The sequence below is a fragment of the Staurois parvus genome, unplaced genomic scaffold (assembly GCF_062004578.1).
Source record: "Staurois parvus isolate SC_StPar_1 unplaced genomic scaffold, SC_StPar_1.0 ptg002885l, whole genome shotgun sequence".
NCBI classification, from domain to species: domain Eukaryota; kingdom Metazoa; phylum Chordata; class Amphibia; order Anura; family Ranidae; genus Staurois; species Staurois parvus.
This window is the reverse complement of record NW_028320681.1, coordinates 23532-167710: the sequence shown is the minus strand read 5'-3', so window position 1 is coordinate 167710 and position 144179 is coordinate 23532. Positions and strand designations below refer to the sequence as shown.

At 54.7% G+C, this 144179-nt stretch overlaps 1 protein-coding gene, 1 long non-coding RNA gene and 1 pseudogene across 3 annotated transcripts; all 3 read right to left on the bottom strand.

The window, feature by feature from the left end:
- Positions 1–42583: 42583 nt before the first annotated feature.
- LOC149428971 (zinc finger and BTB domain-containing protein 7B-like) lies at positions 42584–103765 on the bottom strand (annotated as a pseudogene). Its single transcript, XR_016310653.1, has 4 exons — positions 103537–103765; positions 65297–65366; positions 46991–48051; positions 42584–43268 (listed from the first exon to the last, which is right to left on the bottom strand). The product of XR_016310653.1 is annotated as a zinc finger and BTB domain-containing protein 7B-like (transcript).
- Positions 103766–121491: 17726 nt separating this feature from the next.
- On the bottom strand, positions 121492–124393 carry LOC149428970 (uncharacterized). The gene is made up of 2 exons (XR_016310652.1): positions 123199–124393; positions 121492–123128 (listed from the first exon to the last, which is right to left on the bottom strand). It is a non-coding gene; the product is annotated as an uncharacterized LOC149428970 (long non-coding RNA).
- A 1023-nt stretch (positions 124394–125416) lies between these two features.
- LOC149428969 (SMAD family member 6-like) lies at positions 125417–139849 on the bottom strand. Its single transcript, XM_089666885.1, has 5 exons — positions 139786–139849; positions 133882–133948; positions 132737–133206; positions 130215–130331; positions 125417–128934 (listed from the first exon to the last, which is right to left on the bottom strand). Exons 3-5 carry the CDS (start codon positions 133155–133157, stop codon positions 128399–128401), a joined length of 1074 nt encoding a protein of 357 aa, XP_089523011.1. The 5' UTR covers positions 133158–133206; positions 133882–133948; positions 139786–139849; the 3' UTR covers positions 125417–128398.
- Between the last annotated feature and the right edge of the window lie 4330 nt (positions 139850–144179).

Sequence of the window (144179 nt, the reverse complement as noted above, 5' to 3'; positions counted from 1 at the left end):
GCTGAGGGACCGATAGGCGATCGTCTACGAATCCTGCCAGGGAGGGATGAATGGCGCTCACACCTGGCGGGTTCAGGAAACAAGCCGCGAAGTTCCCAGCCGCTGAGGGACCGATAGGCGATCGTCTACAAATCCTGCCAGGGAGGGATGAATGGCGCTCACACCTGGCGGGTTCAGGAAACAAGCCGCGAAGTTCCCAGCCCCTGAGGGACCGATAGGCGATCGTCTACGAATCCTGCCAGGGAGGGATGAATGGCGCTCACACCTGGCGGGTTCAGGAAACAAGCCGCGAAGTTCCCAGCCGCTGAGGAACCGATAGGCGATCGTCTACAAATCCTGCCAGGGAGGGATGAATGGCGCTCACACCTGGCGGGTTCAGGAAACAAGCCGCGAAGTTCCCAGCCCCTGAGGGACCGATAGACGATCGTCTACGAATCCTGCCTGGAGGGATGAATGGCGCTCACACCTGGCGGGTTCAGGAAACAAGCCGCGAAGTTCCCAGCCGCTGAGGGACCGATAGGCGATCGTCTACGAATCCTGCCTGGAGGGATGAATGGCGCTCACACCTGGCGGGTTCAGGAAACAAGCCGCGAAGTTCCCAGCCGCTGAGGGACCGATAGGCGATCGTCTACGAATCCTGCCAGGGAGGGATGAATGGCGCTCACACCTGGCGGGTTCAGGAAACAAGCCGCGAAGTTCCCAGCCGCTGAGGGACCGATAGGCGATCGTCTACGAATCCTGCCAGGGAGGGATGAATGGCGCTCACACCTGGCGGGTTCAGGAAACAAGCCGCGAAGTTCCCAGCCCCTGAGGGACCGATAGACGATCGTCTACGAATCCTGCCTGGAGGGATGAATGGCGCTCACACCTGGCGGGGTTCAGGAAACAAGCCGCGAAGTTTCCCAGCCGCTGAGGGACCGATAGGCGATCGTCTACGAATCCTGCCTGGAGGGATGAATGGCGCTCACACCTGGCGGGTTCAGGAAACAAGCCGCGAAGTTCCCAGCCGCTGAGGGACCGATAGGCGATCGTCTACGAATCCTGCCAGGGAGGGATGAATGGCGCTCACACCTGGCGGGTTCAGGAAACAAGCCGCGAAGTTCCCAGCCCCTGAGGGACCGATAGGCGATCGTCTACGAATCCTGCCAGGAGGGATGAATGGCGCTCACACCTGGCGGGTTCAGGAAACAAGCCGCGAAGTTCCCAGCCGCTGAGGGACCGATAGGCGATCGTCTACGAATCCTGCCAGGAGGGATGAATGGCGCTCACACCTGGCGGGTTCAGGAAACAATATCTATTATAAGAGGACTTCCGACTCATGACGGTATATTTAGAGCTCCGTCCTGGCGACCGTACAAAGATCGCACGCTGTCAACCCGCGTCCCCTGGACCCTCGCCTCTCGCCGGCGTATAAAAAAAGACTGGAATGAGAAGCCTCCGCCTGGTGACTTTTAAAGTGAACCTGTCAGCGGTAATAGGAAGGCCTGGGGGATGGGTAGGGGGCTCAGAAGCAGATATGGTGGCCTTGTGGAGGTTTCTGGAGGCGACTAGGAGACTGTAGTCTCTCCAGGAGGCTGGCGGCTTTGCAGGGGCACTGTAGGAGACTGGAGGGGCATTGTGGAGGCTAGGAGGTGCAGTAGGGGGTTGGGAGGCACTGTAGGAGACCGGAGGGCATTGCGGAGGCTAGGAGGTGCAGTAGGGGGTTGGGAGGCACTGTAGGAGATGGGAGGGCATTGCAGAGGCTAGGAGGTGCCGTAGGCAGTTGGGAGGCACCGTAGGAGACCGGAGGGCATTGCGGAGGCTAGGAGGTGCAGTAGGGGGTTGGGAGGCACTGTAGGAGATGGGAGGGCATTGCAGAGGCTAGGAGGTGCCGTAGGGGGTTGGGAGGCACCGTAGGAGACCGGAGGGCATTGTGGAGGCTAGGAGGTGCCGTAGAAGGTTGGGAGGCACTGTAGGAGACCGGAGGGCATTGCGGAGGCTAGGAGGTGCCGTAGGTGGTTGGGAGGCATTGTAGGAGACCGGAGGGCATTGCGGAGGCTAGGAGGTGCAGTAGGGGGTTGGGAGGCACTGTAGGAGACCGGAGGGCATTGCGGAGGCTAGGAGGTGCAGTAGGGGGTTGGGAGGCACTGTAAGAGACAATTGGGAGTTGAGGCCATTATGGGGGGAATTAGAGGCTCTGTAGCAGACTGGAGAGCCATGTGGGAGGTTTGGGGGCTCTCTGGGGTGGGAGCTGAGGACTCTGAGGGGGCCCAGGGGCACTGTGGAGGGTTGAGGGCCCTTGTGGGCAATGATTGAAGGTTGAGGGCGCTATGGGATCTGAGAGCCACTGTAGTAGGTTAGGGGATCTTCCTCTGTCAGTGCGGGCCTACTTCTTTTGGTGTGAGTGCAGCACTCTTTCTTTTGATGCGGTCCTCCTCCTGTGGGTGTGGTCCGCCTTCTCTTGGTGCGGTGCTCCTCCTGTGGGTGCGGTGCTCCTCCTGTGGGTGCGGTCCGCCTTCTCTTGATCTGGTGTTCATACTGTGAGTGTGGTGCTCCTTCGCTTGGTGTGGTCTGCTTTGTCTTGGTGCGGTGCTTCTCCTGTTGGTCTGGTGCTTCTCCCATTGGTCTGGTACTACTTCTGGTACTCCTCCTCTTGGTGGGGTCCTCCTCCTTTTCCTCTTGCTGCGCTCCTCCTCCTCCTCTTGCTGCGCTCCTCCTCCTCCTCTTGCTGCACTGCTCCTCCCCTTGGGGCGCTCCTCCTCCCTTTGCGCGCTCCTCCTCCTCTTGCGGCGCTCCTCCTCCACGTCTTGGACCGATATCCGGGAGGACACTCATCTCTCCTCGGAGGAGGCAACCAGCAGGAAATGGATATTTATTTCCTCACAGTGGAGTGTAAACTCTCGGACATTCGGATACAATGTGTTCCCCGTCCTTCCTGTACAGATATATATATAGACAGGCAGTGATACAATGTATACCTCTACAGGACGCATGGTGGGGGTGCAGGCTGTACTCTCTCCTGGGCTCCATCAGGTATGAGGGGGGCCCTTCCATTACTGGCTGGCAGCTCTCCGAGTACAAGAAGGCCGCCTGTCATGTTGGTCCTCATATCAGTCCAGTGCAGGCTGGCAGGAGAGAAGATGGAGTGAGAGGAGGATTCCCGGGATGGAGAGGGAGGATGAGGACCACCCTGCTGTGTACAGGCTTCTGGGAGTCGGCTACCTTCCGTACTGTGCCAGGCCTCACCAACGACAACATGGAGGAGGTGGCGGTGCTCCCAGGCCTCACCAACGACAACATGGAGGAGGTGGCAGTGCTCCCAGGCCTCACCAACGACAACATGGAGGAGGTGGCAGTGCTCCCAGGCCTCACCAACGACAACATGGAGGAGGTGGCGGTGCTCCCAGGCCTCACCAACGACAACATGGAGGAGGTGGCGGTGCTCCCAGGCCTCACCAACGACAACATGGAGGAGGTGGCGGTGCTCCCAGGCCTCACCAACGACAACATGGAGGAGGTGGCAGTGCTCCCAGGCCTCACCAACGATAACATGGAGGAGGTGGCAGTGCTCCCAGGCCTCACCAACGACAACATGGAGGAGGTGGCAGTGCTCCCAGGCCTCACCAACGACAACATGGAGGAGGTGGCAGTGCTCCCAGGCCTCACCAATGACAACATGGAGGAGGTGGCAGTGCTCCCAGGCCTCACCAACGACAACATGGAGGAGGTGGCAGTGCTCCCAGGCCTCACCAACGACAACATGGAGGAGGTGGCGGTGCTCCCAGGCCTCACCAACGACAACATGGAGGAGGTGGCAGTGCTCCCAGGCCTCACCAACGACAACATGGAGGAGGTGGCAGTGCTCCCAGGCCTCACCAACGACAACATGGAGGAGGTGGCAGTGCTCCCAGGCCTCACCAACGACAACATGGAGGAGGTGGCGGTGCTGCCAGGCCTCACCAACGACAACATGAAGGAGGTGGGGGTGCTGCCAGGCCTCACCAACGACAACATGGAGGAGGTGGCGGCGCTGTCAGGGCCACCAATGAGGGGAAAGGGGAGGGGGGTAGAGATAGTACTCTTATATGGGGCCTGGGAGGGGGGTTGGGGGATCTATAAGGGGCCACATGATTTCTAAGGGTAGACCTAAAGATCTACTAAGGTGTCTTGATGATGGTCTGATGTCCTCTGTATATCAGTAATGTATGGGAGAACTCCGAACACTGACCCTAACCCTGACCCTGACCCTAATCCTGCTCCTAACCCTCACCCTAACCATGACCCTAACTACCTATCCTCAACCATAATCATGACCTTAACCCTGACCCTAACTATAACTCTGACCCTATAACTCTGACCCTAACCCTGACCCTAACCCTGACCCTAACTATGACTCTGACCCTAACCCTAAAGCCCTAACCCTTACTCTAATCCTGACCCTAACATCTGAGCCTGACCCTAACCATGACTTTAATCCTGGCCCTAATATCTGAACCTGACCCTACCCTAACTATGACCCTGACCCCAATCATGATCCTAAATGCCTAACCCTAATCCTGACCCCAACATCCATGCCTGACCCCTTTCCATGACTCTACTCCTAAGTCTAATATCTAAATCTGATCCAACCCCGACTGGGACCCTGACTATAACCCCCTAACCCTGATCATACCCTATTACTGACCCGAATGTCTGAACCTGATCCTACCCTATCCGTGACCCTAACCATGACCCTACTCTGATCCTAACCTTACTCATGATTTCTAACTAACCCCAACCCCCTTATCCCGACCCCAGTGTCTGATCCTGACCCTACCCTAACCGTGACCCTGACCCCAATCATGATCCTGTCTAACCATGACCGTCACTCTGCTCTGATCCTAACCCCCTATACCTGACCCGAGTGCCTGAACCTGACCGTACCCTAATCATGACCCTGACCCCAACCATGATCCTAACTGCCTAACCCCAACCCCCTAATCCTGACCCCAGTGTCTGAACTTGACCCTAACTTCCTAACCATGACCCTAATTCTACTCCTGACCCCAATCCTACCCTAACCATGACCCTATCCCTGAACCCCCTAATACCTGAACCTGACCCTACATCATGACTCTAATCACAGACCCCCCAGTGAGCTCCCCCTATCTGTCTAACGCAGCCGATGGCTGGGAAATGTCTGTGCCTTGCCCCGGGCTCCCCGCTGCTCTCGGGATGGGATGGGGGGGTGGGATAGGGAGGGATGGGGGGGTGGGATAAGGAGGGATGGGGGGGTGGGATGGGATGGGGGGGGACATATAGCGAGGAAAGGGACTCAGCATGGGAAACATAAAGCTCCCCTCCCCCTCCGGACACTCCAACAGGATCTGTAATCAGAGAGAACTCCTCACACCCTCCTCATCACTGAACGGAAGAGGGGAGAGGAAACGGGATCCTGACACCACCAGAGCGCGGGAGTTCTACTAAATGTTACTGATTACTACCCACCGAAAACCGGGGCCCCCCCCAACCCTTCACAGACCATGTCCAGCCGGGCCCCCCCTGACCCACCACAGACCATGTCCAGCCGGGGCCCCCCCTTTATCAATGATGGACACAGAGGAGCCCGGAGTTCACCAATCACCCCCAAAGTGTTATCGCAGTTATAGGTGGAGACGGCGGGCTGCGCCATCTGCTGGCTGTCTTAGGGACTTCAGGGGGTCAGATCTCCCCCAGCCTGGGATTAAATGTCCAGCATCTTACTGCCTGCTGAACCCTCAGTGTTGGGTGGAGCGGCCCCAGGGAACACCAGGGAAATGTGGAGCCCCCATAATGCACGGCGTCATGGCTGTGAGGTCAGAGGGTGTCGCACACAAAGTCTGTCATGGTGTACGGCTGCCAGGAAGGCGGATTTCTGGCTGCACACGGCGGGGTTCTCCTTTATACACACAGAGGCCAATGAATGGTGTCACTAAAAGGGGGGGGGGGGTGACCACAAATTGGGGAAGTGAAAGGTTGGCGTCCCCCTCCTCCTCATTGTTCCCGGGTGGGCGGTGGAGGAAGGAACCCTCCCTGGTGAGGTCAGGGCCACACTGGCAGGAAATGTCTCACTCCTTCCAGGGAAGGCCGAGGTGATGATGTCATCGCAGGACAGGACAGGAGGGAGGGGGTTAATGACGGGACAGGAGGGAGTTAATGACAGGACAGGAGGGGGTTAATGATAGGACAGGACAGGGGGGGGTTAATGACAGGAGGGGGTTAATGACAGGAGGGGACAGGAGGGGGTTAATGACAGGAGGGGACAGGAGGGGGTTAATGACAGGAGAGGAGGGGGGTAATGACGGGAGGGGGTTAATGACGGGAGAGGAGAGGAGGGGGTTAATGACGGGAGAGGAGAGGAGGGGGTTAATGACGGGAGGGGGTTAATGACGGGAGAGGAGGGGGTTAATGACAGGAGGGGGTTAATGACGGGAGAGGAGAGGAGGGGGTTAATGACGGGAGAGGAGGGGGTTAATGACAGGAGAGGAGGGGGGGGGTTAATGACAGGAGAGGACGGGGGGGGGGTTAATGACAGGAGAGGACGGGGGGGGGGGGGGTTAATGATGGGACAGGACAGGAGGGGGTTAATGACGGGAGAGGACGGGGGGGGTTAATGACGGGACAGGACAGGAGGGGGTTAATGACAGGAGAGGACGGGGGGGGGGGGTTAATGACAGGAGAGGACAGGGGGGGTTAATGACGGGACAGGACAGGAGGGGGTTAATGACAGGAGAGGACAGGAGGGGGTTAATGACAGGAGAGGACAGGGGGGGGGGTTAATGACAGGAGAGGACAGGAGGGGGTTAATGACAGGAGAGGACGGGGGGGGGGGGGGTTAATGACGGGACAGGAGGGGGTTAATGACGGGACAGGAGGGGGTTAATGACAGGAGAGGACGGGGGGGGGTTAATGACGGGAGAGGACGGGGGGGGGGGGGGTTAATGACAGGAGAGGACAGGAGGGGGTTAATGACGGGACAGGACAGGAGGGGGTTAATGACGGGACAGGACAGGAGGGGGTTAATGACGGGACAGGACAGGAGGGGGTTAATGACGGGACAGGACAGGAGGGGGTTAATGACAGGAGAGGACAGGAGGGGGTTAATGACGGGAGAGGACAGGGGGGGTTAATGACGGGAGAGGACAGGGGGGGGTTAATGACGGGAGAGGACAGGAGGGGGTTAATGACAGGAGAGGACAGGGGGGGGGGTTAATGACGGGAGAGGACAGGAGGGGGTTAATGACGGGAGAGGACAGGGGGGGGTTAATGACAGGAGAGGACAGGAGGGGGTTAATGACAGGAGAGGACAGGGGGGGGTTAATGACAGGAGAGGACGGGGGGGGGGGGGGTTAATGACGGGAGAGGACAGGGGGGGGGTTGAGGACAGGAGGGGGTTAATGACGGGACAGGACAGGGGGGGGTTGAGGACAGGAGGGGGTTAATGACGGGAGAGGACAGGAGGGGGTTAATGACGGGACAGGACAGGAGGGGGTTAATGACGGGAGAGGACAGGAGGGGGTTAATGACAGGAGAGGACAGGAGGGGGTTAATGACAGGAGAGGACAGGAGGGGGTTAATGACAGGAGAGGACAGGAGGGGGTTAATGACAGGAGAGGACAGGAGGGGGTTAATGACAGGAGAGGAGGGGGTTAATGACAGGAGAGGACAGGAGGGGGTTAATGATGGGAGAGGACAGGAGGGGGTTAATGACAGGAGAGGACAGGAGGGGGTTAATCCCAACACCTGCTTGCCACACCTGTCCTGCAGATTGCTTTACAGCTGTAATCCCGACCCCGCCCACCGCGCCCATCACAGGACACACCCAGCAGGGCGCTCTTCTACTAAAGGGGCCCTCCTTCTAAAATCTTTCCTCTTAAAGGGGCCCTCCCCCTGAACCCCCCCCTTAAAGGGCCAGTCTCTGGGGCGTGGACTTGGTATGGGGGAGGGGCAGACAGGTTCCAGTAACAAATATGTAAAAGGGAATTCCGCCCACAATGGAGGGACGGCCTCTCACTTCCTGTTGTGTCCCTGGGACAGGAAGTGGCAGGAAATCTTCACACTGGGGGGGCTCTCCCCTCCACCCAGAACAAACATTCAGCTCTAGGTGGAGTCTATGCCGGCCTCCGGGACGGAGATTTTCCAGCACTGCGGATGATCTCTCCCAGCTGCAGCATGATGGGAGTCGGACTCCTTGCCGGGTGGGGAGGCTGACTAGAAGATGAAGAGGGTACTTACCCCAACCACTTCCTGCGGGGTCACCCTGCGCCCCTCACCCCTACTCAGCTCAGGAAACACCTCCCAAGATGGCGTCTGTTCAGAGAGGGGGAGCGCCAAACCTGCACGGGGGACACAAGACAGACAATCAGACAGATGGAGGGATGATGGAGGGAGGGAGGGATGATGGATGGATGAGGGAGGATGAAGGGAGGGATGATGGAGGGATGGATGATGGAGGGATGGATGATGGAGGCATGATGGATGGATAATGGAGGGATAATGGAGGGATGATGGATGGAGGGATGATGGAGGGAGGGATGATGGATGGATGATGGATGGATGAGGGAGGATGAAGGGAGGGATGATGGAGGGATGGATGATGGAGGGATGGATGATGGAGGGATAATGGAGGGATGATGGATGGAGGGATGGATGATGGAGGCATGATTGATGGATGATGGATGGATGATGGATGGAGGGACGATAGATGGAGGGAGGATGGAGGGATGATGGATGGAGGCATGATGGATGGATGATGGAGGGATGATGGATGGAGGGATGATGGATGGATGGAGGGATGGAGGATGGAGGGATGATGGATGGATGGAGGATGGAGGGAGGATGGAGGGATGGAGGGAGGATGGAGGGAGGGAGGATGGGTGCATGAGGGAGGGATGATGGAGGGAGGATGGATGGAGGTATGATGGATGGAGGGATGATGGATGGATGGAGGTATGATGGAGGGATGATGGAGGGGGGATGGATGGAGGTATGATGGATGGATGGAGGATGGATGGAGGTATGATGGAGGGATGATGGAGGGGGGATGGAGGGGGGATGGATGGATGGGATGGATAGCAGTGTGGAGAGCTGTGATTGGTGGCTGTGGGGTCTCTCCGGCGGGTCCCGGGGGGGGGGGGGGGGGGGGACTTCCTGACACAACATTCCTCACCATACACACAATGGGGAGGGGCGGGGTGTCACATCTGGAGGATTGGGGGCCACACCCAGGTCCAGCTGTGCAGTGACCCCTCCCTCTATGACCCCTGGAAATGTCTGGGAACACGGCCACCCCTCCCCCCCCCCCCCAGATCTACAGCGGAACTCCGCCAACATTCCCCGAGATGGAGAATCTTCCCGGAACATCCAATGACACCAATAAAGGGGAACTCCGGAGACAGGATCTGTCAGCTGGAGAGAAGACAAGGGAGGAACCAAGCCCCAGCCTGTCACCCCTCGCCCTACCGCCCCCCAGCCTGTCACCCCTCGCCCTACCGCCCCCCAGCCTGTCACCCCTCGCCCTACCGCCCCCCAGCCTGTCACCCCTCGCCCTACCGCCCCCCAGCCTGTCACCCCTCGCCCTACCGCCCCCCAGCCTGTCACCCCTCGCCCTACCGCCCCCCAGCTTGTCACCGCTCGCCCTACCGCCCCCCAGCTTGTCACCCCTCGCCCTACCGCCCCCCCAGCCTGTCACCCCTCGCCCTACCGCCCCCCAGCCTGTCACCCCTCGCCCTACCGCCCCCCAGCTTGTCACCCCTCGCCCTACCGCCCCCCCAGCCTGTCACCCCTCGCCCTACCGCCCCCCAGCCTGTCACCCCTCGCCCTACCGCCCCCCAGCCTGTCACCCTCGCCCTACCGCCCCCCAGCCTGTCACCCCTCGCCCTACCGCCCCCCAGCCTGTCACCCCTCGCCCTACCGCCCCCCAGCCTGTCACCCCTCGCCCTACCGCCCCCAGCCTGTCACCCCTCGCCCTACCGCCCCCCAGCCTGTCACCCCTCGCCCTACCGCCCCCCAGCCTGTCGCCCTACCGCCCCCCAGCCTGTCACCCCTCGCCCTACTGCCCCCCAGCTTGTCACCCCTTGCCCTACCGCCCCCCAGCCTGTCACCCCTCGCCCTACCAGCCCGTCACCCCTCGCCCTACCAGCCCCCAGCCTGTCACCCCTCGCCCTACCGCCCCCCAGCCTGTCGCCCTACCGCCCCCCAGCCTGTCACCCCTCGCCCTACTGCCCCCCAGCTTGTCACCCCTCGCCCTACCGCCCCCCAGCCTGTCACCCCTCACCCTACCAGCCCGTCACCCCTCGCCCTACCAGCCCCCCAGCCTGTCACCCCTCGCCCTACCGCCCCCCAGCCTGTCGCCCTACCGCCCCCCAGCCTGTCACCCCTCGCCCTACTGCCCCCCAGCTTGTCACCCCTCGCCCTACCGCCCCCCAGCCTGTCACCCCTCGCCCTACCGCCCCCCAGCTTGTCACCCCTCGCCCTACCAGCCCCCAGCCTGTCACCCCTCGCCCTACTGCCCCCAGCCTGTCACCCCTCGCCCTACTCCCCCCCCAGCCTGTCACCCCTCGCCCTACCGCCCCCAAGCCTGTCACCCCTCGCCCTACCGCCCCCAAGCCTGTCACCCCTCGCCCTACTGCCCCCCCCAGCCTATCACCCCTCACCCTACTGCCCCCCCAGCCTGTCACCCCTCGCCCTACTGCCCCCCCCCCAGCCTGTCACCCCTCGCCCTACTGCCCCCCCCAGCCTGTCACCCCTCGCCCTACTGCCCCCCCAGCCTGTCACCCCTCGCCCTACTCCCCCCCCAGCCTGTCACCCCTCGCCCTACTCCCCCCCCAGCCTGTCACCCCTCGCCCTACTCCCCCCCAGCCTGTCACCCCTCACCCTACCCCCGCAGCCTGTCACTCCTCGCCCTAACGCCACCCAGCCTGTCACCCCTCGCCCTACCGCCCCCCAGCCTGTCAGCCCTCGCCCTATTACCCCCCAGCCTGTCACCCCTCGCCCTACCGCCCGAGCCTGTCACCCCCCAGCCTGTCACCCCTCGCCCTATTACCCCCCAGCCTGTCACCCCTCGCCCTACCACCCCCCAGCCTGTCACCCCTCGCCCTACAACCCCCCAGTCTGTCACCCCTCGCCCTACGCCCCCCAGCCTGTCACCCCTCGCCCTACCGCCCCCAGCCTGTCACCCCTCGCCCTACCCCCGCAGCCTGTCACCCCTCGCCCTAACGCCACCCAGCCTGTCACCCCTCGCCCTACCGACCCCAGCCTGTCACCCCTCGCCCTACCGACCCCCAGCCCGTCACCCCCCACCCTGTCACCCCTCGCCCTACCACCCCCCAGCCTGTCACCCCTCGCCCAACGCCCCCCAGCCTGTCACCCCTCGCCCTACGCCCCCCAGCCTGTCACCTCTCGCCCTACAACCCCCCAGTCTGTCACCCCTCGCCCTACGCCCCCCAGCCTGTCACCCCTCGCCCTACCGCCCCCCAGCCTGTCACCCCTCGCCCTACCGCCCCCCAGCCTGTCACTCCTCGCCCTACCGCCCCCCAGCCTGTCGCCCTACCGCCCCCCAGCCTGTCACCCCTCGCCCTACTGCCCCCCAGCTTGTCACCCCTTGCCCTACCGCCCCCCAGCTTGTCACCCCTCGCCCTACCGCCCCCCCAGCCTGTCACCCCTCGCCCTACCGCCCCCCAGCTTGTCACCCCTCGCCCTACCAGCCCCCAGCCTGTCACGCCTCGCCCTACTGCCCCCAGCCTGTCACCCCTCGCCCTACTCCCCCCCCAGCCTGTCACCCCTCGCCCTACCAGCCCCAACCTGTCACCCCTCGCCCTACCGCCCCCCAGTATGTCACCCCTCGCCCTACCGCCCCCAAGCCTGTCACCCCTCGCCCTACCGCCCCCAGCCTGTCAGCCCTCGCCCTACTGCCCCCCCCAGCCTGTCACCCCTCGCCCTACTGCCCCCCCCCAGCCTGTCACCCCTCGCCCTACTGCCCCCCCAGCCTGTCACCCCTCGCCCTACTCCCCCCCCAGCCTGTCACCCCTCACCCTACCCCCGCAGCCTGTCACTCCTCGCCCTAACGCCACCCAGCCTGTCACCCCTCGCCCTACCGCCCCCCAGCCTGTCAGCCCTCGCCCTACCGCCCCCCAGCCTGTCACCCCTCGCCCTACCACCCCCCAGCCTGTCACCCCTCGCCCTACGCCCCCCAGCCTGTCACCCCTCGCCCTACCGCCCCCAGCCTGTCACTCCTCGCCCTACCCCCGCAGCCTGTCACCCCTCGCCCTAACGCCACCCAGCCTGTCACTCCTCGCCCTACCGACCCCCAGCCTGTCACCCCCCACCCTGTCGCCCAACGCCCCCCAGCCTGTCACCTCTAGCCCTACGCCCCCCAGCCTGTCACCCCTCGCCCTACCGCCCCCAGCATGTCACCCCTCGCCCTACCACCCCCCAGCCTGTCACCCCTCGCCCTACGCCCCGCAGCCTGTCACCCCTCGCCCTAACGCCCCCCAGCCTGTCACCCCCCAGCCTGTCACCCCTCGCCCTACCCCCCAGCCTGTCACCCCTCGCCCTACCGCCCCCAGCCTGTAACCCCTCGCCCTACCACCCCCCAGCCTGTCACCCCTCGCCCTACGCCCCCCAGCCTGTCACCCCTCGCCCTACCGCCCCCAGCCTGTCACCCCTCGCCCTACCCCCGCAGCCTGTCACCCCTCGCCCTAACGCCCCCCAGCCTGTCACCCCTCGCCCTAACGCCCCCCAGCCTGTCACCCCTCGCCCTACCCCCCAGCCTGTCACCCCTCGCCCTGCCGCCCCCAGCATGTCATCCCTCGCCCTACCGCCCCCAGCCTGTCACCCCTCGCCCTACCACCCCCCAGCCTGTCACCCCTCGCCCTACGCACACCAGCCTGTCACCCCTCGCCCTACCGCCCCCAGCCTGTCACCCCTCGCCCTACCCCCGCAGCCTGTCACCCCTCGCCCTAACGCCCCCCAGCCTGTCACCCCTCGCCCTAACGCCACCCAGCCTGTCATCCCTCGCCCTAACGCCCCCCAGCCTGTCACCCCTCGCCCTACGCCCCCCAGCCTGTCACCCCTCGCCCTACCGCCCCCAGCCTGTCACCCCTCGCCCTACCACCCCCCAGCCTGTCACCCCTCGCCCTACCGCCCCCAGCCTGTCACCCCTCGCCCTACCCCCCCCAGCCTGTCACCCCTCGCCCTACCACCACCGAGCCTGTCACCCCCCAGCCTGTCACCCCTCGCCCTACCCCCCCAGCCTGTCACCCCTCGCCCTACCGCCCCCAGCCTGTCACCCCTCGCCCTACCCCCGCAGCCTGTCACCCCTCGCCCTAACGCCCCCCAGCCTGTCACCCCTCGCCCTAACGTCACCCAGCCTGTCACCCCTCGCCCTACCGCCCCCAGCCTGTCACCCCTCGCCCTACCCCCGCAGCCTGTCACCCCTCGCCCTAACGCCCCCCAGCCTGTCACCCCTCGCCCTAACGTCACCCAGCCTGTCACCCCTCGCCCTACGCCCCCCAGCCTGTCACCCCTCGCCCTACGCCCCGCAGCCTGTCACCCCTCGCCCTACCGCCCCCAGCCTGTCACCCCTCGCCCTACCACCCCCCAGCCTGTCACCCCTCGCCCTACCCCCCAGCCTGTCACCCCTCGCCCTACCACCCCCCAGCCTGTCACCCCTCGCCCTACCCCCCAGCCTGTCACCCCTCGCCCTACCCCCCCCAGCCTGTCACCCCTCGCCCTACCACCAGCGAGCCTGTCACCCCCCAGCCTGTCACCCCTCGCCCTACCCCCCCCAGCCTGTCACCCCTCGCCCTACCCCCCCCAGCCTGTCACCCCTCGCCCTGTACTGACCTGTGTGGTGTCTCCTCAGTGTGGAGCTCAGGGTGAGGAGGGTGTAGATGTAGATAGAAGTCTTCTCTCCCCCCATCCTCCCCGCTCTGCACCACCGACACCGGCCACACTGACGCTGACTGCCCGGGGGAGGGGCCACACCGACACTGACCGCCCGGGGGAGGAGCCACACTGACACTGACCGCCCGGGGGAGGAGCCACACTGACACTGACCGCCCGGAGGAGGAGCCACAGCTCTGACTGACGGCCTGTGGGCGGAACTAAACTAGTACTGACTGCCAGGGGGAGGATCCACAGCTCTGACTGACGGCCTGTGGGCGGAACCACACTGGACCTGACTGCCCGGGGGAGGAGCCACAGGTCTGACTGACAGCCTGGGGGAGGAGCCACACTAGGACTGACTTTACAGGGGAGGAGTCCCAGCGTTATTTTATTGCCTAGGGGGAGGTGCCATATCGCTCTTGTTTGCCCAGGGGTGGAGTCACACCGCAGACTGACATTCCACATGAGGAACTGAAGTTCACATGGGTGGGCGGAGCATCTCAGAGCGAGTCAGGAAGCGGGCGGGGGAGGAGTCTCAGGCGGGGTGGGCGGGTCTATTGTGCTTTAAGTTGCAGTGCGGTAGGCGGGAAGGCAGACATTACCTCAGAGACGGAGGAGGGGGAGGGGAGCTACGGGGGGGGGTCACCGGGAATACCGGGGGAGGGGAGCTACGGGGGGGGTCACCGGGAATACCGGGGGAGGGGAGCTACTGGGGGGTCACCGGGAATACCGGGGGAGGGGAGCTACGGGGGGGTCACCGGGAATACCGGGGGAGGGGAGGGGAGCTACGGGGGGCCACCAGGGGAGGGGAGCTACGGGGGGGTCACCGGGAATATCGGGGGAGGGGAGCTACTGGGGGCCCGCCGGGAATACCGGGGGAGGGGAGCTACTGGGGGCCCGCCGGGAATACCGGGGGAGGGGAGCTACGGGGGGGTCACCGGGAATATCGGGGGAGGGGAGCTACGGGGGGGGGTCACCGGGGGAGGGGAGCTACGGGGGGGTCACCGGGAATACCGGGGGATGGGAGCTACGGGGGGGTCACCGGGAATACCGGGGGAGGGGAGCTACGGGGGGGTCACCGGGGGATGGGAGCTACGGGGTGCCACCGGGAATATCGGGGGAGGGGAGCTACGGGGGGGGTCACCGGGGGAGGGGAGCTACGGGGGGGTCACCGGGAATACCGGGGGATGGGAGCTACGGGGGGGTCACCGGGAATACCGGGGGAGGGGAGCTACGGGGGGGTCACCGGGAATACCGGGGGATGGGAGCTACGGGGGGGGTCACCGGGAATTTCGGGGGAGGGGAGCTACGTGGGCTCACCAGGGGACTTCCCCTGGGGTCAGTATTGGGCCCCTGGGGGGAGGAGTCAGATCCTGTTTGGGGTGGAGTTCCCCCTAGGGGGAGGAGTCATAGTTCCTGTTTGGGGTGGAGTTCCCCCTGGGGTCAGTATTGGGCCCCTGGGGGGAGGAGTCATATTTCCTGTTTTGGGTGGAGTTCCTCTTGGGGTCCCTGGGGGGAGGGGTTATACTTTTTGTTTGGGGTGGAGTTCCTCCTGGAGGGAGGGGTTATAATGCCTGTTTTGGGTGGAGTTTCCCCTGGGGGGAGGAGTCATTTCCTGTTTGGGGTGGAGTTCCCTCAGGGGTCAGTATTAGGGTCCCTGGGGGGAGGAGTTATAGTTCCTGTTTGGGGCGGAGTTCTGGATGAGGGGGGTGATAAGGACAGACTCAGGGAAGAGGTCAGGTTAGGGGTGGAGTCTTTGTGGCTCAGCAGCAGCCAATCAGGTTGGAGGTGTGACTGTCCTGTGTGGGGTGACGCTGTGAATGGGCCCCTGTGTGTGGAGGGGGAGGGGGTGTACACACCTCCATTCATACCCCCTGGAGGGCGGAGCCTCCCCTCCACCCATAAACACCCCGCCCTCCTCACCACCATCTCCATCCTGAGAGCAACCAACCCCGCCCCCTTCTGGTGCTGAATCCGTCCAATCACAGATCGGGACCCGGAGATTCACCTCCAGCCAATGATTGGTGAATGTCAGAGTTATTGCCTTACAAATGTAACCTGATATAGATAGACCCCCCGATATACACAGAGACCCCCGATACATGCAGAGACACCCCCCACTATACAGACCCCCCGATACATACAGAGACCCCCCCGATACATACAGAGACCCCCCCGATACAGAGACCCCCCGATATACACAGAGACCCCCGATACATGCAGAGACACCCCCCACTATACAGACCCCCCGATACATATAGAGACCCCCCCCGATACAGAGACCCCCGATACATACAGAGACCCCCTCTATACAGGACCCCCATATACGGAGACACCCCCCCTATACAGAGACCCCCCCCACTATACAGACCCCCCGATACATACAGAGACCCCCCGATACATACAGAGACCCCCTCTATACAGACCCCCATATACGGAGACACCCCCCCTATACAGAGACCCCCCCACTATACAGACCCCCCGATACATACAGAGACCCCCTCTATACAGACCCCCTATACAGAGACCCCCCCGATATACAGAGACCCCCCACTATACAGACCCCCCGATACATACAGAGACACCCCACTATACAGAGACACCGCGCTATATAGATACACCCCACTATACAGAGACACCCCAATACATACAGAGACACCCCGCTATATACAGAGACACCCCGATATATAGATACACCCCGCTATATACAGATTCACCCCGATATATAGATACACCCCACTATACAGAGACACCCCGATATATAGACACACCCCACTATACAGAGACACCCCGCTATATAGATACACCCCACTATACAGAGACACCCCGCTATATACAGAGACACCCCGATATATAGATACACCCCACTATACAGAGACACCCCAATATATAGACACACCCCACTATACAGAGACACCCCAATATATAGACACACCCCACTATACAGAGACACCCCGATATATACAGAGACACCCCGCTATAGATACTCCCCCGATATAGGCACCTCATTATAGAAACACCCCAAAATATACAGAGACACCCCGATATATAGATACACCCCCACTATACATAGACAAACCGATACATACAGAGACACCCCGATATATAGACACACCCCACTATACAGAGACACCCCAATACATACAGAGACACCCTGCTATATAGAGACACCCCGCTATAGATACTCCCCCTGATATAGACACCCCGTTATAGAAACACCCCGAAATATACAGAGACACCCTGATATATAGAGACCCCCGATATAGATACACCCCGCTATACAGATAGACCCCAGTATAGATACACCCTGATATACAGAGACACCCTAATATATAGATACACCCCACTATACAGAGACACCCCGATATATAGATACACCCCACTATACAGAGACACCCCAATATATAGATACACCCCACTATACAGAGACACCCCGATATATATACAGAGACACCCCGCTATAGATACTCCCCCGATATAGGCACCTCATTATAGAAACACCCCGAAATATACAGAGACACCCCAATATATAGATACACCCCCACTATACATAGACAAACCAATACATACAGAGACACCCCGATATATACAGAGACACCCCGATATATAGACACACCCCACTATACAGAGACACCCCGATATATAGATACACCCCGCTGTATACAGAGACACCCCGATATATAGACACACCCCACTATACAGAGACACCCCAATACATACAGAGACACCCTGCTATATAGAGACACCCCCCTATACAGAGACACCCCGCTATAGATACTCCCCCTGATATAGACACACCGTTATAGAAACACCCCGAAATATACAGAGACACCCTGATATATAGAGACCCCCGATATACAGATAGACCCCAGTATAGATACACCCTGATATACAGAGACACCCCAATATAGGTACACCTTGGTATATAGAGACACCCTGATATACAAATGTACCCCAATATGTAGATACACCCCAATATATAGACACACCCTGATATATCCCCCCACACCCCCATCCTGGGTACTCGGCTGTCGCAGGGAGGACACTCCCCGGTACTTCCTGTCCCGGAGACACCACAGGAAATGAAGGGAAATCTGTTGTCCCCATCGGGAGATTTCTCATCACTTCCTGGCTCGGTGACACCAGGACACATACAGGGAATCTCCTAGCTGGGGAAACCAGAGAGACCAGAAGCATGGTGGGGCCCCAGAAGGCATAACAGGTGGGGAGAAGGGGAGCAGAATGGGGGCCACAGGAGGGAGGAGCATGGAGAAAGGGCAGAACAAGGCCCCAGTGTTGGGGGGCCACAAGAAAGAGGAGCATAAAGACAGGACAGGAGGATGGGGGGAGCAATAGTGGGACCCCAGGAGGGGGGAGGATGTGGGGAGCAATAGTGGGGCCCTGGGGTTGGGGGCCCTGGGAGGGAGCAGTACAGAGATAAGACAGAACAGGGGGCTGGGGGGAGCATTAGTGGGGCCCCGGGGTTGGGGGCCCCAGTAGGGAAGATTACAGAGATAAGACAACAGATAGCTTGGAAGGTAGCGTTGGGGCCCCGTAGTTAAGGGCCACAGGAGGGAGCAACAGATCCAAGGCAGAAGAATTAGCAGGAGGGCAAAAGGTGGCAGAACGGGGCCCCGGGATTAGGGCCACAGAAGGTAGCCAATCAGACCCCAGGCAGAAGCTGACGGTATGTGCAGTGCCCTCCCAGCACTGAATTAGGTGGGCGGAGTTGGGAACATTCATGTGGGTGTTCCTAGGAGGTGTTCAGGAATGAAGGGCGGAGCCTCCCCAGTCTTGATTAGTAGGTACCTCACCTGGCCTTGGTGTGATTGCCCCTCCCCCTCCATAGTACCGCCCCATCATACACTGGAAGATTCTCACTCCAATCAGAAGTCATCTTTCAGTGTCGGGCGGATGCTGCAGGGTTACACCCACCTCTGAGGTAACTGAACTGAGATTTCCTTTGGAGTGTTCCCAGCTCCGCCCACCTACAAGGACCGAGATGAGGATCCCATTCTGCCTGCTGGAGATGGAGGGAAGAGGGATTCCCCCTGAAACTGAAATATCACTTCTGGGTGGAGGCCTTCATCTACGAACACGCTATGTGCCTGGCTGTCACGTCATCCCTCCTCCTGATCCAGTGTCCATGGTGGTGAGAATTGGGGGTCCCCAGGGACTAATATCCATGGTGAAGGGAGGGAGGTGGGAATTGGGGGTCCCCAGGGACTAATATCCATGGTGTAGGGAGGGAGGTGGGAATTGGGGGTCCCCAGGGTGTAATATCCATGGTGTAGGGAGGGAGGTGGGAATTGGGGGGTCCCCAGGGTGTAATATCCATGGTGTAGGGAGGGAGGTGGGAATTGGGGGTCCCCAGGGTGTAATATCCATGGTGTAGGGAGGGAGGTGGGAATTGGGGGTCCCCAGGGTGTAATATCCATGGTGTAGGGAGGGAGGTGGGAATTTGGGGTCCCCAGGGACTAATATCCATGGTGTAGGGAGGGTGGTGGGAATTGGGGGTCCCCAGGGACTAATATCCATGGTGTAGGGAGGGTGGTGGGAATTGGGGGTCCCCAGGGACTAATATCCATGGTGTAGGGAGGGTGGTGGGAATTGGGGGTCCCCAGGGACTAATATCCATGGTGTAAAAGAGGGAGGTGGGATTTGGGGGTCCCCAGGGTATAATATCCATGGTGTAGGGAGAGAGGTGGGAATTGGGGGTCCCCAGGGTGTAATATCCATGGTGTAGGGAGGGAGGTGGGAATTGGGGGTCCCCAAGGTCTAATATCCATGGTGTAGGGAGGGAGGTGGGAATCGGGGGGTCCCCAGGGTGTAATATCCATGGTGTAGGGAGGGAAGTTGAAATTGGGGGTCCCCAGGGTCTAATATCCATGGTGTAGGCAGGGAGGTGGGAATTGGGGGGTCCCCAGGGTCTAATATCCATGGTGTAGGGAGGGAGGTTGGAATTGGGGGTCCCCAGGGTGTAATATCCATGGTGTAGGGAGGGAGGTGGGAATTGGGGGGTCCCCAGGGTGTAATATCCATGGTGTAGGGAGGGAAGTGGAAATTGGGGGTCCCCAGGGTCTAATATCCATGGTGTAGGGAGGGAGGTGGGAATTGGGGGTCCCCAGGGTGTAATATCCATGGTGTAGGGAGGGAGGTGGGAATTGGGTCCCCAGGGTGTAATATCCATGGTGTAGGGAGGGAGGTGGGAATTGGGGGGGTCCCCAGGGTGTAATATCCATGGTGTAGGGAGGGAGGTGGGAATTGGGGGTCCCCAGGGTCTAATATCCATGGTGTAGGGAGGGAGATGGGATTTGGGGGTCCCCAGGGTATAATTTCCATGGTGTAGGGAGGGAGGTGGGAATTGGGGGGTCCCCAGGGTGTAATATCCATGGTGTAGGGAGGGAGGTGGGAATTGGGTGGTCCCCAGGGTGTAATATCCATGGTGTAGGGAGGGAAGTGGAAATTGGGGGTCCCCAGGGTCTAATATCCATGGTGTAGGGAGGGAGGTGGGAATTGGGGGTCCCCAGGGTGTAATATCCATGGTGTAGGGAGGGAGGTGGGAATTGGGTCCCCAGGGTGTAATATCCATGGTGTAGGGAGGGAGGTGGGAATTGGGGGGGTCCCCAGGGTGTAATATCCATGGTGTAGGGAGGGAGGTGGGAATTGGGGGTCCCCAGGGTCTAATATCCATGGTGTAGGGAGGGAGATGGGATTTGGGGGTCCCCAGGGTATAATTTCCATGGTGTAGGGAGGGAGGTGGGAATTGGGGGGTCCCCAGGGTGTAATATCCATGGTGTAGGGAGGGAAGTGGAAATTGGGGGTCCCCAGGGTCTAATATCCATGGTGTAGGGAGGGAGGTGGGAATTGGGGGTCCCCAGGGTCTAATATCTATGGTGTAGGGAGGGAGGTTGGAATTGGGGGTCCCCAGTGTCTAATATCCATGGTGTAGAGGAGAGAGGTAGGATTTGGGGGTCCCCAGGGTCTAATATCCATGGTGTGGGGAGGGACGTGGGAATTGGGGGTCCCCAGTGTCTAATATCCATGGTGTAGAGGAGGGAAGTTGGAATTGGGGGTCCCCAGGGTCTAATATGCATGGTATAAGGAGGGAGGTTGGAATTGAGGGTCCCCAGGGTCTAATATCCATGGTGTAGGGAGGGAGGTGGGAATTGGGGGTCCCCAGGGTTTAATATCCATGGTGTAGAGGAGGGGGTGGGAATTGGGGGTCCCCAGGGTCTAATATCCATATTGTAGAGGAGGGAGGTTGGAATTGGGGGTCCCCAGGGTCTAATATCCATGGTGTATGAAGGGAGGTGTGAATTAGGGGTTCCCAGGGTGTAATATCCATGGTGTAGAGGAGGGGGTGGGAATTGGGGGTCCCCAGGGTCTAATATCCATGGTGTAGGGAGGGAGGTAGGAATTGGGGGCCCCCAGGGTCTAATATCCATGGTGTAGGGTGGGATTTGGGGGTCCCTGGGGTCTAATATTCCTGGTATAGGGAGGGAGGTGGGAATTGAGGGGTCCCCATGGTGTAGAGGAGGAATTGGGGGTCCCCATGGTGTAGGGAGGGAGGTGGGAATTGGGGGTCCCCATGGTGTAGGGAGGGTGGTGGGGATTGAAGGTCCCCATGGTGTAGGGAGGGAAGTGGGAATTAGGGGTCCCCATGGTGTAGGGAGGGAGGTGGGACTTGAGGGATCCCCATGGTGTAGAGGAGGGAGGTTGGAATTGGGGGTCCTCATGGTGTAGGGAGGACGGTGGGAATTGTGGGTCCCCATGGTGCAGGGAGGGCAATGGGAATTGGAGGTGCCCATGGTGTAGAGGAGGGAGGTGGGAATTGGGGTTCCCCATGGTGTAGGGTGGGCGGTGGGAATTGGGGGTGCCCATGGTCTAATTTCCATGGTGTAGAGAAGGGAGGTTGAAACTGGGGGGTCCCCAGGGTCTAATATCCATGTTGTAGGGAGGGAGGTGTGAATTAGGGGTTCCCAGGGTCTTTATATCTATAGTGTAGAGGAGGGGGGTGGGAATTGGGGGTCCCCAGGGTCTAATATCTTTGGTGTAGGGAGGTAGGTGGGAATTGGGGGTCCCCATGGTGTAGGGAGGATGTTGGGAATTGGGGGTCCCCATGGTGTAGGGAGGGTGGTGGGAATTGGGGGTCCCAATGGTGTAGGGAGGGAGGTGGGAATTGGGGGTCCCCATGGTGTAGAGGAGGGTGGTGGGAATTGGGGGTCCCCATGGTCTAATTTCCATGGTGTAGAGAAGGGAGGTTGAAACTGGGGGGTCCCCAGGGTCTAATATCCATGTTGTAGGGAGGGAGGTGTGAATTAGGGGTTCCCAGGGTCTTTATATCTATAGTGTAGAGGAGGGGGGTGGGAATTGGGGGTCCCCAGGGTCTAATATCTTTGGTGTAGGGAGGTAGGTGGGAATTGGGGGTCCCCATGGTGTAGGGAGGATGTTGGGAATTGGGGGTCCCCATGGTGTAGGGAGGGTGGTGGGAATTGGGGGTCCCAATGGTGTAGGGAGGGAGGTGGGAATTGGGGGTCCCCATGGTGTAGGGTGGACGTTGGGAATTGGGGGTCCCCATGGTGTAGGGAGGGAGGTGGGAATTGGTCTAAAATCCCAGGGTCTAATATCCATGGTGTAGGGAGGGAGGTGTGAATTAGGGGTTCCCAGGGTCTAATATCCATGGTGTAGAGGAGGGGGGTGGGAATGGGGGGGTTCCCAGGGTCTAATATCCATGGTGTAGGGAAGGAGGTAGGAATTGGGGGCCCCCAGGGTCTAATATACATGGTGTAGGGTGGGAATTGAGGGTCCCTGGGATATAATATCCCTGGTATAGGGAGGGAGGTGGGAATTGGGGGTCCCCAGGGTCTAATATCTTTGGTGTAGGGAGGGCGGTGGGAATTGGGGGGTCCCCAGGGTCTAATATCCATGGTGTACAGAAGGGAGGTGGGAATTGGGGGTCCCCATGTTGTAAGGAGGGAGGTGTGAATTGGGGTTCCCATGGTGTTGGGAGGGAGGTGGGAATTGGGGGTCCCCATGGTGTAGGGAGGGCGGTGGAAATTGGGGGTCCCCAGGGTGTAATATCCATGGTGTAGGGAGGGAGGTTGGAATTGGGGGTCCCCTGGTCTAATTTCCATGATGTAGAGTGGGAGGTGTGAATTGGGGGTCCCCAGGGTCCCCATGGTGTAGGGAGGGAGGTGGGAACTGGGGGTCCCCAGGGTCTAATATCCATGATGTAGAGAGGGAGGTGGGAATTGGGGGTCCCCAGGGACTAATATCCATGGTGTAAAAGAGGGAGGTAGGATTTGGGGGTCCCCAGGGTATAATATCCATGGTGTAGGGAGAGAGGTGGGAATTGGGGGTCCCCAGGGTGTAATATCCATGGTGTAGGGAGGGAGGTGGGAATTGGGGGTCCCCAGGGTGTAATATCCATGGTGTAGGGAGGGAGGTGGGAATTGGGGGTCCCCAAGGTCTAATATCCATGGTGTAGGGAGGGAGGTGGGAATTGGGGGGTCCCCAGGGTGTAATATCCATGGTGTAGGGAGGGAAGTGGAAATTGGGGGTCCCCAGGGTCTAATATCCATGGTGTAGGCAGGGAGGTGGGAATTGGGGGGTCCCCAGGGTCTAATATCCATGGTGTAGGGAGGGAGGTGGGAATTGGGGGTCCCCTGGGTGTAATATCCATGGTGTAGGGAGGGAGGTGGGAATTGGGGGGTCCCCAGGGTGTAATATCCATGGTGTAGGGAGGGAAGTGGAAATTGGGGGTCCCCAGGGTCTAATATCCATGGTGTAGGCAGGGAGGTGGGAATTGGGGGGTCCCCAGGGTCTAATATCCATGGTGTAGGGAGGGAGGTGGGAATTGGGGGTCCCCAGGGTGTAATATCCATGGTGTAGGGAGGGAAGTGGAAATTGGGGGTCCCCAGGGTCTAATATCCATGGTGTAGGGAGGGAAGTGGAAATTGGGGGTCCCCAGGGTCTAATATCCATGGTGTAGGGAGGGAGGTGGGAATTGGGGGTCCCCAGGGTGTAATATCCATGGTGTAGGGAGGGAGGTGGGAATTGGGTCCCCAGGGTGTAATATCCATGGTGTAGGGAGGGAAGTGGAAATTGGGGGTCCCCAGGGTCTAATATCCATGGTGTAGGGAGGGAGGTGGGAATTGGGGGGTCCCCAGGGTGTAATATCCATGGTGTAGGGAGGGAAGTGGAAATTGGGGGTCCCCAGGGTCTAATATCCATGGTGTAGGGAGGGAGGTGGGAATTGGGGGTCCCCAGGGTCTAATATCCATGGTGTAGGGAGGGAGGTGGGAATTGGGGGTCCCCAGGGTCTAATATCTATGGTGTAGGGAGGGAGGTTGGAATTGGGGGTCCCCAGTGTCTAATATCCATGGTGTAGAGGAGGGAGGTGGGATTTGGGGGTCCCCAGGGTCTAATATCCATGGTGTGGGGAGGGAAGTTGGAATTGGGGGTCCCCAGGGTCTAATATGCATGGTATAAGGAGGGAGGTTGGAATTGAGGGTCCCCAGAGTCTAATATCCATGGTGTAGAGGAGGGGGTGGGAATTGGGGGTCCCCAGGGTCTAATATCCATGGTGTATGAAGGGAGGTGTGAATTAGGGGTTCCCAGGGTGTAATATCCATGGTGTAGAGGAGGGGGGTGGGAATTGGGGGTCCCCAGGGTCTAATATCCATGGTGTAGGGAGGGAGGTAGGAATTGGGGGCCCCCAGGGTCTAATATCCATGGTGTAGGGTGGGATTTGGGGGTCCCTGGGGTCTAATATTCCTGGTATAGGGAGGAAGGTGGGAATTGAGGGGTCCCCATGGTGTAGAGGAGGAATTGGGGGTCCCCATGGTGTAGGGAGGGAGGTGGGACTTGAGGGATCCCCATGGTGTAGAGAGGAAGGTGGGAATTGGGGGTCCCCATGGTGTAGGGAGGGTGGTGGGGATTTGGAGTCCCCATGGTGTAGGGAGGGTGGTGGGAATTGAAGGTCCCCATGGTGTAGGGAGGGAAGTGGGAATTAGGGGTCCCCATGGTGTAGGGAGGGAGGTGGGACTTGAGGGATCCCCATGGTGTAGAGGAGGGAGGTTGGAATTGGGGGTCCTCATGGTGTAGGGAGGACGGTGGGAATTGGGGGTCCCCATGGTGCAGGGAGGGCAATGGGAATTGGAGGTGCCCATGGTGTAGAGGAGGGAGGTGGGAATTGGGGTTCCCCATGGTGTAGGGTGGGCGGTGGGAATTGGGGGTGCCCATGGTGTAGAGGAGGGAGGTGGGAATTGGGGGTGCCCATGGTGTAGAGGAGGGTGGTGGGAATTGGGGGTCCCCATGGTCTAATTTCCATGGTGTAGAGAAGGGAGGTTGAAACTGGGGGGTCCCCAGGGTCTAATATCTATGTTGTAGGGAGGGAGGTGTGAATTAGGGGTTCCCAGGGTCTTTATATCTATAGTGTAGAGGAGGGGGGTGGGAATTGGGGGTCCCCAGGGTCTAATATCTTTGGTGTAGGGAGGGAGGTGGGAATTGGGGGTCCCCATGGTGTAGGGAGGATGTTGGGAATTGGGGGTCCCCATGGTGTAGGGAGGGTGGTGGGAATTGGGGGTCCCAATGGTGTAGGGAGGGAGGTGGGAATTGGGGGTCCCCATGGTGTAGGGAGGACGTTGGGAATTGGGGGTCCCCATGGTGTAGGGAGGGTGGTGGGAATTGGTCTAATATCCCAGGGTCTAATATCCCTGGTATAGGGAGGGAGGTTGGATTGGGGGGTCCCCATGGTGTAGGGTGGACGTTGGGAATTGGGGGTCCCCATGGTGTAGGGAGGGTGGTGGGAATTAGGGGTTCCCAGGGTCTAATATCCATGGTGTAGAGGAGGGGGGTGGGAATTGGGGGGTTCCCAGGGTCTAATATCCATGGTGTAGGGAGGGAGGTAGGAATTGGGGGCCCCCAGGGTCTAATATCCATGGTGTAGGGTGGGAATTGAGGGTCCCTGGGGTATAATATCCCTGGTATAGGGAGGGAGGTGGGAATTGGGGGTCCCCAGGGTCTAATATCTTTGGTGTAGGGAGGGCGGTGGGAATTGGGGGGTCCCCAGGGTCTAATATCCATGGTGTACAGAAGGGAGGTGGGAATTGGGGGTCCCCATGTTGTAAGGAGGGAGGTGTGAATTGGGGTTCCCATGGTGTTGGGAGGGAGGTGGGAATTGGGGGTCCCCATGGTGTAGGGAGGGCGGTGGAAATTGGGGGTCCCCAGGGTGTAATATCCATGGTGTAGGGAGGGAGGTTGGAATTGGGGGTCCCCTGATCTAATTTCCATGATGTAGAGTGGGAGGTGTGAATTGGGGGTCCCCAGGGTCCCCATGGTGTAGGGAGGGAGGTGGGAACTGGGGGTCCCCAGGGTCTAATATCCATGATGTAGAGAGGGAGGTGGGAATTGGGGGTCCCCATGGTGTAGCGAGGGTGGTGGGGATTGGGTGTCCCCATGCTGTAGGGAGGGTGGTGGGAATTGGGGGTCCCCATGGTGTAGGGAGGGTGGTGGGAATTGGGGGTCCCCATGGTGTAGGGAGGGAGGTGGGAATTGAGGGGTCCCCATGGTGTAGAGGAGGAATTGGGGGTCCCCATTGTGTAGGGAGGGAGGTGGGACTTGAGGGATCCCCATGGTGTAGAGAGGAAGGTGGGAATTGGGGGTCCCCATGGTGTAGGGAGGGTGGTGGGGATTGGGAGTCCCCATGGTGTAGGGAGGGAAGTGGGAATTAGGGGTCCCCATGGTGTAGGGAGGGAGGTGGGACTTGAGGGATCCCCATGGTGTAGGGAGGGAGGTGGGACTTGAGAGATCCCCATGGTGTAGAGGAGGGAGGTTGGAATTGGGGGTCCTCATGGTGCAGGGAGGGCAGTGGGAATTGGAGGTGCCCATGGTGTAGAGGTGGGAATTGGGGGTCCCCATGGTGTAGGGTGGGTGGTGGGAATTGGGGGTGCCCATGGTGTAGAGGAGGGAGGTGGGAATTGGGGGTCCCCATGGTGTAGAGGAGGGAGGTGAAAATTGGGGGTCCCCATGGTGTATGGAGGGTGGTGGGAATTGGGGGTCTCCATGGTCTAATTTCCATGGTGTAGAGAAGGGAGGTTGAAATTGGGGGTCCACAGGGTCTAATATCATGTTGTAGGGAGGGAGGTGTGAATTAGGGGTTCCCAGGGTCTTATATCTATGGTGTAGAGGAGGGGGGTGGGAATTGGGGGTCCTCAGGGTCTAATATCCATGGTGTAGGGAGGGAGGTAGGAATTGGGGGGCCCCCAGGGTCTAATATCCATGGTGTAGGATGGGAGGTGGGAATTAGGGGTCCCCAGGGTCTAATATCCATATTGTAGAGGAGGGAGGTTGGAATTGGGGGTCCCGGTGTCTAATATCCCTGGTATAGGGAGGGAGGTGGGAATTGGGGGTCCCCAGGATCTAATATCCCTGGTATAGGGAGAGAGGTGAGAATTGGGGGTCCCCAGGGTCTAATGTCTTTGGTGAAGGGAGGGAGGTGGGAATTGGGGTCCCCATGGTGTAGGGAGGATGTTGGGATTTGGGGGTCCCCTTGGTGTAGGGAGGGTGGTGGGAATTGGGGGTCCCAATGGTGTAGGGAGGGAGGTGGGAATTGGGGGTCCCCATGGTGTAGGGGGGACGTTGGGATTTGGGGGTCCCCATGGTGTAGGGAGGACGTTGGGAATTGGGGGTCCCCATGGTGTAGGGAGGACGTTGGAAATTGGGGGTCCCCATGGCGTATGGAGGGTGGTGGGAATTGGGGGTCCCCATGGTCTAATTTCCATGGTGTAGAGAAGGGAGGTTGAAATTGGGGGGTCCACAGGGTCTAATATCCATGTTGTAGGGAGAGAGGTGTGAAATAGGGGTTCCCAGGGTCTTATACCTATGGTGTAGGGAGGGAGGGAGGAATTGGGGGCCCCCAGGGTCTAATATCCATGGTGTAGGGTGGGAGGTGGGAATTAGGGGTCCCCAGGGTCTAATATCCATATTGTAGAGGAGGGAGGTTGGAATTGGGGGTCCCCGGGGTCTAATATCCCTGGTATAGGGAGGGCGGTGGGAATTGGGGGTCCCCAGGGTCTAATATCTTTGGTGTAGGGAGGGAGGGGGGAATTGGAGGTCCCCAGGGTCTAATATCTTTGGTGTAGGGAGGGAGGTGGGAATTGGGGGTCCCCAGGGTCTAATATCTTTGGGGTAGGGAGGGAGGTGGGAATTGGGGGTCCCCATGGTGTAGGGAGGATGTTGGGAATTGGGGGTCCCCATGGTGTAGGGAGGGTGGTGGGAATTGGGGGTCCCAATGGTGTAGGGAGGGAGGTGGGAATTGGGGGTCCCCATGGTATAGGGAGGACGTTGGGAATTGGGGGTCCCCATGGTGTAGGGAGGGTGGTGGGAATTGGTCTAATATCCCTGGTATAGGAAGGGAGGTTGGAATTGGGGGTCCCCAGGGTCTAATATCCATGGTGTAGGGAGGGAGGTGTGAATTGGGGGTCCCCAGGGTCCCCATGGTGTAGGGAGGGAGGTGGGAACTGGGGGTCCCCAGGGTCTAATATCCATGGTGTAGAGAGGGAGGTGGGAATTGGGGGTCCCCATGGTGTAGCGAGGGTGGTGGGGATTGGGTGTCCCCATGGTGTAGGGAGGGAGGTAGGAATTGGGGATCCCCATGGTGAAGGGAGGGAGGTGGGAATTGAGAGGTCCCCATGGTGTAGAGGAGGAATTGGGGGTCCCCATGGTGTAGGGAGGGAGGTGGGACTTGAGGGATCCCCATGGTGTAGAGAGGAAGGTGGGGATTGGGAGTCCCCATGGTGTAGGGAGGGTGGTGGGAATTGAAGGTCCCCATGGTGTAGGGAGGGAAGTGGGAATTAGGGGTCCCCATGGTGTAGGGTGGGCGGTGGGAATTGGGGGTGCCCATGGTGTAGAGGAGGGAGGTGGGAATTGGGGGTCCCCATAGTGTAGGGTGGGCGGTGGGAATTGGGGGTGCCCATGGTGTAGAGGAGGGAGGTGGGAATTGGGGGTCCCCATGGTTTAGAGGAGGGAGGTGAGAATTGTGGGTCCCCATGGTGTAGAGGAGGGAGATGAAAATTGGGGGTCCCCATGGTGTATGGAGGGTGGTGGGAATTGGGGGTCCCCATGGTCTAATTTCCATGGTGTAGAGAAGGGAGATTGAAATTGGGGGGTCCACAGGGTCTAATATCTATGGTGTAGAGGAGGGGGGTGGGAATTGGGGGCCCCCAGGGTCTAATATCCATGGTGTAGGGAGGGAGGTGGGAATTGGGGGTCCCCATAGTGTAGGGAGGGAGGTGGGAATTGGGGTGTCCCCATGGTGTAGAGAGGGAGGTGGGAATTGGGGGTCCCCATGGTGTAGGGAGGGAGGTGGGAATTGGGGGGTCCCTATGGTGTAGGGAGGGAGGTGGGAAGTGGGAAGTGGGGGTCCCCATGGTGTAGGGAGGGAGGTGGGAACTGCATGAGTGAACATTGACCATAGTCATGGAGGGGGTGGAGCCTCGCGGCGTCATGTCGCGCCCAAAGTGCGTTTCCCCATTTTCGGTGGCGATGATGACATCGAATATCTTCCATGTTAAGACGGCAACACGGAACTTCCCGGAGTCGTCCTTCAACTTTCACCCACCAGGTGGCAGCATACGCTTTGCCATGACAGGAGACTCTTCCCAGCTGGGTCAGCAGAGGGCGCCATCCACCAATCCCTCTGATGGATTCCGTGCTGAGACTCCCATTCCAGGGTTAAAGGTCAGCTGTGAGCAGAGTGGGGAGTGACTACGCTGGAGGGATGGGGGAGCACACGGTCAGGTTGTCATTTGTCTCAGTGCTGCTGATCTCCTGCGGCCTCCTGACAGCCACTTCCTGTCTCCTCGCTTTCCAGTGATGGCGTTCTTCAGGGCGGGTTCCTGAAGCTGACGGTGACAACGCAGGACCCCAAATCGGAGACAGGAACAGAGCGTTGTCACCTTACTACATGAACCTAAACCTGGACCTGCATGGCAGGATCTCCCGGGATTACATCTCGGATTGCTCAAAGGAAACTCATTTTCACCTATAGGGCCCGTCTCTGGGTGCACGGTGTAAATACTTCCCCCCACTCCTCACCCAGAGGGCCCGTCTCTGGGTGCACGGTGTAAATACTTCCCCCACTCCTCAACCAGAGGGCCCGTCTCTGGGTGCACGGTGTAAATACTTCCCCCACTCCTCAACCAGAGGGCCCATCTCTGGGTGCACGGTGTAAATACTTTCCCCCACTCCTCACCCAGAGGGCCCGTCTCTGGGTGGACGGTGTAAATACTTCCCCCCACTCCTCACCCAGAGGGCCTGTCTCTGGGGGCACGGTGTAAATGGTTCCCTCGCTTTCATGCTCCTCACCTGTGGGCCTGTCTCTGGGTGCCTGGTGTAAATGGTTCCCTCACGCTCCACACCTCTGGGCCTGTCTCTAGGCGCATGGTGTAAATGGTTCCCTCTCACGCTCCTCACTTGTGGGCCTGTCTCTGGGTTTCTGGTGTAAATGGTTCCCTCCTCTCACGCTCCTCACCTGTGGGCCTGTCTCTGGGCGCATGGTGTAAATGGTTCCCTCGCTCTCACGCTCCTCACCTGTGGGCCTGTCTCTGGGTGCCTGGTGTAAATGGTTCCCTCGCTCCTCACTTGTGGGCCTGTCTCTGGGTGCATGGTGTAAATGGTTCCCTCGCTCTCACGCTCCACACCTGTGGGCCTGTCTCTGGTTGCCTGGTGTAAATGGTCCCTTGCTCCCCACTTGAGGGCCCGTCTCTGGGTGCCTGGTGTAAATGGTTCCCTCGCTCTCACGCTCCTCACCTGTGGGCCTGTCTCTGGGTACCTGCTATAAATGGTTCCCTCGCTCTCACGCTCCACACCTGTGGGCCTATCTCTGGGTGCACGGTGTAAATGGTTGCCTCGCTCTCACGCTCCACCCGTGGGCCTGTCTCTGGGTGCACGCTGTAAATGGTTCCCTCACTATCACGCTCCTCACTTGTGAGCCTGTCTCTGGGTGCATGGTGTAAATGGTTCCCTCTGACGCTCCTCACCTGTGGGCCTGTCTCTGGGTGTATAGTGTAAATGGTTCCCTCGCTCTCACGCTCCTCACTTGTGGGCCTGTCTCTGGGTGCACGGTGTAAATGGTTCCCTCACTATCACGCTCCCCACTTGAGGGCCTGTCTCTGGGTGCATGGTGTAAATGGTTCCCTCGCTCTCACGCTCCCCACTTGAGGGCCTGTCTCTGGGTGCACGGTGTAAATGGTTCCCTCGCTCTCACGCTCCACACCTGTGGGCCTGTCTGTGGTTCCCTTTCACGCTCCTCACTTGTGGGCCTGTCTCTGGGTGCACGGTGTAAATGGTTCCCTCGCTCTCACGCTCCTCACCTGTGGGCCTGTCTCTGGGTGCCTGGTGTAAATGGTTCCCTCTCACGCTCCTCACTTGTGGGCCTGTCTGGGTGCATGGTGTAAATGGTTCCCTCGCTCTCACGCTCCTCACCTGTGGGCCTGTCTCTGGGTGCATGGTATAAATGGTTCCCTCACTTGTGGGCCTGTCTCTGGGTGCATGGTGTAAATGGTTCCCTCACTCTCACGCTCCTCACTTGTGGGCCTGTCTCTGGGTGCATGGTGTAAATGGTTCCCTCTGACGCTCCACACCTGTGGGCCTGTCTCTGGTTGCCTGGTGTAAATGGTCCCTCGCTCCTCACCTGTGGGCCTGTCTCTGGGTGTATAGTGTAAATGGTTCCCTCGCTCTCACGCTCCTCACTTCTGGGCCTGTCTCTGGGTGCACGCTGTAAATGGTTCCCTCACTATCACGCTCCTCACTTCTGGGCCTGTCTCTGGGTGCACGGTGTAAATGGTTCCCTCGCTCTCACGCTCCTTACCTGTGGGCCTGTCTCTGGGTGTACGGTGTAAATGGTTCCCTCGCTCTCACGCTCCTTACCTGTGGGCCTGTCTCTGGGTGCCTGGTGTAAATGGTTCCCCCACTCTGACGCTCCTCACTTGTGGGCCTGTCTCTGGGTGCCTGGTGTAAATGGTTCCCTCGCTCTCACGCTCCTCACCTGTGGGCCTGTCTCTGGGTGCATGGTGTAAATGGTTCCCTCACTCCTCACTTGTGGGCCTGTCTCTGGGTGCATGGTGTAAATGGTTCCCTCGCTCTCACGCTCACTTGTGGGCCTGTCTCTGGGTGCATGGTGTAAATGGTTCCCTCTGACGCTCCACACCTGTGGGCCTGTCTCTGGTTGCCTGGTGTAAATGGTCCCTCGCTCCTCACCTGTGGGCCTGTCTCTGGGTGTATAGTGTAAATGGTTCCCTCGCTCTCACGCTCCTCACTTCTGGGCCTGTCTCTGGGTGCACGGTGTAAATGGTTCCCTCGCTCTCACGCTCCTTACCTGTGGGCCTGTCTCTGGGTGCCTGGTGTAAATGGTTCCCCCACTCTGACGCTCCTCACTTGTGGGCCTTTCTCTGGGTGCCTGGTGTAAATGGTTCCCTCGCTCTCACGCTCACCTGTGAGCCTGTCTCTGGGCGCATGGTATAAATGGTTCCCTCTCACACTCCTCACCTGTGGGCCTGTCTCTGGGTGCCTGGTGTAAATGGTTCCCTCGCTCTCACGCTCACCTGTGGGCCTGTCTCTGGGCGCATGGTATAAATGGTTCCCTCGCTCTCACGCTCCTTACCTGTGGGCCTGTCTCTGGGTGCACGGTGTAAATGGTTCCCTCGCTCTCACGCTCCTTACCTGTGGGCCTGTCTCTGGGCGCATGGTATAAATGGTTCCCTCGCTCTCACGCTCCTTACCTGTGGGCCTGTCTCTGGGTGCCTGGTGTAAATGGTTCCCCCATTCTGACGCTCCTCACTTGTGGGCCTTTCTCTGGGTGCCTGGTGTAAATGGTTCCCTCGCTCTCACGCTCACCTGTGAGCCTGTCTCTGGGCGCATGGTATAAATGGTTCCCTCTCACGCTCCTCACTTGTGGGCCTGTCTCTGGGCGCATGATGTAAATGGTTCCCTCGCTCTCACGCTCCTTACCTGTGGGCCTGTCTCTGTGTTTCTGGTTTAAATGGTTCCCTCGCTCTCACGCTCCTTACCTGTGGGCCTGTCTCTGGGTGCCTGGTGTAAATGGTTCCCTCTCACACTCCTCACCTGTGGGCCTGTCTCTGGGTGCCTGGTGTAAATGGTTCCCCCACTCTGACGCTCCTCACTTGTGGGCCTGTCTCTGGGCACATGGTGTAAATGGTTCCCTCGCTCCTCACTTGTGGGCCTGTCTCTGGGTGCCTGGTATAAATGGTTCCCTCGCTCTCACGCTCCTTACCTGTGGGCCTGTCTCTGGGTGCCTGGTATAAATGGTTCCCTCGCTCTCACGCTCCTTACCTGTGGGCCTGTCTCTGGGCGCATGGTGTAAATGGTTCCCTCGCTCTCACGCTCCTCACCTGTGGGCCTGTCTCTGGGCACATGGTGTAAATGGTTCTCTCGCTCTCACGCTCCTCACCTGTGGGCCTGTCTCTGGGCGCATGGTGTAAATGGTTCCCTCACTTGGGTGCCGCCTCCATGGGCCTCTAAGCACCAATCAGATTTAGGAATAAGAGACGAAGAGAAGATTTTCCTAAAGTGTTTATTATATTTTCATTATTTTCTCCATTAGCCTTCATTAAAAAAAGCAAAAACAGAAAAATAAGCAAAAAAAACAATTAAATAATGGTAATATTCCCTCGTTGTCACACCAGTGTAGAACTTCAAGTAAAAGTGTTTTCAATAAAGGGAAGGCACACCTCTCACCACCCCCCCTCCCCCCACCCGCAGCGACACCCCCCCACCCCTCCCCCCAGCCTCGGGCCGCACCGGTCATTTTGTTTAGTGCAAGGACAGAAACACGAGGGACGAGGGGGCCAAAACCGACACCCGGGTCCGCTGTGTCCCCCCCCTGGCCGGCCGGTCCGAAACCGGGAGAAGGGAGGGGTTTCCGGATTGTACCAATTTCAAACCGCAACCGCCTGCAGCTGTCAATCATCCTCACACCCCCGCACGCAACGCAGCGGCCCCTCCGGTCCCGGGCCGGCTGGAAAAAGGTTTTTGTGTATCGGGGGGGGGGGGGTGTAGGGAGGACGCTGTACAGAAACATTCCGCCTGTGTATATACACAAGGTGGGGGCCATGTGCATGGAGGGGCCCGGTACATTAGAGTGCAAATAGCTTCCGTAAGAGGGGGGCCTATTTATAGGGGCCGGAAACCTAACCGCCAATTGTTTGATTTATTGTTCCAACAGTACTCCGTATGGCTCCTCCCCAACGCGTTTCGTCCCCTGACCCTAGAGCTCTGCAACGAAGCCCCAGCAGGGGGTGATGTGCGTCAGGAGAATGTATAGGCAGTGTCTGGAACAATAAAGTTTTTTTTATGCACAGCTCTCGGTCCCCGCTAACAATTGGTAACCGGCGGCCGGACCAGCTCCTGATCATCTGGCCACCGTGGCAACCATTCGCAGCGGTCACGAGATCGCCGGTCCTTCCCGCCTCCCAGGCGTTCAGAACCTTTAAAAAAAAGGGATTTATGGGGGGGGGGGGCAGGAAGAAAACGCCATTCTTGACCCTTATAAATAGGCCCCTTTATATCCGATACACAGACGCAAAACTCAACCAGTCGCTATGGCGGGGGCTCGGGCGGGTCCTACTCCGTCAGCGTAGAGCCCGCCGAGCTTCCACCAACCAGCGGTCACTTGTGTCCAGAGGACCGGCGGGTGGGGGGGGGAGAGGGGGAGGCGGTCCGACTTTCATCATTTTACACATCATCCCGCTTATGGCTTTGGAATTTGCAGTTTTATAAATTCAGACCCTAAAACCAGCAGACAAACGTTCTATATACAGAGATCGCCAACAATCACACGTATGTACACAATGCAGCTTGGGGGACCCCCAAAACGTGGGGTTCAGCCTCTACATAATGTAGCTCAGGAGGACCACAAACGTTGGGGTCCGGCTTCTGCACAGTGCGGCTTGGAGGACCCCAAATGCAGGGTTTGGACTCTATGCAATGCAGCTTGGAGGGTCCACAACATGTGGGGGGTCCAGTGTCTGCACAATGCAACTTGGAAGGCCCCAAACGTGGGGGTCCGGCCTCTTCAGGTCCTTCAACCTGCATTGTGTAGAGGCTGGACCATCAAGTCTGGGGTCCTTCAAGCTGCTGCATTGTGTAGAGGCCGGACCCCCATGTTTGAGGCCCTCCCAGCAACAATGTGTTGAGGTTGGGCCCTGCCATTGGGGGCTCTTCACTTTGCATTGTGTAGAGGCCAGAACCCCACATGTTTGGGGCCCTCCAAGTTGCATTCTGTAGAGACTGGATCCCCACGTTTTCAGGTCCTTCAAGCTGCGTTGTGTAAACGTGGGGATCCAGTCTCTACACAATGCAACTTGGAGGGCCCCAAACATGTGGGGTTCTGGCCTCCACACAATGCAAAGTGAAGAACCCCCAATGGCAGAGCCCAACCTCAACACAATGTTGCTTGAAGGGCCTCAAACATAGGGGTCCGGCCTCTACACAATGCAGCAGCTTGAAGGACCCCAGACTTGATGGTCCAGCCTCTATACAATGCAGGGTGAAGAACCCCCAAATGGAGGGCCCAACCTCAACACAATGTAGCTTGAAGGGCCTCAAACATAGGGGTCCGGCCTCTACAAAATGCAGCGGCTTGAAGGACCCCAGACTTGATGGTCCAGCCTCTATACAATGCAGAGTGAAGAACCCCCAAATGGAGGGCCCAACCTCAACACAATGCAGCTTGAAGGACCCCAGAAGTGATGGTCCAGCCTCTACACAATGCAGAGTGAAGAACCCCCAAATGAAGGGCCCAACCACAACACAATGCAGCTTGAAGGACCCCAGAAGTGATGGTCCAACCTCTACACAATGCAGAGTGAAGAACCCCCAAATGAAGGGCCCAACCTCTACACAATGCAGAGTGAAGAACCCCCAAATGAAGGGCCCAACCTCTACACAATGCAGAGTGAAGAACCCCCAAATGAAGGGCCCAACCTCTACACAATGCAGAGTGAAGAACCCCCAAATGAAGGGCCCAACCTCTACACAATGCAGAGTGAAGAACCCCCAAATGAAGGGCCCAACCTCTACACAATGCAGAGTGAAGAACCCCCAAATGAAGGGCCCAACCTCTACACAATGCAGAGTGAAGAACCCCCAAATGAAGGGCTCAACACAATGCAGCTTGCATGGTGTAGAGGTGGGACCATCATGTCAGGGGTCCTTCAGAGTGAAGATCCACCATATGCAGGGTCCAACCTCCGCACAATGCAGCTTGAAGGACCCCAGAAGTGATGGTCCAGCCTCTACACAATGCAGAGTGAAGAACCCCCAAATGGAGGGTCCAACCTCTGCACAATGTAGCTTGAAGGACCCCAGACATGATGGTCCAAACTCTTCACAATGCAGCTTGAAGAAACCCAAACTTTGGGGTCCAGCCTCTACACAATGCAGCTCGGAGGGCCCCAAACGCAGGGGTTTGCCCCCCCCCCCTTCCACAGCATCCAGCGCCATTCGATACCCCACGATCAAACGAGTGGCGGGGTGGTTAACAATAAAGAAACACAGAAGTAGAAAAGCCTGGTGTGTGAATATATCCTATAGAATTATATAGTGTAATATTATCAGCTGTATGCTATATACTGCACCGCCCTCCGTCACACCGTATACTCCGCCTAGAACGGCTGGGCCAGCACTTCCCACGCTCAACGATCTTGGATGAGCGGCAAAACATCAGATCATTTAGGGGGTCATTGTACGCTTTTATAGGCACGAAGCAATCAATTTAAAAAAAAAGACATCGAACAAAATTCCCCCCTTTATTAAAAATGGTTACGAAACGCGTAACTTGTTGGAACGGCTGTATTCCCATCACCCGCCCCCTTTTATAAATAGGCCACGTGAGGAGGAGATACCAATGAGGACGCGTGGGCTCCTGGAGACCTGACCAGTCTGCAACCCGGGGGGATCGGTCTGGCTTTTTGCTTTTTCTAGGGCGAAGACCATAGTGTGGGTGAAATGCGTCGAAGAGTCAAATCTCTCGGGAAGGACATGACTTTCTTTTTTCAAAAATTTCAGCCATGAAATGCGTTTACCGTCGCCATCGTGAACACGCTGTAGAGTAACGGGTGGTGCCCGGAGGCCATTGTCCAATCACGTAATCTCATGGCCGCCCTCCGGGTGAATCGTTCATTTTATAAATAAAGTTTCCCGTTCTACCGAGAGAAATGACTCCCAAAATGGCGGCTTGCTGGAGAAGACCGCGTCCTTCTAGTGTTTATGGACACACGGGGACTGAAGTCCGCCCGTTTGTGTGGAAGCAGGTATTGGCTGAGCACCAACGCACCAGCGATCCCCATAGATAACAAGAGCCGGCCCTGCTCTGATGACATCAGCACTAACAAAGCTTTATTGTTCCAGACAAGATCACAAAGAGGCCACCCAGACCCTCGCTGGGTGTATTTCAGCCCAGAATGGGCTTCGTCTTGGCAAAGCTTCATAGTCCTGGAGAAGATCACAAAAGGTCCACCAAGAACCACCTCAGCTAACTCATTTCATCCACAGAGGACTTTGATTTTTTTTTTTTCTTGAATAACATTTTTCCAAATCTGATGATCCTCCCAGATCATCTACTGACGCGTTTTGTCTGGATAGGGATTAGTCATAACAAAAAAAACTTTACTGTTCTGGACAACCTCATAAAAGGTCCACCAAAAACCTCCTCATCTAACACATTTTTAGCTTAGTTATGGCAAAGCTTTGTTATTGATGAAAAGATCACAGAAGATCCGCCCAGACCCTCCTCACTGACGCGTTTCGTCCAGATAAAGCTTTGCTATGACTAAGCCCTACCATTCTGGACAAGATCCCAAAAGGTCCACCCAGACCCTCCTCACTGATGCGTTTCGTCCAGATGGGGCGTAGTCATAGCGAAGCTTTACCATTCTGGAGAAGATCCCAAAAGGTCCACCAAGACCCTCCTCACTGATGCGTTTCGTCCAGATGGGGCGTAGTCATAGCGAAGCTTTACCATTCTGGAGAAGATCCCAAAAGGTCCACCAAGACCCTCCTCACTGATGCGTTTCGTCCAGATGGGGCGTAGTCATAGCGAAGCTTTACCATTCTGGAGAAGATCCCAAAAGGTCCACCAAGACCCTCCTCACTGATGCGTTTCGTCCAGATAAAGCTTTGCTATGACTAAGCCCTACCATTCTGGACAAGATCCCAAAAGGTCCAGTCAGACCCTCCTCACTGATGCGTTTCGTCCAGATAAAGCTTTGCTATGACTAAGCCCTACCATTCTGGACAAGATCCCAAGAAATCCACCCAGACCCTCCTCACTGATGCGTTTCGTCCAGATAGGGCGTAGTCATAGCAAAGCTTTTTCCATTCGGGACAAGATCCCAAAAGGTCCACCCAGACCCTCCTCACTGATGCGTTTCGTCCAGATAGGGATTACCATTCTGGACAAGATCCCATGAAATCCGCCCAGACCCTCCTCACTGACGCGTTTCGTCCAGATAGGGATTACCATTCTGGACAAGATCCCATGAAATCCGCCCAGACCCTCACTGATGCGTTTCGTCCAGATGGGGCTTAGTCATAGCAAAGCTTTACCATTCAGGACAAGATCCCAAAAGGTCCACCCAGACCCTCCTCACTGACGCGTTTCGTCCAGATAGGGCTTACCATTCTGGACAAGATCCCAAGAGATCCGCCAAGACCCTCCTCACTCCATTTCATGTAGAAAGAGCTCACCCTTAGACTAAAATGCGTCAGCATGAAGAGGGTTTGGGCCGACTTTATGTGATCGTGATCTGGAACAATAAAGCTTTTCTATTGATGATGTCATCAGAGTGCAGCCGGCTCTTCATTCCCTCTAGCGTTGGGTTGGTAACTGACAGCCTTCAGTTATTTCAACTTGGCGCTCAACTTTTTTTTGGGGGGGGAGGGGCCTAGTTTGAGCAAAATCAGCGGCTGCCGTTAAGAACAGACCCCGTTCTATCAATATCTGAACTCTTTCTCCTCATCCAATAAGGAGCGTTCCATGGAGGCGGGCCCTCATAGTGCCATCGTTACACGGGGGGAAGGGGCCTAGTTTGAGCGAAATCAGCAGCCGCCGTTATGAACAGACCCCGTTCTATCAATATCTGAACTCTTTCTCCTCAAAGAAGGAGTGATCCTCGGGGGCCGGCCCTCGTAGTGCCATCGTTACATGGGGGGGGGGGGCCTAGTTTAAGTGAAATCAGCAGCCTCCGTTGTTGTGAGCAGACCCCGTTCTATCAATATCTGAACTCTTTCTCCTCATCCAATAAGGAGCGTTCCTTGGAGGCGGGCCCTCATAGTGCCATCGTTACACGGGGGGAAGGGGCCTAGTTTGAGCAAAATCAGCAGCCGCCGTTATGAACAGACCCCGTTCTATCAATATCAGAACTCTCCTCATAAAAGGAGTGATCCTCGGGGGCCGGCCCTCGTAGTGCCATCGTTACATGGGGGGAGGGGCCTAGTTTGAGTGAAATCAGCAGCCTGTTATGAGCAGACCCCGTTCTATCAATATCTGAACTCTTTCTCCTCATCCAAGAAGGAGCGTTCCTCGGGGGCGGGCCCTCGTAGTGCCATCGTTACACGGTGTGAGAGAGTGCAAACCTTTTCAGAAGCAGAAAAATCGACCCTTCGGAGCCGCGGTGACCCCGGAGAGCGTGACACAAGGAATATCGGACGGAGGGGGTCCTTAGGAACCTTCCGGAGTGCTACGACTTTGTCATTTTAACCCCCTCCTGTCCTTGTTATCTTTAAACTGTACAGAGGCGGGATGGGGGAGGGGAGGGGGAGGGGTGTACAAAACGCATTTCGCTGGAAGGGACTCTTCCAGAGGGTTCTTGGTCCAAAACAATGACAATTAAATAATTATTTTCTATGAGTCGGGAGACACATTACTGACACAGGAATGGATAGAAAGATCTGACCCGCCTGGGGCAACTGGACGTTTATTACCCTCCCCCCCACCCCATGGCACCATCAAGGGCCCATTTAGGCGACTGCGTTGTGGGAATGCAAGTTGCGTACGTTAAGATTCGTTTTGAACGACAGCCCAACGCAACGGAGCGCGCTACAAATGACTTCCAACATGACGCCCCACAAATGGGGCCCCTGAAGGGCGAGCCCACCCAGTAATGGAATTTTACTTACAGGGGGGGCAACCCAATGATTTCTCAAGGACTTCCAGTGGTGAGATGTCCCGGCCCTCATACTCAAGAGTCTCACTTCTTGTGACGCATTCTCCAGCAAAGTCACTACGTAACAGCCGCAGGAAAATTCATCACTGGGGGCCCACGAGAGCCAATTCACTAGTAAGCAGCCCAGACTAAAACAATAAGGGGGTGGGGTTCCCCCCTTTAAGACCTACGAAAGTGCTTTTATCAGTTGCCTCCGAGGTTCCACCCAAAGCGTCTGTAGAGGAAGGGAGGGGCTTCCTTTAAACACCTCCGTCTCTCTCAGCTCCTTGGGGGTGGTCTCTCGGCTCTGTGGGGGCGGTCTCTCAGTGGATATAGGGGTGACCCAGTCACCTCGTCCATCTCAGCTGGACATCAGACAGACTGGGCGTTGTGCAGTAATGTGTCCCCGGTACCCCAAATCCTCCGCAAAAAAAACAAAAAAAACATTCAATAATAATAATTTAAAGTACAAACAGAAAAAATCGGCTCCGTCACGCTACACGGGAGCCCGCGCTGCTCACGTTTATTACCCAGAATGCCACCCCCCCAAAAAAAAAGGGCGCGCCCACAACTACGCACACAGGGTCCTGCCCTTACCAACCTCCATTCTATTCACCATCTAAAACTGGCGATCCAAACTAACCAATCACAGGAAAGAAGACAATAATTTATAGCGGGGGAGGGGAAGGGGGAGGGGCTCCAGTCTAAGGAGGTCAATGGCTTAATAATCAGAAAATGGTAATAAAACCTAAAAATTCCCCAAATACAACCAATCGTCACCCGGTACCCAACACCCTCCCACATGGCGCCATCTGTGCCCGCGCCCCGCCTACTGCGCCGTACGGACCCCGCACAGTTCATGCGGGAACAAGAGCAAGCCCCCCAAAATGGATGTTGTGTGACATCTGGGGCGCCCCCTAGGTGGCAGAAGCCTTTATTACGCCCAGTAAGGTGGTGGGGCGCCCCCGGGTGGCAGAAGCCTTTACTACGCCCAATAAGGTGGTGGGGCGCCCCCGGGTGGCAGATGCCTTTACTACGCCCAATAAGGTGGTGGGGCGCCCTCGAGTGGCAGAAGCCTTTACTACGCCCAATAAGGTGGTGGGGCGCCCTCAGGCGGCAGAAGCCTTTACCACACCCAATAAGGTGGTGGGGCGCCCTCGAGTGGCAGAAGCCTTTACTACACCCAATAAGGTGGTGGGGCGCCCTCGAGTGGCAGAAGCCTTTACTACGCCCAATAAGGTGGTGGGGCGCCCTCAGGCGGCAGAAGCCTTTACCACACCCAATAAGGTGGTGGTGTGCCCCGGGTGGCAGAAGCCTTTACTACACCTAACAAGCTGGTGTGGCGGCCCTCAGGTGGCAGAAGCCTTTACCACACCCAATGAGGTGGTGGGGCGCCTCAGACGGCAGAAGCTTTACTACGCCCAATAAGGTGGTGGGGCGCCCTCAGGCGGCAGAAGCCTTTACCACACCCAATAAGGTGTGGGGCGCCCTCAGGTGGCAGAAGCCTTTACTACACCTAACAAGCTGGTGTGGCGCCCTCAGGTGGCAGAAGCCTTTACTACGCCCAATAAGGTGGTGGGGCGCCCTCAGGTGGCAGAAGCCTTTACTACACCCCAATGAGGTGGCGGGGCACCAGGAAGGAGGGCTATTAAAAGCCACAGACTGGAGATGAATCCATGTAGAGGAGGGTAGAGCACCCCCCCCCAGACTGGAGATGAATCCATGTAGAGGAGGGTAGAGCGCCCCCCCCCCAGACTGGAGATGCATCCATGTAGAGGAGGGTAGAGCGCCCCCCCCCCCCAGACTGGAGATGCATCCATGTAGAGGAGGGTAGAGCGCCCCCCCCCCCCCAGACTGGAGATGCATCCATGTAGATGAGGTTAGAGCCCACCTCCCCCACATTTCCCCTGTGAACCCTCGTATTGCAGCGAAGCGATATGGGGTACAATGGAGTCACGTCGGTAGGATTTGCGCGGCGCGGGTTGCGTACAAGACACTCGTACAGTCAGAGAAGGCACAGCACCATAAAGCAAGGACCGAGTGGGGTGGGGCGCCATTCCTCATCCAATCCCCTCCCCCGCTCCCCCATAAAGCAAGGAAGAAGTGGGTGGGGGCAGCAATCCCTCCCATCTAGCCCCGCCCCCTGCGATCCACCATTGCAGCGTCACCCACATTATTGCTCTCCGCCCCCCCCCCCCTCCGCGACCCCCCCTATATACTCCTCCTGTATATATATATCTGGGCATCTCTCTATATACAGACAGTATATATTATATATCTCATTCAATAAAAAATAGCGATTATCATATCTTATTCTAGCTCTAGAGAAGCCAATCTGGAAAGATTCACCACATTGAATGATCCCTGAGGTTTCGGAACTGGACCCCCCCCCCCCTTTTTTTTTTTTTCTCTCCTCACCCCTCCCCTCCCTCCCCCCCCCTTTATCAAGTCTCTGGGTTTCCCCGCCCCCGTCCCTTTTAGAGTCCAGCCATTGTCGGTCGGACTTGCAGCAGTCAGTCCATCCACATTTTCGGGGATTGCGATTGGGGGGGGGGGATGGGGTTGTTGGGGGGGCGCAGAACGGCTGAGGAGAGAAGGTACATCAAATATTTTTGGGGACACGAGGATGTCTGTGGTGGGGTTAGCACAAGTGCTGCGGATTAAACTAAAAATTTTCTCGGGGACCCCTCCCCCTCTCTCTCCCCCCCGCTGCGGAAGGGGGTTTGGGGGGGGGGGCGTTTACCGCCACCAAAGTGCTACGAAGGGTCCAGTACCAAGGGCCCCTCAGGGCTGCCCCCTCCTGAGTGCGGTTGAGGAAGGCTCCAGTAGCGCAGCATGGACAGGCGGAGGTCATCCATCTTGCCGTTGGTGAGGTCGAGGGCGGGGGTGGGGATGATGCGCGGGAGCCGGGGGGTCTTCTTTGCGTCGGCGGCGGGTGCGCACCTCCAGGCAGTTCTGCCCCTTCATGTGGCGCTGGAGGTGGTCCTCTTGGCGAAGGCCTTGTGGCACAGCGTGCACTCGTAGGGCCGGTCCCCGGTGTGAAGGTGCATGTGGTTCTTCAGGTCGTAGCTGTGCAGGAAGCGGGCGCTGCAATGCTCGCAGCAGTAGGGGCGCTCGCCCGTGTGTTTCCGCATGTGGATCTTCAGCTTGTCATTCCTGGGGGGGGGGGGGGGAGAAAACATGGCAGCCGTGAGGGGGGGAGCAAAACAAGAACATCACAACTCATGAATGGTACCAAATGATGGCAATTCCAGAACCAGCCTGACCCCGGATTATACTGCCACCTACAGGAGACGTGGAACAGCTACAAGGAAACTTAAAACCCGCCCCCTTGAAGTTATAGCCCCTCCCACCTGCCCGGCTTGCTTTGATGTGCCCACCCCTCAGGCCAAAGGTTCCTTGATGATCATCAAGCTGTGTGCCTCAATGGGAGAAAACATGATATAATGGGAGGAGCCACCTATCTAGCCAATCACAGCTGAGGGCGGATATGAAGGAGATTGTACAATCAGATCACGTAGTGTATGGTGAGCTTTACACGCTTCCAGGGACACGCTGCTGTCCCGCCTGCATGCCACATGTCTGAGTACAGAGGTGGGCGGGAGCAATCTCCTGGGGGGGAGGGCAGGTGCGGGGTGTGAGCAATCTCCTGGAGGGGGGGGGGGGGGGGGGAGGTGCGGGGAATCTCCTGGAGGGGGGAGAGGTGCGGGGAATCTCCTGGAGAGGGAGGGCAGGTGCAGGCAATCTCCTGGAGGGGGGGGGGGGAGGTGCGGGGAATCTCCTGGAGGGGGAGGGCAGGTGCGGGGAATCTCCTGGAGGGGGAGGGCAGGTGCGGGGAATCTCCTGGAGGGGGAGGGCAGGTGCGGGGAATCTCCTGGAGGGGGAGGGCAGGTGCGGGGTGTGAGAAATCTACTGTGGGGGGGGGGTAGCTGCAGGTTGCAGGCAATCTCCTGGAGAGGGAGGGCAGGTGCAGGCAATCTCCTGGAGGGGGGGAGGGGAGATGCGGGGAATCTCCTGGAGGGGGGAGGGCAGGTGCGGGGAATCTCCTGGAGGGGGGAGGGCAGGTGCGGGGAATCTCCTGGAGGGGGGAGGGCAGGTGCGGGGAATCTCCTGGAGGGTGGAGGACAGGTGCGGGGAATCTCCTGGAGGGTGGAGGACAGGTGCGGGGAATCTCCTGGAGGGTGGAGGACAGGTGCGGGGAATCTCCTGGAGGGTGGAGGACAGGTGCGGGGAATCTCCTGGAGGGGGGAGGGCAGGTGCGGGAAATCTCCTGGATGGTGGAGGGCAGGTGCGGGAAATCTCCTGGAGGGTGGAGGACAGGTGCGGGAAATCTCCTGGAGGGTGGAGGACAGGTCCGGGGAATCTCCTGGAGGGTGGAGGACAGGTGCGGGGTGGGAGCAATCTCCTGGAGGGGGGAGGGCAGGTGCGGAGAATCTCCTGGAGGGGGGAGGGCAGGTGCGGAGAATCTCCTGGAGGGTGGAGGGCAGGTTCGGGGAATCTCCTGGAGGGGGGAGGGCAGGTGCGGGAAATCTCCTGGAGGGTGGAGGACAGGTGCGGGAAATCTCCTGGAGGGTGGAGGACAGGTCCGGGGAATCTCCTGGAGGGGGAAGGCAGGTGCGGGGTGGGAGCAATCTCTTGGAGGGGGGAGGACAGGTGCGGGGAATCTCCTGGAGGGGGAGGGCAGGTGCGGGAAATCTCCTGGTGGGGGGGGGGGGACAGGTGCGGGAAATCTCCTGGGGGGGGGGGACAGGTGCGGGAAATCTCCTGGAGGGGGAGGGCAGGTGCGGGAAATCTCCTGGAGGGGGAGGGCAGGTGCGGGGAATCTCCTGGAGGGGGAGGGCAGGTGCGGGGAATCTCCTGGAGGGGGAGGGCAGGTGCGGGGAATCTCCTGGAGGGGGAGGGCAGGTGCGGGGAATCTCCTGGAGGGGGAGGGCAGGTGCGGGGAATCTCCTGGAGGGGGAGGGCAGGTGCGGGGAATCTCCTGGAGGGGGAGGGCAGGTGCGGGGAATCTCCTGGAGGGGGAGGGCAGGTGCGGGGAATCTCCGGGAGGGGGGAGGACAGGTGCGGGGGAATCTCCGGGAGGGGGGAGGACAGGTGCGGGGAATCTCCGGAGGGGGAGGACAGGTGCGGGGAATCTCCGGGAGGGGGGAGGACAGGTGGCGGGGAATCTTCCGGGAGGGGGGAGGACAGGTGCGGGGAATCTCGGGAGGGGGAGGACAGGTGCGGGGAATCTCCGGGAAGGGGGAGGGGCAGGGTGCGGGGGAATCTCCTGGAGGGTGGAGGACAGGTGCGGGAAATCTCCTGGAGGGTGGAGGACAGGTGGGGAAATCTCCTGGAGGGTGGAGGACAGGTCCGGGGAATCTCCTGGAGGGGGAAGGCAGGTGCGGGGTGGGAGCAATCTCTTGGAGGGGGGAGGACAGGTGCGGGGAATCCCTGGAGGGGAGGGCAGGTGCGGGAAATCTCCTGGGGGGGGGGGACCAGGTGCGGGAAATCTCCTGGAGGGGGAGGGCAGGTGCGGGGAATCTCCTGGAGGGGGAGGGCAGGTGCGGGAAATCTCCTGGAGGGGGAGGGCAGGTGCGGGGAATCTCCTGGAGGGGAGGGCAGGTGCGGGGAATCTCCTGGAGGGGGAGGGCAGGTGCGGGGAATCTCCTGGAGGGGAGGGCAGGTGCGGGGAATCTCCTGGAGGGGGAGGGGCAGGTGCGGGGAATCTCCTGGAGGGGGAGGGCAGGTGCGGGGAATCTCCTGGAGGGGAGGGCAGGTGCGGGGAATCTCCTGGAGGGGGAGGGCAGGTGCGGGGAATCTCCTGGAGGGGTGGGCAGTGCGGGGAATCTCCTGGAGTGGGGAGGGCAGGTGCGGGGAATCTCCTGGGAGGGGGAGGGCAGGTGCGGGGAATCTCCTGGAGGGGGAGGGCAGGTGCGGGGAATCTCCTGGAGGGTGGAGGGACAGGTGCGGGAAATCTCCTGGAGGGTGGAGGACAGGTGCGGGAAATCTCCTGGAGGGTGGAGGAAGGTCCGGGGAATCTCCTGGAGGGGAAGGCAGGGTGCGGGGTGGAGCAATCTCTTGGAGGGGGAGGACAGGTGCGGGGAATCTCCTGGAGGGGGAGGGCAGGAGCGGGAAATCTCCTGGGGGGGGGGGACAGGTGCGGGAAATCTCCTGGAGGGGGAGGCAGGTGGCGGGGATCTCCTGGAGGGGGAGGGCAGGTGCGGGAATCTCCTGGAGGGGGAGGGCAGGTGCGGGAATCTCCTGGAGGGGGAGGGCAGGTGCGGGGAATCTCCTGGAGGGGGAGGGCAGGTGCGGGGAATCTCCTGGAGGGGGAGGGCAGGTGCTGGGAATCTCCTGGAGGGGGAGGGCAGGTGCGGGGATCTCCTGGAGGGGGAGGGCAGGTGCGGGGAATCTCCTGGAGGGGGAGGGCAGGTGCGGGGATCTCCTGGAGGGGGAGGCAGGTGCGGGGATCTCCTGGAGGGGGAGGGCAGGTGCGGGGAATCTCCTGGAGGGGGAGGGCAGGTGCGGGGAATCTCCTGGAGGGGAGGGGCAGGTGCGGGGAATCTCCTGGAGGGGGAGGCAGGTGCGGGGAATCTCCTGGAGGGGGAGGGCAGGTGCGGGGAATCTTCTGGAGGGGGGAGGACAGGTACAGGGTGGGAGCAAAGGGAAACAAAAAAGGGAGGGCAAAGGAGAAAAGGGGGATGTAGGGGGAGCTGGTTGGGCCCAGAGGACGGGGATAATGATGGCGGCAGACAGACCACATGATTGGACCACACTCCGAGTGTCTGTGGCACCTATGAGATGACTGGGCATGGGGTGGGGGGGGTATGCCTGTACCTCCCCCCCCAGTCATGGAGCCCCGGAAGGAAGGTTCCTATTGGCCGGCGGTAGCTCACCTTGTGAATCGGACTCCGCAGACCTGGCACACGAAGGGTTTCTCCCCGGTGTGGGTGCGCATGTTGGCGGGGGAGTTTCCCGGCCCCGTGGATGATCTTGTGGCAGACGGGACATTCCCTGCGGCATCTGCGATCGCCGTTTCCTCACCAGCTTGTCGGTGCCGTCCAGGGAAGAGGCCATCAGTTCCGGGTGCTCGGGGTCCAGGGGCCCCAGGAAGGTCATGTCGGTGGGCTCTTCGTCAGACAGGATTTCGTCGGGTGGAGAAGGGGGGACGAACATGTGCTGGCCCCCCAGGCCGTTGTCGGGGGTGAATCGCTCGTAGTGGAGGCCGCCGTCGCCTGGCGGTAGTTCTGCCGGTGATGCCGCTTCTGCGGGGCTCTCGGCCTTTCCGTGGAGTCGTCGTCCACGATATACGGACTGCCGTTCTGCGGCCTCTGACTCGGGTTCACCTGCAGGAACTTCCTCCGGCCTTTTCGAGGGATAAGTTGCACCGGTTTGTGCGGCGCCGGCATGGAATGCACCGGAAGCAGGGAGCTTTCCGGCTCCGGAGGGGGCGTGGCATCTTCGCCGTTTTCCTGCATGCCGTAACACTCCAGATATTGCCGCGCCCGCAGGAAGCCCTCCAGATCTTCCGGCGTCTCCGCCCATCTCCTCCCGCCCCCCGTTACATCGCAGGATCTCCACGCAGGCCTCCACCACGCACGGGATCTCCAGGAGGCGCGCGGCGCGCAGCACGTCGCGCATGTTGGCGTTGCTGATGGTGAGCGTGGCGGTGTAGGCGAAGTCCAGGAGGGCGCCCAGAGCGTCGGGTTTCATGAAGTCCAGCTGGCAGACGTCGCGGGACGACTTGGTGGGCGGAGCCCCGTGAACAGCTTGCGAAATATTGGCTGCAGGCGGCCAGCACGGCGCGGTGGGTGCGGTACTCCAATCCCTGCGTCTTGATGGTGATGTCACACAGCACGCCGCGGTGACGCTGCTCGTTCAGGCAGCTCAGGAGATCGCTGCTGTGTTCCGGGAACGGGATCCCGATCAACTCGTCTTCTGACGTCGCCATCGCCCCCTGCAGGAATCAATTATACAGCATTACTATAATGTCCAGGAGTGACATCACCGCCCTCCAGATATAGTGACATCACCGCCCTCCAGATATAGTGACATCACCGCCCTCCAGATATAGTGACATCACCGCCCTCCAGATAGAATATACAGAGTGACATCACCGCCCTCCAGATATAATATACAGAGTGACATCACCGCCCTCCAGATATACAGAGTGACATCACCGCCCTCCAGATATAATATACAGAGTGACATCACCGCCCTCCAGATATATTATACAGGAGTGACATCACCGCCCTCCAGATATAAGATATATTATACAGAAGTGACATCACCGCCCTCCAGATATAAGATATATTATACAGAGTGACATCACCGCCCTCCAGATATAAGATATATTATACAGAGTGACATCACCGCCCTCCAGATATAAGATATATTATACAGAGTGACATCACCGCCCTCCAGATATAAGATATATTATACAGAGTGACATCACCGCCCTCCAGATATAAGATATATTATACAGAGTGACATCACCGCCCTCCAGATATAAGTTATATTATACAGAGTGACATCACCGCCCTCCAGATATAAGATATATATACAGAGTGACATCACCGCCCTCCGGATATAAGATATATTATACAGAGTGACATCACCGCCCTCCGGATATAAGATATATTATACAGAGTGACATCACCGCCCTCCGGATATAAGATATATTATACAGGAGTGACATCACCACCCTCCAGATATAGGATATATTATACAGAGTGACATCACCGCCCTCCAGATATAAGATATATTATACAGAGTGACATCACCGCCCTCCAGATATAAGATATATTATACAGAGTGACATCACCGCCCTCCAGATATAAGATATATTATACAGAGTGACATCACCGCCCTCCGGATATAAGATATATTATACAGGAGTGACATCACCGCCCTCCAGATATAAGATATATTATACAGAGTGACATCACCGCCCTCCAGATATAAGATATATTATACGGGAGTGACATCACCGCCCTCCAGATATAAGATATATTATACAGAGTGACATCACCGCCCTCCAGATATAAGATATATTATACAGAGTGACATCACCGCCCTCCAGATATAAGATATAATATACAGGAGTGACATCACCGCCCTCCAGATATAAGATATATTATACAGAGTGACATCACCGCCCTCCGGATATAAGATATATTATACAGAGTGACATCACCGCCCTCCAGATATAAGATATAATATACAGGAGTGACATCACCGCCCTCCAGATATAAGATATGTTATACAGAGTGACATCACCACCCTCCAGATATAAGATATATTATACAGAGTGACATCACCGCCCCCCAGATATAAGATATATTATACAGGAGTGACATCACCGCCCTCCGGATATAAGATATATTATACAGAGTGACATCACCGCTCTCCAGATATAAGATATATTATACAGGAGTGACATCACCGCCCTCCAGATATAAGATATATTATACAGGAGTGACATCACCGCCCTCCGGATATAAGATATATTATACAGAGTGACATCACCGCCCTCCAGATATAAGATATATTATACGGGAGTGACATCACCGCTCTCCAGATATAAGATATAATATACAGAGTGACATCACCGCCCTCCAGATATAAGATATATTATACAGAGTGACATCACCGCCCTCCAGATATAAGATATATTATACAGAGTGACATCACCGCCCTCCAGATATAAGATATATTATACAGAGTGACATCACCGCCCTCCAGATATAAGATATATATACAGAGTGACATCACCGCCCTCCAGATATAAGATATATTATACAGAGTGACATCACCGTCCTCCAGATATAAGATATATTATACAGAGTGACATCACCGCCCTCCAGATATAAGATATATTATACAGAGTGACATCACCGTCCTCCAGATATAAGATATATTATACAGAGTGACATCACCACCCTCCAGATATAAGATATATTATACAGAGTGACATCACCGCCCTCCAGATGTAAGATATATTATACAGAGTGACATCACCGCTCTCCAGATATAAGATATATTTTTACAGAGTGACATCACCGCCCTCCAGATATAAGATACAATATACAGGAGTGACATCACCGCTCTCCAGATATAAGATATGTTATACAGAGTGACATCACCGCCCTCCGATATAAGATATATTATACAGAGTGACATCACCGCTCTCCGGATATAAGATATATTATACAGAGTGACATCACCGCCCTCCCAGATATAAGATATATATTTACAGAGTGACATCACCGCCCTCCAGATATAAGATATATTATACAGAGTGACATCACCGCCCTCCAGATATAAGATATTTATACAGAGTGACATCACCGCCCTCCAGATATAGGATATATTATACGGGGGGCGGGGCTGACTGAGGTCGGTGATGGAGAAGACAGGAAGATCGATCAGATCTGTCAGCAGATAAAGTCGCTGTGTGAAGTTTGCCGCCCCCGCCTTGTACCCGATGATGTCATCACTGTGTGATCTGTGTGTCGGGGAGATGGGGGAGCGATGATCTGCACAACTGATCACATATATGGGCTGAGGACAGATACACCAACATCCTGATATATACACAATGGTCCTGGCTCAGGAGGGGGGGGGGGTTATATGTCAGGTGTCGGGGTGTATAGGGGGTGTCGGGGTGTATAGGGGGTGTCGGAGTGTATGGGGGGGGTCATATGTCAGGTGTCGGGGTGTATAGGGGGTGTCGGGGTGTATAGGGGGTGTCATATGTCAGGTGTATAGGGGGTGTCGGAGTGTATGGGGGGTGTCATATGTCAGGTGTATAGGGGGTGTCGGAGTGTATGGAGGGTGTCATATGTCAGGTGTTGGGGTGTCATATGTCAGGTGTTGGGGTGTCATTATTATTATTATTATTATACAGTATTTATAAAGCGCCAATAGTTCGCTCAGCGCTGTACATTATAAAGGGGGACAGAACATGTGACAGAACAATACCAATACAATGCAAAACATGAGGGTATCGAGGGCCCTGCTCTTTCAAGCTTACAATCTAGGAGGGAGGGGATGGTGGCACAGGAGGAGATAGCTGTGGGGGATGGAGTGGTAGGAAGAGTGGAGGAGGTCGGCAAGTTAGCAGGGGGCAGGGTAGGCTTCCCTGAAGAGATGGGTTTTCAGGGTGCGCCTAAAGGAGAGGAGAGTAGGTGATAATCTGATGGGTTGGGGCAGGGAGTTCCAGAGGATGGGTGACACCCTGGAGAAGTCCTGGAGGCGGGCATGGGAGGAGGAGACCAGGGAACTAGAGAGAAGGAGGTCTTGTGAGGAGCGGAGTGTGCGTGTTGGGCGGTACTTGGATATTAGGTCAGAGATGTAGTTCGGGGCAGTATGGTGGACGGCTTTGTACGTCAGCGTTAGGATTTTGAATTTGATCCGTTGCGCAATCGGAAGCCAGTGGAGGGATTGGCAGAGGGGGGTGGCGGAAACGGAGCGGTTGGAAAGGTGAATGAGTCTGGCAGCCGTATTCAGGATGGACTGAAGCGGGGATAGCCAGCGGCGAGGCAGGCCAGTGAGGAGGGAGTTGCAGTAGTCGAGTCGTGATATGATGAGGGAGTGGATGAGCTGTTTAGTGGTTTCTGGAGTTAGGAACGTGCGGATTTTGGCGATGTTGCGGAGGTGGAGTCTGCATGTTGCGGAGGTGGAGTCTGCACGAGTTTGTTAAAGAGTGGACTTGGGGCTGGAAGGATAGGTTGGAGTCCAAAATGACACCAAGTACTCTGGCCTGCGGGGCGGGATTGATGGTGGCGTTGTTGGACATGATGGAGAAGTCAATGGGGGGTGGTGTCCGGGCTGGAGGGAAGACAAGAAACTCGGTTTTGGAGAGGTTCAGTTTAAGGAAGTGGAGCGACATCCAGTCTGATATGTCGCTCAACAGGTGTGTGATTCGGGTGGAGACCGAGGGGGTGAGGTGGGGGGTTGAGAGATAGATTTGTGTGTCGTCGGCATAGAGGTGGTAGTTGAAGCCGTGAGAGTGTATGAGTTGGCCAAGGGAGGAGGTGTAGATGGAGAAGAGAAGGGGCCCGAGGACAGAGCCTTGAGGGACCCCAACAGAGAGGGGGAGTGAGAGGGAGGTGGTGGCATTATAGGTAACGCTGAAAGAGCGTTGTGACAGGTAGGATGAGAGCCAGGAGAGAGCAGAATCTCTGAGGCCGAGGGAGTGTAGTTTTTTGAGGAGGAGGGGGTGGTCGACTGTGTCGAAGGCCGCAGAGAGGTCAAGGAGTAGGAGCACTGAATAGTGGCCATTAGCTTTGGCGGTTAGCAGGTCGTTGGAGAGTTTGAGTAAGGCAGTTTCGGTGGAGTGTAGGGGACGGAAGCCGGACTGTAGGGGATCGAGGAGGTTGTTGTCGTTGAGGTGAGAGCATAGGCGGGTGTAGACTAGGCGCTCGAGGAGTTTAGATGTAAATGGGAGCAGGGAGATGGGTCTGAGGTTGTTCGGGTCATTGGGGTCCAGGGAGGGCTTTTTAAGTATGGGGGTGATGTGTGCATGTTTCAGAGGGGAAGGGAAAGTGCCGGAGGAGAGGGAGAGATTGAAGATGTAAGTGAGGGAGCGTAGGATGGAGGGGGAGGGAGGTTGTAGGAGTTGTGAGGGGATAGGGTCAAGGGGGCAGGTGGTGAGGCGGGCATCAGAGAGAATCTTGGAGACTTCTTCGATGGTAGTAAGGTCAAAGGTGCGGAGTGTTGGGGGAGCTTCAGTATGAGGAATGTAGGGTGGGGTGGGAGAGGAGGTCAGAGCAGTGGTGGGGCCGTGGGAGAGGGGTGTAGAGGGGGTAGCTGAGTGAGGGGGAAGGGGGTTGGAGGGAGTTTGAGCAGCGACGAAGTCCCTGTGGGTTATGTCGAGGGGGAGGGGGGATGAGGGGGTAGCTGTGTGAGAGGGGACGGGTTGAGAAGGCGTGTGAGTTGCGGCAATGTCCTTGCGAATTGTGTCAATCTTGTTTTTGAAGTGATTGGCAATCTCAAGGGCAGTGAGTGAGGTGCTGGGTGGAGGTGGGGGTGGCGAGAGTAGAGAGTTGAAGGTGGAGAAGAGTCGGCGAGGATTGGAGGAGAGGGCCTTGATGAGGGTCAGGAAGTAGGCTTGTTTGGCAGCATGGAGGGAGGAGGTGTAGGTGCGGAAGGCAGATTTGTAGCGGGTGAAGGCTTGTTGGGATTTGGTTTTGCGCCATAGTCGCTCCAGGGCACGACTGTGTCGTTTGAGGGTTTTGGTGTGATCAGTCTGCCAGGGCTGGAGCGGTCGGGGTCTGATGTTGCGTGTGGTTAAAGGCGCTAGTGAGTCAAGGGCTGTTGACAGCGCGTTGTTGTAGGCAGTCATAGCCAAGTCGGGGCAGGACAGGGGGAGGATGCTGTCATGGAGTTGATCAACTGCGGAGTGGAGGGAGGCAGGGTTAAGGTTGCGGAGGTTACGGCTGGTAGTAGTGTGACATTTGGAGGGGTAGGCGTTGGAGGATGAGGAGATAGAGAAGGTAATCAGGTTGTGGTCAGAGAGAGGGAAGGGGGTGTTAGTGAGGTTGTGGGGAGCGCAGCGGTTGGAGAAGACAAGATCAAGGATATTACCGTCGGAGTGGGTGGTGGATTGTATGCACTGTGCAAGTGCAAAGGAGGAGGTTAAGTGGAGGAGACGGGCTGTGTCCGGGTTGTCAAGGTTGACAGGGATGTTGAAATCCCCAAGAATGATAGTGGGTAGCTCAGAGGAGAGGAAGAAGGGTAGCCAGGAGGAGAAGTCTTCCAGGAAGCGGGGTATGGATCCAGGAGGCCGGTATATCACAGCAATCTTTAGGGGGGTTGGGGAGAATAGTCGGACGCAGTGGGCCTCGAAGGAGGAGAAGGATAGGGAGGGGGGGTTTGGGAGGACTCGGAAGGTGCTCAGCGGTGACAGGAGCAGGCCAACCCCACCACCTTTACGACCGTTGGGCCTGGGTGAGTGGGTCCAGGTGAGACCGCCGTAGGAGAGTGCAGCAGGGGAGGTAGAGTCAGTGGGCTGGATCCAGGTTTCCGTAATCGCCAGGAGGTTGAGGGAGCGGGAAACAAAGAGGTCGTGGATGGCGGTGAGCTTGTTGCACACCGATCGGGCGTTCAGGAGTGCACATGAAAACGGGGGGGAGATTTTAGGGAGCAGGGGGACAGATACTAAGTTGCGGGGGTTGCGGCAGGACGTGGAGGCGGGAGGGTTTTGTGCGGGTAAGGGAGGTGGTGGAGGGCCAGGATTCGGGGAGATGTCCCCCGCGGTTATGAGGAGGAGAAGGGTGAGAAAGGTGGCATGGGAGCGGGATGTGCAGGAGCGTGAGAAACTACTAGTGGAGGTGTTTGGGTCAGTGGGAGAGCGGAGTAATAGGAGGAGGTGGTAGGTGCCATAGAGGGGTGAGGGAAGCAGTGAGGGCACAATATACAAATGTTTGGGAGGAGCAGAGGGATATAGTGAATGGATTTTGGGAACAGAGGAGAGGAAAATGAGAAGGAGGAGTGGAAGAGGCATTTTGGGGAGGTGATGAAAGCAATAGTAGGGAGATGATAGCAATGAGGGGTAGATGTACAATTTTTTGGGGTGGAGCAGAGGGGTAAAGAAATGAGATTTGGGAACAGAGGATAGTAGTATGAAGAGCAGAAGAGGGGTGTATTATATAAAGGTACACGGAGTGGGACTCAGGTATGTAAAAGATATTTCCCAGTGTGTTTCCTTGCAGTCTGTCCAGCATGCAGTAGAGTTTCTTGCTGTTGTTGTGTCTTCCTGCTGCTTAAGCTCTCCTGCTTTAGTTCAACTGCTGTGTTTAACTGCTCTGCACTCATTCAAAGCCGCACTCCATCATAAGCAGCACCCCCATCAGAGACTGTGCCCCCCATCAGAGATCTCCCCCATGAGCTGAACTAAATTTATAGGGAGATGCTCAAATGAGCATTCAACTCCACCCCAATTAGAAGCTGATAAGGCTCACATGAATAAGGGGGGATGTTTCTTAGGAACCAGGCCACAGTCATAAACCTGAGTGCGCCTAGAGGTGAGGACAAGTCAACAGATACACAGATATAATTACAACATTTGGTGAGAATTTAACAGGAGTCAATGCGTTTGTCTGGTTAAGAGTGGAGGTAGCAGATAAATGCAGTTACCTGTGAAAGTAGAGAAGGCATAATTAAAGTGCTGTGTTTAACTGCTCTGCACTCATTCAAAGCCGCACTCCATCATAAGCAGCACCCCCATCAGAGACTGTGCCCCCCATCCATATGTCAGGTGTTGGGGTGTATAAGGGGTGTCATATGTCAGGTGTTGGGGTGTCATATGTCAGGTGTTGGGGTGTATAGGGGGTGTCATATGTCAGGTGTTGGGGTGTATAAGGGGTGTATAGGGGGTGTCATATGTCAGGTGTTGGGGTGTATAGGGGGTGTCATATGTCAGGTGTTGGGGTGTATAAGGGGTGTATAGGGGGTGTCATATGTCAGGTGTTGGGGTGTATAGGGGGTGTCATATGTCAGGTGTTGGGGTGTCATATGTCAGGTGTTGGGGTGTATAGGGGGTGTCATATGTCAGGTGTTGGGGTGTATAGGGGGTGTCATATGTCAGGTGTTGGGGTGTCATATGTCAGGTGTTGGGGTGTATAGGGGGTGTCATGTCAGGTGTTGGGGTGTATAAGGGGTGTCGGGGTGTATAGGGGGTGTCATATGTCAGGTGTTGGGGTGTCATATGTCAGGCGTTGGGGTGTATAAGGGGTGTCATATGTCAGGTGTTGGGGTGTATAGGGGGTGTCATATGTCAGGTGTTGGGGTGTCATATGTCAGCCGTTGGGGTGTATAGGGGGTGTCATATGTCAGGTGTCGGGGTGTATAGGGGGTGTCATATGTCAGGTGTTGGGGTGTATAGGGGGTGTCGGGGTGTATAGGGGTGTCATATGTCAGGTGTTGGGGTGTATAGGGGGTGTCATATGTCAGGTGTTGGGGTGTCATATGTCAGGTGTTGGGGTGTCATATGTCAGGTGTTGGGGTGTCATATGTCAGGTGTTGGGGTGTCATATGTCAGGTGTTGGGGTGTATAGGGGGTGTCATGTCAGGTGTTGGGGTGTCATATGTCAGGTGTTGGGGTGTATAAGGGGTGTCGGGGTGTATAGGGGGTGTCATATGTCAGGTGTTGGGGTGTATAGGGGGTGTCATATGTCAGGTGTTGGGGTGTATAGGGGGTGTCATATGTCAGGTGTTGGGGTGTATAAGGGGTGTCATATGTCAGGTGTTGGGATGTATAAGGGGTGTCATATGTCAGGTGTTGGGATGTATAAGGGGTGTCATATGTCAGGTGTTGGGGTGTATAGGGGGTGTCATATGTCAGGTGTCGGGGTGTATAGGGGGCGTCATATGTCAGGTGTTGGGGTGTCATATGTCAGGTGTTGGGGTGTATAGGGGGTGTCGGGGTGTATAGGGGGTGTCATATGTCAGGTGTTGGGGTGTCATATGTCAGGCGTTGGGGTGTACAGGGGGGTGTCAGGTGTATAGGGGTGTCTAGGAGGTGTCAGGTGTTGGGGTGTATAGGGTCAGTTGGGGTGTACAGGGGGGTGTCAGGTGTTGGGGTGTATAGGGGCAGTTGGGGTGTACAGGGGGGTGTCAGGTGTCGGGGTGTATAGGGTCAGTTGGGGTGACGTACATCACTCACACACGGGGGGGGGGGGGGGGGAGGACAGGAAGGCGGGGGCCATGGCAGACACAGGCAGCGGTTGATGTCACGCCGCGGCGGCGTGGGGGGGGGGCGGGGCGGATCAGGTTGCGTCGGAGGGGAAGACTTCACCCGCCTAGTTACCTGGCAGGAGCCCTCAGCAGGTGTCTTGTTCCAATTAGCACAGCCCCTCCCAAGGCAGCAATGAGGGGCCCCTCCCTGCTGAGGAATGGAGGGCCCCTCCTTGTCAGAGGGGGACAGGACGGACCTGTTGTACCAGGCACGGTGTGACACGCCACAAAGGGTACATAGATGAATGAAGTGTCAGCTCTGTGGATCACGCGGCTGTAGGAAAGGCCGGGATTGGTCCTCATCTCACCGACAATGGACTGGTTGTACCGGTCCCAGCAATCCGTGTCACCGTCTGCGGCCCCCTGGCCCCCTGCCTGGCATCCATGACCGTCCGTACACCTGACACGTCCATCGTCCTGGTGTCATGGAGAGGACCTGTCTAAGGAGCAAACCTTTCCCCCATACAGCTAAAGGCGGGCCCCGAGGGGACATGGAGGAGACATGTGGCCCCCGGCAGACTCTGTAATATTAGAGCGGGGAGTGGAAATGTACAGATAGGACGGGGGGGGGGGGGGGACATGAAGGGTTAACACGCCTCGGTTACATACGAAGGTTCACACGCCAATTCCCACCGTATCATGTGACTGCGAACGTCATACTCCGAGTGCGATGGAGGAGACCGGAGAGCCGGCGTGTGCCCCGTGCACACGCTACATGTGACGGAACCTTCCATGTACATGACGAAGGCTGCTCTCACACGCATCCGCCGCAGAGGTGGTGACACCGCGATTATTACAGAACACGCCACTGAAAACCGCAACAAAAACGATTCTCGGGCAATTTTTTTACTCCCCAAACTTGTCCCAAAGATGCTGCAAGCCGGAATATTCACCAAAACACCTCCATGTGATCCCAGACATTCACATACATTCACATACACGGACATTCACATACACGGACATTCACATACACGGACATTCACATACACGGACATTCACATACACGGACATTCACATACACGGACATTCACATACACGGACATTCACAGACACGGACATTCACATACATTCACATACACAGACATTCACATACACGGACATTCACAGACAGACATTCACATACACGGACATTCACAGACAGACATTCACATACACGGACATTCACAGACGGACATTCACATACATGGACATTCACATGTGGACATTCACATACACGGACATTCACAGACAGACATTCACATACACGGACATTCACATGTGGACATTCACATACACGGACATTCACAGACAGACATTCACAGACACAGACATTCACATACACGGACATTCACATGTGGACATTCACATACACGGACATTCACAGACAGACATTCACATACACAGACATTCACATACACGGACATTCACAGGTGGACATTCACATACACAGACATTCACAGACACAGACATTCACATACACGGACATTCACAGGTGGACATTCACAGACACAGACATTCACAGACACAGACATTCACAGACACAGACATTCACAGGTGTACATTCACATACACGGACATTCACATACACGGACATTCACATACACGGACATTCACATACACGGACATTCACATACACGGACATTCACATACACGGACATTCACAGGTGGACATTCACATACACAGACATTCACAGACACAGACATTCACATACACGGACATTCACAGGTGGACATTCACATACACAGACATTCACATACACGGACATTCACATACACGGACATTCACATACACGGACATTCACAGGTGGACATTCACATACACAGACATTCACAGACACAGACATTCACATACACGGACATTCACAGGTGGACATTCACATACACAGACATTCACAGACACAGACATTCACATACACGGACATTCACAGGTGGACATTCACATACACAGACATTCACAGACACAGACATTCACAGACACAGACATTCACAGACACAGACATTCACAGACACAGACATTCACAGACACGGACATTCACATACACGGACATTCACATACACGGACATTCACATACACGGACATTCACATACACGGACATTCACATACACGGACATTCACATACACGGACATTCACATACACGGACATTCACATACACGGACATTCACATACACAGACATTCACATACACAGACATTCACATACACGGACATTCACAGGTGGACATTCACATACACGGACATTCACATACACGGACATTCACAGGTGGACATTCACATACACAGACATTCACAGACACAGACATTCACATACACGGACATTCACAGGTGGACATTCACATACACAGACATTCACAGACACAGACATTCACATACACGGACATTCACAGGTGGACATTCACAGACACAGACATTCACAGACACAGACATTCACAGACACAGACATTCACAGACACAGACATTCACAGACACATACATTCACATACACGGACATTCACATACACGGACATTCACATACACGGACATTCACATACACGGACATTCACATACACGGACATTCACATACACGGACATTCACATACACGGACATTCACATACACGGACATTCACATACACAGACATTCACATACACAGACATTCACATACACGGACATTCACAGGTGGACATTCACATACACGGACATTCACAGACAGACATTCACATACACAGACATTCACAGACACAGACATTCACATACACGGACATTCACAGGTGTACATTCATAGATGGGAGGGGGGGATCACTTGGATGCAGGTGGATGGGGGGGGATCACTTGGATGCAGGTGGATGGGGGGGGGATCACTTGGATGCAGGTGGATGGGGGGGATCACTTGGATGCAGGTGGACGGGGGGGGGATCACTTGGATGCAGGTGGATGGGGGGGATCACTTGGATGCAGGTGGATGGGGGGGGATCACTTGGATGCAGGTGGATGGGGGGGGATCACTTGGATGCAGGTGGACGGGGGGGGGATCACTTGGATGCAGGTGGATGGGGGGGGATCACTTGGATGCAGGTGGACGGGGGGGGATCACTTGGATGCAGGTGGACGGGGGGGGATCACTTGGATGCAGGTGGACGGGGGGGGGATCACTTGGATGCAGGTGGATGGGGGGGGATCACTTGGATGCAGGTGGATGGGGGGGGATCACTTGGATGCAGGTGGACGGGGGGGGATCACTTGGATGCAGGTGGACGGGGGGGGATCACTTGGATGCAGGTGGATGGGGGGGATCACTTGGATGAAGGTGGACGGGGGGGGGATCACTTGGATGCAGGTGGATGGGGGGGATCACTTGGATGCAGGTGGATGGGGGGATCACTTGGATGCAGGTGGATGGGGGGGATCACTTGGATGCAGGTGGATGGGGGGATCACTTGGATGCAGGTGGATGGGGGGATCACTTGGATGCAGGTGGATGGGGGGATCACTTGGATGCAGGTGGATGGGGGGGATCACTTGGATGCAGGTGGATGGGGGGATCACTTGGATGCAGGTGGATGGGGGGGATCACTTGGATGCAGGTGGATGGGGGGATCACTTGGATGCAGGTGGATGGGGGGATCACTTGGATGCAGGTGGATGGGGGGATCACTTGGATGCAGGTGGATGGGGGGATCACTTGGATGCAGGTGGATGGGGGGATCACTTGGATGCAGGTGGATGGGGGGGATCACTTGGATGCAGGTGGATGGGGGGGGATCACTTTCTTGCAGTCGGTGACACTGTTCCTGGAATGTTCCGGTATCGGGGGTTGCGGGTGCCGGGGGCCCGAGGTGTGAGGATCGGATTGCTGTTCAGTTTCTATCTGAGGTTGTCGGGTTTCTCGATCTCGTAATATTACTACCAGATGTTCCCAGCAGATCCGGCGTCTCAGAACGCGGTTGTCGCAGGAAGTGACATCGGGGGTAAAATCCTACCGGTTGTCACCTTCTAAGACACGGCTACGTTGGTCTTCACCAGGTAGAAGGAAGCTGCGTGTGGAATCATTGGAAACCGAAGAGACCGATTACAACCTGATTGTACGATCGTCTTTGGATTGAACATGGACTATGTGATTGGGCGGGGATCGGTCTGACAGTACGACATACATACTACAACCACATTATACAGCACCGCATCCATTAGGGACATCTGCTACAAATATCACCAGATCCATCAGAAGGAGCTGGGTCATCATTGCACCTCGGTCACCGAGCTGCATCTGAAGCCTTCTAATAGAAAGAAACGTAGAAGGACGTCACAGACTGTAGAAGCAAAAGGATGAACCCGACACCGGGGTCCACATAGGACCGAAGACGCTGAAAGACCAACCGTACTGATCCCAACAAGCCCCCACCAAACTCAGGACCCCCCTAAACCACATCACAGACGACTACAAGACCAATAAATAAAGGGACCACATTATAGGGACACCAGAGACCACCTGAATGATGAGACCACCACCTTCCAAGTCAGTAGACCTCCTCTTCCAGGGTCACAAGACCACTTCATACAGGAACTGAGACCACCACCTCCCGACTCACAAGACCACCACCTCCCGACTCACAAGACCACCACCTCCCGACTCACAAGACCACCACCTCCCGACTCACAAGACCACTTCATACAGGAACTGAGACCACCATCTCCTGACTCACAACACATCTTCTTCCAGAGTCACAAGACCACTTCATACAGGAACTGAGACCACCACCTCCTAACTCACAAGGCCACCACCTCCCGACTCACAAGACCTCCTCTTCCCGACTCACAAGACCACCACCTCCCGACTCACAAGACCACCACCTCCCGACTCACAAGACCACCACCTCCCGACTCACAAGACCACCACCTCCCGACTCACAAGACCACCACCTCCCGACTCACAAGACCTCCTCTTCCAGAGTCACAAGACCACTTCATACAGGAACTGAGACCACCATCTCCTGACTCACAACACATCTTCTTCCAGAGTCACAAGACCACTTCATACAGGAACTGAGACCACCACATCCCAACTCACAGGACCTCTTTCAGAGTCACAAGACCACTTCATACAGGAGCTGAGACCACCACCTCCTGACTCACAAGACCTCCTCTTCCAGAGTCACAAGACCACTTCATACAGGAACTGAGACCACCACATCCCAACTCACAAGACCTCCTCTTCCAGAGTCAAAGACCACTTCATACAGGAACTGAGACCACCACCTCCCGACTCACAAGACCTCCTCTTCCAGAGTCACAAGACCACTTCATACAGGAACTGAGACCACCACATCCCAACTCACAAGACCTCCTCTTCCAGAGTCAAAGACCACTTCATACAGGAACTGAGACCACCACCTCCTGACTCACAAGGCCACCACCTCCCAACTCACAACACATCTTCTTCCAGAGTCACAAGACCACTTCATACAGGAACTGAGACCACCACCTCCCAACTCACAGGACCTCTTTCAGAGTCACAAGACCACTTCATAGAGGAAAAGAGCCCACCACCTCCCGACTCACAAGACCTCTTCTTCCAGAGTCACAAGACCACTTCACATAGGAACTGACACCTCCACCTCCCGAGTCACTTCATATAGGAACTGAAGACCACCACTTCTCAAGGCACAAGACCTCCTCTTCCAGAGTCACAAGACCACTTCATTTAGGAACTGAAGACCACCACCTCCCAAGTCACTTCATACAGGAACTGAAACCACCACTTCTCTAGGCACAAGGCCACCTTATACAGGAACTGAAACCACTAGCTTCAGTCAGAGGACAACTTCAAACTGGAACTGAGATGACCACCTCCAGAATCAAAAGGCCACTTCAGGAACAGAGACCACCTCTTCCAGAGTCACACAGGCATTTCATATTGGAATTGAAACCACCACCTCCAGAGTCACAAGACCACCTCTTCTAGAGTCACATAACCATGTCATACAGGAACGGAGACCACCACCTCCAGAATCACAAGACCACCTCTTCTAGAGTCACATAACCATGTCATACAGGAACGGAGACCACCACCTCCAGAATCACAAGACCACCTCTTCTAGAGTCACATAACCATGTCATACAGGAACGGATACCACCACCTCCCGAGTCACAAGACCACCTCTTCTAGAGTCACATAACCATGTCATACAGGAACGGAGACCACCACCTCCAGAGTCACAAGACCACCTCTTCTAGAGTCACATAACCATGTCATACAGGAACGGAGACCACCACCTCCAGAATCACAAGACCACTTCATACCAGAATGGACACCACATGCAGAGTCACTTTATACAGGAACTGAAACCACCAGTTCACAAGTCACAAGACCACTCCATATAGGAACCAAGACCACAACCTCGCAAATCACAAGACAACCTCAAACTCGAACTGAGGTGACCCCCTCCAGAATCAAAAGACCAATTCATACAGAAACAGAGACCACCCTTTCCAGAGTCACATAACCATTTCATGTAGGGATTGAAACCACCACCGACAGAGTCAGAAGGACCACTTCTTACAGGAACTAAGACCACCACCCCCGAGGCACAAGACCACTTCATACAGGAACTGAGACCACCACCTCCAGAGTTACTTCATACAGGAACTGAGACCACCATCTCCAGAGTCACAAGACCGCTTCATACAGGAACTGAGACCACCAACTCCCGAGTCACTAGACCGCTTCATACAGGAACTGAGACCACCACATCCTATGTCACAAGACCGCTTCATACAGGAACTGAGACCACCACCCCCCGAGTCAGAAGACCACTTCAAACAGGAACTGAGACCACCACCCCCCGAGGTACAAGATCACTTCATACAGGAACGGAGACCACCACCTCCAGAGTGACAAGACTGCTTCATACAGGAACCGAGATCATCACCTCCAGAGTCACTTCAAACAGGAACTGAGACCACCACCTCCCGAGTCAGAAGACCACTTCAAACAGGAACTGAGACCACCACCTCCCGAGTCAGAAGACCACTTCAAACAGGAACTGAGACCACCACATCCTATGTCACAAGATCAAAAGACTACTTTGTATAGATAGCAAAACCATGTCTTCTTGAGACCACCCATTCCAGAGTCACATAACCATTTCATGTAGGGATTGAAACCACCACCGCCAGAGTCACAAGACCACTTCTTACAGGAACGAAGACCACCATCTCCAGAGTCACAAGACCACTTCTTACAGGAACTGAGACCACCACCTCCCGAGTCACAAGACCACTTCAAACAGGAACTGAGACCACCACCTCCCGAGTCACAAGACCGCTTTATACAGGAACTGAGACCACCACCTCCCGAGTCACAAGACCTCTTCATACAGGAACTGAGACCACCACCTCCCGAGTCACAAGACCGCTTCATACAGGAACTGAGACCACCACCTCCCGAGTCAGAAGACCACTTCAAACAGGAACTGAGACCACCACCTCCCGAGTCACAAGACCGCTTCATACAGGAACTGAGACCACCACCTCCCGAGTCACAAGACCGCTTCATACAGGAACTGAGACCACCACCTCCCGAGTCAGAAGACCACTTCAAACAGGAACTGAGACCACCACCTCCCGAGTCACAAGACCGCTTCATACAGGAACTGAGACCACCACCTCCCGAGTCACAAGACCGCTTCATACAGGAACTGAGACCACCACCTCCCGAGTCACAAGACCACTTCAAACAGGAACTGAGACCACCACATCCTATGTCACAAGACTACTTTGTATAGATACCAAAACCACATCTTCTTGAGTCACAAGACCACCCTAGGCACATCAACTCCAGAGTCAGCAGAGCCCTCCATAAAGACACCAAGACCACCACCTCAAATCCATTTCACTTACAGATGCTGAGACCACCACCTCAACAGTTGCGAGACCCTCACTTCTAGAACACCACATTATAGAGACCACTTCCTCTGATTAGAAGACCCTATCATACAGACCCAGGTGGTCCTCATTTTCAGAGTCAAAGAACCTCCTTAAAGAAATTCAAGGCCCCCCAACTGCTTAGCTATAAGAAGCCAGCAAAAGGCTACAAGAGCCACATAATGCGAGACCCCCAATCTGTAGATCTCCAAAACTGCTAGAAATGTGAGGCTGTTAGGACCACCATTTCTGTTAGGACCACCATTTTCTGTAAAGGCGGAAGGCAACGTGGAACTATCGATGGATATCAAAGCCTCGTACAAAGGAAACGAAAGCAACAGCACAGCAGATACAACGCACAGATCCCACCGCCTGCTACAAAATGGTGTTCTGGGTCTGAGGGCCATACATGGCCCGGGTCCTCAACTACCACCTCAAAGTCTACCGTTGGCCAAGCGAGGAGACTCGGGTGAGAGACGATGAGGACCCCACCAGGTAAATCTCCCCCATAACTCACCATCCATGGTCCCACCCGTCCCATCACCGATCAGAACGGCCCTTTGGTATGGGTTTGATGGTTCCACTAACCTGCGGCGTGATCCTCGTCCTCCGGTCCCAGTCTCAATGCCTTCGCAAGTCAGATGGTCCCGGCCGATCGCTGCCAACAAGACAAACGACACATTTAAACCCCAAAAAAAAATTCCACCCCTTCGAAAAAAAACAAAAAAACCAAAAATGTCAAATCAGAGCTCATAAAAAAAAGGCAAATTTCTCTCTCTGCTTTTGTTTGGTGAAAATGCCGCCCACGAGCAAACTTCCCAGAAGTGTGATGGGGAGAAAGCGCTGCGCCCCCTTTGAAGTTTGGGGTGAGAGGGGGTGGAGGGGAAGAGGAATGGAGGGAGGGGGCGGAGCATCCTTCTACTTGTTTTTCGAGATAAGGAGCTAAAAAAAAGAAAAAAAAAAAAAGAAGAGCGACGACATTTTCCATGCAGCCAGTGCAGGCGCCTCGTACACCTCGAGTGCAAAGAAAGGGCATCCGAGGAGGTGAGGCTCCGGAGCGATCGAACCGCCCACTGCGCACATTTCACCCATAGAAGGCGGCTCCACGACGGATTTACTTCTCTTTACACACAAACACTCCTCACACCTCATTCAGGTGTTCCTCTGATTTCACTGCACACTGTGAGCTTCTCACAATGTGCACTGGAAGCTGCAAGTCAGATAAAGCTCCGCCTCATTTCCTGGCTGGAGGACGACCAGCATCATCTAGCTCTTTCCTCCCCAGCCTGAGTGTCCCCGGCCCTGCCCCTTTCCTCCCCGGCCTGACTGTCCCCGGCCCTGCCCCTTTCCTCCCCACCTTGACTGTCCCTGGCCCTGCCCCTTTCCTCCCCACCTTGACTGTCCCTAGCCCTGCCCCTTTCCTCCCCGGCCCTGCCCCTTTCCTCCCCACCTTGACTGTCCCCGGCCCTGCCCCTTTCCTCCCCAGCCTGATTGTCTCCGGCCCTGCCCCTTTCCTCCCCGGCCCTGCCCCTTTCCTCCCCACCTTGACTGTCCCCGGCCCTGCCCCTTTCCTCCCCACCTTGACTGTCCCCGGCCCTGCCCCTTTCCTCCCCAGCCTGATTGTCTCCGGCCCTGCCCCTTTCCTCCCCACCTTGACTGTCCCCGGCCCCGCCCCTTTCCTCCCCACCTTGACTGTCCCCGGTCTGCCCCTTTCCTCCCCAGCCTGACTGTCCCCGGCCCTGCCCCTTTCCTCCCCAGCCTGATTGTCTCCGGCCCTGCCCCTTTCCTCCCCGGCCCTGCCCCTTTCCTCCCCACCTTGACTGTCCCCGGCCCTGCCTCTTTCCTCCCCACCTTGACTGTCCCCGGCCCTGCCCCTTTCCTCCCCAGCCTGATTGTCTCCGGCCCTGCCCCTTTCCTCCCCACCTTGACTGTCCCCGGCCCCGCCCCTTTCCTCCCCACCTTGACTGTCCCCGGCCCTGCCCCTTTCCTCCCCACCTTGACTGTCCCCGGTCTGCCCCTTTCCTCCCCAGCCTGACTGTCCCCGGCCCCGCCCCTCCCCAGCCTGACTGTCCCCGGCCCCGCCCCGCCCCTTCCCTCCCCACCTTGACTGTCCACGGCCCCGCCCCTTTCCTCCCCACCTTGACTGTCCACGGCCCCGCCCCTTTCCTCCCCACCTTGACTGTCCACGGCCCCGCCCCTTTCCTCCCCAGCCTGACTGTCCCCACCCCTTTCAATCATGGAGGCTCAGCACCCCATGTGGGCGTTACCTATGCAAATAGAGCCTGCCTAGGAACGCCCACTCCTCCAGATTGACCCCCACCCATCAAGGCATTTGGATATTTGCATAACTCCTCCCACTGCTTGCATCAGGACTGAGGGCTCTTGAGAAGAGCAGTGAAGCAGGGTGCTGTGATGTTTCCAGGAAGCTATGTACAGCACTCTGCCAGCCCCTCCCAGCAGCCAGGATCTGCCTGCATTGCATAGAGAAGCACAGAGACCCAGTGATGACATCCCTTTGGGGGGGGGGGGGGGCGGGTAAGGCAAAATAGAGGCAGATTAAACTTCATCTTTAAAACATAAAAGGGCCTTGTGAGCCGGTGACGTCAACCTGTCCCCCCCTCTTCCAGTAGCACAGGTGGGCCTTATACAGCCTCTCGCAAATGTTTTACCCCCCCCCCCCCCCGAGGAACCCTTGAAATCATTTTCTGATCTAGGGGAACCCCTGATAGAAATGATTGGTGCAAAAGAAAAAACCCTTACATTGGTGGCTTGTGTGAAGTACGCCCCCTTCCGGGGGCGGGGAGAACGTCCCCCCTTCCGGGGGCGGGGAGAATGTCTCAACCACCAGTGAATAGCTGGTTGCTAACGAGCCAGCACCCACCACGTCCTCAACCACCAATGAGTATCTGGTTAAGGAGCCTTCACCCACCACGTCCTCAACCACCAATGAGTATCTGGTTAAGGAGCCTTCACCCACCACGTCCCCAACCACCAATGAGTATCTGGTTAAGGAGCCTTCACCCACCACGTCCTCAACCACCAATGAGTATCTGGTTAAGGAGCCTTCACCCACCACGTCCTCAACCACCAATGAGTATCTGGTTAAGAAGCCTTCACCCACCACGTCCTCAACCACCAATGAGTATCTGGTTAAGGAGCCTTCACCCACCACGTCCTCAACCACCAATGAGTATCTGGTTAAGGAGCCTTCACCCACCACGTCCTCAACCACCAATGAGTATCTGGTTAAGAAGCCTTCACCCACCACGTCCTCAACCACCAATGAGTATCTGGTTAAGGAGCCTTCACCCACCACGTCCTCAACCACCAATGAGTATCTGGTTAAGGAGCCTTCACCCACCACGTCCTCAACCACCAATGAGTATCTGGTTAAGGAGCCTTCACCCACCACGTCCTCAACCACCAATGAGTATCTGGTTAAGGAGCCTTCACCCACCACGTCCTCAACCACCAATGAGTATCTGGTTAAGGAGCCTTCACCCACCACATCCCCAACCACCAATGAGTATCTGGTTAAAGGAGCCTTCACCCACCACGTCCTCAACCACCAATGAGTATCTGGTTAAGGAGCCTTCACCCACCACGTCCTCAACCACCAATGAGTATCTGGTTAAGGAGCCTTCACCCACCACGTCCTCAACAACCAATGAGTATCTGGTTAAGGAGCCTTCACCCACCACGTCCTCAACCACCAATGAGTATCTGGTTAAGGATCCAGCACCCTTCACGTCCTCAACCACCAATGAGTATCTGGTTAAGGAGCCTTCACCCACCACGTCCCCAACCACCAATGAGTATCTGGTTAAGAAGCCTTCACCCACCACGTCCTCAACCACCAATGAGTATCTGGTTAAGGAGCCTTCACCCACCACGTCCTCAACCACCAATGAGTATCTGGTTAAGGATCCAGCACCCTTCACGTCCTCAACCACCAATGAGTATCTGGTTAAGGAGCCTTCACCCACCACGTCCTCAACCACCAATGAGTATCTGGTTAAGGAGCCAGCACCCTTCACGTCCTCAACCACCAATGAGTATCTGGTTAAGGAGCCAGCACCCTTCACGTCCTCAACCACCAATGAGTATCTGGTTAAGGAGCCTTCACCCACCACGTCCTCAACCACCAATGAGTATCTGGTTAAGGAGCCTTCACCCTTCACGTCCTCAACCACCAATGAGTATCTGGTTAAGGAGCCTTCACCCACCACGTCTTCAACCACCAATGAGTATCTGGTTAAGGAGCCTTCACCCACCACGTCCCCAACCACCAATGAGTATATGGTTAAGGAGCCTTCACCCACCACGTCCCCAACCACCAATGAGTATATGGTTAAGGATCCAGCACCCACCACGTCCTCAACCGCCAATGAGTATCTGGTTAAGGATCCAGCACCCACCACGTCCTCAACCGCCAATGAGTATCTGGTTAAGGATCCAGCACCCACCACGTCCTCAACCACCAATGAGTATCTGGTTAAGGAGCCTTCACCCACCACGTCCTCAACCACCAATGAGTATCTGGTTAAGGAGCCTTCACCCACCACGTCTTCAACCACCAATGAGTATCTGGTTAAGGATCCAGCACCCACCACGTCCTCAACCACCAATGAGTATCTTGTTAAGGATCCAGCACCCACCACGTCCTCAGTCACCAATGAATATCTGGTTGTTAAGGAGCCTTCACCCACCACGTCTTCAACCACCAATGAGTATCTGGTTAAGGATCCAGCACCCACCACGTCCTCAACCACCAATGAGTATCTGGTTAAGGATCCAGCACCCACCACGTCCTCAGTCACCAATGAATATCTGGTTGTTAAGGAGCTGGCACCCGCTGTGTCCTTAACAACCAGTGACTCATCTGCTGTTAGTGGGATTCCCCACTGAAAGTAGACTGTAAACAAAAGATGAGCCGGCATTAAAAAAACAAAAAAGAAACCACAACATTGGGAGCCTTCACTCCATAGCAGGCATTTCGGGAATCCTGCTGACAGCAGATGAGTTGCTAGTTTTTAAGGGACATGGCGGATCCTGGCTCCTTAACAACCAGCTATTCCCTGGTTGCTAAGGACGCGGGCGGGTGCCGGCACTAAAAATACGAGTTTTCACCACTAAAATCCCGCCTCACTTCAGGAAATAGCGCATGCGGTGTTTCAGGGAGCTATCTGACCGCTGATCTTCAAGCGACGTTTCTTGAACTGACACATAGTCTGTGAGGGTGTCAGGACAAGGCTTTGCCCGTTCCGTGTTCTCCTTCACAGTACACAACTGCCGACTACAATCAGTCACTCTGGTTGCCGTTTTCAAACAAATCTCCTATTTTTAAATTGGCGGTTCTTCAGGAGCAGAGACACCGCGGGTCACAAGAGCCTGTGGGGCCCCCGCTGCTACAGCCCACGGGCCCCCGAGCCACACGTGGGCCTGCCACGATGCAGAGTGACACCAGGAAAAAAACGATTCACATGGCAGGAATCTTAATGACCATTATCATCTTCCCCGGCAATTACACAGCCGGATGCCAGAGTATGTCACGGAGCCGGAGCCCCGCAATTATCTCCACAACAAGCCGGGGAGGGGAGGGCCCGCGTCCAGGGAGGTGCCGACGATGGATTCACTTCCCACCTGGCCTGTCACAGAATGGGGCCAACGGTTTCAGGGCACGCCTTCTATTCAAAGCTGGTAAAAATGCCAGGCAGGCTAAAGGGGTATTAAAACTGGTCCTGGCCAACCGCCACCTGGCACCACCCCAGAACAAGCTCAGGTGGTGCGGAACGCCATTTAACCCCTTCAAGGCGAACAGCAAAGAGGAGCACCGGGACAGAGGATGACAGGGACTGCAGGTTCCCTGCGCCGAATCAGGACGACTCGGCAAGGATGTCTTCTCAACCAGGAGTCTGTGCAACCTTAGGGTCCTTCACGAGGTTACTAGGGGGTCCTTGACCAATGTAAGGGACGTTCTTCCCACTGACCCCCAATGTAAGGGACATTCTTCCCACTGACCCCCCAATGTAAGGGACATTCTCCCCACTGACCCCCCAATGTAAGGGACGTTCTTCCCACTGACCCCCAATGTAAGGGACATTCTTCCCACTGACCCCCCAATGTAAGGGACATTCTCCCCACTGACCCCCCAATGTAAGGGACATTCTTCCCACTGATCACCAATGTAAGGACATTCTTCCCACTGACCACCAATGTAAGGGACATTCTTCCCACTGACCCCCCAATGTAAGGGACATTCTTCCCACTGACCCCCAATGTAAGGGACATTCCTCCCACTGACCCCCAATGTAAGGGACATTCTTCCCACTGACCCCCCAATGTAAGGGACATTCTTCCCACTGACCACCAATGTAAGGGACATTCTTCCCACTGACCCCCAATGTAAGGGACATTCTTCCCACTGACCCCCAATGTAAGGGACATTCTTCCCACTGACCCCCCCAATGTAAGGGACATTCTTCCCACTGACCCCCAATGTAAGGGACATTCTTCCCACTGACCCCCCCAATGTAAGGGACATTCTTCCCACCGACCCCCAATGTAAGGGACATTCTTCCCACCGACCCCCAATGTAAGGGACATTCTTCCCACTGACCCCCCAATGTAAGGGACATTCTTCCCACTGACCACCAATGTAAGGGACATTCTTCCCACTGACCCCCCAATGTAAGGGACATTCTTCCCACTGACCACCAATGTAAGGGACATTCTTCCACTGACCCCCAATGTACGGGACATTCTTCCCACTGACCCCCAATGTAAGGAACATTCTTCCCACTGACCCCCAATGTAATGGACATTCTTCCCACTGACCCCCCAATGTAAGGGACATTCTTCCCACTGACCCCCAATGTAAGGGACATTCTTCCCACTGACCCCCCAATGTAAGGGACATTCTTCCCACTGACCCCCCAATGTAAGGGACATTCTTCCCACTGACCCCCAATGTAAGGGACATTCCTCCCACTGACCCCCAATGTAAGGGACATTCTTCCCACTGACCCCCAATGTAAGGGACATTCTTCCCACTGATCCCCAATGTAAGGGACATTCTTCCCACTGACCCCCAATGTAAGGGACATTCTTCCCACTGATCACCAATGTAAGGGACATTCTTCCCACTGACCCCCAATGTAAGGGACATTCCTCCCACTGACCCCCAATGTAAGGGACATTCTTCCCACTGACCCCCAATGTAAGGGACATTCTTCCCACTGACCCCCAATGTAAGGGACATTCTTCCCACTGACCCCCAATGTAAGGGACATTCTTCCCCCTGACCCCCAATGTAAGGGACATTCTTCCCACTGACCCCCAATGTAAGGGACATTCTTCCCACCGACCCCCAATGTAAGGGACATTCTTCCCACTGACCCCCAATGTAAGGGACATTCTTCCCACTGACCCCTAATGTAAGGGAACCAGTGAATGGCTGGTTGTTAAGGAGCTGGCACCTGCTGCTTCCTTAACAACCGGCGACTCATCAGCTGTCAGTGGAATTCCCTATTGAAAGCAAACTGTAAACATTTAAAAAAAAATTTAAAAACCCACCATAGCGGACCCCAATCCATGCCAGACCCTTCGGGAATCTCGCTGACGGGGCAGATGAATCATTTTGGGTTTTTTTTTTTTTTTTTTTTTTTTAGGGACACGGCAGGCCCTGGTTCCTTAGCAACCAGCTATTCCCTGGTTGTTAAGGACGCAGGCGGGTGCCGGCAATAAAATATCACAAGTTTTCACTTCTAAAATCCTGCATCACTTCAGGGAATAGCGCATACGGCCATTTAGTAGCATTTTTTAGTAGCGGTGTTTGTGAATTGGCCAATTCGTTCCAATCAGCAGAGCTCAATTCAAGGATTTCTGTATGTTACGTGACGTCCTATGGGGCTGAGTATTACCCAGAATCCTCCTGCGCTGATGTCAGACCTGATGGTCTCTGTGCAGCACTGAAGACCCTTTTATAGAATGAACGGGGGGAATCCAGGGGGCACTAATGAATTTGTTGAAGATTGCCGGATATTTCTCAGACCTCTCTTTAATTTTCAATATTCCGAAATCACGTCATTAGTTCTGAAGCACCAGATTGGCTGTTGGAATCCAGGACGCTACCAAAGTCAAGGCGGGGAGGGGATAGGGGGTGCACGATGTCAGACACATATAGGGGTGGCCACTGTGGGGCGTACAGCTGGCCGCCGCATGGAGGAAAATGGTTCTCTATGCCCAGGTGAGCCCCCCTCCCCCTCACCCACCGCACAAAGGAGCTGAACTGGGCGGGACGCGGCGTTTATGGTCGCAGTTGAAAGGACTTTGGTCAGAGTGTCCTGCCGCTCCCTTCTAGGGGCTCGTAACAACCCCCGGAGCAATGCACGCAACCTGATACAGCGACCTGCTGCTCGTGTGACACCCTGAGGGTCACCTGTCACCCCATAGCCTAGGGAGAGGGTGGGTGACGGCAGCTAAACCTCACAACCAGTTATGTTGTCTACACTGCGGAATAACCAGACACCCACAAACACCTTGCGAGGCCCAGGAGATGGTCGGCTATTGTCCCACAAAGTGCCATGACACCACCATTCATCTGGGTATTTCTTCAATAAGGGGTCACCTACTCCTCCACCATCCTAGAGTTCACCATGACACATCATCAATCCCTCCAACCCCGACAAACACACTGAGATCAAAAGGAGGAGAGATTGTGGACATCTGCAGACATCTTTTAAGAAGGTCGCCCAACACTCTGCTGACTAAGACGAGGCCGCCCAACCCTCGGCCGGCCGAGGGAAGACCAGGCCGGCCGAGGGAAGACCAGGCCGGCCGAGGGAAGACCAGGCCGGCCGAGGGAAGACCTGGCCGGCCGAGGGAAGACCAGGCCGGCCGAGGGAAGACCAGGCCGGCCGAGAGAAGACCAGGCCGCCCAACCCTCCGCCGGCCGAGAGAAGACCAGGCCGCCCAACCCTCCGCCGGCCGAGAGAAGACCAGGCCTCCCAACCCTCCGCCGGCCGAGAGAAGACCAGGCCGCCCAACCCTCCGCCGGCCGAGAGAAGACCAGGCCGCCCAACCCTCCGCCGGCCGAGAGAAGACCAGGCCGCCCAACCCTCCGCCGGCCGAGAGAAGACCAGGCCGCCCAACCCTCCGCCGGCCGAGAGAAGACCAGGCCGCCCAACCCTCCGCCGGCCGAGAGAAGACCAGGCCGCCCAACCCTCCGCCGGCCGAGAGAAGACCAGGCCGCCCAACCCTCCGCCGGCCGAGAGAAGACCAGGCCGCCCAACCCTCCGCCGGCCGAGAGAAGACCAGGCCGCCCAACCCTCCGCCGGCCGAGAGAAGACCAGGCCGCCCAACCCTCCGCCGGCCGAGAGAAGACCAGGCCGCCCAACCCTCCGCCGGCCGAGAGAAGACCAGGCCGCCGAAAGCTTCGCCGGCCGAGAGAAGACCAGGCCACCCAATCCTCCGCCGGCCGAGAGAAGACCAGGCCGCCGAAAGCTTCGCCGGCCGAGAGAAGACCAGGCCGCCCAACCCTCCGCCGGCCGAGAGAAGACCAGGCCGCCCAACGCTCCGCAGGCTGAGAGGAGACGAGAGATTAATAGAAGAAGAGGTCACCCCAAACCCTGAAGAAGAAAAGGTCCCTCAAAACTATGCTGAATAGTAGAGGTCCCCCAAAGCTCTACAGAATAACGGATGTACCCCAAAACTCTGACTACTAAAAGAGGTCCCCCAAAACTTTGCCAAATATTAGAAGAGGTCCCCCAAAACTTTGCCAAATATTAGAAGAGGTCCCCCAAAACTTTGCCAAATATTAGAAGAGGTCCCCCAAAACTCTACACATTTTTAGAATAGGTACCCAAAACTCTGCCGACTAATAGAAGAGGTCACCCCAAACTCTGCTGAGCAACAGAAGAGGTCCCTCAACTCTGCAGCACTTTTAATGTAGAGAAAGGTGTTGAACCCCTCCCCCTCCCCCCCCCCCCCCGAAAAAATCCACACACATATAATGCGAACATATGGGAACCATCCTGTAGGATGACGTGGCCAATGTCAGCTCTAACTGTGCAATGCCAACCACAGACGGTAAGACTTGGATCTGCCCAATTCACACCATGGACATGTAATAGGAGAGCCGCCCTGTCTAGGATTGTCGCACCCTCAGCACAGCCCCCCCCCCCCCGGACATTTCCCCTTCCCTGAAACCTTTCCATGTCCATCTGGTATTTTATACCCAGTAATGCCACCACTGGGTCTCTGAACTTCTCTATGCAATGCAGGCACATCATGGCTGGTGGGAGGGGCCAGCAAGGGGGCTGTACTTAGTTTCCTAAAAACATCACAGCCCCCAGCCTCAGTATTCCTCTCAAGAGTCCTCAGCCCTTGTGCAAGCAGTGGGAGGAGTTATGCAAATATCCAAATGCCTTGATGGGTGGATGTCAGTCTGGAGGAAGGGGCGGTCCTAGGCAGGCTCTAGTTTAACGCCCGCATGTGATGCTGAGCCGCCATGATTGAAAGAACTGATGAAAGGGGTGGGGCCAGGGACAGTCAGGCTGGCGAGGAAAAGGCTAGATGATGCTGGGTGTCCTCAAACCAGGAAATGAGGGGGGGGTTCTGTTAATGAAAGGGGCGGGGCCAGGGACTATCAGGCTGGGAAGGAAAGTGCTGGATGATGCTGGAAGTCCTCCATCCAGGAAAGGAGGCGGGCTCTAATGAATGATAGGGGTGTGGCCAGGAACAATCAAGATGGAGAGGAAACGGCTAGATGATGTTGTACGTCCTCCAGCCAGGTAAAGAGGCGGGCTCTAATGAATGAAAGGGGTGGGCCAAGGTCAGTCAGGCTGGGGAGGAAAGCGCTAGATGATGCTGGACGTCCTCCAGCCAAGAAATGGGGCGGAGCTCTGACTGGCAGCAGCTTCTAATGCACATTGTGAGAAGCTCCCAGTGTGCGGTGACAAAGGAAGCCATTCCAGTCCGGGGGAGGAGCCAGTACACCTGTGCAAGACTGAGGGGGAGGAGCCGCTACACCTGTGCAAGACGCAGGGGGAGGAGCCGCTACACCTGTGCAAGACGCAGGGGGAGGAGCCGCTACACCTGTGCAAGACGCAGGGGGAGGAGCCGCTACACCTGTGCAAGACGCAGGGGGAGGAGCCGCTACACCTGTGCAAGACGCAGGGGGAGGAGCCGCTACACCTGTGCAAGACGCAGGGGGAGGAGCCGCTACACCTGTGCAAGACGCAGGGGGAGGAGCCGCTACACCTGTGCAAGACGCAGGGGGAGGAGCCGCTACACCTGTGCAAGACGCAGGGGGAGGAGCCGCTACACCTGTGCAGGACTGAGGGGGAGGAGCCGGTACACCTGTGCAGGACTGAGGGGGAGGAGCCGGTACACCTGTGCAGGACTGAGGGGGAGGAGCCGGTACACCTGTGCAAGACTGAGGGGGAGGAGCCGGTACACCTGTGCAGGACTGAGGGGGAGGAGCCGCTACACCTGTGCAGGACTGAGGGGAGGCCGGGCCCCCCCATGATGATGGGCGCAGGTTCTGCCATCACCGTCCTCCTCCTTCCTTCCATTCCTCCTCCCTACCACCTCCGCCTGGAGTCCTCGCCATGCCACCCCTTTAGCCGCCCCCTCCCCCGCTCTGGAGTGACACGTCAGCGGCTCTCTGTGGAGCGTTTTCTTTGGGGGGGGGGTCCTGGATTTTGCATCTCTCAGTAGGGGGGCCGCATGCCGCCTCACACCTCGAAACATCTGCAGGAACAGAAGCTGGGGGGGGGGGGGGTGGAAAAAGCACAAATGCAAAGCAGGATATTAAAACCTGGGTGCCTGGCTGGGGGGGCGGCAGGAGGGGGTGCAGCAGAGGACGAGGCGTTCCCCCCCCCCCCCGGGACAAGGTGAGGGGGACAGGTAGACTGAGCACACACAACGCCCTGTTGGCACGGAGAACCAGGATGCTGGCAGCTCGCCCCCCCCCCTCCCCCACCGCCCTGGCAAAGTCCCACAAGAAAGCCGTGTTTACCCGCAGGAGACGAAACGTCCTGGGGGGGGGGGGGCACAGGGAGGGCGAGATTCCTCCGACACCCCCCCCTCCCCCAGACACTGCAAGCTTGTTCCGAAATAAAAAGGGGAACTGCGACCCTCGGGCATGTGACCCGGCCAGCCACCACAGGGGTCATGTGATTAGAGTGTCAGCTCTGGGGGTGGGGGCGCACAGACCACGGGTGGTGATAAGAGGGCAGATGGGTGAGGCCGCTCACACTGGAGGATTGTGGGTGAGATACCACCGCTGAGTCACATGCTGAAGAAATATCCCCCTCCAGAGGACATGGCCCCCCCCCGGGGCCGCCCCCCGCGCCCAGCCCCCCCCCCGCGCCCAACCCGTGTCGCAATGGTGGTTGTGAGTCAAAGTGAGAAGTCTGAGCGGAGGTGAACCACAAACTGCAGCCTGACACCACACGGGGGGTCTCCGGGGAGGGGGGTACTACAATGTCACAACAGTGAGACACCACCCTACAGCTGCACTGCTCAGCGACACTTCACTGCAATATACAGTCAGCTCTGTGTAATGGGTGCTCAGTGACACCTCAGTGTAGGGGGTGAGCTCTGTGTAATGGGTGCTCAGTGACACCCCAGTGTAGGGAGGGAGCTCTGTGTAATGGGTGCTCAGTGACACCTCAGTGTATGGAGGGAGCTCTGTGTAATGGGTGCTCAGTGACACCTCAGTGTAGGGAGGGAGCTCTGTGTAATGGGTGCTCAGTGACACCCCAGTGTAGGGAGGGAGCTCTGTGTAGTAGATGCTCAGTGACACCCCAGTGTAGGGGGGGAGCTCTGTGTAATGGGTGCTCAGTGACACTTCAGTGTAGGGGGGGAGCTCTGTGTAGTAGATGCTCAGTGACACCTCAGTGTAGGGGGTGAGCTCTGTGTAATGGGTGCTCAGTGACACCTCAGTGTAGGGAGGGAGCTCTGTGTAATGGGTGCTCAGTGACACCTCAGTGTAGGGAGGGAGCTCTGTGTAATGGGTGCTCAGTGACACCTCAGTGTAGGGAGGGAGCTCTGTGTAATGGGTGCTCAGTGACACCCCAGTGTAGGGAGGGAGCTCTGTGTAGTAGATGCTCAGTGACACTTCAGTGTAGGGGGGGAGCTCTGTGTAATGGGTGCTCAGTGACACTTCAGTGTAGGGGGGGAGCTCTGTGTAGTAGATGCTCAGTGACACCTCAGTGTAGGGGGTGAGCTCTGTGTAATGGGTGCTCAGTGACACCTCAGTGTAGGGAGGGAGCTCTGTGTAATGGGTGCTCAGTGACACCTCAGTGTAGGGAGGGAGCTCTGTGTAGTAGATGCTCAGTGACACTTCAGTGTAGGGGGTGAGCTCCGTGTAATGGGTGCTCAGTGACACCCCAGTGTAGGGAGGGAGCTCTGTGTAATGGGTGCTCAGTGACACCTCAGTGTAGGGGGGGAGCTCTGTGTAGTGGGTGCTCAGTGACACCTCTGTGTAGGGAGGGAGCTCTGTGTAATGGGTGCTCAGTGACACCTCAGTGTAGGGAGGGAGCTCTGTGTAGTGGGTGCTCAGTGACACCTCAGTGTAGGGAGGGAGCTCTGTGTAGTAGATGCTCAGTGACACCTCAGTGTAGGGAGGGAGCTCTGTGTAATGGGTGCTCAGTGACACCCCAGTGTAGGGGGTGAGCTCTGTGTAGTAGATGCTCAGTGACACCTCAGTGTAGGGAGGGAGCTCTGTGTAGTAGATGCTCAGTGACACCTCAGTGTAGGGAGGGAGCTCTGTGTAATGGGTGCTCAGTGACACCTCAGTGTAGGGAGGGAGCTCTGTGTAATGGGTGCTCAGTGACACCCCAGTGTAGGGAGGGAGCTCTGTGTAGTGGGTGCTCAGTGACACCTCAGTGTAGGGGGTGAGCTCTGTGTAATGGGTGCTCAGCGACACTTCAGTGTAGGGAGGGAGCTCTGTGTAATGGGTGCTCAGTGACACCCCAGTGTAGGGAGGGAGCTCTGTGTAATGGGTGCTCAGTGACACCTCACTGTAGGGGGGGAGCTCTGTGTAGTAGATGCTCAGTGACACCTCAGTGTAGGGAGGGAGCTCTGTGTAATGGGTGCTCAGTGACACCTCAGTGTAGGGAGGGAGCTCTGTGTAATGGGTGCTCAGTGACACCCCAGTGTAGAGAGGGAGCTCTGTGTAATGGGTGCTCAGTGACACTTCAGTGTAGGGGGTAAGCTCCGTGTAATGGGTGTCAGTGACACCTCAGTGTAGGGAGGGAGCTCTGTGTAATGGGTGCTCAGTGACACCCCAGTGTAGGGAGGGAGCTCTGTGTAATGGGTGCTCAGTGACACCTCAGTGTAGGGAGGGAGCTCTGTGTAATGGGTGCTCAGTGACACCTCAGTGTAGGGAGGGAGCTCTGTGTAATGGGTGCTCAGTGACACCTCAGTGTAGGGAGGGAGCTCTGTGTAATGGGTGCTCAGTGACACTTCAGTGTAGGGAGGGAGCTCTGTGTAGTAGATGCTCAGTGACACTTCAGTGTAGGGGGTGAGCTCCGTGTAATGGGTGCTCAGTGACACCCCAGTGTAGGGAGGGAGCTCTGTGTAATGGGTGCTCAGTGACACCTCAGTGTAGGGGGGGAGCTCTGTGTAGTGGGTGCTCAGTGACACCTCTGTGTAGGGAGGGAGCTCTGTGTAATGGGTGCTCAGTGACACCTCAGTGTAGGGAGGGAGCTCTGTGTAGTGGGTGCTCAGTGACACCTCAGTGTAGGGAGGGAGCTCTGTGTAGTAGATGCTCAGTGACACCTCAGTGTAGGGAGGGAGCTCTGTGTAATGGGTGCTCAGTGACACCCCAGTGTAGGGGGTGAGCTCTGTGTAGTAGATGCTCAGTGACACCTCAGTGTAGGGAGGGAGCTCTGTGTAATGGGTGCTCAGTGACACCCCAGTGTAGGGAGGGAGCTCTGTGTAGTAGATGCTCAGTGACACCTCAGTGTAGGGAGGGAGCTCTGTGTAATGGGTGCTCAGTGACACCTCAGTGTAGGGAGGGAGCTCTGTGTAATGGGTGCTCAGTGACACCCCAGTGTAGGGAGGGAGCTCTGTGTAGTGGGTGCTCAGTGACACCTCAGTGTAGGGGGTGAGCTCTGTGTAATGGGTGCTCAGTGACACTTCAGTGTAGGGAGGGAGCTCTGTGTAATGGGTGCTCAGTGACACCCCAGTGTAGGGAGGGAGCTCTGTGTAATGGGTGCTCAGTGACACCTCAGTGTAGGGGGGGAGCTCTGTGTAGTAGATGCTCAGTGACACCTCAGTGTAGGGAGGGAGCTCTGTGTAATGGGTGCTCAGTGACACCTCAGTGTAGGGAGGGAGCTCTGTGTAATGGGTGCTCAGTGACACCTCAGTGTAGGGGGGGAGCTCTGTGTAGTAGATGCTCAGTGACACCTCAGTGTAGGGAGGGAGCTCTGTGTAATGGGTGCTCAGTGACACCTCAGTGTAGGGAGGGAGCTCTGTGTAATGGGTGCTCAGTGACACCCCAGTGTAGAGAGGGAGCTCTGTGTAATGGGTGCTCAGTGACACTTCAGTGTAGGGGGTAAGCTCCGTGTAATGGGTGTCAGTGACACCTCAGTGTAGGGAGGGAGCTCTGTGTAATGGGTGCTCAGTGACACCCCAGTGTAGGGAGGGAGCTCTGTGTAGTGGGTGCTCAGTGACACCTCAGTGTAGGGAGGGAGCTCTGTGTAGTGGGTGCTCAGTGACACCTCTGTGTAGGGAGGGAGCTCTGTGTAATGGGTGCTCAGTGACACCCCAGTGTAGAGAGGGAGCTCTGTGTAATGGGTGTCAGTGACACCTCAGTGTAGGGAGGGAGCTCTGTGTAATGGGTGCTCAGTGACACCCCAGTGTAGGGAGGGAGCTCTGTGTAGTGGGTGCTCAGTGACACCTCAGTGTAGGGAGGGAGCTCTGTGTAATGGGTGTCAGTGACACCTCAGTGTAGGGAGGGAGCTCTGTGTAATGGGTGCTCAGTGACACCCCAGTGTAGAGAGGGAGCTCTGTGTAATGGGTGTCAGTGACACCTCAGTGTAGGGAGGGAGCTCTGTGTAATGGGTGCTCAGTGACACCCCAGTGTAGGGAGGGAGCTCTGTGTAGTGGGTGCTCAGTGACACCTCAGTGTAGGGAGGGAGCTCTGTGTAATGGGTGTCAGTGACACCTCAGTGTAGGGAGGGAGCTCTGTGTAATGGGTGCTCAGTGACATCTCTGTGTAGGGAGGGAGCTCTGTGTAGGGAGGGAGCTCTGTGTAGGGAGGGAGCTCTGTGTAGTGGGGATAATCGTCCCATCTGGGTGCAGCGCAGCAATGTGGGGCCCCAGCAATGTCTGGCTGGTTGGGATGGGAGGGCCCCGGAGACCAAACACTCGCAGAGAAGGTCTCCACCAAGCACCGGGCAGATAGTTGGCGGCAGATAAGAGGGTGAGCGGGGCGGGGCAGATAAGGACACCCCCCCCCCCCCCCCCCCCCCCCCCCCGCCCTTCACAGAGCACAGCCTGCAGTCACTGCTGGGACCCCCTGTGTGTACTAAGGGTGTAGTCACCACCCCCGCCCAGATGCTGATCCACACAGGACTACTACCCCCCCAACACACACAGGACTACTACCCCCCCAACACACAGGACTACTACCCCCCTCCCCCACACAGGACTACTACCCCCCCAACACACACAGGACTACTACCCCCCTCCCCCACACAGGACTACTACCCCCCCAACACACACAGGACTACTACCCCCCAACACACACAGGACTACTACCCCCCCAACACACACAGGACTACTACCCCCCTCCCCCACACAGGACTACTACCCCCCAACACACACAGGACTACTACCCCCCAACACACACAGGACTACTACCCCCCTCCCCCACACAGGACTACTACCCCCCACACAGGACTACTACCCCCCACACAGGACTACTACCCCCCCAACACACACAGGACTACTACCCCCCTCCCCCACACAGGACTACTACCCCCCAACACACACAGGACTACTACCCCCCAACACACACAGGACTACTACCCCCCTCCCCCACACAGGACTACTACCCCCCACACAGGACTACTACCCCCCCACACAGGACTACTACCCCCCCACACAGGACTACTACCCCCCCTCCCCCACACAGGACTACTACCCCCCTCCCCCACACAGGACTACTACCCCCCTCCCCCACACAGGACTACTACCCCCCACACAGGACTACTACCCCCCACACAGGACTACTACCCCCCACACAGGACTACTACCCCCCTCCCCCGCACAGGACTACTACCCCCACCATCGCCCAGACGCTGATCCACACAGGACTACTACCCCCCCAGCACAGGACTACTACCCCCCCCCCACACACACACAGGACTACTACCCCCAACACAGGAATACCCCCCACACACACACACGACGAATCGCTGTGCGGCGGGGGGCGCTCGGCTCCTTCGTAGCCACTCGGCGGGGGGCGCTCTGCTCTTTCGTAGCCGGCGGCGGGGGGCGCTCTGCTCCTTCGTAGCCGGCGGCGGGGGGCGCTCGGCTCCTTCGTAGCCGGCGGCGGGGGGCGCTCTGCTCCTTCGTAGCCACTCGGCGGGGGGCGCTCGGCTCCTTCGTAGCCGGCGGCGGGGGGCGCTCGGCTCCTTCGTAGCCACTCGGCGGGGGGCGCTCGGCTCCTTCGTAGCCGGCGGCGGGGGGCGCTCTGCTCCTTCGTAGCCGGCGGCGGGGGGCGCTCTGCTCCTTCGTAGCCGGCGGCGGGGGGCGCTCTGCTCCTTCGTAGCCGGCGGCGGGGGGCGCTCTGCTCCTTCGTAGCCGGCGGCGGGGGGCGCTCTGCTCCTTCGTAGCCGGCGGCGGGGGGCGCTCTGCTCCTTCGTAGCCGGCGGCGGGGGGCGCTCTGCTCCTTCGTAGCCGGCGGCGGGGGGGGCGCTCTGCTCCTTCGTAGCCGGCGGCGGGGGGCGCTCTGCAGGGCCGAGCAGTGAAAGGGTTACTCCGGTGATGCTGGGTGGCAGATCCCTGGCTGTACTCCACCTACGGCTCAGGCCGCACCCACTAACCAGACTGGTTTTCCCGAGCTCCAGAAAATCCCTGCAGGGCCGCCCTCGTTCAAGATGGGCCAGGTGGGCACACACCCCTCGCTTCCTGCTCTGAGGACACCTTTCCCGCATTCCTGCCCCGAAACTGGCGGAGCGCAACAATTGCGCAACATCCTACGCAGCAGCAACGCATGACCCTGTCCATATCTGTGTCACCGAATGCCAACTCATAGGCTGCGTACCGCCTTCACGTGAGAGATCTCATCCAAAATAATACCCCAAGAGCCAATGGGGGCGCACCGCGGGTGTGCAGACTGCCCTACAGGCACATCGACAGCCCAACAGGCACCGCGGGAGCAAACTGCGGCCCTTTGATGGCTTTTATCTGGCCCTTGGGGCACTATTCCTCCCACTGACACCAATGATGGGGCACTATTCCTGCCACTGACACCAATGATGGGGCACTATTCCTCCCACTGACACCAATGATGGGGCACTATTCCTCCCACTGACACCAATGATGGGGCACTATTCCTCCCACTGACACCAATGATGGGGCACTATTCCTGCCACTGACACCAATGATGGGGCACTATTCCTGCCACTGACACCAATGATGGGGCACTATTCATCCCACTGACACCAATGATGAGGCACTATTCCTCCCACTGACACCAATGATGGGGCACTATTCCCCCCACTGACACCAATGATGGGGCACTATTCCTCCCACTGACACCAATGATGGGGCACTATTCCTCCCACTGACACCAATGATGGGGCACTATTCCTCCCACTGACACCAATGATGGGGCACTATTCCTCCTCCTACTGACCACCAACCCAGAGAAAAAGTTTATTCTAACTGATGCCAGGACACAGTCTACCCCCACTGGCCACATACCAGGACCCCAGAAGACTGAAGGACAGTAAACTGGCCCTTTGTTTGGAAAGCTTGGAGACCCCTGCCCTAGAGGAACCTTGAAACAAATGCTTAGGTCCCAGGGGACCCCTTATAAAATGAATTCCCTGTAGTGAGTGGGAAAGACACCCCTTTACGGTGGAGATCAGAATGCCAGGTCACAGGCAGCCAAAAAAGGTCACCGGTGGCCTGTAGCTGGCTCTGCTAAGTGGTGTTGACCTCAGAGATACCCGTGCACCTTCCAGTAGGAGGTCAATTAGCCTAGGGTTCCTCCAGAGGTTGCTAGGGGCTCCTTGATTTGTGGAACCCTGGTTGAGAATGGCTGGTCTAACCCCTCACCAAACCATCCACAACGTTTCATATGAAGACACAATAATAAGTACTTAGGTTCCAGGGGACCCCTTATAACATGAATTAGGGGGCACTCCGATTAGGAAGCCTGGAAGATGCTGAAGGCATCTGAAGAAGAGTCAGAACTTTAGAACGTGCCAATGTGGAGCCAACCGTATTCCTCCCACTGACACCAACGATGGGGCACTATTCCTCCTCCTACTGACCACCAATGATGGGGCACGATTCCTCCCACTGACACCAATGATGGGGCACTATTCCTCCTCCTACTGACCACCAACCCAGAGAAAAAGTTTATTCTAACTGATGCCAGGACACTGTCTACCCCCACTGGCCACATACCAGCCCCCCAGAAGACTGAAGGACAGTAAACTGGCCCTTTGTTTGGAAAGCTTGGAGACCCCTGCCCTAGAGGAACCTTGAAACAAATGCTTAGGTCCTAGGGGACCCCTTATAAAATGAATAAGGGGGCACTCCGATTAGGAAGCCTGGAAGATGCTGAAGGCATCTGAAGAAGAGTCAGAACTTTAGAACGTGCCAACCTTAGACGGGACAGCCCACTTATTGCGAGGAGTAAAGGTGCCTTCAATATGGCCGACTCTCTCATCGTAGTAAGTTTTTTGGAACTGGTTCTACGAGGCGGTTGGTCTTCCCGTCTCTCGCTGTGGTGGTAACCAGACGATGGCCCGGCGCGAGGCAAGGCTCCAATGGTCCCCGCACAGATTTGGAAGAGAACTCCGAGGCTCGATAAATATTTTATCTACAAATGATACAGCGTTAATGCAGGAAGCTCATGAAACATGCAGGAGGAGCGAGGGCGTACCAGTTTCTTCAAACGGGAGGAGAAGGAGCATCAGAGGGGATCGGGGGAAGAGAAGATTATAAGCTCTTGGGTCAAGCGAGAGTCACGGGAGATAATAAGGCGCTCGCCGTATGAGACGTCCCCGGGAATGAAGTCTGACTGGAAGGACTGCGGCACGTCATCACCTGACCTTATTCCGCGGACCTGAATCCTGTCTGGGCGTAATCCGGGAACACCCTCACCGGGACAGAATAAACTCATTTACAGCGGTGATGTCATCAGAGGGGGGGGGATAGCGGCTTCAATGACACCTTCTAATAATGTGAGGCATGGTGAGGAACCAGTGGTGGTCAGTGTAGGTGATATAGGGGACCCCCCAACCGCAGCCCCCCACAACAGAATCAAAATATTCAGTCCTACCAAAGATGAAGAGACAGAGGACATACTATGTTGGGGACATATTCCAAGTGTGGATGAGACTGAAATGATGCTGCAGGAGACATTTAGAGACTGAGGACATGCTAGAAGTGTAGTTGGAGACTGGAGATATGCTGCAGGAGACAGACTGGGGACATGATCCACATGTGGATGGAGACTGGAGATATGCTGCAGGAGACAGACTGGGGACATGATCCACATGTGGATGGAGACTGGAGATATGCTGCAGGAGAGACAGGGACATGATCCACATGTGGATGGAGAATGGAGATATGCTGCAGGAGACAGACACGGGGGACATGATCCACATGTGGATGGAGACTGGAGATATGCTGCAGGAGACAGACTGGGGACATGATCCACATGTGGATGGAGACTGGAAATATGCTGCAGGAGACAGACTGGGGACATGATCCACATGTGGATGGAGACTGGAGATATGCTGCAGGAGGCAGAGACGGGGGACATGATCCACATGTGGATGGAGACTGGAAATATGCTGCAGGAGGCAGAGAGGGGGGACATGATCCACATGTGGATGGAGACTGGAGATATGCTGCAGGAGACAGACTGGGGACATGATACAAGTATAGTTGGAGACTGGAGATATGCTGCAGAAGACACAGACGGGGGACATGATCCAAATGTGGTTGGAGACTGAAATGATGCTGCAGGAGACTGAGGACATGGATGGGAGACTGGAAATACACTGCAGGAGACATAGACGGGGGGACATGATCCACATGTGGCTAGAGACTGAAATTATGCTGCAGGAGACATTTGGAGACTGAGGACATGCTGTAAATGTGGGTGAAGACTAGAAATACACTGCAGGAGACAGACTGGCATCATGGTCCACATGTGATGGAGACTGGAGATATGCTGCAGGAGACAGACTGGGGACATGCTAAAAGTGTGGCGGGAAAATGGAACTATTCCGTGGAAGAGAGAAAATTGTGTGATTGGAAGCTGCAGGAGAAAGAGACTAGGGACATAATCCACATGTGGTTGGAGACTGAAATGATGCTGTGGGAGACATTTGGAGACCGAGGACATGCTGTAAATGTGGTTGGAGACTGGAAATACACTGCAGGAGACAGAGAAGGGGGACCTGATCCACATGTTGATGGAGACTGGAGATATGCTGCAGGAGACAAACTGGGGACATGATCCAAGTGTGGTTGGAGACTTAAGACACTCTCCAGGAGACAGAGACTAGGGACATGCTGGAGGGGGGGGGGGGTTGGACACTGGGATTATGCTGCAGGATACAAGACTAAGGACATGATCCACATGTGGTTGGAGACTGAAGATATGCTGCAGAAAATAGAGATGGGGGGGGGTGATCTAAGTGTGGTGGAGACTGAAAACACACTGCAGGAGGAAGAGACTGAGGATTTGCTGCAAGGGAGGGTTGGAGAATGAAGATCTGCTGCAGGGGAGAGAGAATAGGAACATGGTACAAGTGCAGCTGAAGACTGCAGGAGATGGAAAATGGGGACATGATCCAAGTGTGGTTGCATACTTGGGGGGGGGGGGGGGGGGGGTTGGAGAGACTGGAAATATGCTGCAGGATACAAGACTAAGGCCATGATCCACATGAGGTTGGAGAGAGGAGATATGCTGATGGGGTCTTAGAATGGAGACATTACCTAAGTGTGGTTGAAGGCTGCAGAAGATGGAGACTAGGGGCGTGATCCAAGTGTGGTTGAAGGCTGCAAGAGATGGAGACTATGGGCGTGATCCCAGTGTGGTTGAAGGCTGCAGAAGATGGAGACTATGGGCGTGATCCAAGTGTGGCTGAAGGCTGCAGAAGATGGAGACTATGGGCGTGATCCAAGTGTGGTTGAAGGCTGCAGGAGATGGGAACTGGGGGCATGATCCAAGTGTGGTTGGAGCCGGTGGGGGGGGGGGGGTTGGAGTCTGAAGATAAGCTGCAGGATACAAGACTAGGTACATGATCCACATTTGGTTGGAGAATGGAGATATGCTGCTGGGGTCTTAGAATGGAGACAATATGGAGACAATACCCAAGTGTGATTGAAAGCTGCAAGAAAGAGACTGGGGGCGTGATCCAAGTGTGGTTGGAGATGGGGGGGGGGGGGGGGTTGGAGAGTGGAGATATGCTGCAGAGGGCAGGGATTGGGGACATGATCCAAGTGTGGTTGGAGAGTGGAGATATGCTGCAGAGGGCAGGGATTGGGGACATGATCCAAGTGTGGTTGGAGAGTGGAGATATGCTGCAGAGGGCAGGGATTGGGGACATGATCCAAGTGTGGTTGGAGTGAGGAGATATGCTGCTGGAGACTTAGAATGGAGACAATACCCAAGTGTGATTGAAAGCTGCAAGAAATAGAGACTGGGGTCGTGATCCAAGTGTGGTTGAAGGCTACAGGAGATGGAAACTGGGGGGGTGATCCAAGTGCGGTTGGAGACCAAAAACACACTGCGGGAGACAGAGACTGAGGTTATGCTGCAAGGAAGGGCTGGAGACTGGAGATCTGCTGCAGGATAGAAGACTGGTGGTATGATCCAAGTGTGGTTGGAGAGAGGAGATATGCTGCTGGGGACTTAGAATGGAGACAATACCCAAGTGTGTTGAAGGCTGCAAGAAATAGAGACTGGGGGGGTGATCCAAAGTGTGGTTGAAGGCTGCAGGAGATGGAAACTGGGGGCGTGATCCAAGTGTGGTTGGAGACCAAAAACACACTGCGGGAGACAGAGACTGAGGTTTATGCTACAAGGAAGGGCTGGAGACTGGAGATCTGCTGCAGGGGACAGAGAATATGGACATGATCCAAGCGTGGTTGGAGACTGGAGATCTGCTGGAGGAGATTGTTGGAGACTGGGATTATACTGCATGAGCCTCTACCATTACAGCTCCTGTCCTTACTATTGGCTACTGGGGACCGATCGATTGCTCCAGGAGCACCGTGTACTATCCGCCATTTTGAAACGAACCTTACTCTGGAAGCCATTGTGGCTCGGAGAACGAGGGCGGTTCGGTGCGCTCGCCGTTTCAAATTCTCAATAAAAAAAAGTCCTTCTGATGTTCGATGGATATCCCAATTTTGGGCGGACACATCTCTAAGGGGCTCTGGGGACCGGGTCTCCGTACCGAAATCGCCATCTCCACCCACCCAACCGTTTTGTAGGGGGTCCTCATCCAGGCCGCTGGACACTCCGATTGCAGAGCCCTCGTCCCAGACGTCTGGAATGGCTATACGCCAACAGGTGCCTCGGCCTACCAAGCCCCGCCCATAACGAAACGATCGGTTTGGCATGAATTGGATGTATTCCCTGCAGAATTATTCTTCGCATTCACGGGATCGGACGCATAACAACTCATTTGCAATATTGCAGGAAGCAGCTGACGTGGTAACCGGGTGGCTTGCGTTGGTTATGGAGTGGGAATCTGACAGCGCAAGAAGAAACGCCAGGGGCCCCTGGGGAGACTCGGAGCCCTCATGCAACACTTGTACGTATTGCACACTTGCGGCAGCTGGAGGTCCCCAGGCCCTTGTATGATGAGAGCAGCTCCCTGTTCAAAGATTTCTCATCCATTTCATCATCTCACTCCCCCACTACGACACCTGCAAGATACCTGGGGGCCCCACGGGGCATCAACCTGCCACATCTGTCCGGCCAGGGAGATGAAAACCGAGCAAGAGATTCCAGACCAGCTACAACAGTGATCATCGCTGCCTGCCAGTACACGATGCACCAATCAATGCCGACGTGTTCTGGTCACATGCAGGATCCTTCCTTCTCACCTGACTACGGAAAACGACTTCCCAACGTGAAGGAAAATATACAATCTGTGAACTTCTGACCATCACACCTGGTGTACACCGAGCTTGTTGGACATCCCATTCCAGAATCATGGCCTTTATTATGGAGTCCCCCCCTTTGTGGACATAACATCCTGCACTTCTGGGAAGACATTTCACAAGATTTTGGAGGGCATCCTTTGGAATATTTGTCCATTCGGGAGGTCAGGTACTGATGTTGGATAAGAAGACTTGGCTCCCATGTTGGGCACCAAAAGAAGACCTGGTATCTCAATCAGTATTCCAGACCTCCCAAAGATGTTCAATAGGGTTGAGGTCAGGGCTTTGTACAGGACACTCATGTTCCTCCAGGACCTCAAAAACCTTTGGGATGAGAAGACCTCTTCCCAAAAATGTTCAATAGGGTTGAAGTCAGGGCTTTCTACAGGACACTCGTGTTCCTCCAGGACCTCAAACTTACTGAATACCTTTGGGATGAGAAGACTCTTCCCAAAGGTGTTTCATCGGGTTGAATCAGGGCTTTGTACAGGACACTCATGTTCCTCCAGGACCTCAAACACCTTTAGGATGAGAAGATCTCTTCCCAAAAGGTGTTCCATAGGGTTGAAGTCAGGGCTTTGTACAGGACACTCATGTTCCTCCAGGACCTCAAACCTACTGAACACCTTTGGGATGAGAAGACCTCTTCCCAAAGGTATTCCATAAGGTTGAAGTCAGGGCTTTGTACAGGACACTCATGTTCCTCCAGGACCTCAAACCTACTGAACACCTTTGGGATGAGAAGACCTCTTCCCAAAAGGTGTTCCATAAGGTTGAAGTCAGGGCTTTGTACAGGACACTCGTGTTCCTCCAGGACCTCAAACACCTTTGGGATGAGAAGACCTCTTCCAAAAGGTGTTCCATAGGGTTAAGAGCATTTACTGATGTTGGATAAAAAGACCTTGTACCAAATGTCTTCCAAACATACGGTTGAGGTCAGAGCTTTGTGCAGGACACTAGAGTTCCTCCACAACAAACTGGTCATCCATGTCTTTATGGAGCTGGCTTTGTACACAGGAGAACAGTCATGGTGGAACAGAAAAGGGTCTTCACCAAAAACTGTTACAAAGGTTGGAAGAACACAATTGTCTACCGTGTCACTGGAAATACAATTTCACGCACCTATCGGACTGTAGGAGTGTGTGAAAGGCACCGTCTAACCTGAAATAAGGTTTGGGCCTTCTAGATTTCCAACCAACCACCTCCGCATCTTCCATCAAGATAGAATGACCAAACACAAGGATCTCACCTTATCTAGTAGTAGGAAGTCCCATTCATCTGGACTTGTTCTCAAATGTGGAAGATGTTCTTTAGCTTCTCCAGAAGTGACTTGGAGAAGCTACAAAACGTCTTCAACATTACAGAACAAGTCCAGGTGGATGTGACCTACTGCTAGCTATACCATGACCTAGATAAATGAGAATCTTCAGACACTTTAAACCCCGCTCCTCCTACCATGCAGCCTACTTCTACACCGTGGCAGATATTTGGTGCTCAATCCAAATCACCACTGGACTGCCTCCACCTCTCGACACCTTGCCATAATCAAAGGAGAAGTTCCCTATGGACCCACTGTCTAATGCACGGTTTGGAATCCCCCACCTTCTATGAAGGAAACAATGGGGCACCTTCTTCCTACACCTCTACTAACAACCCACCTTCATCCTCGTCCTCTGCTGACCTTTTCTTCTTTCTTTCTCACCTCTTGTTCCCTTATCCTGGATCTACACGTGAAGCTACTAATAGCCTACAATTGCACAACCTTCTGTTTTCACAGTAACCACTCCCCATGAGTCTAACATCTTGTCCCCAGCCTGATTTATACTGCTGGAACTCCTCACGATGTTCATTTTTGTCCAGCCATTCTCAACCAGAGTTCTTCCAGAGGTTTCTAGTGGTTCCTTGAGTTGTGCCTGATGGACTTCCCACCTGATGATGGCTACACAGTTTCTTGAATAGCGGCTGTGGCTGAAGGCTGATGGACCTCCCACCCGATGATGCCTACATAGTTCCTTGGGTAGTAGCTGATGGACCTCCTAGCCAATGACGCCTACATAGTTCCTTGAGTAGAGGTTGTTGCTGATGGACCTTCCATCCAATGATGCCTACATAGTTTGTTGAGTAGAGGCTGTGTCTGATGGACCTCCCACCTGATGATGGCTCTCCCACCTGATGATGGCTACACAGTTTCTTGAATAGAGTCTGTGGCTGAAGGCTGATGGACCTCCCACCTGTTGATGCCTACATAGTTCCTTGGGTAGTTGCTGATGGACCTTCCATCCAATGATGCCTACACAGTTCCTTGAGTAGAGGCTGTGGCTGATGGACCTCCCACCTGATGATGCCTACATAGTTCCTTGAGTAGAGGCTGTGGCTGATGGACCTCCCACCTGATGATGCCTACATAGTTCCTTGAGTAGAGGCTGTGGCTGATGGACCTCCCACCTGATGATGCCTACATAGTCACTTGGGTAGAGGCTGTAGCTGATGGACCTCCCAGCCAATGATGCCTACATAGTTCCTAGAGTAGAGGCTGTGTCTGATGGACCTCCCACCCCAATGATGCCTACATAGTTCCTTGAGTAGAGGCTGTGGCTGATGGACCTCCCACCCCAATGATGCCTACATAGTTCCTTGAGTAGAGGCTGTGGTTGATGGACCTCCCACCTGATGATGCCTACATAGTCACTTGGGTAGTAGCTGATGGACCTCCCAGCCAATGATGCCTACATAGTTCCTCGAGTAGAGGCTGTGGCTGATGGACCTCCCACTCCAATGATGCCTACATAGTTCCTTGAGTAGAGGCTGTGGCTGATGGACCTCCCACCTGATGATGCCTACATAGTTCCTTGAGTAGAGGCTGTGGCTGATGGACCTCCCACCTGATGATGCCTACATAGTCACTTGGGTAGTAGCGGATGGACCTCCCAGCCAATGATGCCTACATAGTTCCTAGAGTAGAGGCTGTGGCTGATGGACCTCCCACCCCAATGATGCCTACATAGTTCCTTGAGTAGAGGCTGTGGCTGATGGACCTCCCACCCCAATGATGCCTACATAGTTCCTTGAGTAGAGGCTGTGGTTGATGGACCTCCCACCTGATGATGCCTACATAGTTCCTCGAGTAGAGGCTGTGGCTGATGGACCTCCCACCCGATGATGCCTACATAGTCACTTGGGTAGTAGCGGATGGACCTCCCAGCCAATGATGCCTTCATAGTTCCTTAAGCAGAGGTTGATGGACCTCCCATCTGACGATATCTACATAGTTCCTCGAGTAGAGGCTGTGGCTGATGGACCTCCCACCTGATTATCCCATCTCCCATCTGACGATACCTACATAGTTCCAAGACCAACGTCATTTGGCAGAGCCAGCAGCACGACATCACTGACCTTCATAGCTGTCCCTAAGGGGGGACATTTTACCCCACTGGCCCCCCAATGAATTTGTTCTAGCGAGGATTTTCCAACATCTAAAATGATTTCAAGGGTTTCTCTGGAGTAAAAAGGCAGAGAAAGGCTGTTCCACGCAACGTTATCGATCGTCATGGAGATGGACACCCCTCCGTCCTTGAGGCCTCAGCCCAGATGTCTGATGTCAGCTGTGTAACTTTCCATCTAGATATGGCCTCCTCCTGGTCGGATTTCCATGGAGGCCCCTCTTTGCCCTGACTGCGGGTCCACACCGATCTACACGTTCGCTGCTTTTCGAATGAAAAACGATCAAAATAAAGTAAATGGAAAAAAAAAGTCGGCTGATCGAGTGTGAAGGTAAAACTGTGGGGTTTTTTTTACTATTTCACCCCAAAATGTCCTCAACTTTCCATTCGAGGTGCCCACACAAGTCACAATCTGATGGTAGACTTCCTGTTCCTGCCAATGTTCTAATCTGATCGTTCAGTTCCATGCAAATTGTTTTTTGTTCAATTGCGCCAGGAACCTTCTGATTGGATCAAAACGAAATAATCGATCGGACAAGACCACACCCACATCGCCCCGTCCCATATGTACCGATCTACAACTCGTCTCAAACCAGAATAATCGATCAGACAAGACCACACCCACATCGCCCCGTCCCATATGTACCGATCTACAACTCGTCTCAAACCAGAATAATCGATCAGACAAGACCACACCCACATCGCCCCGTCCCATATGTACCGATCTACAACTCGTCCCAAACCAGAATAATCGATCAGACAAGACCACACCCACATCGCCCCGTCCCATATGTACCGATCTACTACAACTCATCTCAACAAACAGGAAATACAACAGGAAGTGACAGTTGTCACCAGAAGAGGCCTCCTCCATTAGGTTTCCCCTCACTTCCTGTTCTGGAAATACAACAGGAAGTGACAGCTGTCACCAGAAGAGGCCTCCTCCATTAGGTTTCCCCTTACTTCCTGTTCTGGAAATACAACAGGAAGTGACAGCTGTCACCAGAAGAGGCCTCCTCCATTAGGTTTCCCCTCACTTCCTGTTCTGGAAATACAACAGGAAGTGACAGCTGTCACCAGAAGAGGCCTCCTCCATTAGGTTTCTCCTTACTTCCTGTTCTGGAAATACAACAGGAAGTGACAGCTATCACCAGAAGAGGCCTCCTCCGTTAGATTTCCCCTCACTTCCTGTTCTGGAGATACAGCAAGGAGTGACAGCTGTCACCAGAAGGAGTTCGCCCCCATTAGATTTCCCCTCACTTCCTGTTTTCGGGATACAACAGGAAGTGACAGCTGTCACCAGAAGGAGTTTACCCCCATTAGATTTCCCTTCACTTCCTGTTCTGGAGATACAACACAAAGTGACAGCTGTCACCAGAAGAGGTCTCCTCCATTAGATTTCTCCTCACTTCCTGTTCTGGAGATACAACAGGAAGTGACAGCTGTCACAAGAAGGAGTTCGCCCTCATTAGATTTCCCCTCACTTCCTGTTCTTGAGATACAACAGGAAGTGACAGCTGTCACCAGAAGAGGCCCCCATTAGGTTTCCCCTCACTTCCTGTTCTGGAGATACAACAGGAAGTGACAGCTGTCACCAGAAGAGGTCTCCATTAGATTTCCCCTCACTTCCTGTTGTGGAGATACAACACAAAGTGACAGTTGTCACCAGACGATGTCCCCCCCATTAGATTTCTCCTCACTTCCTGTTTTGCTTACAATGTAACATTTTGGATTTCCCATCACTTCCGGTCATAACAATGACTGATTCGCTGATTGGGAATCTCCACACCAGCATCCTATTGGATGGCAATGAAAACCCATCAGACGTCCTCACCCATTCCTAAATATAGAAATTCACAACAACACGGAAAGGAATCTGGGGGACGCAACGCGCTGGGGCTCAGAGTAAAACCCTAGGGCCAACATCTCTCTATCGGGGGAGGGGGGGGACCCCCACACACCAATTATCAGATGGCACAGTGGAGACCCCATCAAAGTCACATGACCCGAGTCATACCGATCCTTGGGATCCCCGTCCCCCGAATTCTCTGGGAATGCAAAAAAACAAGACTCAGCAGGACTATAAATGCGGGGACGTACCACGATTCTGGGGCCACATCAGCTCAGACCGCCAAAGGGCCCCCAGCCTCGTCAGTGGAAGGGGAGAAATGGCCACATCTAGCCGTGACAAATAATGCAGCTCGACTCACGAGCAACCAACCCCCGCTGAACCCGCCCATTGGGCACCCTACAAGGAATGCGCTATGAGGGGCCCCTCCCCCCCGCAGACCTCAAAGTGCGCGCCCCCCCGCCGTCACGTCGGTTACCGGTGACCAGGGTTGGACTGACAACTCATGGGGCCCCTAGGCAATAGGGGATCATGGGGCCCCTGTGTGCATGCCCACACTCAAACCACACCCAAGAAAGCCTATGAAAGGTACCGGGGGCATCTCATGGGGCCCCCTACTGACCCCGGGCCCTCAGGCAGTGCCTGAGCACCAGAATGGTCAGTCCGCCCCTGCCGGTGACGTTTATCCTGCCCTATGAACTCGGAGACCCCGCAGGTGTATACGGACAGGGCTGGCAGGTGTGGGAGGGGCATTTACAGCACAGTCGGGGCCCCCCGGGGGAGGGGGGGTTCCAGTCATGGGGCCCACAGACAGGGAGTGGGATCAGTGCCAAACCAACGCCATAGGAGGCCAGCACAGAGCCACGGGGGCCCGGGACCGGAGTCACACAGCAGCTTTTTAGGGGGCTGCAAGGGGCAATCAGAGGAGACCCGGCTCTCACCCCATCAAAGTCACATGACCAGAGTCATGCCGATCCTTGGGATCCCCGTCCCCCGAATTCTCAGAGAATGCAACAAACAAGACTCAACAGGACTCAGGAGGCCAGCACAGAGCCACAGGGGCCCGGAGTCACACAGCAACTATTAAAGGGGACTGCAAGGGGCACGGCAAGGGCCCCAAATATTCCCGTAATTGTTCTACCTATTGCAATGCGGTCATACACATACATCTACCACGGAGGGCCCGGGGCCCCTCATAAGGTCACTCTAGGAAACGGACTACACTACAGAGAAGCGGGGCCACCCGAACGTACAATCGCAGCCCCCCCCCCCGGGTCCCCCGAATGACCAATCACAGCCCACAGGGACCGCTGAGCACCCCATTACAGCCCCCCCTCCCCCCAGAGAGGGCTGACAAGCGTCTGACAGTTCGGGTTGCTCGTGTAATTCTCTCGCTGTGTCATCACCGCCAAACACGCCGATTATCGCCCCATTAACACGGCACACGCCTTGGCCCTAATCCGCCGAAAAAAAAAAGAACACGCCGGGATGAGGAAACCTGAAGACGCAATCACCTGGAATCTGCCAGATCCAGTCCGCGGTGTCACCACCCGCCACCGCAGGAACATGCAAAGCAGCCGGGGACGGCCCCCGCAAGGGAAAGATCTGGTTACCGGCCAGGAAGACACGAAGATCCTCGGCGGCTCCTCACACTGTGGCCCCGGGAAGGGGGGGGGCCCAGTTATATACATCCTGGAACGTGATGTTTTTATACATTGTATGACCCAGGAGCTAGCACTCCATTTGGATGTCATGGCGGCCAAGAAGACCGCCCCCCCCCGCAAGGGAAAGATCTGGTTACCGGCCAGGAAGACACGAAGATCCTCGGCGGCCCCTCACACTGTGGCCCCGGGAAGGGGGGGGGCCCCATTATATACATCCTGGAAAGTGATGTTTTTATACATTGTATGACCCAGGAGCTAGCACTCCATTTGGATGTCATGGCGGCCGACAAGACCGCCCCCCCCCCCCCGCAAGGGAAAGATCTGGTTACCGGCCAGGAAGACACGAAGATCCTCGGTGGCCCCTAGCACTGTGGCCCCGGGAAGGGGGGGGCCCCGTTATATACATCCTGGAACGTGATATTTTTATACATTGTATGACCCAGGAGCTAGCACTCCATTTGGATGTGATGGCGGCCAACAAGACCGCCCCCCCCCCCCCCCTGCAAGGGAAAGATCTGGTTACCGGCCAGGAAGACACGAAGATCCTCGGCGGCTCCTAGCACTGTGGCCCCGGGAAGGAGGGGGAGGGGGGGGGGGGAACGATGGGGGGCCCCCATTATATACATCCTGGAAAAGTGATATTTGTATACATTGTATGACCCAGGAGCTAGCACTCAGTTTGGATTTGAAGGCGGCCACCGTACAGGGAAGTCCCAGACATGGCTGACGGATATTTTCCAGCATCCTGGATGACTTATTAAATTTAAAAAAAAAAAAAAAAAAAAAAAAAATGTGGTGACGGGATTTGAATTGCTGGCACATACAAGGACAGAGAAATTGTACGAGATGCGGGGACAGAGCGGCCCGCACGCACGGCGGTGAGTCAGCACGCACAGCGGCGGCGGCGGCGAGTGTCACCCGTCCTGTTTGAGGAAATGGTAAATAAGTCGTTCCCACCCCTGTAATTACAGCTCATTATCTGACACACAGACCCCTCCCAAAACACACAGCACCCTTCCACCAACCTGGGCCGAGCCCCCAGCGGCACCTGAGGTGGGGGGTTGGGGGAAGGAGGGGGGAGGAGGGGGGGAAATCCAGAGGGTCCGGTCAGACCTGACTCCACTGTCAGCGTGCTCTGCAGACGGCTGGGCGGGGGGGGGGGGGGGTTGCGCCTTTAAGAGGTCTGTCAGTTAAAGGACTTCCTTATCTGTGTGCTGGAGGGTGTCAGGACCTCCGGGCTGTGTACACATACCCGCCGCCACGCCGCCTGTGTAGACGTCAATACAGCCCGCCAAACCGGCTGTGACCACCTCCGCCCGGAGACCGCGCCGTGTACCCGCAACTCCCGCACCTCTCCCCCCCCCCCATCAGGAGTCTAGAAACTGCCATCAACCACGTATAAAGTGCAACCAATGCAAGGCGTCCATTTGTAACGCGGTGTACACGTAACTGCCACTGTATACACGGCGCCAAACCGGCTGCGACCATCTCCGCTCGGAGACCGTGCCGTGTACCCGCAACTCCCCCCCCCCATTAGGAGTCTACAAATTGCCATCGACCACGTATAAAGTGCGACCAATGTAAGGCGTCCATTTATAATGCGGTGTACACGCACCTGCCACGGCACCGCGCCAAACCGGCTGTGACCATCTCTGCCCGGAGACCGTGCCGTGTACCCGCAACTCCCGCACCCCCCCCCCATCAGAAGTCTAGAAACTGCCATCGACTACGTATAAAGTGCGACCAATGCAAGGCGTCCATTTGTAACGCAGTGTACACGTAACTGCCACTGTATACACGGCGCCAAACCGGCTGCTGGAGACCGTGCCGTGTACCCGCAACTCCTGCACCCCCCCCCCATTAGGAGTCTAGAAACTGCCATTGTTCCTTATAAAAAGTGTGACCAATGTAAGGCATCCATTTGTAAAGCGGTGTACACGTAACTGCCACTGTATACACAGCGCCAAACCGGCTGTGACCGTGCCGTGTACCCGCAACTCCCACACACCCCATTAGGAGCCTAGAAACTGTGCCATCGACCACGTATAACGTGCAACCAATGTAAGGCGTCCATTTATAACACGGTGTACACGTAACTGCCACTGTATACACGGCGCCAAACCAGCTGTGACCACGTCGGCTCCTGAAAACCGTGCCGTGTACCCGCAACTCCCACCAACCATTAGGAGTCTAGAAATTGCCATCGACCACGTATAAAGTGCGACCAATGTAAGGCATCCATTTGGAACGCAGTGTACACGCAACTGCCACTGTATACACCGGGCCAAACCGGCTGCGACCACCTCCACCAGGAGACCGCGCCGTGTAACTGCAACTCCCACCAACCGTTAGGAGTCTAGAGCCCCCTATAAAGCGCAACACGTATCAAGCGGCCATTTCTAATGCAGTTTTAAAATCAGCTGAAACGCGGCGGCCATCTTTAAAGTGTACCCCCTGCCGCCCGAAGATCTGTTGGCCATCTTTAATGAGGCGGAGCGACGTCTGCAGGTCGGCCATCTTTGTATAAAGCCAGCTGTTGCGGGTTAAACATCCGGACAGCCATCTTTAATGCGGTAATAAGCGCGGTACCTTCAAAGTGAAACTTGAGTCGGCCATTTTTAGTGCAGCGTGTCACACGGGATTAATGAAGCTAAACTTCTGTCGGCCATCTTTAATATGGTCATGTGACATCTACAACGTAACGCCGTTTAAAGTGTGCTGTCTGCCGCCCAAACATCTGTCGGCCATCTTTAATGCGCCATCCGTAAAGCCAAACCTGTGTCGGCCATATTTAATGCGCCATTCGTAAAGCCAAACTTGTGTCGGCCATATTTAATGCGCCATCCGTAAAGCCAAACTTGTGTCGGCCATCTTTAATGAGCCATCCGTAAAGCCAAACTAGTGTCGGCCATCTTTAATGCAACATCAATAAAGCCAAACCTGTGTCCGCCATCTTTAATGGGAAATCCATAAACCCAAAACTGTGTCGGCCATCTTTAACCCGGTATAAATGCACAGCATTTCCAGAACTATACTTGAGTCGGCCATCTTTAATGTGATAGAACGTGTGGAATCTATAGGGGTAAACTTGTGTCGGCCATCTTTAATGTGGTATAACGCAAGAAATCTATAGGGATAAACTTGCGTCGGCCATCTTTAACATGGTAAAACGCACAGCATCTATAGGGCTAAACTTGCGTCGGCCATCTTTAACGTGGTAAAACGCACAGCATCTATAGGGCTAAACTTGCGTCGGCCATCTTTGACGTGGTATAATGCACAACGTTTATAGGCCTAAACATATGTCAGCCATCTTTACATGGTATAACACGGCATATATGGTATAAACGCCTGTCCGCCATCTTTGTTGTGGTGTAAACGCACAGTATATATGGTGTAAACGCCTGTCCGCCATCTTTGTTGCAGTGTAAACGCGCGGTATATATGGTGTAAACGCATGTCCGCCATCTTTGTTGCGGTAGAAACGCACGGTATATATGGTCTAAAGGCCTGTCCGCCATCTTTGTTGCGGTAGAAACGCACGGTATATATGGTCTAAAGGCCTGTCCGCCATCTTTGTTGCGGTGTAAACGCATGGTATATATGGTGTAAACGCATGTCCGCCATCTTTGTTGCGGTAGAAACGCACGGTATATATGGTCTAAAGGCCTGTCCGCCATCTTTGTTGCGGTGTAAATGCACGGTATATACGGTGTAAACGCATGTCCGCCATCTTTGTTGCGGTAGAAACGCACGGTACGAACGACCAGAATCTTTCCTCCATTTCTGACATCACGTATAAAAACGCACTGCCTCCAAACCGCATTTCTTTCGCTCGTCTCCATCGCCGGCGTCCATAAGCCCAGCGCGTCAGATGGCCGAAAAGGGTCAGGCAGAGGGCAGTCGGCGGCGCTCTCCCCCCGTCCCCGAATAATCGCGCGCCAGATCCGCCGGGAGGTGGGATCCCGTGTCCTCCTCCGCAAATCCACCGCGACCTCCATCGCTAAAGACCCCCTCAACAGCCTGCCGTCAGCAAGGAAAGCCGGGATTAGCGCAGGTTTATCCGCACAGGGAGGGGCCACCAGGCAAAGGTGACAGGGGGGGGGGGGGTAAAGACTTCATTAACCCCTTCCTCCCCCCCTCCCCTCCCCCCACCACCCAATACCCGATCCGGAGGAGGCGGAGCTACAATGCAGAACGTCAAGTTTTTGTTTCATTTTACCAATAGCAGAAATACAAAAGAGAAAAAAAATTTTTTTTTCAAAGGGGAATATTGAAGCAGAAGTTCACAGAGGGGGAGGAGCCGAGAGCGAGTGTCAGCTCCTGGGGCAAAGGCAGGTGGATGGGAAGGGGGGGGGGGGGGTAGAGCGCCTGGAGCCACAAAGGTGACAAATATTTGAGAGAAATGAATCCAAATGTAACAAACATCCTGTTTAGAAACAATGTATCAATATTCTGTATGACAGAGAGAGTCCTGCAGACAGAGAGAGACGCAACAATGTAACAATTAGACAACAGAAATGGATCCAAATGTCAGAAAAAGAGCAGAAATGTCTGGCTGGTTACATAGTAATAATAAAGACAAGGGAGAGACGCAACAATGTAACAATTAGACAACTAGGAATGTATCAGTATTCTGTATGACAGAGATCGGGAGAGACGCAACAATGTAACAATATTCTGTATTACAGAGAGAGTCCTGCAGACGGGAGAGACGCAACAATGTAACAATATTTTGTATTACAGAGAGAGTCCTGCAGACGGGAGAGACGCAACAATGTAACAATATTTTGTATTACAGAGAGAGTCCTGCAGACGGGAGAGACGCAACAATGTAACAATATTCTGTATTACAGAGAGAGTCCTGCAGACAGGGGAGAGATGCAACAATGTAACAATATTCTGTATTACAGAGTCCTACAAACAGGGGAGAGACGCAACAATGTAACAATTAGACAACTAGGAATGTATCAGTATTCTGTATGACAGAGATCGGGAGAGACGCAACAATGTAACAATTCTACAACTAGGAATGTATATTCTGTATTACAGAGATCATCCTGCAGATAGGGGAGAGACGCAACAATGTAACAATTAGACAACAGAAATGGATCCAAATGTCAGAAAACTAACAAAAATGTCTGTCTGGTTACATAGTAATAACAAAAACAAGGGAGAGACGCAACAATGTAACAATTCTACAACTAGGAATGTATATTCTGTATTACAGAGATATTCCTGCAGACAGAGATGCAACAATGTAGCAATTCTACAACTAGGAATGTATGAATGACTCCGGAGCAGGATGGGAACGGGGGGGGGGGTTACACGGGGGGGGGGGGGGGGTCACACAGGAAGAAATGTATTGATGACTACAAAGTAATACAATTTATACAACAAAAAAGAAATGAAATGTAAGGAATATTCCACATGACGGGGGGGGGGGGGGGGTGTATGGGGGGGTTATTGGACAATGTATCAATCTGCAACACTGGAGGAATTCTATGAAGGGAATGCAATCTGCAGGGAAGATGTAGGAGGGTGGGCAGGCGTTGGCGGGGGGGGGGGGGGGGGGGGTGATAAGGATGCGGGCCGGGGGTAAAGTCTGCAATATGGCACAGCAAAATCATAAAACTAGGCGGGGGTCCGGTGAGGGTGGGGGTCCGGTGAGGGTGGGGGCAGGGCCATAAGGGGGGGCAAGAAGAAGGAGTAATTCCCTCCAAATGAAATAGCTAAGGGGGGATCGGGGGGGGCAAGTGAGGGTGTAGAAGAGGGGGGAGGGGTTATACCTGGCACTGATGCCAATGCGGGGGGGGGGGGGTCACACATCTTCAGGACCCTCTGTGCTGGGTGACAGATGGTAGAGTTGGGGGGTCTGATCTCAGAGGGCCCATCCTGGGTGTAGGGGGGGGGTCTGAGCTGGGGGAGCATATGTGTTGGGGGGGGTCTGATCTCAGAGGGCCCATTTCTGGGTGTTGGGGGGGGTCTGATCTGGGGGGACATCCTGGTTGTTGGGGGGGGTCTGATCTGGGGGGGTATCATGTGTTGGGGGGGTCAGATCTTAGAGGGGACATCCTGGTTGTTGGGGGGGGGGGGGAGGTCTGATCTGGGGGGGTATTATATGTGTTGGGGGGGTCTGATCTTAGTGGGGACATCCTGGTTGTTGGGGGGGGTCTTATCTGGGGGGTATCATATGTGTTGGGGGGGGTCTGATCTGGGGGGGTATCATATGTGTTGGGGGGGTCTGATCTTAGAGGGGACATCCTGGGTGTTGGGGGGGGGGTCTGATCTTAGAGGGGACATCCTGGTTGGGGGGGGGGTCTGATCTGGGGGGGTATCATACGTGTTGGGGGGGGGGGTCTGATCTTAGAGGGGACATCCTGGTTGTTGGGGGGGGGGTCTAATCTCAGAGGGGACATCCTGGTTGTTGGGGGGGGGGTCTAATCTCAGAGGGGACATCCTGGTTGTTGGGGGGGGGGGGGTCTGATCTTAGAGGGGACATCCTGGTTGTTGGGGGGGGGGTCTGATCTTAGAGGGGACATCCTGGTTGTTGGGGGGGGGGGGGTCTGATCTTAGAGGGGACATCCTGGGTGTTGGGGGGGGAGGTCTGATCTCAGAGGGGACATCCTGGGTGTTGGGGGGGGGGGGTCTGATCTTAGAGGGGACATCCTGGGTGTTGGGGGGGGGGTCTGATCTTAGAGGGGACATCCTGGGTGTTGGGGGGGTCTGATCTTAGAGGGGACATCCTGGGTGTTGGGGGGGGGTCTGATCTTAGAGGGGACATCCTGGGTGTTGGGGGGGGGGGTCTGATCTTAGAGGGGACATCCTGGGTGTTGGGGGGGGTCTGATCTTAGAGGGGACATCCTGGGTGTTGGGGGGGGTCTGATCTTAGAGGGGACATCCTGGGTGTTGGGGGGGGGTCTGATCTGGGGGGGGGTGTATCATAGGTGTTGAGGGGGTCTCAGCACAGAGGAGGGGGGTCACTACCCTGAGCTGTGGGGGGGTACAGAGGGGGAGGCAGGCTGATCAGACGGAGGGACGTAGACACTCGGTGGGGACGGTAAGGGGGGGGGTGTCTGTACTGGGGGGGGGGGCTGACACTTCAAGAGGGGGGATCCGGTCAGGTCACACGAGTACGGAGACGGAAGGGTTGCTGTGGGCCCCTGGGAATGGTGGGGGCCCTGTGTGCTGAGCTGGGAGGGCGATGCAATAGACGGGCACACAGATGACAAGCAGAGGGGTCCGTGCCCAGCACGGGGGAGGGGGGGGGTCTACCCAGAGACAGACGGAGGAGACGACACCGCTGGGGGTTGGTGTCACCCTTGTGGGGGGGGGGGGTTTGGTGTCACCCAGGCGGGGGGGGGGGGGAATTGGTGTCACCCTGGTGAGGGGCGGTTGGTGTCACCCTGGTGAGGGGCGGTTGGTGTCACTCAGGCAGAGGACGACACACGGTGGGGGGGATCCCTCAGGTAGGGGGGGTTCTCTCACCTGTGGTGGGGGTGCCAGTGTTGGCGGTGTCAGCGGAGGCCGATCCTGGGAGGGGGGGGTCAGCCTGCGTCCCCTCGTCCTCTGCAGCCGCCCTCGTCTCTTCCTCCTGCGGTCTGGGTGGGCTCTGGGCTGCAGGAAGCCGCTGGCTCTCCCCCTCCCCTCCTGTCACACCTGTCCTGTCCCCTCCCAGCACCCTCACCTGTCCCCCTGGATACAGCTACACCCAGCAGCAGCACCCTGACACTTCCTGGATCCCACCTGCCTGCCCCTCCCCCCCTCCCCACCTGCCACAGGTTGCCCCAGCCCCCGTCACTGGCCCCTCCCTGCCACCTTTAAACTCTGCCCAGCTGCCATCCTCATGGGGGCCACCTTAACTGACAACCAGGAAGTGCCCTGCGCCAGCGGCGCCGCCCATTGGACGAGGCGGGGGCGGGACTCGGGGCGGCCGAGCCCGGGACTGGCTGAGCGCGCTGGCTGTCAGCCCGAGGGGGCGGGGCCGCAAGGACGGTGACGAGCAGTCAACTGCTGGCTCTTAAGGCGGCGACGGCTGGAGGGGGGGAAGTGGGGCCCCTGGCAGAGAGGGCGCTGGGGGGCCCCGATTGTTGGTACAGGGGCCCCACTGACTGTATCAATTCCGATCAATGATAATCATCCCATAATAACCTTTCAATAATAGGAATAAGTCATCAGAATCTCTATTATTAAAGGGGCCCTCCACACCCCTGGAGTGGCCCCACCACCCGTGCCAGGGGCCCCAGATCGTTCCTGGGGGGGGGGGCAAAATATAAAACATCAAAAATAATAGGAAAATACTAATTATAATCAGAATATTAGAATAAAAAATACAATTCTGATAATAATATGAAAAATATAAATTTATAATAATAATAATATCCCCCCCGGAAATAATAATAATAATAATATCCCCCCCGGAAATAATAATAATATCCCCCCCCGGAAATAATAATAATATCCCCCCCCGGAAATAATAATAATAATAATATCCCCCCCGGAAATAATAATAATATCCCCCCTCCGGAAATAACAATAATAATAATATCCCCCCCCGGAAATAATAATAATAATAATATCCCCCCCAGGAAATAATAATAATAATATCCCCCCAGGAAATAATAATAATAATATCCCCCCGGGAAATAATAATAATAATATCCCCCCCCCCCGGGAAATAATAATAATAATATCCCCCCCAGGAAATAATAATAATAATATCCCCCTGGGAAATAATAATATCCCCCCCCGGAAATAATAATATCCCCCCCCCGGAAATAATAATAATAATATCCCCCCCGGGAAATAATAATAATATCCTCCCCGGGAAATAATAATAATAATATCCCCCCCGGAAATAATAATAATAATAATATCCTCCCCGGGAAATAATAATAATAATAATATCCCCCCCGGGAAATAATAATAATATCCTCCCCGGGAAATAATAATAATAATATCCCCCCCGGGAAATAATAATAATAATATCCTCCCCGGGAAATAATAATAATAATAATATCCTCCCCGGGAAATAATAATAATATCCTCCCAAGGAAATAATAATAATAATAATATCCTATAGTATATCCTATAATATATAATAGGAAATAATAATATTATAAATTAATATTAATTAATACAAAGACCCCGATTTTATTGGGAAACTATATATATATCTCAAACATAATAATATTAACAATAATTGTAATAAAAAAATTAATAATAATAATATATTTATTGGGACATATTATTAGTAATAATAACAATTAAAACAAAAATACTATTATAATAGCAACAATATTGATAATAGTGTAAAATAATATATATTTATAATAATATCCTCATTATAGTATTAATGAATACAAATACCCCAGTTTTACTGGAAAACAAAATATATCAATATAAACATAATAACATCAAAAATAATAGTAATATAAAGATTAATTATAATAATAAATTTATTGGGATATAATATTAGTAATAATAACAACAATTTAAAAAAAAATACTATTATAGTAGTAACAACATTGATAATAATATTTTATATATATATACCTGAATATATATACATACATTTATAATAATACCCTGCCAGATAATAATAATAATAATAATAATATCCTTGCTTGGAAATAATAATATCCTCATTATTAATAATGATAATGACTACAAAGACCCCAGTTTTATAGGGAAACTATATATATATATCAAACATTATAATAACATTAACAATAATTGTGATATAAAAATTATTTATAATAATATATTTATTGGGACCTAATATTAGTAATAATAACAACAATTTAAAAAAAATACTATTATAATAGTAACCATTTTGATAATAATATTTAAAAAATATATATTTATAATAATATTCTTGCCAGAAAATAATAATAAAAATAATATCCTTATTATAAATTAAAGTTAATGAATACAAATACCCCAGTTTTACTGGAAACAAAATATATAAAAAAAACATAATAGCATAAAAAAATAATAGTAATATAAAATTTGATTATAATAATATATTTATTAGGACATAATATTAGTAATAATAACAACAATTAAAAAATACTATTATTGTAGTAACAATATTGATAATATTGTAACAAATATATATTTATAATAATATCCTTGCTTGTAAATAATAATAGTACCCTCATTATAAATTAATGATAATGAATACAAAGACCCCAGTTTTACTGGGAAGCAAAATATATATAAAACGTATTAATAATAACATTAATAGTAATATAAAAATTAATTGTAATAATATAATAATTGTATTTATAATTGTAATTTTATCATTGTAATTAATAATTGTACGATTAATTGTAATAATATAATAATTGTAATAATAATAATAATAATAATATCAACAATAAAAAATACTATTATAAAAGGAACAAAATTGATAATAATATTAAAAAAAATATATATTTATAATAACATCCTTGCTTGTAAATAATAATAATAACATTAATAGTAATATAAAAATTATAATAATATATTTATTGGGACATAATATTAATAATAATAATAATAATAACAACAATAAAAAATACAATTATAAAAGGAACAAAATTGATAATAATATTTAAGAAATTATAAATATAAATTTATATATTATAAATTTAAGAATAATATTAGTAGTAACAATAATAATAATAATAATAATTATATATATATTAATTATAATATATTTACTGAGACATAATATTAGTAATAACAATAATAATAATAATAATAAATATATAAATAATAATTATAATATATTTACTGGAATGTAATAATAATAACAATAATAAAATATGAATACTATTATAATATTTACAGTATTAATAATCATATCAAAATAATTATAATATCAATATTTCATCCCGTTTATAAGAAAATAATAATAATAATAATAATAAAAACAATACTACTAAAAAATAAATATAATAATATATATATACTGGGACATAATAATATACATACTGGGAGATAATAATATACATACTGGGAGATAATAATATATATATACTGGGAGATAATAATATATATATACTGGGAGATAATAATATATATATATACTGGGAGATAATAATAATAATATATATATACTGGGAGATAATAATATATATACTGGGAGATAATAATAATATATATATACTGGGAGATAATAATAATAATATATATATACTGGGAGATAATAATATATATACTGGGAGATAATAATAATATATATATACTGGGAGATAATAATATATATATATACTGGGAGATAATAATATATATATACTGGGAGATAATAATATATATATATATACTGGGAGATAATAATAATATATATATACTGGGAGATAATAATATATATATATACTGGGAGATAATAATAATAATATATATATACTGGGAGATAATAATAATAATATATATACTGGGAGATAATAATATATATATACTGGGAGATAATAATATATATATACTGGGAGATAATAATAAAATATATATACTGGGAGATAATAATATATATATATACTGGGAGATAATAATAATATATATATACTGGGAGATAATAATAATAATATATATATACTGGGAGATAATAATAATAATATATATACTGGGAGATAATAATATATATATACTGGGAGATAATAATATATATATACTGGGAGATAATAATAAAATATATATACTGGGAGATAATAATATATATATATACTGGGAGATAATAATAATATATATATACTGGGAGATAATAATAATAATATATATACTGGGAGATAATAATATATATATACTGGGAGATAATAATATATATATATACTGGGAGATAATAATAATAATATATATATACTGGGAGATAATAATAATATATATATATACTGGGAGATAATAATAATAATATATATATACTGGGAGATAATAATAATATATATATACTGGGAGATAATAATAATAATATATATACTGGGAGATAATAATATATATATACTGGGAGATAATAATATATATATACTGGGAGATAATAATAATATATATACTGGGAGATAATAATAATAAAATATATATACTGGGAGATAATAATATATATATATACTGGGAGATAATAATAATAATATATATACTGGGAGATAATAATATATATATACTGGGAGATAATAATATATATATACTGGGAGATAATAATAATATATATACTGGGAGATAATAATAATAAAATATATATACTGGGAGATAATAATATATATATATACTGGGAGATAATAATAATAATATATATACTGGGAGATAATAATATATATACTGGGAGATAATAATATAATATATATATACTGGGAGATAATAATATATATATACTGGGAGATAATAATAAAATATATATACTGGGAGATAATAATATATATATATACTGGGAGATAATAATAATAATAATATATATATATACTGGGAGATAATAATATATATATACTGGGAGATAATAATAATAATAATATATATATATACTGGGAGATAATAATATATATATACTGGGAGATAATAATAAAATATATATACTGGGAGATAATAATATATATATATACTGGGAGATAATAATAATAATAATAATATATATATACTGGGAGATAATAATAATAATAATATATATATATACTGGGAGATAATAATATATATATATACTGGGAGATAATAATAATAATAATATATATATACTGGGAGATAATAATAATAATAATAATATATATACTGGGAGATAATAATATATATACTGGGAGATAATAATATAATATATATATACTGGGAGATAATAATAAAATATATATACTGGGACATAATAATATATATATACTGGGAGATAATAATAATAATATATATATATACTGGGAGATAATAATAATATATATACTGGGACATAATAATAATATATATATATACTGGGACATAATAATATATATATACTGGGAGATAATAATAATATATATTGTTGTTGCTTTTATTATTATTATTATTTCCAATATAAATACAATAAATCGGAGGATTTCGTTCTTTCTTGAGACTCGATCACAGCAATAATAATCCTATTTGGTGGGCTCCTCTGATTGGTCGGATGGTTGTAGGGCTCCGCCCTCCATACACACTGACGCGGCACATCGCATGCGATTTCTGTACATTTTGTACGGCTCGGCTCGCACCGCACCAGGAACACGCAGGACCCTTTCCAGACTCGGATCTCCCGGGTGTTCATCGCACCCCTTTTTGCGGACTGATTTCGGGGTGTCGATAACTTACAATCCACCCCGCAGCGGCTCGTGTGAGCGTGGTGCAGAAATCGCATCAGTGTGACCCCCAGGCTCAATGTTGGGGACCCCTAAAGACCCCCCTTGCCAAATATGTAACTAAGGAGCCCTTTAGCATCAGTTTCAGGGGCCCCTGGGTGTTTCGGGGACAGAAGGTGCCCCCAGGTTCCCCCGCACCCCACCATACGTGGGAGTCCTGCGGATCCGGGGAGACAACACTTTTCAGAGCCCGCAGTGTTTTGGCTGCACCCCGTCTTCTCTGCTAGTGACTATCAACACTGCGGACCCCCCCCCCCCCTCCTGACAGCCTGATCTCACCTTTCAGCTGGTGTGCAGCAGATCCCTCCTGTCCTTCAGTATTCAGGGTACGGACTACAATTCCCCGCACGGAGGGCCCCTCCTATTCCCAGCCCAGGGGGCCCCAGAGTGGACAGGATATTTATAAAGGGGCCCCAATTATTATGTCCCCCACTCCCCCCCCATTCAGGAGCCCCATAGGGTTGAGGTCTGCCCACCTGCAGTAATGAATGGAGGGGCCCAGCATAGAGGAGAGGGGCCCCTTCCCAGGGTCGGGCCCCAGTGCAGGTGTCACACTGAGCATTGGGCCCCCACCCTACGGGCCCCTCATTCCTATTCTGTCAATGATCTTTATTCGGTTGGTTGTTGTTTTACAATCGTCCTCCCGCTGTGATGATGTCACGGTGATGTCATGATGCCGACGTCGAGGTGACGTCATCACGCGGCATCTGGAAGGATCTGAAGGAGAACCGGCTCTCCGAGATCCTGGCCCACAGAGCTGACGCTCTAACTGACATGACGCAGGTGGATGAGAGAGAAGATGACGTTCGCTGTGTGCCGGGTGTCACATATTCGACCTCCGCCCCCCCCTCCCCCTCCCCCTCCAGGAATACCCCCCTCCCCTCCCCCTCCAGGAATACACAGGGAGGGATTACCGGATCAACCTGTTCTGCAGCATCCCCCCATCCCCCCTCCCCACCCGATGGGCCCCTCCCTCACCTGATCTCACCCACCAATCCCTGAGCAGCTCTGCCGTGCCACCCGCCGACCAAACGTGTCACCCCGAAAATGTCATGACCTCACCCCGAAAATGTCCTGACCTCACCCCGAAAATGTCCAGAACTCACCCCGAAAATGTCCTGACCTCACCCCGAAAATGTCTACCGTCCTACGTCACCCCGAAAATGTCCTGACCTCACCCCGAAAATGTCCAGAACTCACCCCGAAAATGTCCTGACCTCACCCCGAAAATGTCCTGATCTCACCCCGAAAATGTCCTGACCTCACCCCGAAAATGTCCTGACCTCACCCCAAAAATGTCCAGAACTCACCCCGAAAATGTCCTGACCTCACCCCGAAAATGTCCAGAACTCACCCCGAAAATGTCCTGACCTCACCCCGAAAATGTCCTGACCTCACCCTGAAAATGTCCTGACCTCACCCCGAAAATGTCTACCGTCCTACGTCACCCCGAAAATGTCCTGACCTCACCCCAAAAATGTCTACCGTCCTACGTCACCCCGAAAAATGTCCTGACCTCACCCCGAAAATGTCTACCGTCCTACGTCACCCTGAAAATGTCCTGACCTCACCCCGAAAATGTCCTGACCTCACCCCGAAAATGTCTACCGGCCTACGTGACCCCGAAAATGTCCTGAACTCACCCCGAAAATGTCTACCGTCCTACGTCACCCCGAAAATGTCCTGACCTCACACCGAAAATGTCCAGACCTCACCCTGAAAATGTCCAGAACTCACCCCAAAAATGTCCTGACCTCACCCCGAAAATGTCCAGACCTCACCCCGAAAATGTCCTGACCTCACCCCGAAAATGTCCAGAACTCACCCCGAAAATGTCCTGACCTCACCCCGAAAATGTCCAGAACTCACCCCGAAAATGTCCTGACCTCACCCCGAAAATGTCCTGACCTCACCCCGAAAATGTCTACCGTCCTACGTCACCCCGAAAATGTCCTGACCTCACACCGAAAATGTCCTGACCTCACCCCGAAAACGTCTACCATCCTTCGTCACCCCGAAAATGTCCTGACCTCACCCCGAAAATGTCCAGACCTCACCCCGGAAATGTCCAGAACTCACCCCGAAAATGTCATGACCTCACCCCGAAAATGTCCTGACCTCACCCCGAAAATGTCCTGACCTCACCCCGAAAATGTCTACCGTCCTACGTCACCCCGAAAATGTCCTGACCTCACCCCGAAAACATCTACCGTCCTACGTCACCCCGAAAATGTCCTGACCTCACCCCGAAAATGTCCAGACCTCACCCCGAAAATGTCCAGAACTCACCCCGAAAATGTCATGACCTCACCCCGAAAATGTCCTGACCTCACCCCAAAAATGTCCTGACCTCACCCCGAAAATGTCCTGACCTCACCCCGAAAATGTCCAGAACTCACCCCGAAAATGTCCTGACCTCACCCCAAAAATGTCCTGACCTCACCCCGAAAATGTCCTGACCTCACCCCGAAAACAACTACCGTCCTACGTCACCCCGAAAATGTCCTGACCTCACCCCAAAAATGTCTACCGTCCTACGTCACCCCGAAAATGTCCTGACCTCACCCCGAAAATGTCCAGAACTCACCCCGAAAATGTCCAGAACTCACCCCGAAAATGTCCTGACCTCACCCCGAAAATGTCCTGACCTCACCCCGAAAATGTCCAGAACTCACCCCAAAAATGTCCTGACCTCACCCCGAAAATGTCTACCATCCTACGTCACCCCGAACCAACCGATCCTTATATAGAGGGTACAGGGACCAGCCGGGACCGCACCGATCCTTACATAGGAGGTACAGGGACCAGCCGGGACAGCACCGATCCTTATATAGGGGGTACAGGGACCAGCCGGGACCGCACCGATCCTTATATAGAGGGTACAGGGAGCAGCCGGGACCGCACCGATCCTTATATAGAGAGTACAGGGACCAGCCGGGACCGCACCGATCCTTATATAGGGGGTACAGGGAGCAGCAGGGACCGCACCGATCCTTATATAGAGAGTACAGGGACCAGCCGGGACCGCACCGATCCTTATATAGGGGGTACAGGGAGCAGCAGGGACCGCACCGATCCTTATATAGGGGGTACAGGGACCAGCCGGGACCGCACCGATCCTTATATAGAGGGTACAGGGACCAGCCGGGACCGCACCGATCCTTATATAGAGGGTACAGGGACCAGCCGGGACAGCACCGATCCTTATATAGGGGGTACAGGGACCAGCCGGGACCGCACCGATCCTTATATAGAGGGTACAGGGACCAGCCGGGACCGCACCGATCCTTGTATAGAGGGTACAGGGACCAGCCGGGACCGCACCGATCCTTATATAGGGGGTACAGGGACCAGCCGGGACCGCACCGATCCTTATATAGGGGTACAGGGACCAGCCGGGACCGCACCGATCCTTATATAGAGAGTACAGGGAGCAGCCGGGACCGCACCGATCCTTATATAGAGGGTACAGGGACCAGCCGGGACCGCACCGATCCTTATATAGGGGTACAGGGACCAGCCGGGACCGCACTGATCCTTATATAGGGGGTACAGGGACCAGCCGGGACCGCACCGATCCTTATATAGGGGTACAGGGACCAGCCGGGACCGCACCGATCCTTATATAGAGAGTACAGGGACCAGTACGGACCGCACCGATCCTTATATAGGGGGTACAGGGACCAGCCGGGACCGCACCGATCCTTATATAGGGGGTACAGGGACCAGCCGGGACCGCACCGATCCTTATATAGAGGGTACAGGGACCAGCCGGGACCGCACCGATCCTTATATAGGGGGTACAGGGACCAGCCGGGACCGCACCGATCCTTATATAGGGGTACAGGGACCAGCCGGGACCGCACCGATCCTTATATAGGGGTACAGGGACCAGCCGGGACCGCACCGATCCTTATATAGAGGGTACAGGGAGCAGCCGGGACCGCACCGATCCTTATATAGAGGGTACAGGGACCAGCCGGGACCGCACCGATCCTTATATAGAGGGTACAGGGACCAGCCGGGACCGCACTGATCCTTATATAGAGGGTACAGGGAGCAGCCGGGACCGCACCGATCCTTATATAGGGGGTACAGGGACCAGCCGGGACCGCACCGATCCTTATATAGAGAGTACAGGGACCAGCCGGGACCGCACCAATCCTTATATAGGGGGTACAGGGACCAGCCGGGACCGCACCGATCCTTATATAGGGGGTACAGGGAGCAGCCGGGACCGCACCGATCCTTATATAGAGGGTACAGGGAGCAGCCGGGACCGCACCGATCCTTGTATAGAGGGTACAGGGACCAGCCGGGACCGCACCGATCCTTATATAGGGGGTACAGGGACCAGCCGGGACCGCACCGATCCTTATATAGGGGTACAGGGACCAGCCGGGACCGCACCGATCCTTATATAGAGGGTACAGGGACCAGCCGGGACCGCACCGATCCTTATATAGGGGGTACAGGGACCAGCCGGGACCGCACCGATCCTTATATAGAGAGTACAGGGACCAGTACGGACCGCACCGATCCTTATATAGGGGGTACAGGGACCAGCCGGGACCGCACCGATCCTTATATAGAGGTACAGGGACCAGCCGGGACCGCACCGATCCTTATATAGGGGTACAGGGACCAGCCGGGACCGCACCGATCCTTATATAGAGGGTACAGGGACCAGCAGGGACCGCACCGATCCTTATATAAGGGGTACGGGGACCAGCCGGGACCGCACCGATCCTTATATAGGGGGTACGGGGACCAGCCGGGACCGCACCGATCCTTGTATAGAGGGTACAGGGACCAGCCGGGACCGCATCGATCCTTATATAGAGGGTACAGGGACCAGCCGGGACCGCACCGATCCTAATATAGAGGTACAGGGACCAGCCGGGACCGCACCGATCCTTATATAGAGGGTACAGGGACCAGCCGGAACCGCACCGATCCTTATATAGAGGGTACAGGGACCAGCCGGGACCGCACCGATCCTTATATAGGGGGTACAGGGAGCAGCCGGGACCGCACCGATCCTTGTATAGAGGGTACAGGGAGCAGCCGGGACCGCACCGATCCTTATATAGAGGGTACAGGGACCAGCCGGGACCGCACCGATCCTTATATAGAGGGTACAGGGACCAGCCGGGACCACACCGATCCTTATATAGAGGGTACAGGGACCAGCCGGGACCGCACCGATCCTTATATAGAGGGTACAGGGACCAGCCGGGACCACACCGATCCTTATATAGAGGGTACAGGGAGCAGCCGGGACCGCACCGATCCTTATATAGAGGGTACAGGGACCAGCCGGGACCGCACCGATCCTTATATAGGGGGTACAGGGACCAGCCGGGACCGCACCGATCCTTATATAGGGGGTACAGGGACCAGCCGGGACCGCACCGATCCTTATATAGGGGGTACAGGGAGCAGCCGGGACCGCACCGATCCTTATATAGAGGGTACAGGGAGCAGCCGGGACCGCACCGATCCTTATATAGAGGGTACAGGGAGCAGCAGGGACCGCACCGATCCTTGTATAGAGGGTACAGGGAGCAGCCGGGACCGCACCGATCCTTGTATAGAGGGTACAGGGACCAGCCGGGACCGCACCGATCCTTGTATAGGGGGTACAGGGACCAGCCGGGACCGCACCGATCCTTGTATAGAGGGTACAGGGACCAGCCGGGACCGCACCGATCCTTATATAGGGGGTACAGGGACCAGCCGGGACCGCACCGATCCTTATATAGAGGGTACAGGGACCAGCAGGGACCGCACCGATCCTTATATAGAGGGTACAGGGAGCAGCAGGGACCGCACCGATCCTTATATAGAGGGTACAGGGACCAGCCGGGACCGCACCGATCCTTATATAGAGGGTACAGGGACCAGCAGGGACCGCACCGATCCTTATATAGAGTTTACAGGGAGCAGCCGGGACCGCACCGATCCTTATATAGAGGGTACAGGGACCAGCAGGGACCGCACCGATCCTTATATAGAGGGTACAGGGACCAGCCGGGACCGCACCGATCCTTATATAGGGGGTACAGGGACCAGCAGGGACCGCACCGATCCTTGTATAGAGGGTACAGGGACCAGCCGGGACCGCACCGATCCTTATATAGGAGGTACAGGGACCAGCCGGGACCGCACCGATCCTTATATAGGGGGTACAGGGACCAGCCGGGACCGCACCGATCCTTATATAGGGGGTACAGGGACCAGCCGGGACCGCACCGATCCTTATATAGAGGGTACAGGGACCAGCCGGGACCGCACCGATCCTTGTATAGAGGGTACAGGGACCAGCCGGGACCGCACCGATCCTTGTATAGAGGGTACAGGGAGCAGCCGGGACCGCACCGATCCTTATATAAAGGGTACAGGGAGCAGCCGGGACCGCACCGATCCTTATATAGGGGGTACAGGGACCAGCCGGGACCGCACCGATCCTTATATAGGGGGTACAGGGACCAGCCGGGACCGCACCGATCCTTGTATAGAGGGTACAGGGACCAGCCGGGACCGCACCGATCCTTATATAGAGGGTACAGGGACCAGCCGGGACCGCACCGATCCTTGTATAGAGGGTACAGGGACCAGCCGGGACCGCACCGATCCTTATATAGAGGGTACAGGGAGCAGCCGGGACCGCACCGATCCTTATATAGGAGGTACAGGGACCAGCCGGGACCGCACCGATCCTTATATAGAGGGTACAGGGAGCAGCCGGGACCGCACCGATCCTTGTATAGAGGGTACAGGGACCAGCCGGGACCGCACCGATCCTTATATAGGGGGTACAGGGAGCAGCAGGGACCGCACCGATCCTTATATAGGGGGTACAGGGACCAGCCGGGACCGCACCGATCCTTATATAGGGGGTACAGGGACCAGCCGGGACCGCACCGATCCTTATATAGGGGGTACAGGGACCAGCCGGGACCGCACCGATCCTTATATAGGGGGTACAGGGACCAGCCGGGACCGCACCGATCCTTATATAGGGGTACAGGGACCAGCCGGGACCGCACCGATCCTTATATAGGGGGTACAGGGAGCAGCCGGGACCGCACCGATCCTTATATAGAGGGTACAGGGACCAGCCGGGACCGCACCGATCCTTATATAGGGGGTACAGGGACCAGCTGGGACCGCACCGATCCTTATATAGAGGGTACAGGGACCAGCCGGGACCGCACCGATCCTTATATAGGGGGTACAGGGACCAGCCGGGACCGCACCGATCCTTATATAGAGAGTACAGGGACCAGCCGGGACCGCACCGATCCTTATATAGGGGGTACAGGGACCAGCCGGGACCGCACCGATCCTTATATAGGGGGTACAGGGACCAGCCGGGACCGCACCGATCCTTATATAGGGGGTACAGGGACCAGCCGGGACCGCACCGATCCTTATATAGGGGGTACAGGGACCAGCCGGGACCGCACCGATCCTTATATAGGGGGTACAGGGACCAGCCGGGACCGCACCGATCCTTATATAGGGGGTACAGGGACCAGCCGGGACCGCACCGATCCTTATATAGGGGGTACAGGGACCAGCCGGGACCGCACCGATCCTTATATAGGGGGTACAGGGACCAGCCGGGACCGCACTGATGCTTATAAGGTGTAAGATGATTTGGGGGTGTCAGTTGTAAATCAGATGATTTGGGGGTGTACATGATGATTTGGGGCTGTACAGGATGATTTGGGGGTGTACAGGATGATTTGGGGGTGTACAGGATGATTTGGGGCTGTACAGGACGATTTGGGGGTGTACAGGATGATTTGGGGGTGTACAGGATGATTTGGGGGTGTCAGTTGTAAATCAGATGATTTGGGGCTGTACAGGACGATTTGGGGGTGTACAGGATGGTTTGGGGGTGTACAGGATGATTTGGGGGTGTCAGTTGTAAATCAGTGCTCCTCAGCGGGTTGTGATTCTTTCCTCCTCTCACCTTCCTGGTTTCGGGGGACATTTATAGATGTGACGCGGTTGGGTGCAGAGAACGCCCCCACACCCCCCCCCCAGGGTCCCCGACCACAGCTCCATCCTGCGCCCGACATCACAGGCGCTCTACTTCCCCTTGGAAACCCAGACATGCTCACCGCCGCGACCACCACACAGGAGCACAGCCAACCCTGCGAGTGCAGCTTCCGCCGGAGCCCAGACTATATATAGAGCTACCTGTGTGATGTGAGGAGCGCAGACCGCAGGACCCCCACATGACAGGCGCAGAGACAGGCTGAGATTGATGGGGGGAGGGGGTGCAGGAAACCGTCAGGAGGCTGCTGCGTTGTCTCCGGAACGTCACCCCGTCACCCCGACACGACTGCAATACCTGAAATACGACAATAAAACATCTAAAAATATCGTTTCTCGAAGTGCCGGAGATCTCAGGGCCCGACGTCACCCCGCCGACTCTGCGTCTACATTTGCCTGACCCCCGCTGCTCATTGGTGGGAATGGTTGGTTTGTCCCCGTACTCCAGATATGTAAACCCCTCAAAGTATGGGGGGGATTGTCAAAACACGGCGTCCTCTCGCCCCAAATCTTACGTTCATTACAACAAGCTCACCCTTCTGGGGTACACAAGGTCCTACTTGAGAAAAGGGGTGCTTTGCACCCTGAAATGCTGGTTCCCTGACCATCAATACTCAGCATTTTGGGGATCTCAAGGTCGCCTTGAGAAAAGGGGTGCTTCTGCTCCCTGAAATGTTGGGTTCTTGGTCTCATTGCTCAATGTTTTGGGGTACACAAGGTTCAGTCCTTGGCCCTTATTGCTCAGCATTGTGGGGTACACAAGGTCGCCTTGAGAAAAGGGGTGCTTCTGCTTTCTGAAATGTTGGGTTCTTGGTCTCATTGCTCAATGTTTTGGGGTACACAAGATTGAGTCCTTGGCCCTCATTTCTCATTGTTGTGGGGTACACAAGGTCGCCTTGAGAAAAGGGGTGCTTTTGCTTTCTGAAATGTTGGGTCATTGACCCTTGTTGCTCAGCATTGTGGGGTACACAAGGTCTGCCTTTAGAAAAGGGGTGCTTTTGCTCCCTGAAATGTTGGGTCCATGGCACTCATTGTTCAGTATTTTAGGGTACACAGGGTCTACCTTTTAAAAAGGGGTGCTTTTGCTTCCTAAAATGTTGAGTCCTTGGCCTTCATTGTTCAACATTTTGGGGTACACAAGGTCGCCTTGAGAAAAGGGGTGCTTTTATTCCATGACTTGTTGAGTCCTTGACCCTCATTTCTCATTGTTGTGGGGTACACAAGGTCGCCTTGAGAAAAGGGGTGCTTTTGCTTTCTGAAATGTTGGGTCATTGACCCTTGTTGCTCAGCATTGTGGGGTACACAAGTTCTGCCTTGAGAAAAGGGGTGCTTTTGCTCCCTGAAATGTTGGGTTCTTGGTCTCATTGTTTAATGTTTTGGGGTACACAAGGTCTGCCTTGAGAAAAAGGGGTGCATTTGTTCCCTGAAATGTTGGGTCCATGGCACTCATTGTTCAGTATTTTGGGGTACACAGGGTCTACCTTTAAAAAGGGGGTGCTTTTGTTTCTTAAAATGTTTAGTCGTTGGCCTTCATTGTTCTACATTTTGGGGTACACAAGGTCCACCTTGAGAAAAGGGGTGCTTTTTTGCTCCCTGAAATGTTGGTTCCTTGATGCTGAATGCTTTGGGGTACCCATGGTCTACCTTGAGAAAAGAGGGTGCTTTTACTTTCTGAAATGTTGGGTCCTTGGCCTTCATCGCTCAGCATTGTGGGGTACACAAAGTCTATCCTGAGAAAGAAAAGGGGTGCTTTTGATTCCTGAAATGTTGGGCCCTTCACCCTCATATGCACAATGTTGTGGGGTACACTGGGTTTATCTTGAGAAAAGGGGTGTTTTTGCTTTCTGAAATGTTGGGTTCTTGGTCTCATTGCTCAATGTTTTGGGGTACACAAAGGTATGCCTTAAGAAAAGGGGTGCTTTTGATTCCTGAAATGTTGGGCCCTTGACCATCATTGCTCAATATTTGGGGGTACACAGGGACTAGCTTGAAAAAAGGGGTGCTTTTGTTCTCTGAAATATTGGGTCCATGGCACTCATTGTTCAGTATTTTAGGGTACACAGGGTCTAGCTTGAAAAAAGAGGTGCTTTTGCTTCCCAGAATGTTGGGGCCTTGGCCTTCATTGTTCAACATTTTGGGGTACACAAGGTCTGCCTTGAGAAAAAGGGTGCTTTTGTTTCTTAAAATGTTGGGCCCTTGGGGGGAACATGACATTCGTCACACATTCACTGCGGGTTAATCTTCCATTAAACGGCAGAGATTGGTTTACCACCAGTGAAGGTTGGGTGAAGAAATATGCTGAGGGGGGAGGGGGGGGGGGGGCGGTGCCAGGCAATGAGCATTTCCAAGTGGCAGTCTGTGTGTTTTCAGGTCCGGGAATCGCAGCTGACAGAGGAGGCCGTGGATTGTGAAATCTCTGCTTCCTGCAGAACATTGCACACGTCGGCGGCTGTGAACCGCCAGAATCACCAATTCCATGACGTTGTCACCAAATCCTCCTTCGTCCGGCAATCTGATGTGTAGAGGAACGAGGTCGGCCGATGACGGGGGCCCCTCACTGGTCCGCTTTTATATCTGGGTATTGGAGCACAGCCCCCCGTTGTTTATAATGCCCCCCATGAGGGTGTTTGGTATTTATAATGCCCCCCATGAGGGTATCCAGTATTTATAATGCCCCCCATGAGGGTATCCGGTATTTATAATGCCCCTATGAGGGTATCTGGTATTTATAATCCCCCCCATGAGGGTATCCGGTATTTATAATGCCCCTATGAGGGTATCTGGTATTTATAATGCCCCCCATGAGGGTATCCAGTATTTATAATGCCCCCCATGAGGGTATCCGGTATTTATAATGCCCCTATGAGGGTATCTGGTATTTATAATCCCCCCCATGAGGGTATCCGGTATTTATAATGCCCTCTATGAGGGTATCTGGTATTTATAATCCCCCCCCATGAGGGTATCTGGTATTTATAATCCCCCCTATGAGGGTATCTGGTATTTATAATGCCCCCCATGAGGGTATCTGGTATTGATAATGCCCCCCATGAGGGTATCTGGTATTTATAATGCCCCCCATGAGGGTATCAGGTATTTATAATGCCCCCATGAGGGTATTTGTTATTTATAAGGCCCCCCATGAGGGTATCTGGTATTGATAATGCCCCCCATGAGGGTATCTGGTATTTATAATGCCCCCCATGAGGGTATCAGGTATTTATAATGCCCCCATGAGGGTATTTGTTATTTATAAGGCCCCCCATGAGGGTATCTGGTATTTATAATGCCCCCCATGAGGGTATCCGGTATTTATAATGCCCCCCATGAGGGTATCCGGTATTTATAATGCCCCCATGAGGGTATCCGTTATTTATAATGCCCCCTATGAGGGTATCTGGTATTTATAATGCCCCCCATGAGGGTATCCAGTATTTATAATGCCCCCCATGAGGGTATCCGTTATTTATAATGCCCTCCATGAGGGTATCTGGTATTGATAATGCCCCCATGAGGGTATTTGTTATTTATAATCCCCCCCCATGAGGGTATCTGGTATTTATAATGCCCCCTATGAGGGTATCAGGTATTTATAATGCCCCCCGTGAGGGTATCAGGTATTTATAATGCCCCCCATGAGGGTATCAGGTATTTATAATGCCCCCCATGAGGGTATCCGGTATTTATAATGCCCCCCATGAGGGATTGTCTATGGGGGGCCCATAGCAGTTTTGGGGCCCCTTCAAACAAGAGCCCATCTGAGGTCCTGAGTCTTCCTATGGCCACCTCTGGCTGTATACAGTTGTGCTCCCCCTCCCCCCTCCATTCACCAAAACACTTGTTTTAGATTGTAAGCTCCTGTGGTCCACATCCCTCACACCGGATCATAACTAATCATCAACAATAATGGGGGATGGGGGGGGGGGTCCGGATTGGATCCCCAAATAAAAACGTTCATCCACGGAAAGGGGGAGGAGTCAGAGGACAGCTCGCAGCGCCATTTTTGTTTCATTAGCCCCCCCCCCCCCCAGGAATCACACACACGCGATCAGAGTATAATAATTTATTAGAAATGTCAGCCTACGTAGCGCCACATGGGAGGTCACATGGGAGGTCACATGACCCCAGACGCCGCGCTGCGATTTCTGCAACAAAACACAACTTTAGGTTACAAAACGATACAAAATCAATAGAAAGGATTAGAAATGAATCACAAATAACTGCGAGCGCCGTTCATACGAGTTATAGGGGTCACATGACCCGGACACAGGCGTCGAGCAGACAGGAGGTGACGATAAATATTCCTGCCGCCATTGGGGGACATTGTGATGTCATTTATAATCAGATTATATATTACTTCCCCATCAAATGATATAAATAATAATAAAAGTCTAATAATACGGATATACCCCTCCCCCCCCCCCCCCCATATACTATATCCCTGTATATAGGGACACTTGATGGCTCCACTCCGCCACCTAGTGACCACAAATGAGTATGACTCCGGAACGGTGCCGGTGTGACTCCCAGGAGGCCACATCACAAAATGGAGCCTCTATTGTGTTCCGGTGACGCAACCCCTTCGAATCCCACCGCCACCGACAACCGCTGACAACCGCCAACAACCGCCACCGACAACGGCTGACAACCGCCAACAACCGCCATCGACAACCGCCACCGACAACGGCTGACAACCGCCACCAACAACCGCTGACAACCGCCAACAACCGCCACCGACAACCACCACCGACAACCGCCGACAACCGCTGACAACCACCGACAACCACCGACAACCGCCGACCTCAGCCTCTGGTTCTAAAGGGAAACTTGGATTCCTATCCTACATTGTAGAACCCCCCCGTCTATACCGCCCACAGGTACTCTGATAGTTACGGAGTCCCCCCGGAACCTACAGCTCCCATCATCCCCAGTACAGACCAGGACCTACACCTCCCATCATCACCAGTACAGACCGGGACCTACACCTCCCATCATCCCCAGTACAGACCAGGACCTACACCTCCCATCATCACCAGTACAGACCGGGACCTACACCTCCCATCATCACCAATACAGACCGGGGCCTACACCTCCCATCATCACCAGTAGAGACCGGGACTTACAGCTCCCATCATCACCAATACAGACTGGGACCTACACCTCCCATCATCCCCAGTACAGACCGGGACCTACACCTCCCATCATCACCAGTACAGACCGGGGCCTACACCTCCCATCATCCCCAGTACAGACCGGGACCTACACCTCCCATCATCCCCAGTACAGACCGGGACCTACACCTCCCATCATCCCCAGTACAGACCGGGACCTACACCTCCCATCATCACCAGTACAGACTGGGACCTACACCTCCCATCATCACCAATACAGACTGGGACCTACACCTCCCATCATCACCAGTACAAACCGGGACCTACGCCTCCCATCATCACCAGTACAGACCGGGACCTACACCTCCCATCATCACCAGTACAGACCGGGACCTACACCTCCCATCATCACCAGTACAGACCGGGACCTACACCTCCCATCATCACCAGTACAGACCGGGACCTACACCTCCCATCATCACCAGTACAGACCGGGACCTACACCTCCCATCATCACCAGTACAGACCGGGACCTACACCTCCCATCATCACCAGTACAGACCGGGACCTACACCTCCCATCATCCCCAGTACAGACCGGGACCTACACCTACCATCATCACCAGTACAGACCAGGACCTACACCTCCCATCATCACCAGTACAGACTGGGACCTACACCTCCCATCATCACCAGTAAAGACCGGGACCTACACCTCCCATCATCACCAATACAGACTGGGACCTACACCTCCCATCATCACCAGTACAGACCGGGACCTACACCTCCCATCATCACCAGTACAGACCAGGACCTACACCTCCCATCATCACCAGTACAGACCGGGACCTACACCTACCATCATCACCAGTACAGACCAGGACCTACACCTCCCATCATCCCCAGTACAGACCGGGACCTACACCTCCCATCATCACCAGTACAGACCGGGACCTACACCTCCCATCATCACCAGTACAGACCGGGACCTACACCTCCCATCATCACCAGTACAGACCGGGACCTTCACCTCCCATCATCACCAGTACAGACCGGGACCTACACCTCCCATCATCACCAGTAAAGACCGGGACCTACACCTCCCATCATCACCAGTACAGACCGGGACCTACACCTCCCATCATCACCAGTACAGACTGGGACCTACACCTCCCATCATCCCCAGTACAGACCGGGACCTACACCTCCCATCATCACCAGTACAGACCGCGACTTAAACCTCCCATCATCACCAGTACAGACCGGGACCTACACCTCCCATCATCCCCAGTACAGACCGGGACCTACACCTCCCATCATCCCCAGTACAGACCGGGACCTACACCTCCCATCATCACCAGTACAGACCGCGACTTAAACCTCCCATCATCACCAGTACAGACCGGGACCTGCACCACCAATTATCACCAGTACAGACCGGGACCTACGCCTCCCATCATCACCAGTACAGACCGGGACCTACGCCTCCCATCATCCCCAGTACAGACCGGGACCTACACCTCCCATCATCACCAGTACAGACCGGGACCTACACCTCCCATCATCCCCAGTACAGACCGGGACCTACGCCTCCCATCATCACCAGTACAGACCGGGACCTACACCTCCCATCATCCCCAGTACAGACCGGGACCTACACCTCCCATCATCCCCAGTACAGACCGGGACCTACACCTCCCATCATCACCAGTACAGACCAGGACCTACACCTCCCATCATCACCAGTACAGACCGGGACCTACACCTCCCATCATCACCATTCTCTCCCTGACCCCCTCCATCCTGGTCTTCCCTCCCTGACCTGATATTCCCCCCCTGACCTCTCACTATGGTGGTCTTCCCTCCCTGACTCCCCACTATGGTAGTCTTCCCTCCCTGACCCCCCCCCCCCCCCCATCCTGGTATTACCTCCCTGAGCCCCCTCTAAGGTGGCCTTCCACCCGACCCCCCACTATGGTGGACTTCCCTCCCTGACCTCCCACTATGGTGGTCTTCCCCCTGACCCCCCACTATGGTGGTCTTCCCTCACTGACCCCCCACTATGGTGGTCTTCCCTCCCTGACCCCCCCATCCTGGTATTCCCTCCCTGAGGCCCCCACTTTGGTGGCCTTCCCTCCCTGACCCCCCCATCCTGGTATTCCCTCCCTGAGGCCCCCACTTTGGTGGCCTTTGCTCGCTGACCCCCCACTATGGTGGCCTTCCCTCCCTGACCTCCCACTATGGTGGTCTTCCCTCCCTGATGCCCCATTATAGTAGTCTTCCCTCCCTGACCTCTCACTATGGTGATCTTCCCCCTGACCCCCCACTATGGTAGTCTTCCCTCCATGACCCCCCACTATGGTGGCCTTCCCTCCCTGACCCCCACTATGGTAGTCTTCCCTCCCTGACCCCCACTATGGTGGTCTTCCTTCCCTGACCCCCACTATCCTGGTATTACCTCCCTATCCCCCTACTACACTGGCCATCCCCCCCTAACCCCCTACTACGGTGGCCTTCCCTCTCTGACCTCCCACTATCCTGGTATTACCTGTCTGACCCCCCACTATGGTGGTCTTCCCCCCTGACCCCCCACTATGGTGGTCTTCCCTCTCTGACCTCCCACTATCCTGTTATTACCTCTCCGAGCCCCTACTATGGTGGCCTTCCCCCCCCCCCAACCCCTCACTATGGTGGCCTTCCCTCCCTGACCTCCCACTATGGTGGCCTTCCCTCCCTGACCTCCCACTATGGTGGTCTTCCCCCTGACCCTCCACTATGGTGGTCTTCCCTCACTGACCCCCCACTATGGTGGTCTTCCCCCTGACCCCCCACTATGGTTGTCTTCCCCCTGACCCCCCACTATGGTGGCCTTCCCTCACTGACCCCCCACTATGGTGGTCTTCCCTCCCTGAACCCTGACTATGGTGGTCTTCCCTCCTGACCCCCCACTATCCTGGTACTACCTCTCTGACCCTCTACTATGGTGATCTTCCCTCCTGACCCCCCACTATCCTGGTACTACCTCTCTGACCCCCCACTATGGTGGCCTTCCCTCACTGACCCCCCACTATGGTGGTCTTCCCTCCCTGAACCCCGACTATGGTGGTCTTCCCTCCTGACCCCCCACTATCCTGGTACTACCTCTCTGACCCTCTACTATGGTGATCTTCCCTCCTGACCCCCCACTATCCTGGTACTACCTCTCTGACCCCCTACTATGGTGGTCTTCCCTCCCTCCCCATTTGCAGTAGGGAGTGAAGCTACAATTCTATACCCATCAGGTGATGCTGTTACACAAATGCTCAGCAGGTGGCGGCAGAGCTCCACCATGGACATCCTCAGCAGAGAGAAGCTGAGCCCACGGTGGTCTGGCAGCTTCACCCGGATTTCCGGAGCCATTTCTTGCCTCCTTTTTCCCAAACTTCCACAAAGGCGACAAAATCTGTTTTCGAACCACACTCGGCCAATTCCACCGATTTGTAAATAACAAATCCTCCGATAATGGTGTCCCCTCTAGCTGAGGCGTAACCTTCTGTAGGGAATTGGAGACGTTTCTTCAGATGAGGAATTTGGTTTTCCAGTTTTACATTTTTATACCTTTTTTTGGCACCATATCTGTAACGGAGGGTTACGCTGATCAGCGATGGAGAAGGACGTGAATGAAGACGATGATCTTGGTGGTCCTTCTGGATGACTGCAGATGGAGGTGTGCCCAGTATATGTCTAGGAGCTCCATAATGAGATGTTCCTGGGGTCTCCTAGAGAATAATGGTGGCCTGCAGACACAGGACCTCAGTACCTCCTGAGTGTTCCCTCCTACCGAACCATTAATGTTGGTCGAGACGTTCCACAGATGACAGAGATACTCTACATATTGTGTTGGTATCTAGAATATTCCCAACATTGGAGGAGGTACTGCCAAGGGTAGCAGTAGAAAGATGGAGCCCAATCTCATCGAGTAATCTCACAAGCATATCCAGGTTGTGGGGAGTGATGGAGTCCAGATTTTACCGAGCTGTAGGAGACTGTTGAGTTACTAGAGAAGGAACTGTCTCCAGAGTGTTTCTGAGGATGCTATGGTAAGCTGGAAGCAGGGGTCCCGGAGGTCTTGTAGGACCAGGATGGTAGAGCCAGTTACATCTGGAAGGTACAACAGAGCTGACTGAGGTCATGTAGGATTGGGATGGTGGAGCCAGTTCCATCTGGAAGGTACAACAGAGCTGACTGAGGTCATGTAGGACTGGGATGGTGGAGCCTGTTCCATCTGGAAGGTACAACAAAGCTGACTGAGGTCATGTACGATTGGGATGGTGGAACCGGTTCAAGATGTAAGGCACAACAGAGGTGATGAAGGTTTTCTATAGTTGTGATAGTGGAGTCCTTTCAATATGAAAGCACAACAGAGATTATGGAGGTGATACAGAGTTGGCTCCATGAAAAAGGCACAACAAAGGTGATGGGGGTCAAGAAAGGTTGGGATGGTGAAGTTGTCTCCATGAGAAAGACACAACAGAGGTGATGAAGGTCGTGTAGGGTTAAGATGGTGGAGATAGCTCCATGAGGAAGACACAACAGAGATGATGATGGTCATGTAGGGTTAAGATGGTGGAATTGGCTCCATGAGAAAGACACAACAGAGGTGATGAAGGTCATGTAGGGTCAAGATGGTGGAGATAGCCCCATGAGAAAGACACAACAGAGGTGATGAAGGTCAGGTAGGGTTAAGATGGTGGAGTTGGCTCCATGAGAAAGACACAACAGAGGTGATGAAGGCCATGTAGGGTTAAGATGGTGGAGTTGGCTCCATGAGAAAGACACAACAGAGGTGATGAAGGTTATGTAGGGTTAAGATGGTGGAGTTGGCTCCATGAGAAAGACACAACAGACGTGATGATGGTCATGTAGGGTCAAGATGGTGGAGATAGCCCCATGAGAAAGACACAACAGAGGTGATGAAGGTCATGTAGGGTCAAGATGGTGGAGATGGCTCCATGAGAAAGACACAACAGAGGTGATGAAGGTCGTGTAGGGTCAAGATGGTGGAGATAGCTCCATGAGAAAGACACAACAGAGGTGATAATGGTCATGTAGGGTCAAGATGGTGGAGATAGCTCCATGAGAAAGACACAACAGAGGTGATGAAGGTCATGTAGGGTCAAGATGGTGGAGATAGTTCCATTAGAAAGACACAACAGAGGTGATGATGGTCATGTAGGGTCAAGATGGTGGAGATAGTTCCATTAGAAAGACACAACAGAGGTGATGAAGGTCATGTAGGGTCAAGATGGTGGAGATAGCTCCATTAGAAAGACACAACAGAGGTGATGAAGGTCATGTAGGGTCAAGATGGTGGAGATAGTTCCATTAGAAAGACACAACAGAGGTGATGAAGGTCATGTAGGGTCAAGATGGTGGAGATAGCTCCATTAGAAAGACACAACAGAGGTGATGAAGGTCATGTAGGGTCAAGGTGGTGGAGTTGGCTCCATAAGAAAGCCTTCCGGTGACATTGGCCATACAATCACATGTACGGAACGGTCACATCGATCTCCCAGCTTTAATCACTTTCCGACCAGTTTAAGTCTTTTGACCTCCGGAATCCACACCAAGCCCCCGAGGACGTTCAGTTTCCATGCAATAAATTGAAATCTTCAGCCCATTGGTGGCAAATCTGTCAGGTGGAGGCAGATCATGAAGGCCAGAAGAGGGTCATCATAGAGGAACTTTCAGTGGGATAGAGGTGTCGGTTGGACATTTTTGACAGGTTTTGGTGACACCCCTCAGGTCATGTATCCACAGCTCCTCTGGTGTCACACAGACCACGCCCCCCCCCAGCTCTGGCGCCTCATTTTGGGGTGCTGAGAAGAATCTCCAGCCAACAGGGACAAGATGTGATGAACTGTCGGGAGTAGCAGCCGCCCCAGCCCTTGGCAAAGCTGATGCGGACACTGTGAAGGTCGCAGGGCCCCTCCCCCAGCACAGAGCACCTCGAGATTCTTTCCGCTTGCTGGGAGTCGAACACTTTGATGGAATACCCGGGGAGCAGCTTGTGTACGGACTGCCCGCGGGCGTTCACTGGGGCCAGGGTGGGCGAGTTGATGAAGACGGGGTGTTCGCTGCGGTTGTACACCCACACCTCTTCCTGCTCATGGCTCAGGATCAGGCCTTGGCCGATCTTCTTCCTCGTACGTCTCACCGCCTCGCTGCGGGCCTCCGAGCCCAGGAAGCCCAGGCAGAAGCCGCTGCCTTTGGGAAGGTCATGGAAGATCTGGATGGAGGGTTCCGTGACATTGTAGAGCCGCCCCACGCGGGTCCGGTGCTCCCAGTAGGCCAGCTTACACCAGTGGCCATCTTTGTGCGAACCTCTGGAGAGCGTCGTGTCTGCAGAGAGAAGAACGTCATACTGTGGTGTCACCCAACGTGCAGACCTCTGACACCACCTCCATGTACCAGACTGTCAGCTCCTGGGGTCAGGGTCTCGTAGACTGTCAGCTCCTGGGGTCGGGGTCTCGTTGACTGTCAGCTCCTGGGGTCAGGGTCTCGTAGACTGTCAGCTCCAGGGGTCGGGGTCTCGTTGACTGTCAGCTCCTGGGGTCAGGGTCTCATTACCCCCCCTAGACTGTCAGCTCCTGGGGTCAGGGTCTCATTATAGACTGTCAGCTCCTGGGGTCAGGGTCTCATAGACTGTGAGCTCCTGGGGTCAGGGTCTCGTAGACTGTCAGCTCCTAGGGTCAGGGTCTCATTATAGACTGTCAGCTCCTGGGGTCAGGGTCTCATTATAGACTGTCAGCTCCTGGGGTCAGGGTCTCATTATAGACTGTCAGCTCCTGGGGTCAGGGTCTCATTATAGACTGTCAGCTCCTGGGGTCGGGGTCTCATAGACTGTCAGCTCCTGGGGTCAGGGTCTCATTATAGACTGTCAGCTCCTGGGGTCAGGGTCTCGTAGACTGTCAGCTCCTGGGGTCAGGGTCTCATTATAGACTGTCAGCTGCTGGGGTCAGGGTCTCGTAGACTGTCAGCTGCTGGGGTCAGGGTCTCCCTAGGGTCAGGCTTCTCGTTATCCCCCCTAGACTGTCAGCTCCTGGGGTCAGGGTCTCATTATAGACTGTCAGCTCCTGGGATTGGGGTCTCATTATCCCCCCTAGACTGTCAGCTCCTGGGGTCAGGGTCTCATTATAGACTGTCAGCTCCTGGGATTGGGGTCTCATTATCCCCCCTAGACTGTCAGCTCCTGGGGTCAGGGTCTCATTATAGACTGTCAGCTCCTGGGGTCAGGGTCTCATTATAGACTGTCAGCTCCTGGGGTCAGGGTCTCATAGACTGTCAGCTCCTGGGGTCGGGGTCTTGTAGACTGTCAGCTCCTGGGGTCAGGGTCTCATAGACTGTCAGCTCCTGGGGTCGGGGTCTCATAGACTGTCAGCTCCTGGGGTCGGGAACTTGTAGACTGTCAGCTCCTGGGGTCAGGGTCTCATAGACTGTCAGCTCCTGGGGTCAGGGTCTTGTAGACTGTCAGCTCCTGGGGTCGGGGTCTCGTAGACTGTCAGCTCCTGGGGTCGGGGTCTCGTAGACTGTCAGCTCCTGGGGTCGGGGTCTCGTAGACTGTCAGCTCCTGGGGTCGGGGTCTCATTATAGATTGTCAGCTCCTGGGGTCAGACACTCACCATGTATCCCGCGGACATTGCAGTAGGTGGTCTCCTGGTTGGTGATGGAGTGAAGCGGATTGGACGATGCGGGTTGCACGGTGTCTCTGGCCTTGTAGGACGATGCAGTGGCGGATTCTGTAAATATGAAGGCGGGGATTCGATTGTGTCGGTATTTGTAGGTCGGGCCCCTGGAGTACACGGGGCCCCATATCTGCCTTTCTGGGATTTTGTGTTTTTAACATTTTTGGTTCAAACTAGAATCTACTAATAAGGAAACAGAACATCATTGGAGGCCATTCTGAGACAAGTGTGTGTCCAGTGCTAGACTGTCAGCTCCTGGGGTCGGGGTCTCCTAGACTGTCAGCTCCTGGGGTCAGGGTGTCATAGACTGTCAGCTCCTGGGGTCGGTGTCTCATAGACTGTCAGCTCCTGGGGTCAGGGTCTCCTAGACTGTCAGCTCCTGGGGTCAGGGTGTCATAGACTGTCAGCTCCTGGGGTCAGGGTCTCATTATCCCCCCTAGACTGTCAGCTCCTGGGGTCGGGGTCTCGTAGACTGTCAGCTCCTGGGGTCGGGGTCTCGTAGACTGTCAGCTCCTGGGGTCGGGGTCTCGTAGACTGTCAGCTCCTGGGCTCAGGGTCTCGTAGACTGTCAGCTCCTGGGGTCAGGGTGTCATAGACTGTCAGCTCCTGGGGTCGGGGTCTCCTAGACTGTCAGCTCCTGGGGTCAGGGTGTCATAGACTGTCAGCTCCTGGGGTCAGGGTCTCATAGTCTGTCAGCTCCTGGGGTCAGGGTGTCATAGACTGTCAGCTCCTGGGGTCGGGGTCTCATAGACTGTCAGCTCCTGGGGTCAGGGCCTCAGACTGTCAGCTCCTGGGGTCAGGGTGTCATTAGACTGTCAGCTCCTGGGGTCAGGGTCTCATAGACTGTCAGCTCCTGCGGTTGGGGTCTCACAGACTGTCAGCTCCTGGGGTCAGGGTCTCAGACTGTCAGCTCCTGGGGTCAGAGTCTCATAGAGTGTCAGCTCCTGGGGTCAGGGTCTCATAGAGTGTCAGCTCCTGGGGTCAGGGTCTCGTAGGCTGTCAGCTCCTGGGGTCAGGGTCTCCTAGACTGTCAGCTCCTGGGGTCAGGGTCTCATTATAGACTGTCAGCTCCTGGGGTCGGGGTCTCATAGACTGTCAGCTCCTGGGGTCAGGGTCTCATTATAGACTGTCAGCTCCTGGGGTCGGGGTCTCCTAGACTGTCAGCTCCTGGGGTCAGGGTCTCATTATAGACTGTCAGCTCCTGGGTTCAGGGTCTCGTAGGCTGTCAGCTCCTGGGGTCAGGGTCTCATTATAGACTGTCAGCTCCTGGGTTCAGGGTCTCGTAGGCTGTCAGCTCCTGGGGTCAGGGTCTCATTATAGACTGTCAGCTCCTGCGGTTGGGGTCTCAGACTGTCTGCTCCTGGGGTCAGAGTTTCATAGACTGTCAGCTCCTGGGGTCAGGGTCTCATAGACTGTCAGCTCCTGGGGTCAGGGTCTCATAGAGTGTCAGCTCCTGGGGTCAGGGTGTCATAGAGTGTCAGCTCCTGGGGTCGGGGTCTCGTAGACTGTCAGCTCCTGGGGTTAGGGTCTCGTAGACTGTCAGCTCCTGGGGTCAGAGTCTCATAGACTGTCAGCTCCTGGGGTCAGGGTCTCATAGACTGTCAGCTCCTGGGGTCAGAGTCTCATAGAGTGTCAGCTCCTGGGGTCAGGGTCTCATAGACTGTCAGCTCCTGGGGTCAGGGTGTCATAGAGTGTCAGCTCCTGGGGTCAGGGTGTCATTAGACTGTCAGCTCCTGGGGTCAGGGTCTCAGACTGTCAGCTCCTGGGGTCAGGGTCTCATAGAGTGTCAGCTCCTGGGGTCAGGGCCTCATAGAGTGTCAGCTCCTGGGGTCAGAGTTTCATAGACTGTCAGCTCCTGGGGTCAGGGTCTCATAGACTGTCAGCTCCTGGGGTCAGGGTCTCATAGACTGTCAGCTCCTGGGGTCAGGGTCTCATAGAGTGTCAGCTCCTGGGGTCAGGGTCTCATAGACTGTCAGCTCCTGGGGTCAGAGTCTCATAGACTGTCAGCTCCTGGGGTCAGAGTCTCATAGACTGTCAGCTCCTGGGGTCGGGGTCTCAGACTGTCAGCTCCTGGGGTCAGGGTGTCATAGACTGTCAGCTCCTGGGGTCGGGGTGTCATTAGTCTGTCAGCTCCTGGGTCGGGGCCTCATAGAGTGTCAGCTCCTGGGGTCAGAGTCTCATAGACTGTCAGCTCCTGGGGTCGGGGCCTCCTAGAGTGTCAGCTCCTGGGGTCAGGGTGTCATTAGTCTGTCAGCTCCTGGGGTCGGGGCCTCATAGAGTGTCAGCTCCTGGGGTCAAGGTGTCATTAGACTGTCAGCTCCTGGGGTCGGGGTGTCATAGACTGTCAGCTCCTGGGGTCAGGGTGTCATTAGACTGTCAGCTCCTGGGGTCGGGGTGTCACATGTATCATTTTTGAGGTGACCTCACTGGCAGATGTTGGCGCCTCGGTCTCGGTGTACCTGGTGTCACCAGTCGGCTGTAGTGGTAGGGGTTGCAGCATAGGGTGGTCCCATCTGTACCCCTCCTCCGATAGTTCTCGCAGTGGACGAGCCTCTTCAGCTCGGAGGGGTTTCGTAGATCCGGCCAGCGGTAGAGCCTACAGAGGAGGACGGCGGGGGCGAAGGCTTGCTTGGCTGACCTGACCTCCAGCGGGAATCGGATGCAGCCGCAGTCCCAGCGCCCTTCGCTCTCCACCGCCTCCGCCAGCCGCCACAGCTGCTCGTCTTTCAGCTTCTTGAAGAGTTGGAGGGCGGCGGGTCGCAAGGCATGGTGGAGCTCCTCGGGGTTGGGGGGCCCCCCAGACCCCGGACCCCGGCTCGGCGTGGTGCGGCGATGTCTCCAAAGTTGCCAGGCGGAGAAAGAACGGCGAGAACGGAACATAAGACGAAGGCGGTCAGACGGTAGAACCCGGGCGCTCAGCACCGAGAACCTGCGGAGAGGAGACAGCGGGGGAGGGGTGATTGTACCGCGCTACACCACTGGGGGCGTCTCTGCACCCCACCCGGGACACTTACCTCACCAGTCAGGACACAGCGGGGGAGGGGTGATTGTACCGCGCTACACCTCTGGGGGCGTCTCTGCACCCCACCCGGGACACTTACCTCACCAGTCAGGAGACAGCGGGGGAGGGGTGATTGTACCGCGCTACACCTCTGGGGGCGTCTCTGCACCCCACCCGGGACACTTACCTCACCAGTCAGGAGACAGCGGGGGAGGGGTGATTGTACCGCGCTACACCACTGGGGGCGTCTCTGCACCCCACCCGGGACACTTACCTCACCAGTCAGGAGACAGCGGGGGAGGGGTGATTGTACCGCGCTACACCTCTGGGGGCGTCTCTGCACCCCACCCGGGACACTTACCTCACCAGTCAGGAGACAGCGGGGGAGGGGTGATTGTACCGCGCTACACCTCTGGGGGCGTCTCTGCACCCCACCCGGGACACTTACCTCACCAGTCAGGACACAGCGGGGGAGGGGTGATTGTACCGCGCTACACCTCTGGGGGCGTCTCTGCACCCCACCCGGGACACTTACCTGACCAGTCAGGACACAGCGGGGGAGGGGTGATTGTACCGCGCTACACCTCTGGGGGCGTCTCTTACCTTGCCAGTCAGGCGTTATACGGACCGCTGGACCATCCCGCCATCTTCCAGGAACCCTCGCCACGCCCTGCAATGGGAAAAGCGGCAGTTAGGGGTCACCTGACCTGGAATGGGGGACAGGAAGCCTATTAGCTGCTTGCAGCGATAGGAGTGAGACTCTGAGGTGGGCGGAGCTAGGATGAAATGGAGAATATCACCCCAAACTGAAGTGTAGGAGCAGAAATGAGCCCCATTCCACAATCTCGGGTGAATGTTGTGCCTCTGATGTGAATGTCGGGTGACATCAGTTGACCCTTAAACACTCTTTGGATGAGAAGAGGGAAGTTCTGATTGACCTTTGCCGTGTGTGCGGGGGAGGGGACGGGGGGTCGATCTCTGATCTGTGGGGGAGGGGACGGGGGGTCGATCTCTGATCTGCGGGGGAGGGGACGGGGGGTCGATCTCTGATCTGCAGGGGAGGGGACGGGGGGTCGATCTCTGATCTGTGGGGGAGGGGACGGGGGGTCGATCTCTGATCTGCAGGGGAGGGGGCGGGGGTCGATCTCTGATCTGCGGGGGAGGGGACGGGGATCGATCTCTGATCTGCGGGGGAGGGGACCGATCTCTGATCTGTGGGGGAGGGGACGAGGATCGATCTCTGATCTGTGGGGGAGGGGACGGGGGTCGATCTCTGATCTGCGGGGGAGGGGACGGGGGTCGATCTCTGATCTGCGGGGGAGGGGACGGGGATCGATCTCTGATCTGCGGGGGAGGGGACGGGGGTCGGTCTCTGATCTGCGGGGGAGGGGACGGGGCTCGGTCTCTGATCTGCGGGGGAGGGGACGGGGGTCGATCTCTGATCTGCGGGTGAGGGGACGGGGGTCGATCTCTGATCTGTGGGGGAGGGGACGGGGGGTCGATCTCTGATCTGCGGGGGAGGGGACGGGGGGTCGATCTCTGATCTGCAGGGGAGGGGACGGGGGGTCGATCTCTGATCTGTGGGGGAGGGGACGGGGGGTCGATCTCTGATCTGCAGGGGAGGGGGCGGGGGTCGATCTCTGATCTGCGGGGGAGGGGACGGGGATCGATCTCTGATCTGCGGGGGAGGGGACGGGGGTCGGTCTCTGATCTGCGGGGGAGGGGACGGGGCTCGGTCTCTGATCTGCAGGGGAGGGGACGGGGGTCGATCTCTGATCTGCGGGTGAGGGGACGGGGGTCGGTCTCTGATCTGCGGGGGAGGGGAAGGGGGTCGATCTCTGATCTGCGGGGGAGGGGACGGGGGTCGGTCTCTGATCTGCGGGGGAGGGGACGGGGATCGATCTCTGATCTGCGGGGGAGGGGACCGATCTCTGATCTGTGGGGGAGGGGACGAGGATCGATCTCTGATCTGTGGGGGAGGGGACGGGGGTCGGTCTCTGATCTGCGGGGGAGGGGACGGGGCTCGGTCTCTGATCTGCGGGGGAGGGGACGGGGGTCGATCTCTGATCTGCGGGTGAGGGGACGGGGGTCGGTCTCTGATCTGCGGGGGAGGGGACGGGGGTCGATCTCTGATCTGCGGGGGAGGGGACGGGGGTCGGTCTCTGATCTGCGGGGGAGGGGAAGGGGGTCGATCTCTGATCTGCGGGTGAGGGGACGGGGGTCGGTCTCTGATCTGCGGGGGAGGGGACGGGGCTCGGTCTCTGATCTGCGGGGGAGGGGACGGGGGTCGATCTCTGATCTGCGGGTGAGGGGACGGGGGTCGGTCTCTGATCTGCGGGGGAGGGGAAGGGGGTCGATCTCTGATCTGCGGGGGAGGGGACGGGGGTCGGTCTCTGATCTGCGGGGGAGGGGACGGGGATCGATCTCTGATCTGCGGGGGAGGGGACCGATCTCTGATCTGTGGGGGAGGGGACGAGGATCGATCTCTGATCTGTGGGGGAGGGGACGGGGGTCGATCTCTGATCTGCGGGGGAGGGGACGGGGGTCGATCTCTGATCTGCGGGGGAGGGGAAGGGGGTCGATCTCTGATCTGCGGGGGAGGGGACGGGGGTCGGTCTCTGATCTGCGGGGGAGGGGACGGGGCTCGGTCTCTGATCTGCGGGGGAGGGGACGGGGGTCGATCTCTGATCTGCGGGTGAGGGGACGGGGGTCGGTCTCTGATCTGCGGGGGAGGGGACGGGGGTCGATCTCTGATCTGCGGGGGAGGGGACGGGGGTCGGTCTCTGATCTGCGGGGGAGGGGACGGGGGTCGGTCTCTGATCTGCGGGGGAGGGGACGGGGGTCGATCTCTGATCTGCGGGGGAGGGGACGGGGGTCGGTCTCTGATCTGCGGGGGAGGGGACGGGGGTCGATCTCTGATCTGTGGGGGAGGGGACGGGGGGTCGGTCTCTGATCTGCGGGGGAGGGGACGGGGGTCGATCTCTGATCTGTGGGGGAGGGGACGGGGGTCGATCTCTGATCTGTGGGGGAGGGGACGGGGGTCGATCTCTGATCTGTGGGGGAGGGGACGGGGGTCGATCTCTGATCTGTGGGGGAGGGGACGGGGGTCGATCTCTGATCTGTGGGGGAGGGGATGGGGGTCGATCTCTGATCTGTGGGGGAGGGGAGGGGGGTCGGTCTCTGATCTGTGTGGGAGGGGACGGGGGTCGATCTCTGATCTGTGGGGGAGGGGACGGGGGTCGGTCTCTGATCTGTGGGGGAGGGGACGGGGGTCGGTCTCTGATCTGTGGGGGAGGGGACGGGGGTCGGTCTCTGATCTGTGGGGGAGGGGACGGGGGTCGGTCTCTGATCTGTGGGGGAGGGGACGGGGGTCGATCTCTGATCTGTGGGGGAGGGGACGGGGGTCGGTCTCTGATCTGTGGGGGAGGGGACGGGGGGTCAGTCTCTGATCTGTGGGGGAGGGGACGGGGGTCGATCTCTGATCTGTGGGGGAGGGGACGGGGGGGTCGGTCTCTGATCTGCGGGGGAGGGGACAGGGGTCGGTCTCTGATCTGCGGGGGAGGGGACGGGGGTCGATCTCTGATCTGTGGGGGAGGGGACGGGGCAGATTTCTATAGATGATCCGACAGATGGGAAGAACGAATAAAACGGCAGAAATGACGAGATTGTTCTGTGTGTTCGGCAATGTGAGAAAAGGGGGTGAGAAAAGGGGGTGCAGCACCCCAAAACTCACTTCCAATGTCATTCTCTGTATTCTTGGGATCATTACCCGTTCACTCCTATCACCCCGATCAGCTGACAGAGGGGCCCCCCGAATAATTCCCAGGAAGAGGAGCCCCCCGACTAATTCCCAGGCAGAGGAGCCCCCCGAATAATTCCCAGGCAGAGGGGCCCCTCGAATAATTCCCAGGCAGAGGGGCCCCCCGAATAATACCCAGGCAGAGGGGCCCCTCGAATAATACCCAGGCAGAGGGGCCCCTCGAATAATTCCCAGGCAGAGGGGCCCCTCGAATAATTCCCAGGCAGAGGGGCCCCTCGAATAATACCCAGGCAGAGGGGTCCCTCGAATAATACCCAGGCAGAGGGGCCCCTCGAATAATACCCAGGCAGAGGGGCCCCTCGAATAATTCCCAGGCAGAGGGGCCCCCCAAATAATACCCAGGCAGAGGGGCCCCCCGAATAATTCACAGGCAGAGGGGCCCCTCGAATAATTCCCAGGCAGAGGGGCCCCTCGAATAATTCCCAGGCAGAGGGGCCCCCCGAATAATACCCAGGCAGAGGGGCCCCTCGAATAATACCCAGGCAGAGGGGCCCCTCGAATAATTCCCAGGCAGAGGGGTCCCTCGAATAATACCCAGGCAGAGGGGCCCCTCGAATAATACCCAGGCAGAGGGGCCCCTCGAATAATTCCCAGGCAGAGGGGCCCCCCAAATAATACCCAGGCAGAGGGGCCCCCCGAATAATTCACAGGCAGAGGGGCCCCTCGAATAATTCCCAGGCAGAGGGGCCTCCCGAATAATTTCCAAGCAGAGGGGCCCCCGAATAATTCCCAGGCAGAGGGGCCCCCCGAATAATTCCCAGGCAGAGGGTCCCCCAATTCTCCCAATAGACAGAATCAGACCCGTGGCATCACTTACAGAGACGGGAATGTCCCAGTTATTGGGGGACACTGGAGTATAGGATCATAGAGGGGTCGCTGTTATTGGGGTGCAATAAATATTATAGTGGGGTACACCGGAGTACAGGGTGCAGAGGGGTGAGTGTTAATGGGGAATAGAATATTATAATATTGGGGTACCATTTATATAAAATAACGGGGGGCACTGGAGTACAAGGAAATGGAGGCGTTTGTGTTATTGGGGTACAGGTTATATATAATAATGGGGTACAGCAGAGCAGAGGATTGGTATTATTGGGGTACAGGGTCTATATAATAATGGGGTACAGCAGACTATGGGGGAATTGATGGATCTGTGTTATTGGGGTACAGATTATATATAATGGGGTACAGCGGAGTATCTGATTGGTGTTGTTGGGGTACAGGTTATACATAATAATATGGTACATCAGAGCAGATGATTTGGTGTTATTGGGGTACAATTTATATATAATGGGGTACAGCAGAGTAGAGTATTTGGTGTTATTGGGGTACATCAGACTACAGGGTTAATGAGGGGTCAGTGTTATTGGGGTACAGGTATATATAATAATGGGGTACATCAGAGCAGAGTATTTGGTGTTATTGGGGTACAGGTTATACATAATAATGGGGTACAGCAGACTAGATGATTGGTGTTATTGGGGTACAGGTTATATATAATGGGGTACAGCAGAGTAGAGGATTCATTTTATAGGGGTACAGGTTATATATAAGGGGTACAGCAGAGTAGATGATTGGTGTTATTGGGGTACAGGTTATATAAATAATGGGGTACAGCAGAGTAGATGATTGGTGTTTTGGGGTACAGGTTATATATAATGGGGTACAGCAGAGTAGAGGATTGGTGTTTTGGGGTACAGGTTATATATAATGGGGTACAGCAGAGTAGAGAATTGGTGTTATTGGGGTACAGGTTATATAAATAATGGGGTACAGCAGAGTAGATGATTGGTGTTATTGGGGTATAGGTTATATATAATGGGGTACAGCAGAGTAGAGGATCGGTGTTATTGGGGTACAGGTTATATACATAATGGGGTACAGCAGAGTTGATGATTGGTGTTTTTGGGGTACAGGTTATATATAATGGGGTACAGCAAAGTAGAGAATTAGTGTTATTGGGGTACAGGTTATATAAATAATGGGGTACAGCAGAGTAGATGATTGGTGTTTTGGGGTACAGGTTATATATAATGGGGTACAGCAGAGTACAGTATTTGGTATTATCGGGGTACAGCTTACAAAGACTAGTGAGGTACATCTAAGTACAGGGGAAATGAGGGGTCATTGTTATTGGGGTACAGGTTATATGTAATATTGGGGTACACTGGAGTACAGGGAGATAAAGGGATTGGTGTTATTAGGGTACAAGTTAAATAGTGGGGTACATCAGCATACAGTAAGATGGGGTGCAGGGTATACCTAATATTGGGGTACATAAAAGTCCTGCAGCATAGAGGGGTCATAGGATACGGGTTATATATAGAAGTGGGGTACATCTGATGGGAGCTAAAGGGGTTTCATGAAGTGGGGTACACCGGAGTTCAGGGGATTGGGGGGGCAGGGATACTCGGAGAAAGTATATATATATAGTAGCGGGGTACACTAGAGTAGAGGGGTCAGTATTAATGGGGTGTCCTGGAGTAGAGGGGTGTATGGGGGTCGGTATAGATCTATATGTAATATTGGGGTACAGTGAAGAAGTCGGGGTGTCTGCAGCCAGTAAGAGATATACAGCAATAAAAGAAAAGCAGAATCCCCCTCCCCCCTTCCCCTGATGTCACCTCTCATGCAGCACCCCGAAATCTCCCCATACTGACCCCCCCAATCTGCAGGACGTCACCTACCAGCAGCACCGCGTCCTCCGTCCCCCGACTCCCAGCGTCCTGTGACCGAGAGTGCGGAGCTACATCCAACCACCGAGACCCTCGCCTTCCTGTCCCTCCCCCCGCCCCGCCCACCGCCAGATACCGAGAATGACACCCGGCAACCAGGACAGGAGAAGTGGGACTGTGCAGAGTCCATACATACAGAATAGGGACAGATACCGAGAATGACACCCGGCATCCGGGACAGGAGAAGTGGGACTGTGCAGAGTCCATACATACAGAATAGGGACAGATACCGAGAATGACACCCGGCATCCGGGACAGGAGAAGTGGGACTGTGCAGAGTCCATACATACAGAATGGGGACAGATACCAAGAATGACACCCGGCATCCGGGACAGGAGAAGTGGGACTGTGCAGAGTCCATACATATGGTATAAGGACAGATACCGAGAATGACACCCGGCATCCAGGACAGGAGAAGTGGGACTGTGCATGGTCCATACATACAGAATGGGGACAGATACCGAGAATGACACCCGGCATCCGGGACAGGAGAAGTGGGACTGTGCATGGTCCATACATACAGAATGGGGACAGATACCGAGAATGACACCCGGCATCCGGGACAGGAGAAGTGGGACTGTGCAGAGTCCATACATACAGAATGGGGACAGATACCAAGAATGACACCCGGCATCCGGGACAGGAGAAGTGGGACTGTGCAGAGTCCATACATACTGAATGGGGACAGATACCGAGAATGACACCCGGCATCCGGGACAGGAGAAGTGGGACTGTGCAGAGTCCATACATACAGAATGGGGACAGATACTGAGAATGACACCCGGCATCCGGGACAGGAGAAGTGGGACTGTGCAGAGTCCATACATACAGAATGGGGACAGATACCGAGAATGACACCCGGCATCCGGGACAGGAGGAGTGGGACTGTGCAGAGTCCATACATACTGAATGGGGACAGATACCGAGAATGACACCCGGCATCCAGGACAGGAGAAGTGGGACTGTGCAGAGTCCATACATACAGAATGGGGACAATACCGAGAATGACACCCGGCATCCGGGACAGGAGAAGTGGGACTGTGCAGAGTCCATGCATATACCGAGATCTATGTTGGACGCAGTGTGACGATGGTTGCACGGTCTCGGTGTACGCGTTGGTCGGTCTCGGTCGGCTCACAAGGGGTTACATCCATTCCTGGTATGGACTTCCTTCCCTCTCAGACTTCCTCAGGAGATAAGGGGACAGCCTGGCGCCTGAACTGGCCGCCTCCCCACTGCTGGCGTCCTAAGGGGCCCCTCCACGGCGCACAGCGAGGGCCACAGACCAGCGTCATCTGAAGATCGATCTGTGATCACCCCCCCCCCCCCGGGGGACCGCGGGACTCAGAGAAAACGATCGTCCTGACTGGGAGTGCAACACCCCAACGCACCGCAGAACATCGCGCCTCCCCGCCACACACAGGGATGAACCGTCGTCTGTTTGTTACATTTCAATAAAGTTAAAAAAGAAACATTGTATAAGATCAACACTAAACATATATATACATGGCTCCGCCCCTCTCCACAGATCCATATTAATATATTCTGCAGATTATTCCACCAATGACCTCTTTAGAGATCTGCAGAACATCGCTCCGTCCCCTCCCCCTCCTGACAGTTCCATATTCTACAGACTATCTCACCACGGACCCCTCTAGAGATCTGCAGAACATCACTCCCTCCCCTCCCCCTCCTGACAGATCCATATTGAGATACTCTGCAGATTATTCCACCACTGACCCCTCTAGAGATCTGCAGAACATCGCTCCCTCCCCTCCCCCTCCTGACAGATCCATATTCTGCAGACTATCTCACCACGGACCCCTCTAGAGATCTGCAGAACATCACTCCATCCCCTCCCCCTCCTGACAGATCCATATTCTGCAGATTATCTCACCACGGACCCCTCTAGAGATCTGCAGAACATCGCTCCATCCCCTCCCCCTCCTGACAGATCCATATTCTGCAGATTATCTCACCACGGACCCCTCTAGAGATCTGCAGAACATCACTCCATCCCCTCCCCCTCCTGACAGATCCATATTCTGCAGATTATTCCACCACTGACCCCCAGGGAGGCCTGCAGATGGTTGCTCTGTATATGGGGGGGGGGGCTGTGCTCTCTCTGGCTGTAGATAAGATCCTGGTCTCTGGGAGGAGGAAGTTGCAGTCAGACTGGCTGGAGCGGGGTTGCGGGGTGGGGGGGGGAGCAGGGTGGGGGGGTCGTTCTCGGCTCCCATTATCAGTGTGTGAGCGCGTCTGTTTGTCCGTCCGTCTGTCTGCACCATTCTGATTACCCAGCAGAAGTATGCGACGCTCTGCGGGAAATGTCACCGATCTGGCGTGTTCACATCTCACACATTGCGCCAAGTATGGGGCCCCCGGCATGGACTGTAGTGGCCCCCCAGTCTCAGTCCGGCCATACATGGTTCCAATCCCGAACGATTTTTCGTCTGAAAATCGAGAACTTTCCTCGGTCATCCGATGGCGCCATCAGTGAAGATCGTCCGACCGAAACGTCTCCCCGTATAACGGCCGGAACTTCTGCTCCTCCCGGGACGCCGAACCATCGTACAATCTGACGTCACTGAGCTGAAAATCGGGCGGTTTGCATGAATTCTCCAACATGGCCGATCACCGATGGAGCGATGTTCTGCAGATCTCTAGAGGGGGCAGTGATGGGATAATCTGCAGAATATGGATCTGTCAGGAGGGGGAGGGGAGGGAGCGATGTTCTGCAGATCTCTAGAGGGGGCAGTGATGGGATAATCTGCAGAATATGGATCTGTCAGGAGGGGGAGGGGACGGAGCGATGTTCTGCAGATCTCTAGAGAGGTCAGTGATGGGATAATCTGCAGAATATGGATCTGTCAGGAGGGGGATGGGACGGAGCGATGTTCTGCAGATCTCTAGAGGGGGCAGTGGTGGAATAATCTGCAGAATATATCAATATATGGGATCTGTCAGGAGGGGGAGGGGATGGAGCGATGTTCTGCAGATCTCTAGAGAGGTCAGTGTTGCAACAATCTGCAGAATATATCAATATGGATGTCAGGAGGGGGATGGGACGGAGCGATGTTCTGCAGATCTCTAGAGGGGTCAGTGGTGGAATAACCTGCAGAATATATGTATCATGCCCCTGATGACGTCATATGTGACGAAACGCGTAGGATGCAGTCGGAATTGGCTTCATGTTCTGCAGATCTCTAGAGAGGTCAGTGTTGGAATAATCTGCAGAATATATCAATATGGACATCAACATTGCTCCCTCCCATCCCCCTCCTGACAGATCCATATTGATAAAGTTGGGAGCATGAAATTGTCCAAAATGTTGTCCCTTCCCTGGAACTAGGGGGCCAAGCCCAACCCCTGAGGAACAACCCCACACCATAATCCCCCTCCACCAAACTTTACACTTGGCACAATGCAGTCAGGCAAGTACCGTTCTCCTGGCAACCGCCAAACCCAGACACGTCCATCGGATTACCAGACAGAGAAGCGTGATTGGTCACTCCAGAGAACACGCCTCCTCTGCTCTAGAGTCCAGTGGCAGCGTGCTTTACACCACGGCATCCAACACTTTGCATTGCACTTGGTGATGGAAGGCTTGGATGCAGCTGCTCGGCCATGGAAACCCATTCCATGAAGCTCTCTACGCACTGTTGTTGGGCTCATCTGAAGGCCACACCAAGTTTGGAGGTCTTTAGCTATTGGCTCTGCAGACAGTTGGCGACTTCTGCGCACTGTGCGCTTCAGCATGCGCTGACCCCGCCCTGTCATGTGACGTGGCCTACCACTTGGTGGCTGAGTGGCTGTTGTTCCCAGTGGCTTCCACTTTGTTATAATCCCACTAACAGTTGGTGGAATATTTAGTAGCCAGGAAATGTCACGGATGGACTTATTGCCCAGGTGGCCACCTATCACGGGACCACGCTTGGAGTCACTGAGCTCCTGAGAGCGACCCATTCTTTCACCAATGTTTGTAGAAGCCGTCTGCATGCCTAGGGGCTTGATTGTATACACCTGTGTCCATGGAGGGGATTGGAACACCTGAATCACATGATATGGAGGGGATTGGAACACCTGAATCACATGATATGGAGGGGATTGGAACACCTGAATCACATGATATGGAGGGGATTGGAACACCCGAATCACATGATATGGAGGGGATTGGAACACCTGAATCACATGATATGGAGAGGATTGGAACACCTGAATCACATGATTGGGAGGGGATTGGAACACCTGAATCACATGATTTGGAGGGGATTGGAACACCTGAATCACATGATATGGAGGGGATTGGAACACCTGAATCACATGATTGGGAGGGGATTGGAACA

What these genes read in the sequence shown, in the direction of transcription:
- LOC149428969 (XM_089666885.1), bottom strand. Translation starts at nt 133,157, where the DNA reads ATGTTCCGTTCTCGCCGTTCTTTCTCCGCCTGGCAACTTTGGAGACAT. An exon ending in CAGCCGACTGGTGACACCAG is followed by an intron (nt 130,332 to 132,736) that starts GTACACCGAGAC and finishes TCATATTTACAG; the next exon opens with AATCCGCCACTGCATCGTCC. An exon ending in CAATGTCCGCGGGATACATG is followed by an intron (nt 128,935 to 130,214) that starts GTGAGTGTCTGA and finishes TTCTCTCTGCAG; the next exon opens with ACACGACGCTCTCCAGAGGT.